Below are 144,179 nucleotides of genomic sequence, written 5' to 3' on the forward strand. Positions count from 1 at the left end.
AGTCTGTGCGAGCTCCGGGAGGGGCTGCTGCAGGGCCTGCCCACAGTCTGTGCGAGCTCAGGGGGGGCTGCTGCAGGGCCTGCCCATGGTCTGTGAGAGCTCAGGGGGGGGGGGCTGCTGCAGGGCCTGCCCTCAGTCTGTGAGAGCTCAGGGAGGGGCTGCTATAGGGCCTGCCCACAGTCCGTGAGAGCTCAGGGGGGGCTGCTGCAGGCCCTACCCACAGGGGGTGAGAGCTCAGGGAGGGGCTGCTGCAGGACCTGCCCACGGCCCGTGAGAGCTCAGGGAGGGGCTGCTGCAGGGCCTGCCCACCGTCTGTGAGAGCTCAGGAAGCGGCTGCTGCAGGTCCTGTCCAGAGTCTGTGAGAGCTCAGGGAGGGGTTGCTGCAGGACCTGCCCACAGTCTGTGAAAGCTCAGGGAGGGGCTGCTCCAGGGCCTGCCCTCAGTCAGTGAGAGCTCAGGGAGGGGCTGCTGCCGGGCCTGCCCTCAGTTTGTGAGAGCTCATGGGGGTCTGCTGTAGGGCTTGCCCACAGTCTATGAGAGCTCAGAGAGGGGCTGCTGCAGGGCCTGCCCACAGGGGGAGAGAGCTCAGGGAGGGGCTGCTGCAGGGCCTGCCCTCAGTCTGTGCGACCTCAGGGAGGGGCTGCTGCAGGGCCTGCCCTCAGCCTGTGAGAGCTCAGGGAGGGGCTGCTACAGGCTCTGCCCTCAGCCTGTGCGAGCTCAGGGAGGGGCTGCTGCAGGGCCTGCCCTCAGTCTGTGAGAGCTCAGGGAGGGGCTGCTGCAGGGCCTGCCCACAGTCTGTGCGAGCTCAGGGAGGGGCTGCTGCAGGGCCTGCCCACAGTCTGTGCGAGCTCAGAGAGGGGCTGCTGCAGGGCCTGCCCACAGGGGGAGAGAGCTCAGGGAGGGGCTGCTGCAGGGCCTGCCCTCAGTCTGTGTGAGCTCAGGGAGGGGCTGCTGCAGGGCCTGCCCTCAGCCTGTGAGAGCTCAGGGAGGGGCTGCTACAGGCTCTGCCCTCAGCCTGTGCGAGCTCAGGGAGGGGCTGCTGCAGGGCCTGCCCTCAGTCTGTGAGAGTACAGGGAGGGGCTGCTGCAGGGCCTGCCCACAGTCTGTGCGAGCTCAGGGAGGGGCTGCTGCAGGGCCTGCCCACAGTCTGTGAGAGCTCAGGGGGGGCTGCTGCAGGGCCTGCCCATGGTCTGTGAGAGCTCAGGGGGGGGGCTGCTGCAGGGCCTGCCCATGGTCTGTGAGAGCTCAGCGAGGGGCTGCTGCAGGGCCCTCTGTCTGTGAGAGCTCGGGGAGGGGCTGCAGGGCCTGCCCTCAGTCTGTGAGAGCTCAGGGAGGGGCTGCTGCAGGGCCTGCCCACAGGGAGTGAGAGCTCGGGAGGGCTGCTGCAGGGCCCGCCCTCAGTCTGTGAGAGCTCGGGGAGGAGCTGTTGCAGGGCCCACCCTCAGTCTATGAGAGCTCAGGGAGGGGCTGCTGCAGGACCCGCCCTCGGTCTGTGAGAGCTCAGGGAGCGGCTGTAGGGCCCTCTGTCTGTGAGAGCTCAGGGAGGCTGCTGCAGGGCCTGCCCATGGTCTGTGAGAGCTCAGGGAGCGGCTGTAGGGCCTGCCCACAGTCTGTGAGAGCTCAGGGAGGGGCTGCTGCAGGGCCTGCCCTCAGTTTGTGAGAACTCATGGGGGGAGGCCGCTGCAGGGCCTGCCCTCAGTCTGTGAGAGCTCAGGGAGGGGCTGCTGCAGGGCCTGCCCACAGTCTGTGAGAGCTCAGGGAGGGGCTGCTGCAGGGCCTGCCCTCAGTCTGTGAGAGCTCAGGGAGGGGCTGCTGCAGGGCCTGCCCATGGTCTGTGAGAGCTCAGGGGGGGGGCTGCTGCAGGGCCTGACCTCAGTCTGTGAGAGCTCAGCGAGGGGCTGCTGCAGGGCCCTCTGTCTGTGAGAGCTCGGGGAGGGGCTGCAGGGCCTGTCCTCAGTCTGTGAGAGCTCAGGGAGGGGCTGCTGCAGGGCCTGCCCACAGGGAGTGAGAGCTCGGGGGGGCTGCTGCAGGGCCCGCCCTCAGTCTGTGAGAGCTCGGGGAGGGGCTGTTGCAGGGCCTGCCCTCAGTCTGTGAGAGCTCGGGGAGGGGCTGCTGCAGGACCCGCCCTCGGTCTGTGAGAGCTCAGGGAGCGGCTGTAGGGCCTGCCCTCAGTCTGTGAGAGCTCAGGGAGGGGCTGCTGCAGGGCCTGCCCTCAGTTTGTGAGAACTCATGGGGGGGGGGGCGCTGCAGGGCCTGCCCTCAGTCTGTGAGAGCTCAGGGAGGGGCTGCTGCAGGGCCTGCCCACAGTCTGTGAGAGCTCAGGGAGGGGCTGCTGCAGGGCCTGCCCTCAGTCTGTGAGAGGTCAGGGAGGGGCTGCGGCAGGGCCTGCCCTCAGTCTGTGAGAGCTCAGGGAGGGGCTGCTGCAGGGCCTGCCCACAGTCTGTGAGAGCTCAGGGAGGGGCTGCTGCAGGGCCTGCCCTCAGTCTGTGAGAGCTCAGGGAGGGGCTGCTGCAGGGCCTGCCCACAGTCTGTGCGAGCTCAGGGGGGGCTTCTGCAGGGCCTGCCCATGGTCTGAGAGAGCTCAGGGAGGGGGCTGCTGCAGGACCTGCCCTCAGTCAGTGAGCGCTCAGGGAGGGGCTGCTGCAGCCTCTGGAGTTCAACAGAGAAGTGGGAGCTGCCCCTGAGAACTTTTAATCGCAGGGCTTCTCACAGGGAATGCTGTAATTAATGTCCAAAATTATGGCCATAAGGCATCTGTAAAAGGGATCCTCATGGACAACGGACATCACATCAAAATGACGGTACGTGAAATTTACAGACGGGTAGTCACCCTAGCACATAACTCACTCTACCTCTGAGCACTGCGCCTCTGAGCACTGCCCCTCTGGCACGGCGCCCCTGAGCAATGAGCCTCTGAGCACTGCGCCTCTGAGCACTGCGCCTCTGAGCACTGAGCCTCTGAGCACTGAGCTTCTGAGCACTGTCCCTCTGGCACTGCGCCTCTGAGCACTGCCCCTCTGGCACGGCACCCCTGAGCAATGAGCCTCTGAGCACTGCACCTCTGGCACTGGGCCTCTGAGCACTGCGCCTCTGAGCACTGAGCCTCTGAGCACTGTCCCTCTGGCACTGCACCTCTGAGCCTCTGAGTACTGCACCTCTGGCACTGCGCCTCTGAGCAATGAGCCTCTGAGCACTGCGCCTCTGAGCAATGAGCCTCTGAGCAGTGCACCTCTGGAACTGCACCTCTGGCACTGCGCCTCTGAGCAGTGCACCTTTGGCACTGTCCCTCTGGAACTGCACCTCTGGCACTGCGCCTCTGAGCAGTGCACCTTTGGCACTGTCCCTCTGGAACTGCACCTCTGGCACTGCGCCTCTGAGTACTGCACCTCTGGCACTGCGCCTCTGAGCAATGAGCCTCTGAGCAGTGCACCTCTGGCACTGCACCTCTGGCACTGCGCCTCTGAGCCTCTGAGTACTGCACCTCTGGCACTGCGTGTTAGACGGGGACCTGGAGGGTTGGCCGAGGACAAGGGGAGAGGCCTCCGGTGAGGGTCGTCTCCAGCGATCGTACAGACAAGTAACTTCCCCCCCACAGATGGACACCACACAAAGATAAGGTTAACGCTCTTTATATGCAGTTCTTGAAGTACGGTGGTACGGTACAATGAGATCAGGACACGAGGATCCTCTCAATTCTAGTCTCTGGAAGGGAAAGGGGGTAGCGGGACAGTCTTGTTACCAATCTGGTATTGAGATGAGACGATGGGTAGCTCACAATCCTCGAGCTCGGCGTTCGGGAAGGTCGGGCCGCGGCAGCGCCAGCAGGTCCCGAGGTGGTCTTAGGTAGCAACGGGCCGCAGCAGTGCCAGCAGGTCCCGAGATGGTCGTAGGTAGCAACGGGCCGCGGCAGCGCCAGCAGGTCCCGACGAGGATGAAGGTTGCAGAAGGCCGCGGAAGCGCCAGCAGGCAGGACGACAGTTCACAAGGCAGGGCTGCGGTAGCGCCAGCAGTCCGTCAAGGATGAGTTCTTCACGGTGTCTCTCGACTCCAGGATACAACTGCCTTCCTGCTCTGGAGCTGCCTCAGCTATAGGTCTGGCGCCCTTTGATGTCCGGACCCTCGCACTTGGAGGTCGGGAGGTCCGGGATGAGGGAGTCCAGACACCCAGCAGGGGGGTGGAGCCAGCGCCCGGGGAGGCTGGGGGCGATCGGCACCTGGTGGGGGAGAGCCATTGACACGTCTTTCTCCCTGTTAGACGGGACCTGGAGGGTCGGCCGAGGACAAGGGCAGAGGTCTCCGGGGAGAGCCGTCTCCAGCGATCGTACAGACCAGTAACTTCCCCCCCACAGATGGACACCACACAAAGATAAGGTTTAACGTTCTTTATAAGCAATCTTGAAGTACGGTAGAATGGTACAAGGAGGTCAGGACTCAGGGGTCCACTCGATTCTAGTCTCTTGGTTGGGGAAGGAGGGTAGCGGGACAGTCTTGTTACCAATCTGGTAGTTACGCTGAGATGATGGGTAGCTCACAATCCTCGAGCTTGGTGTTCTAGGAGGACGGGCCGCGGCAGCGCCAGCAGGTCCCGAGAAGATCGTAGGTGGCAACGGTCCGCGGCAGCGCCAGCAGGTCCCGACGGAGATGGTAGTTACAACGGGCCGCGGCAGCGCCAGCAGGTCCCGACGAGGATGAAGGTTGCAGAGGGCCGCGGCAGTGCCAGCGGCAGGATGACAGTTCACAAGGCAGGGCTGCGGCAGCGCCAGCAGTCCGTCAAGGATGAGTTCTTCACGGTGTCTCTCGACTCCAGGATACAACTGCCTTCCTGCTCTGGAGCTGCCCCAGTTATAGGTCTGGCGCCCTTTGATGTCCGGACCCTCGCACTTGGAGGTCGGGAGGTCCGGGATGAGGGAGTCCAGACACCCAGCAGGGGGGTGGAGCCAGCGCCCGGGGAGGCTGGGGGCGATCGGCACCTGGCGGGGGAGAGCCATCGACACTTCTTTCTCCCATTGACCTGCCAAGTGGTCCGTTCACCTCCTGGGTGGATGGTGGTGCCGGGATGTCGGGGCCTGGCCAGGCCCAGGGTTAGGGTCGAGCTGAGGCCACGCAGCCTCGTGGTGCAGTGTCCAAGATGGCGGCCAGGCCGGGCAATGGAGCTGACAGTGGCCCGGGCCAATGATACAGAGATGTCTGGGAGCAGGAGTCCCGTAGGGGACGGTGTGCGGGTTGCTTCTGTGGGTAGCGCCTGGAGGGCCGGCGTCCGGGCCCTGTCATGCGGGGAGGGAGCGAGCCCTTCAGGTGGCCTGTCCAACATGCGTCCCCCCCAGCTGAAGGCGGGGAGAGTCACCCATCCTCTTGGGGACTCTCCTCGTCGAGGCGGAAAAAGCGTGACAGGCCATCCGCGTTGGCGTGATCCTGGCCAGGTCGGTGCTCCACAGTGAAGTCCATCCCCTGCAGGGAGATGGACCAGCGCAATAGTTTAGGATTTTCCCCCCGCATCTGCATTAGCCATTGCAGGGGGCGATGATCTGTTTGTACCCGAAAGTGGGTACCGGGGGACCTCAACTTCCATCTGGAGAACAACAACGACCGCAACACCAGTACCCTGCTCGACAACCTCGCCAATTTTGGACTCAAGCAACTGGTGTCCACCCCCACCCACCTCGCCGGACACACACTGGACGCAGTCTTCTCCTCCAGCCCAGACATCGACTTCAGCCACGCCACAGAGCTTCAATGGACGGACCACAGCTGCGTCCACTTCACCTTCAAGAGAACGACGACCCACCACCACCAGCAACAGGCCGCCCGCAGAAGCTGGAACAAGATCAGAGCAGACCAGCTCGCCACCTTCCTGGGCCAGCACCCTCCTGCCAGCTCAGCGAACCCCAGCCAGGCCGCCGACAACCTCACGAAGTGGATCAGCAACTGCGCGGACGAGCTCGCCCCGCTGAGGACCCCGCCCAGCAGACCCGGCAGCAAGAAAGCCCCGTGGTTCACTGACGAACTCAAGAGCTCCAAGAAGAACTGCCGAGCCCTCGAGAAAGTCTGGAGAAGGGAACCTACACCGGACAACAGGACCTCCCTCAAGCTTGCCACCCGGAAGCACCACCAGCTGATCCGCGCCGCCAAGAAAACAGCATTCAAGGACCGGCTGGACAACAACGCACACAACTGCAAAGAGCTCTTCAACATCGTGAAAGAGCTCTCCAACCCCAGCGCAGGAAACAACGACATCACCCCATCGCAAGACCTCTGCAACTCCCTCGCTTCATACTTCCACAACAAGATCGCGGACATACACAACAGCTTCAACAACCAACCAACGCACACCATGACCGAACAACCACCCCCCACCACCACCCTCCACGCCTGGACCCCGATCAGCACCGAAGACACCATCCGCACAATGAACTCCATCCACTCCGGATCACCGACCGACCCCTGCCCTCACCACGTCTTCAACAAGGCCGACGCTGTCATCGCACCCCACCTGCGGGACATCATCAACACCTCCTTCGACACCGCCACCTTCCCTGAGAGCTGGAAACACGCCGAACTCAGCGCTCTCCTCAAGAAACCAACAGCGGACCCCACCGAACTCAAGAACTACCGCCCCATCTCGCTCCTCCCGTTTCCAGCCAAAGTCATCGAGAAGACCGTCAACAAGCAGATGGCCGCCTTCCTCGAGACGAACGGATCCCTCGACCCCTCACAGTCCGGCTTCCGAGCCAATCACAGCACCGAGACCGCCCTCATCGCCGCCACCGATGACATCCGAGCCCTGATGGACAATGGAGAAACAGCGGCTCTCATCCTCCTAGACCTCTCCGCGGCATTCAACACTGTCTGCCACTGCACCCTAGTACAGCGCCTCAGCAACGTTGGAATCCAGGACAAGGCACTGGAATGGATCATCTCCTTCCTCGACGGAAGAACACAGAGAGTCCGCCTACCACCGTACAAGTCAGAGGCCTCCGAAGTCATCTGCGGCGTCCCTCAAGGGTCATCTCTGAGCCCCACCCTCCTTAACGTCTACATGAGCCCCCTCGCGGCCATCGTACGCAAACACAACCTCAGCATAATCTCCTACGCCGACGACACCCAGCTGATCCTCTCCCTGACCAACGACCCCGCCTCCGCCAGAGCCAACCTGCACGAAGGGATGAAAGAAGTAGCTGAGTGGATGACGACCAGCCGCCTGAAACTGAACTCTGACAAGACGGAGGTCCTCATCCTGGGCTCTTCACCCTCCGCCTGGGACGACTCCTGGTGGCCCCCCGCCCTGGACACCGCACCCAAACCGACAGACCATGCACGCAACCTGGGCTTCATCCTGGACTCCTCCCTCTCCATGACCAGGCAAGTCAACAACGTCTCCTCGGCGTGCTTCAACATCCTACGCATGCTACGGAAGATCTTCTGGTGGATCCCCACCGAGACCAGGAAGACCGTCACCCAGGCCCTCGTCACCAGCCGACTGGACTACGGCAACGCCCTCTACGCCGGTACCACCGCCAAGCTCCAGAAGAGACTCCAGCGGATCCAGAACGCCTCAGCCAGACTCATCCTCGACATCCCACGAACCAGCCAGATCACCGGACATCTGAGAGACCTTCACTGGCTCCCCGTCAACAAAAGAATCACCTTCCGCCTCCTCACCCACGCACACAAAGCCCTACACGACCAGGGCCCGAGCTATCTCAACAGCCGAATCAACTTCTACGCTCCCAAACGCCACCTCCGATAAGCCAACCACGCCCTCGCCGCCGTCCCCCGCATCCGAAGAGCGACTACGGGATGAAGGTCCTTCTCCTACCTGGCCGCCAAGACCTGGAACTCCCTCCCAACCGACCTGCGCCTGACCCAAGACCACCTCTCCTTCAGGAAGAAGCTGAAGACCTGGCTGTTCGAGCAGTAGCGGCACCCCCCCCCCCCAGCGCCTTGAGACCCTACGGGTAGGTAGCGCGCTATATAAGTGTCAATGATTGATTGATTGATGGTAGGGCCGGAGCTTCTTGAGGGCCCACACTACTGCGAAGGCCTCCCTCTCGATGGTGCTCCAGCGCTGTTCTCGGGCCAGTAGGCGTCTGCTGATAAAGGCCACTGGTTGGTCAACTCCATCGGGGTTCAGCTGGGAGAGGACGGCCCGATGCCATGGTCGGAGGCATCAGCCTGGACGATGAATTCCCGGCTGTAGTCGGGAGCCTGGAGCACAGGGGCGGTGCACATGGCGGCCTTCAGTTTATCGAAGGCCGCTTGACAGTCTGGAGTCCAGTTGACCATTTTTGGGTGTTTCTTTGATGTGAGCTCTGTGAGGGGCCCCACAATACTGCCATAGTCCTTCACAAACCGCCGGTAGTATCCGGTGAGCCCCAAGAAGGCTCGGACCTCGGTTTGCGTTACGGGAGGCTGCCAGGACTGGATGGCAGCGATCTTGAGCTGAAGGGGGGCCACCAGACCGCTTCCCACTTGGTGTCCGAGGTAGGTCACGGACCCTTGGCCAATTTGGCACTTGCTGGCCTTGAATGTGAGGCCGGCCTGTTGGAGGGCCTGCAGGACCTCTCGGAGGTGGCGGAGGTGGTCTGACCAGTGGCGGCTGTACACAGCAATATCGTCCAGGTAGGCGGCGCTTAACTCTTCGAGGCCCGCCAATACCTGGTTCACAAGTCGTTGAAAAGAGGCTGGAGCGTTTTTCATGCCGAATGGCATCACTTTGAAATGGTAGTGGCCATCCGGGGTGGAGAAAGCGGATCGTTCTTGGGCCCTGGGGGTGAGGCCGATCTGCCAGTAGCCCGCTGTCAGGTCGAAGATGCTGAGGTAGCGGGCAGCCCCCATGCGGTCGATCAGTTCATCTGCTCGGGGAATGGGGTGAGCGTCGGTTCGGGTGACAGCGTTCAGACCCCGATAGTCGATGCAGAATCGGAGCTCGGGGTGGTGCCTGGGGCAGCAGCTTTGGGGACCAGTACGACTGGGCTGGCCCAGGGGCTGTCCGAGGGCTCGATGACTCCGAGGGTGAGCATTTTTGACACTTCTTCTTGGATGCAGGCCCGTACCCGATCTGGTACGCGGTACGCCCGATGTCTGATAGGGGGACTGTCCCCAGTGTCCACGTCGTGCAAGCACCAGGGGGTAACTCCTGGGGTGAGGGAAAATAGGGTCGCAAATTGCAGCAGGAGGCCCCGACAGTCTTGGCGCTGCTCCGGGGTTAGGGCATCTGAGAGTCGGACCCCGTCTACTGAACCATCTTTTTCCCGGGTCCTCAGTTGGTCAGGGAGGGGCTCGGAGTCTTCTTCCGCTCCACTGTCTGTAGCCATCAGTAGGCTGAGCTCCGAGCGCACAAAGTGGGGTTTGAGTCTGTTGGCGTGGAGGACCCGGAGGGGGTTCCGGGGAGATTCCATGTCGATGAGATAGGTGACGGGGCTCTTGCGCTCGACTACCTTGAAGGGCTCTGTCGACTTGTCCTGCAAGGCACAAGGTTCGGTGGGGGACATCACCCATACTTGCTGGCCAGGTTCGAACTCTATGGAGGAGGCATTCTGATCGTACCATTTCTTCATGTCCTCCTGACTGGCCTCAAGATTAGCTTTGGCTATCTCTCTGAATCATCTTGTCTGATTGCGTAGGGTCAGGAGGTACTTGTAGACGTCTGGAGGGGTTTTCAGGGGGGCCATCTCCTAACCTTCTTTGACTAGGCTGAGGGCCCCTCGAACAGGGTGTCCGTACAAGAGTTCGAAGGGGCTGAAGTCGAGGGACTTCTGGGGGACTTCTCGGTAGGCGAAGAGGAGGCACAGAAGTAGCACATCCCACTGGCGGCGTAGGGGTTCTTCCAACCCCATAATCATTCCCTTGAGGGTGCGGTTGAACCGCTCAACCAGTCCGTTTCCTTGAGGGTGATAGGGGGTTGTGAATCGGTAGGTGACCCCGCACTGCTGCCAGAGGGACTTCATATATTTTGAAATAAAGTTTGTGCCCCTGTCGCTGACGACTTCCCGGGGGAAGCCCACCCGGGAGAAGATCCCCATTAAGGCTCGGCCGACCACCGGTGCTGTTACAGTTCGAAGGGGAACAGCCTCGGGATAGCGGGTGGCGTGGTCCACCAGTACCAGGATGAATCGATGCCCTTGTGCAGTTCGGGGGTCCAGGGGCCCCACAATGTCTATCCCCACCTTTTCGAACGGGGTTGTAACAACCGGGAATGGTTGCAGGGGTGCCTTGAGTTTGCGGCCGCTCTTCCCGCTGGCCTGGCAAGTGGGGCAGGACCAGCAGTGGTTGAGGACGTGATTTCTCATTTTTGGCCAGTAAAAGTGGGTCACCAGGCGGTTGTAGGTTTTGTCCTGTCCCAAGTGTCCAGCCAGGGGGACATCGTGGGCCAAATTCAACAGGAAGTCTCTAAAGCGGAGGGGCACCACCAACACTCGACTGGCCCCCAACTCCACGATTCTTTGTTCGCTATACAATAGGTCATTGTCCCAATAGATCCAGTGGGCCCCGGCGGTATTTCCCGCGCTCTGGGCGAGGGCTTGCTGTCGTAGTCCCTCAAGGGAGGGACAGGTCTTTTGCTCTTGACGGAATTGTTCCTGGGTGGGTCCCCCTTCGTGACGCCACTGAGCCAGGTCTGGAAGGTCCTGGGGCTGAGCGAGCCTTTCTTGGGTTAGTTCCGGGGGGTCGGTATGGTTGGCGTCCCCCACTGGAGCGATCGGGGGAGGAGGTGCTGGCCATTCGGGTTCTTCAGGTCGGGGGATGGCGCGGGCGGCCATGGACCGGGTGGTTACGCACGCCCAGTCCGGGAGGCCCAACATCCCCAGGTGCTCTCTTCTTTCCACGGCGGCCCACGGGGAACTCTCGAGATCGTTCCCCAGGAGACAGTCCACGGGGGCATCATTGCGGACCGTCACCTTCAACATGCCGGATACTCCTCCCCATTCGAATGGGACGCAGGCCATCCGACACAGGCTCTCAGAATTGTCGGCTGAACGGACGGGGCAGAGAACGTTCGGCAGGATTTGTTCCGGGGTCACCAGGTGACAGCGGACGGCCGTCACACTGGCCCCGGTGTCACGTAGGGCTTCAGCCTTGCGCCCATTTATGTTCACCCACTGACTGTATTTTCTGGTGTTGGCGGGTAGGGGAGCCCGCGGGATCATGTCTCTTCCCTCTAGGCACGCCAGGACCATGGCGGCCGGTTCCCACTCTGGTTGTTCCTGTTCGTATTCTTCATGTTCTTCAGAGACTTGCTCTTCTCCTAGGGCGGCGGCAGCTATCTGGCGGGGCCCCGGAGTCTGGTTCTTTGGGCAGTTTGGATCATTGGCGTAGTGGCCGACTCGCTGTCATCGGTGACAAGTGACATTGGCTCGGAACCCCGGGCGCATCGGGGGGTTGCCCCGGCCGGCCGGGGGTGGGGTGCTGGTAGCGGGAGCGGCCGGGGCGGCGTCTTTCCCCCGGCCCTGGCCTCCTCCTCCTCGGGGACGGTGATGGCCTTGGCTGTTCCTGTTCTGTTCGTTCGGCCCACCCCGGCCCACTCGGGTGCTCTCCCATCGGTCAGCCTCGGCGGCGAGCTGCCGTGGATCAGTCAATTTACTGTCGAGGAGGTGCTGCCTGAGCTCGACGAAGCAGTTGTTGGAGAGGTGCTCCCACACGATGAGGTTAAAAAGTTGCTCGTAGGTCGTTACGCGGCTCCCCTTTATCCATCCCTCGAAGGCGCGGCTGAAATAGTTCACATATTCCACCCAAGTTGTACCCGGGATTCGGGTGCAGTTGCGGAACCTCTGGCGGTACATTTCGGGTGTAAGCCCATATCGAGTGAGGAGGGCGGCCTTCATGTGGTCATAGGACGTCATTTGATGGTCCGGGAGCTGTAACAGGGCATCACGGCCTTCATTGACGAACCTCCCCCATAGCCCGGCTCCCCAGTCACTTCGATCAATCCGGTGGGAGGTCATGGCGATCTCGTAGGCCTTGAACCACTGTTGTATGTCGTCGTTTCGGAAATACTCTTGGACGACATCTTTGGGGATGTGGACCTTTAGTTCTGTAGCTCCTGGGGTGCGCGGTTGCTCGGGCACCCCCAGGTCTTTGTTTTGCTTCCGTAGTTCTATCTCTGCCAGTTTGCGCTTGTGTTCGTATGCCAGTCTCTTTTCTTCGAGTTCTCTTTGTCTTTGCTTTTCTTCCCGCTCTTCTCGGAGCCGTAGGTGTTCTAAGTTCAGTTTTTGTTCCGCTAGTTTTAGCTCACCGTCCATCTTGAGCCGTACCATCTCTAATTCGTGTAGTCTGTTTCTTTCTCTTTCTTGGATCTCTTCCTGTGAGAGACCCATTCTCCGTTCTTCGGGAGAAGAGGTGTTGATCTCTGATGCTGCAATGTTTTGGTCCGGGGGTCTGACGGCCCCGGTTTCCGCCCAAGACTCGATGGCGTGCTTGAAATCGTTTTTCGTGCTCAGACCGGTGATAGCAATGCCTAGTTCGATGCCAAATTGTTTTAACTCACGATGGCTGTACTCTTCCAATTTCTCCATCTGGAATTTTTCTGTGCTCTCTTTGGTTGTCATTGTGGTTTAGTCGTGGGGTGAGTCACTCTCTGTACGTACGCGTTGATTCGGATCGCGCCGCTGGCCACCAATGTTAGACGGGACCTGGAGGGTCGGCCGAGGACAAGGGGAGAGGTCTCCGGGGAGAGCCGTCTCCAGCGATCGTACAGACCAGTAACTTCCCCCCCACAGATGGACACCACCCAAAGATAAAGTTTAACGTTCTTTATAATCAATCTTGAAGTACGGTAGAATGGTACAAGGAGGTCAGGACTCAGGGGTCCCCTCGATTCTAGTCTCTTGGTTGGGGAAGGAGGGTAGCGGGACAGTCTTGTTACCAATCTGGTAGTTACGCTGAGATGATGGGTAGCTCACAATCCTCGAGCTTGGTGTTCTAGGAGGACGGGCCGCGGCAGCGCCAGCAGGTCCCGAGAAGATCGTAGGTGGCAACGGTCCGCGGCAGCGCCAGCAGGTCCCGACGGAGATGGTAGTTACAACGGGCCGCGGCAGCGCCAGCAGGTCCCGACGAGGATGAAGGTTGCAGAGGGCCGTGGCAGCGCCAGCGGCAGGATGACAGTTCACAAGGCAGGGCTGCGGCAGCGCCAGCAGTCCGTCAAGGATGAGTTCTTCACGGTGTCTCTCGACTCCAGGATACAACTGCCTTCCTGCTCTGGAGCTGCCCCAGTTATAGGTCTGGCGCCCTTTGATGTCCGGACCCTCGCACTTGGAGGTCGGGAGGTCCGGGATGAGGGAGTCCAGACACCCAGCAGGGGGGTGGAGCCAGCGCCCGGGGAGGCTGGGGGCGATCGGCACCTGGTGGGGGAGAGCCATCGACACTTCTTTCTCCCATTGACCTGCCAAGTGGTCCGTTCACCTCCTGGGTGGATGGTGGTGCCAGGATGTCGGGGCCTGGCCAGGCCCAGGGTTAGGGTTGAGCTGAGGCCACGCGGCCTCGTGGTGCAGTGTCCAAGATGGCGGCCGGGCCGGGCAATGGAGCTGACAGTGGCCCGGGCCAATGATACAGAGATGTCCGGGAGCAGGAGTCCCGTAGGGGACGGTGTGCGGGTTGCTTCTGTGGGTAGCACCTGGAGGGCCAGCGTCCGGGCCCTGTCATGCGGGGAGGGAGCGAGCCCTCCAGGTGGCCTGTCCAACACTCCCATTGACCTGCCAAGTGGTCAGTTCACCTCCTGGGTGGATGGTGGTGCCGGAATGTCGGGGCCTGGCCAGGCCCAGGGTTGGGGTCGAGCTGGGGCCACGTGGCCGCGTGGTGCAGAGTCCAAGATGGCGGCTGGGCCGGGCAATGGTGCTGACGGTGGCCCGGGCCAGTGATACAGAGTTATCCGGGAGCAGGCGTCCCGTAGGGGACGGGTTGCGGGTTGCTTCTGTGGGTAGCACCTGGAGAGCCGGTGTCCGGGCCCTGTCATGCGGGGAGGGAGCGAGCCCTTCATGGGGCCTGTCCAACACTGCGCCTCTGAGCAATGAGCCTCTGAGCAGTGCACCTCTGGAACTGCACCTCTGGCACTGCACCTCTGGCACTGCGCCTCTGGGCACTGCGCCTCTGAGCACTGCACCTCTGGCACTGCACCTCAGAACACTGCGCCTCTGAGCACTGTGCCTCTGAGCACCCCACCTCTGAGCACTGCTGAGCACTACATCTCTGAGCCACATGCCTCTGAACACTCTGCCTCTGACCACTGCACCTCTGAGCACTGAGCCTCTGAGCACTGTAACTCTAAGCACTGCACCTCGGAGCATTGCACCTAAAGAGCACTGCACCCCTGAGCACTGTGCATCTGACTGCTGTGCCTCTGAGAACTGTGAGCATTGCACCTCGGAGCACTGCATTTCTGAAAACTCTGAACACTGTACCTCTGAGCACTGCATTTCTGAGCACTGTACCTCTGAGCACTGTTCCTCTGAGCATGCCACCTCTGAGCATTGTGCCTCTGAGCACTGCACCTGAAAGCACTGCCCCTCTGAGTATTGCACCTCTAAGCATTGCACCTCGGAGCACTATATTTCTGAACACTCTGAGCACTGTACCTCTGAGCACTGTACCTCTGAGCACTATACCTCTGAGCACTGCACCTCTAATCACCACACCTCTGAGCACCGCACCTATGAGCACTGCACCTGAAAGCACTGAACCTCTGAGCACTGCACCTCTGAGCACTGCACCTGTAAGCACTGAACCTCTGAGCAATGCAGCTCTGAGCACTGCACCTCTGAGCACTGCACCTCTGAGCACTGAGCCTCTGAGCACTGTAACTCTAAGCACTGCACCTCGGAGCATTGCACCTAAAGAGCACTGCACCCCTGAGCACTGTGCATCTGACTGCTGTGCCTCTGAGAACTGTGAGCATTGCACCTCGGAGCACTGCATTTCTGAAAACTCTGAGCACTGTACCTCTGAGCACTGCATTTCTGAGCACCTACGTGGAAGCCAACCACTGCCTCTCCCCCCGGCAGGCGGGCTTTCGCCCCCTCCACTCGACGGAGAAGGTAGTGATCTCAGTGATGGACAGCCTACGCGAGGGCATTGATACCAACGTTGCCCAGGCCCTCATTCTTTTAGACCTATCCGCCGCATTTGACACGGTGGACCACTCCATCCTTCTCACCCGTGTCAAGGCGGCGGGTATAGAGGGCCTGGCCCTCGCCTGGCTCAAGTCCTTCCTGAGTGACAGGGCTCAGGCAGTCCATCTTGCTGGTTTCACCGCTGCCTCTCGTAAGGTCGCATGTGGAGTTCCCCAAGGCTCTTCCCTTTCCCCTCTTTTGTTTAATTTATACATCTACCCCCTCATTTTTATGTTACAGCAGCTCAAGGTCACGGTGTTCAACTACGCCGATGACCTCCAGCTAATTTTCAACCTTTCCCACCCCTCCTCCTCTGCTTCAAATGTCCAATCCGTCATGTTATTCATCCAGGATTGGATGAACTGCAACCACCTCAAACTCAACCCAGACAAGACGGAGTTAGTCTTGACTAGAGGTGGTTGCAGCCCCTGGTCCCCCTTCCACTGGCCCCCTTCACTTGGTGTTCCCCCACTCCCAGTCCCCAAGGTCAAGACCCTCGGCATCCTCCTGGATCCTTCACTTTCCGTCCACTCCCAGGTCAGCTCAGTTGTTTCCTCCTGTTTCTTTTCCCTTCGAATCATCAGAAAGATTTCTCGTTTTTTTTCTTTACCCGCCCTAAAGATTATAGTGATGGCCATGGTGCTCTCGCGCCTCGATTACGGGAACATCATTTACAACGGCGCTCCAGCTTACGCCATTCGCCGTCTGCAGCTAGTGCAGAACCAGGCTGCCCGCCTGATTCATGGCCTGCCTAAATACCACCGAGCCACTCCCTTACTGCAGGCATTGCACTGGCTGCCGGTGAAAGAGCGTGCCTTGTTTAAACTTGGTTGCACCACCTTCCAGGCTAAAACAGGCACCGCCCCGGAATTCATTTGTTCTGCCATCACCCCCTACATTCCTGGACGAGAGCTTAGGTCCACTCATCAGGCTCTGCTAACTATCCCCCGCTTCAGTAAGAAAAAGACTGGTGGTACGAAATTTGCAGTGCTTGCTCCTTCGTTTTGGAACTCCCTTCCCTCGGAACTCCGCATGTCATCTTCCTATATGGAGTTCCGGAAGGGTCTCAAAACTTTTCTTTTCTCTCGAGCCTACAATGCTTAATCCCCCTCTGCTCCTGCCCGCTTCTCACAATCCAACAGCGCCATGAAACCGCATGGTAAAGTGCGCTATAGAAAAGTTTTTAAATTCAAATTCAAATTCACTGTACCTCTGAGCACTGTTCCTCTGAGCACGCCACCTCTGAGCATTGTGCCTCTGAGCACTGCACCTGAAAGCACTGTCCCTCTGAGTATTGCACCTCTGAGCATTGCACCTCGGAGCACTGTATTTCTGAACACTCTGAGCACTGTATTTCTGAACACTCTGAGCACTGTACCTCTGAGCACTGTACCTCTGAGCACTGTACCTCTGAGCACTGTACCTCTAAGCACCACACCTCTGAGCACCGCACCTATGAGCACTGCACCTGAAAGCACTGAACCTCTGAGCACTGCACCTCTGAGCACTGCACCTGTAAGCACTGAACCTCTGAGCAATGCAGCTCTGAGCACTGCACCTCTGAGCACTGCACCTCGGAGCATTGCACTTAAGAGCACTGTAACTCCACCACTAAGCTCTTTGCATTTGAGCACTGGGGATCTGAGCACTGCACCTCTGAGCACTGCACCCCTGAGCACTGTCCCTCTGAGCACTGCACCCCTGAGCACTGTGCATCTGACAGCTGTGCCTCTGAGCACTCTGAGCATTGCACCTCGGAGCACTGCATTTCTGCGCACTCTGAGCACTGTACCTCTGAGCACTGCATTTCTGAGCACTCTGAGCACTGTACCTCTGAGCACTGCACCTCTGAGCATTGCGCCTCTGAGCATTGCACCTCTGACACCTCCACCTCTGAGCACTGGGCCTCTGAGTACTGCACCTGTAAGCGCTATACCTCTGAACACCGCACCACTGAGCACGGCAACTCTGAGAACTGAGACTCTGAGCACTGCACCTCTGAGCACAGTGCCTCTGAGCACTGTGCCTCTGAGCACTGCACCTCTGAGCACTGCACCTCTGAGCACTGCGCCTGTAAGCGCTATACCTCTGAGCACCGCACCTCTGAGGACTGTGGCTCTGAGCACTGAGACTCTGAGCACTGCACCTCTGAGCACTGCGCCTCTGAGCACTGCACCTGTAAGCGCTATACCTCTGAACACCGCACCTCTGAGCACTGAGACTCTGAGCACTGAACCTCTGAGCACTGAGCCTCTGAACACTGCACCTCTGCACCTCGGAGCACTGCACCTCTGAGCACCGCGACTCTGAGCACTGAGACTCTGAGCACTGCACCTCTGGCACTGCACCTCTGAGCCTCTGAGCACTGCACCTCGAGCACTGAGACTCTGAGCACTGTGCCTCTGAGCACTGCACCTCTGAGCACTGCGCCTCTGAGCACTGCACCTGTAAGCGCTATACCTCTGAATACTGCACCTCTGAGGACTGTGACTCTGAGCACTGAGACTCTGAGCACTGCGCCTCTGAGCACTGCGCCTCTGAACACTGCACCTCTGCACCTCGGAGCACTGCACCTCTGAGCACTGCGACTCTGAGCACTGAGACTCTGAGCACTGCACCTCTGGCACTGCACCTCTGAGCCTCTGAGCATTGCGCCTCTGAGCACTGAGACTCTGAGCACTGCACCTCTGAGCACTGAGACTCTGAGCACTGTGCCTCTGAGCACTGCACCTTGAGGTTCCGTGACGATTTGAACCCGTGTTTTCAACATTGTCGTAAACTCATAATTTTGGTACCAGTGAACCGCAAATGATCCATTTAGCATATCCTGGTGTTTTCGCTATGCTACGAGCAAGAGCACTCTTGTTATAACCACATTTCTGTTTTACCCATGGCATCCATTTTAGATTAGGGTAGCCATTTTGTATTCTTGCCTTCACATAGTCAATGGACACACAGTGACCTCTGATCAAACCATTTCACTTAAGGACACGTAAGCTTTAGCCTGCAATTCACCTTGCTAGTGACACGTGCACTTTAGGACAGAAACGCTGTGGCCGCATGACTCGACAAAAGCTGCCTCCCCAGCCTGAGGCCAGTCCTGCCATACTGGTTCTCGTGTTCGTTGGCCTGATCATGATTAGGCGGCCGAAGCTGGTAGCCTTGCCCATTTACGACCCACAAACATCTCTTATCCTGTTTCTCTATCTTCTGCACCTGGCTCTTCTCCTTTCCTTCTGGGCCTTTATTAGGGGGAGGTAACGAAATTTACGATGAGGCGGTCCGGCTCTTGAATGAAAAGTTGACATGGGATTATGATGGAACAGTGGGAACCCCTCGTTCGTAATGTTTTGACATCAGATATTGTTGACGATTTCTGTGTAACGCCAAATATTTATTGTTTAGGACATGAAGGTTTAGAAACATACTAGCATGTGAAGAATGTTGCCCCAAGCTAAACAAATTGTATTTAAGGAGCAACCCACTTTGTACAATTCGAACAGGCTCCTAGATTCTGCCCGTGTGTAGTTTCTGTGACTTCTGTGTCCCTGCAGTAATAAACCTTTGGTCTTTGACGCCACCATCGAGAAGCCCGTGTTTCTGTTTATTTGTGCACCGAGACAGGTAGAACTCAGGGGTCTTCGGGTGTTGTCCCTGACACCTCTGGACAGTACCAAAAAGTCCAGAACTCCAATTGGCGCCCAACGTGGGGCGACGTCATTCGGTACCGGTCCAAAAGCCTGAAGAGTTCGAGAAGCTTCGTGTGAAGATTCCAGAGGGAGGCGCCCCACTTCATCGATCCCGGCATATCGCAAAAGTGGCCCGACTTTCTCTTTCACGAGGGTTCCCGTTCGGACGGCTGCAGTGGTCCGCTGCCTTGACTGTCGCCCTGTCTTGGACCCAAGGTGCAGACCTTAGTACGGCGAGACGAGACGGGTTTCTCCTTGGTGACGACTTCAGTACCTCAGTTAAGTATTAAGTGGTTGCTAGCTGTTTGGTTACTTCGTAAGGGTTTGCTCCTGTTTGGATAATCCTTTTAGTTCTTGGTTTGGTTTGGTTTCGTAAGATTATCACTGGTTGTTCTAGTTACGATAATCATTTGGTTTAGTTTGGGTATCGATACATTTGTTCGCTTTGGTAGGCCTAAGTTCTCAGTTCGAGCGCGCATCTTTGTGTTTTGTTCTGTGTTCCGGTTTATAAAATGGTAAGTCGGAAAAATTGTATGTTGCCGTGTTTTGGTTGCAACAGGGATTCCCGGTTGGAGGACTCATGCTTGGTTCCTCCGATTGGAACTCCTCTTTATGATCTGTACTGTAAATATGGTGTGGGTCCTATATCTTATAATGAGGTGTGGGTCCGATACACGGAGAAAGATGGTGTCCTTAGTTGGCCACTTCATGGTAGTTTTGAACCTGAAATTCTTGATAATTTAGAAATGAAATTGTTTAAGAAGAAAGCCCGGCCGGCAATGTTTGATTCTTTCCGTTATTGGCGAAAAGAATCCAAACTGAGAGAAACTAAAAAGTTAAAGAAAGAACAAAAAGAGCAAGAGTTGACTTTAGAGCAGTCTGCCAAGCAGCTGCAACTCAATGAATCTGAGAAAGCGATGGAGGTGGCCAATAGAGAGCGTAATTTAGCGATAGACACGTGCTATCCTGCCTTGCCATCGAGTACAGCTAAGATAGTAGAGGACCCCGAAAAGGATCCCCTGTTGTCTTACCTGTTGAGGTCACCCCCACCGTATGCACAGGGTGCTACGGCTCCACCTTTACCGAATGTTCAATTACCGGTTGCTGGACAGCCTGGTATACCTGCTCCTGCTCCCCTGAATCAAGCTCCTGTACTTCCTGTGGTCAATATTAATGTTCCTCCGGCACCCCCTCTTCCAGGGTTGCCAGCTCCTCTGCCTATGCCTGTACCACTGATACCTGTTGTTTCACAAGCTACTTTGCCTGCTACCCCTACTGTTGCTGTTTCTTCTGTCCCGACTACTACTCTCCTTCAAACTTCTGCAAGCTATATGACTCCGCTTTCTGTTCGTCGGAGAATCACTGATTCTGTCACTAATATTCTATCTCCCTTTTATAAAACTTTGATTAGGAGTCCTGTCTCTGACTCCGTTCAGAGACGTAGTCAGCTTCCTAGTAGTGAAGAACGTGGAATATTAGACTCCACTGCCCTTAGGTGGATTTCGAAAGTTGGAAGGTATAGTGTGAGAAGTTGGCCTGATATGTAGTGTTTCCAATTCTGGAACCACTGGGTATCAGTCCAAACAAACCCCAAAGATGTCTGGTTGTAAGTCAACCCTGTTAGACAAGCTATCCTAGTGGTAGCATGGACTAAGCAGCCTTAAAGGCTTAACTTAAGAGGTCGTGTTAAGCGAGCTGTTTTACCACATACAATCCTGTAATCAAATGAAAGGACACCACACAAGTATATATTATAAAAATATATGTATTTATTTCTAAATTACTCCCCAGTACTCTTTATGAGGAAAGGGGCACAAGCGTTAAATCAAAAGCACAGTAAAACATATAAAGTTGCACAATTATGGATGAGGGCGGGTGGCCACTCAGACCATATACTAAAAAAGTGGTATAAGGAACACTTATCGAACAGTGGTTAGGCCTAGGGCCTAGAGATTCGCTGGGAGCAGTCAGGACTAGCAATGCTGAAGTCGGGAGTAGCCCACAGGAGACGGGTGCAGCACGGAAAGTGCGGCGCGCACCAATGCAATGTCAATGGTGCGTAAAAGTTAGTTAAAGTGAATTAAAAGATACTTCCGCTGAACCTAGAGGAACAAAACTTTAGACACAGACCCTAGAGGTGTGTACCAGTGTATGTACACCGGCGTTGCAATGTTACCTCACCCACAGGCCGTGGGTGCACAGGGTCGAAGTGGCGTTGGGTCTTGACACGCAGGCTCTTGGTGCTTGGAGCTGTTGCAGCTGCAGGCGATGTGAAGCAGAAGTGTCCGGTGCGATCCAAGGGTGGATCGAAGTAGAAAAGTACCTGAAAGCAGAGGGGACAGAGTCTGGGTCACTCAGCAGTGACCAGGGTGGAACCAGGACGGAACCAGGCAATGTCGGGCGCAATCAGGTGGTTGTCGATAGGCTTCTCTCCGCTGTCACATGGGCCCTGGGGCATCTGCGACGTCCAGGAGCGGGTCACGATCTGTCCCACGTAGGCTCTCGCCGTCAGCACCGTCGGCTTCAAGATTGCAGCAAACAGCACTTGGCAAAAGCAATCCACGCGGAACCGGGAGATTGCTTATCACTCGGACCAGGAGGGTCAGAGTGGGGGCTCCTTTTCACAGGAGCTGGTGCAGATCTGGAGCAACCAGAAAAGCAAGTCGTATTTCAAGTTTCGTCGGCACAGGGGCCACAAGCCAGCTGGCAAGTGACCGGGCCAACGCGTCGAGCCAACACAAGCAGAAGGGCCCCACGCAGCACTCGTCGAGTGTGGAGGGGTGAGCTTTGGTGCAAGTGGAGCTCGGGGCTGGGGCTTCTCAAACCCCGGTGCACAGCTTCGAGGATCACTCGTGGGCTGCACGGTCAGCGTCTCGTGGCCTTTTCAAGATGGCGTGCCCCACGCTTCCGGTCACCTCCACTGGTCTCAGCTCTGCAGGGACTGTGGATCGGGCAGGTAGAAGGCAGGCAAGCTTGATCTCGTCGATCTCTGTCGCTCGAGTTCCGGCGGGAACTGCAACAAAGCAAGGGTCGAGGGCTGGATGGTGCCTGTTTGCACAGGGTGGTCACTCCTTGACCACAAGGGAGATTCTTCAGTCTTCTAACGTCGTGTAGAAAGTCGAAGGGTCCAGAATTCGTTTCTTATGTTTCTTCAGGATGATCTGAGTTGCATTGGCACTGCTCCCCCTCTTATTCGAATCTGGGGGGTTGGACATCCTGCTAGGTCCCCTCCTATGGGTGGGACCCAGGAAGGGGGTGGTTACACCCCTCTCCTTTGATCCTGGCCGCGCTGGGACAGGGGCTGGGAGGCCCCAGAACCGGTTTGGCCGGATTATGCAAGGGGCAGCCTTGTGCTCCCCAGGCAGTGTCTGGTTTCTTTGAAACCTCCCTACTCCAATCCACTATCTCCTGTCTGGGGTGGTTTGACACCGCCCTGTGACAGGAAACTCTTTGTCCAGGCCTCCTCTGCCGAGTTTCGGTCAGCAGCAGGAGGCCAGACCCGTGTCTGTGGCAGGGGCATCCATTTTGTGGATCTGAGGCTCATTTTAAATCAACCGCGTTTCAGTAAAGTAACATGTCTTCTCCCTCTAGAAGGGTGGAATGCTACCCCCGTCGCCAGAACTGGCGAGGGGGTAGTATTCCAATTCGTATGACACCTTACACAACATGTTTTGATAAAGCCAAACCAAAGTTGCTATATAACCGCGAGGATTATAAGGCGCTTAAGAGTATATGGTATGGCATTATCCCGGATCAGCTTAGGGAGTTGTTCCCGACAGCTGCAGACAGGCTCAGCTCATGCCAGAGCTCCATCTCACATAAAACCACGCACTCTGCCTCCAGGATTGATGAGGCCTTCCATAGGAGTGGCTTACAGGCTATATATGTGTCCAGATATAGGTTTAGATATAGGTATACTATATCTAAGCAAGGGGTGATTACACCCACTTGCCCCAGCTGAGTGATCAGCCAGTTGTGTCAATTTAAGAACCAGCCAGGGGTGGCAAAAGCTATGCTTCAGCCCCTGGTAGGCCTTGGTGGCACCTATGCCCTGAGCACCTATAGTGCATGGTACAGGGGCTGACAAGGAGTCCATTTCCAATTGTGGTATGTACCTATAGCACATGTATTATAAATTTAGAGAGAGAACAGCAGGCTGGGGGTCTGATTAGCAGGCCCACAGCCTCAGTAAGTCGAAAACCAGTGAAGCAAAAAGCAAAAATTGGGGTGACCATAGGATAGCAGACCCTACTCTCCTACACAACCCCCCCCCCCCAAACGCAGGGACATTAAACTTAACCTTGACCAGATAAATCTTCATGTTCTAAGTGGAAGTACCTGGAGAGACCATCTGCATTACCATGGTCAGTCCCTGGGCGGTGCTCCACTGTAAAGTCCATCCCCTGTAGGGAAATGGACCACCTGAGCAGTTTGGGATTTTCACCCTTCATCTGATTTAGCCACAAGAGGGGCTTATGGTCTGTCTGAATTAGGAAGTGAGTACCAAACAAGTATGGCCTCAGCTTCTTCAGGGCCCAAACCACAGCAAAGGCCTCCCTCTCAATAGCTGACTGTTGGACAGGCCACGTGAAGGGCCGCTCCCCCTCTGCCCGACCAGGCCCGAGCCCGGTCCCTCAAGTGTCACACACCACCACTTCACGTTTTCCGTCCCCTCCGGGACCCTTGCCTCTGAACATATCGACCTCGTGGGCCCGATCCATTACTGGCCCGCGCGCCCAGCCCGGGCGCCATCTTGGACACTCCGCCACGAGGCCGCGTGGCCCCCGATCGACCCCAACCCTGGGCCTGGCCAGGCCTCAGACATCCCGGCACCACCATCCACCCAGGAGGTGAGCGGACTACTTGGCAGGTCAATGGGAGAAAGAGGTGTCGATGGTTCTCCCTCGCCAGGTGCCGCTCGCCACAACCTCCCCGGGCGCTGGCTCCACCCCCCTGCTGGGTGTCTGGACCCCTTCATCCCGGACCCCCCAACCTCCAAGTGCGAGGGTCCGGACATCAAAGGGCACCAGCCCTATAACTGGGGCAGCTCCAGAGCAGGAAGGCAGTTGTATCCTGGAGTCGAGAGATGCAGTGAAGAACTCATCCTTGACGGACTACTGGCGCTGCCGTAGCCCTGCCTTGCGAAACATCGTCCTGCCTGCTGGCGCTGCCGCAACCTTCGTAACCTTCATCGTCGTCGGGACCTGCTGGCGTGGCCGCGGACCGTTTGTAACCACCATCTTCATCGGGACCTGCTGGCTCCGCCGCGGACCGTCGCTTCCTTCATCCATCTCGGGACCTGCCTGGCTCCGCCGCGGCCCGATCATCTAGAACGCCGAGCTCGAGGATTGAGAGCTATTTTCATCTATTGGTAACAAGACTGTCCCGCTACCCTTTTCCCAATCCAGAGACCAGAATCGAGGGGACCCCTGAGTCCAGACCTCCTTGTATAATTTTACCGTACCTAAAGAATTGCTGATAAAGTATCGTTGAACCTTACCCTGGTGTGGTGTCCGTCTGTGGGGGGGAAGTTACTTGTCTGTACGATCGCTGGAGACGGCTCTCCCCGGAGACCTCTCCCCTTGTCCTCGGCCGACCCTCCCGGTCCGTCTAACATTGGTGGCCAGCGGCGCGATCCGAATCACCGCATAATCGTACAGAGAGTAGCTCACCCCACGACGAAATCACAATGACAACCAAAGAAAGCGGATCCACCGAGAAATTTCAAATGGAGAAATTGGACGAGTACAGCCATCGTGAACTAAAACAATTCTGCATCGAACTAGGTATCGCTACCACCGGTCTAAGTACCAAAGACGATTTCAAGCATGCCCTAGAGTCCTGGGCAGAAACCGGGGCCGTAGGAACCACCGACCAAAACATCGCAGCAGTAGGAAAAAACACCACGGCCCCCGAGGAGCAAAGAACGGGTCTCTCGCAAGACGAGATCCAGGAACGAGAAAGAACACGACTACATGAACTAGAAATGGCCCGGCTCAAAATGGATGTTGAACTTAAACTGGCCGAACAAAAAATAAGCTTAGAGCACCTGCGTCTCCGCGAAGAAAGAGAGGAAAAACAGAGACAAAGGGAGCTCGAGGAAAAGAGGCTGGCGTATGAACACGAGTGCAAACTAGCTGAGATAGACTTACGCAAGCAGAACAGAGAATTAGGGGTGCCCGAGCAACCCCGCGACCCAGGGGCAACAGAGAAAAAGGTACACATCCCCAAGGATGTCGTTCGAGAATACTTCCGAGAGGACGACATCCAGCAATGGTTCAAGGCCTACGAAATCGCTATGACCGCCCACCGGATTGATCGAAGCGATTGGGGAGCCGGTCTATGGGGGAGATTCCTCAATGAGGGCCGCGATGCCCTGCTACAGCTCCCGGACCATCAGATGACCTCCTATGACCACATGAAAGCTGCCCTCCTCACCCGCTATGGGCTCACACCCGAGATGTACCGTCAGAGGTTCCGAGACTGCACCCGCATCCCGGGTACAACTTGGGTGGACTACGTGAACTACTTTAGCCGAGCCTTCGAGGGCTGGATCAAAGGAAGCAATGTCACAACGTACGAACAACTCTTCAACCTCATGGTGTGGGAGCATCTATCAAACAATTGCTTCATTGAGCTCAGGCAGCACCTCCTCGACAGCAAATTGACTGATCCACGGCAGCTCGCAGCCGAGGCTGACCGGTGGGAAATCACCAGAGTGGGCCGAAATGGGTCCTATGAACAGAACCGGAACAACAACGGTCAGCACCGTCCACGAGGAGGAGGGGGGTCGCCAAGGGCGGGGAAGAGACAACGCTCCGGTCGCCCCCGCTACCAGCACCACCCCCCCGGCCAACCGGGGCAGCACCCCGGCGCGACCGGGATACAGAGCCAATGTCACGTGTCACCGATGCCAACGAGTCGGCCACTATGCAAACGACCCAAATTGCCCGCAGTACCAGAGCCCAAGACCCCGCCAAGTGGCCGCTGCTGCCCTAGGGGAAGAACAGATCTCCGAGGAGCAGGAAGAATACGAACAAGAGCATCAAGAATGGGAGCCAGCCGCCATGACTTTAGCATGCTTAGGGGGGAAAGACATGGTCCCGCGGGTCCCCCTACCCGCCAACACCCGGAAGTACAGCCAATGGGTGAGCATCAATGGACGCCAGGCCGAAGCCCTCCGTGACACCGGGGCCAGTGTAACAGCCGTCCGCTGTCACCTGGTGACCCCAGAACAGTTCATACCAAACATTCTCTGCCCTGTCCGTTCAGCCGATAACTCGGAAAGTCTGTGTCGGATGGCCTGCGTCCCTTTCGAATGGGGAGGGGTCTCCGGCATGTTGAAAGTAACGGTCCGAGATGATGCTCCCGTAGACTGTCTCCTGGGGAATGACCTTGAAAGCTCTCCCTGGGCAGCCGTAGAACGAAGAGAACACCTGGGGATGTTGGGCGTCCCGGACTGGGCGTGCGTCACCACCCGGTCCATGGCTGCCCGGGCCGATCCCCGACAAGAGGAACCCGAATGGCCGACGCCTCCTCCCCCGGTCGCCCCAGTCGAAGACACCGACCGTGCCGTCCCCCCAGAACCAGCTCAACCTCCGGACCTCGCTGGCCTCGACCAGTGGCATCAAGAGGGGGGACCCACACAGGAACAGTTTCGCCAAGAGCAAAAGACCTGTCCCTCCCTCGAGGGACTCCGCCAACAAGCCCTCGCCCAGAGCGCAGGAGATACCTCCGGAACACATTGGATCTACTGGGACAATGATCTGCTATACAGTGAACAAAGGATCGCGGAGTTGGGGGCCGGCCGAGTGCTAGTGGTGCCCCTCCGTTTTAGAGACTTCTTGCTAAACCTGGCCCACGATGTCCCCCTGGCTGGACACCTGGGTCAGGATAAAACCTACAGCCGCCTAGTAACCCACTTCTTCTGGCCCAAAATGAGAAATGATGTACTCCAGCATTGCCGATCTTGCCCCACGTTCCAAGCCAGTGGAAAGAGCGGCCGCAAACTAAAGGCCCCCCTGCAACCATTTCCCGTGGTCACCACCCCGTTCGAGAGGGTCGGGATAGACATTGTGGGGCCCCTGGACCCCCGTACAAAACAAGGACATCGGTTCATCCTGGTACTAGTGGACCACGCCACCCGCTACCCCGAGGCTGTTCCCCTGCGAACTGTGACAGCCCCGGTGGTCGGCCGGGCCCTGATGGGGATCTTCTCCCGTGTGGGCTTCCCCAGAGAAGTCGTCAGCGACAGGGGCACAAACTTTATTTCCAGATATATGAAGTCCCTCTGGCAACAGTGTGGGGTCACCTACCGATTCACGACCCCCTATCACCCTCAAGGAAACGGACTCGTTGAGCGGTTCAACCGCACGCTCAAAGGGATGATTGGGGGGTTGGAAGAGCCCCTCCGTCGCCAGTGGGATGTGCTGCTGCCGTGCCTCCTCTTCGCATATCGAGAGGTCTCCCAGAAGTCCCTCGGCTTCAGCCCGTTTGAGTTATTGTATGGACACCCCGTACGGGGGCCTCTCAGTCTAGTCAAGGAAGGCTGGGAAATGCCCCCTCTAAAGAACCCCCCAGATGTCTTCAAATACCTCCTAACCCTCCGCAACCAGACCCGACAGTTCAGAGAGCTGGCAAAAGCAAACTTGGAGGCCAGTCAAGAGGACATGAAAAAGTGGTATGACCAAAATGCCTCCTCCATCGAATTTGAACCCGGACAACAGGTATGGGTGATGTCCCCCACCGAGCCCTGCGCCCTGCAAGACAAGTGGACGGGGCCCTTCAAAGTAGTCGAGCGTAAGGGTCCTGTCACCTATCTCATCGACATGGAATCTTCACGGAACCCCCTCCGAGTCCTCCACGCTAATAGGCTGAAACCCCACTTCGTGCGTTCAGAACTCAGCCTCCTGATGGCCACAGACAATGGAGCCGAAGAGGACTCCGAACCCCTTCCTGACCTCCTACGGACTCGGGAGAAAGATGGCTCCGTGGATGGGGTCCGGCTCTCGGGAGCCCTCACCCTGGACCAACGCCAGGAATGTCGAGACCTTCTGTTGCAGTTCGCCGACCTGTTTTCCCTCACCCCAGGTGTCACTTCCTGGTGTGTGCACGACGTGGACACAGGGGACAGCCCCCCTATCCGCCACCGGGCCTACCGCGTACCAGATCGGGTACGGGCTTGCATCCAGGAAGAAGTAACCAAAATGCTCACCCTCGGGGTCATTGAGCCCTCAGACAGCCCCTGGGCCAGCCCAGTAGTACTGGTCCCCAAAGCAGCCGCTCCCGGCACCACACCGGAACTCCGGTTCTGCGTCGACTACCGGGGCTTGAATGCGGTCACCAGAACAGACGCACATCCCATCCCCCGGGCGGATGAACTAATCGACCGCATGGGAGCTGCCCGCTACCTCAGCATTTTCGACTTGACGGCGGGCTACTGGCAGATCGGCCTCACACCCCGGGCCCAAGAACGATCTGCATTTTCCACTCCTGATGGCCATTACCATTTCAAGGTCATGCCCTTCGGCATGAGGAATGCCCCCGCAACATTTCAGCGGCTAGTCAACCAGGTCTTGGCTGGGCTCGAAGGATTCAGCGCCGCCTACCTAGACGACATCGCTGTGTACAGCCACCACTGGTCCGACCACCTCCACCACCTCCGAGCGGTGCTACAGGCCCTTCAGCAAGCTGGCCTCACGATCAAGGCCAGCAAATGCCAAATTGGTCAGGGGTCCGTAACCTACCTCGGACACCAGGTGGGAAGCGGCCTGGTGGCCCCTCTGCAGCTCAAGATTGCCGCCATCCAGTCCTGGCAGCCCCCCATCACCCAGACCGAGGTCCGCGCCTTTTTGGGACTCACGGGCTATTACAGACGGTTCGTGAAAGACTATGGTACCATAGTGGGGCCCCTCACAGAGCTCACGTCCAAAAATCAACCCAAGAAGGTCAACTGGACCCCAGATTGTCAAACAGCCTTCGAACAACTGAAGGCCGCCATGTGCTCCGCCCCTGTGCTCCAGGCCCCCGACTACAGCCGGGAATTCGTCGTCCAGACGGATGCCTCCGACCACGGCATTGGGGCGGTCCTGTCTCAATTGAACAACGAAGGCCTTGATCAGCCAGTGGCCTTCATCAGCAGGCGACTCCTACCTCGAGAACAACGCTGGAGCACCATCGAGAGGGAGGCCTTCGCCGTAGTCAGGGCCCTCAAAAAGCTCCGGCCCTACCTCTTTGGCACACACTTCCGGGTGCAGACCGACCATCGACCCCTGCAGTGGCTGATGCAGATGCGGGGGAAAACCCAAAACTACTACGTTGGTCCATCTCCCTACAAGGGATGGACTTCACTGTTGAACACCGGCCTGGGCCAGATCACGCCAACGCAGATGGCCTGTCCCGGTTTTTCCGCCTCGACGAGGAGAGTCCCCAAGAGGATGGGTGACTCTCCCCGCCTTCAGCTGGGGGGGACGCATGTTGGACAGGCCACGTGAAGGGCCGCTCCCCCTCTGCCCGACCAGGCCCGAGCCCGGTCCCTCAAGTGTCACACACCACCACTTCACGTTTTCCGTCCCCTCCGGGACCCTTGCCTCTGAACATATCGACCTCGTGGGCCCGATCCATTACTGGCCCGCGCGCCCAGCCCGGGCGCCATCTTGGACACTCCGCCACGAGGCCGCGTGGCCCCCGATCGACCCCAACCCTGGGCCTGGCCAGGCCTCAGACATCCCGGCACCACCATCCACCCAGGAGGTGAGCGGACTACTTGGCAGGTCAATGGGAGAAAGAGGTGTCGATGGTTCTCCCTCGCCAGGTGCCGCTCGCCACAACCTCCCCGGGCGCTGGCTCCACCCCCCTGCTGGGTGTCTGGACCCCTTCATCCCGGACCCCCCAACCTCCAAGTGCGAGGGTCCGGACATCAAAGGGCACCAGCCCTATAACTGGGGCAGCTCCAGAGCAGGAAGGCAGTTGTATCCTGGAGTCGAGAGACGCAGTGAAGAACTCATCCTTGACGGACTACTGGCGCTGCCGTAGCCCTGCCTTGCGAAACATCGTCCTGCCTGCTGGCGCTGCCGCAACCTTCGTAACCTTCATCGTCGTCGGGACCTGCTGGCGTGGCCGCGGACCGTTTGTAACCACCATCTTCATCGGGACCTGCTGGCTCCGCCGCGGACCGTCGCTTCCTTCATCCATCTCGGGACCTGCCTGGCTCCGCCGCGGCCCGATCATCTAGAACGCCGAGCTCGAGGATTGAGAGCTATTTTCATCTATTGGTAACAAGACTGTCCCGCTACCCTTTTCCCAATCCAGAGACCAGAATCGAGGGGACCCCTGAGTCCAGACCTCCTTGTATAATTTTACCATACCTAAAGAATTGCTGATAAAGTATCGTTGAACCTTACCCTGGTGTGGTGTCCGTCTGTGGGGGGGAAGTTACTTGTCTGTACGATCGCTGGAGACGGCTCTCCCCGGAGACCTCTCCCCTTGTCCTCGGCCGACCCTCCCGGTCCGTCTAACACTGACCAACGTTTCTCCCTGGGGTTCAGCCTTCTGCTAATAAAAGCAATGGGCTGGTCTTAACCATCTTGATTAAGTTGTGAAAGCACAGCTCCCACCCGCAACTCAGAAGCATCTGTCTGTACAATGAACTGTTTGGAGTAGTCAGGACTCTTCAGGATAGGTGCAGAGCACATGGCCTTCTTCAGGTCATCAAATGCCTTTTGACAGCTAACTGTCCACTGAACCTTTTTGGGCATCTTCTTGGATGTCAAGTCATTCAATGGTGTCACAATGGACCCATAGTTCTTTACACATTTTCTGTAATACCCAGTCAGGCCCAAGAAGGCTCTGACTTGTGTCTGGGTAGTTGGAGGAGCCCAGTCCTGTATGGTCTGGATCTTGCTCTCCAGTGGTTGAACTTGACCCCCACCTACTAGGTGGCCCAAGTACACAACCTTGCTCTGCCCTATCTGGCACTTAGTAGCCTTGATAGTCAGGCCTGCCTTTTGCAGGGCCTCCAGAACCTTCTTCAGGTGGATCAGGTGATCCTCCCAGGTGGAGCTAAAGACAGCAATATCATCTAGATATGCTGCACAAAAGTCATCCAACCCAGCAAGGACTTGATTCACCAACCTTTGGAAGGTGGCAGGTGCATTCTTCAAACCAAAGGGCATTACCACAAACTGATAATGTCCACTAGGGGTAGAGAATGCTGTTTTGGCTTTTGACTCTTCAGCTAGTCTGATTTGCCAGTAGCCAGCTGTCAAGTCAAATGTGCTCCGAAACTTGGCAGAAGCCAATTTATCAATGAGCTCATCTGCCCTTGGAATGGGATGAGCATCTGTCCTAGTGACAGCATTGAGACCTCTGTAGTCCACACAAAACCTCATTTCTCTCTTCCCATCTTTGGTATGAGGTTTTGGCACAAGGACCATTGGGCTAGCCCATGGGCTCTCTGATGGCTCAATCACTCCAAGCTCCAACATCTTTTGCACCTCAGCCTTTATACAATCCCTGACATGGTCAGGTTGCCTTAAGATCTTATTCTTCACAGGCAGATTGTCACCAGTGTCCACCTCATGGGTGCACCAGTTAGTCTGACTGGGTGTGAGTGAAAACAAATGTCTGTGGGCCTGCAACACCTGTCTGCAGTCCACCTGTTGCTGCTCAGTGAGGCTGCCTGCCAAGGCTACTCCATCAACTGAACCATCATCAGGGTTCTGGGAAAGCAGGTCTGGGAGAGGGTCACTCTCTTCCTCCTGTTCCCCATCTGTGGCCATGAGGAGACTCATGTCCTCCCTGTCAACAAATGCTTTCAAACGGTTTACATGGAGCACCCTGTGGGGGCTCCTAGGGGTACCAAAGTCAACCAAGTAGGTGACTTCTCCCTTCTTTTCAATGATAGGGTAGGGTCCAGTCCATTGGTCCTGGAGAGCTGCTGGCCCCACTGGGTCCAACACCCACACCTTCTGCCCTGGCTGGTACTCAACCAGAACAGCCTTTTGGTCATGCCAAGCTTTCTGTAATTCTTGACTTGCCTCAAGGTTTTTGGATGCTCTCTCCATGTATTCAGCCATCCTGGAGCGGAGACCAAGTACATAGTCCACAATGTCTAGTTTAGGCTTTTTGAGAGGTAACTCCCATCCTTCCTTCACCAAACTCAATGGACCCCTTACAGGGTGGCCAAACAAAAGTTCAAAAGGGCTGTAGCCAACCCCCTTCTGTGGGACCTCTCTGTAAGCAAAGAGCAAGCAGGGTAAAAGGATGTCCCATTTCCGCCTAAGCTTCTCTGGTAAACCTTTTATCATTCCCTTTAGGGTCTTGTTGAACCTTTCAACAAGCCCATTGCACTGTGGATGGTAGGGTGTGGTAAACTTATAGTTTACTCCACACTCTTTCCACATTGCTTTTAAGTATCCAGACATAAAGTTGGTACCTCTGTCTGAAAGAACCTCCTTTGGAAAGCCCACTCTTGAGAAAACTGCAATGAGGGCTTTTGCCACCACAGGAGCTGTGGTGGTCCTCAGGGGAATTGCCTCTGGGTACCTGGTGGCATGATCCACTACCACCAGTATAAATCTGTGCCCAGATGCTGTTGGAGGATCCATGGGACCCACAATGTCTATTCCAACTCTTTCAAAGGGTACCTCCACCACAGGTAGTGGTATCAGGGGGGCCTTTGTTGTGCCACCTGACTTACCACTGGCTTGGCAAGTGACACAGGAGCGACAAAACTCCTTGACATTTTCTGACATGTGAGGCCAGTGAAAGTGTGGAACAAGCCTGTCCCAAGTCTTATTCTGGCCTAAGTGTCCTGCAAGGGGAATATCATGGCCCAAGGTAAGAAGGAAGCCCCTAAACTTCAAAGGTATAACCAACCTCCTGGTTGTGCCAGGCTTGGGGTCTCTAGCCTCTGAATAAAGGAGTCCTTCATCCCAATACACTTTATGGGTACCTTGAGCATTCCCTGCAGCCTCAGCAGCAGCTTGCTGTCTGAGGGGTTCAAGGGAAGGGCAATCTAATTGGGCCTGCCCCAGGTCTGCCCTTGAGGGTCCCCCTGTCCCCAGAAACTCAACCTGATCAGGTTCAAGCTCCTCTGAGACAGTCTCCTCTTGGACTGCAGAATCAGTTTCCTGTGAAACTTGATCCTCAACCTGGGGCAAGTGGGAAGGCACAGCCTTAACCCTCTTGCTCCTTCTCTTGGGTTGTGGTTGGTCTATTGTTTCAAGATCCACCACTGGTTCAGGAAGGCACTTCTTAGCCTGAGACCTTGTCACTGCAAGGACATGAGCTGAAATCCCTAGCATTTCTGCATGAGTCCTGTACTCCACTTCTGACCAAACTGAGCTTTCAAGATCATTGCCTAACAGACAGTCTACTGGGAGGTCTGCACTCACAACAACTTTCTTTAGGCCATCTACCCCTCCCCAGGAGAAGTTCACAACAGCCACACTATGTGAAGTAGTGGAGTTGCTTGCATTGGTCACTAGGTAACTTTCACCTAGTACAATCTGTCCAGGGTCCACAAAGTCAGGTGTCACCATTGTGACACTGGCACAAGTGTCCCTGTAGGCCTGAGCCAGTTTCTCATTGATTAAGGGAGTCTGCCTATATTTGCCCAGGTTACTGGGGCTTACTGCAGTGGTCAAAGATAAGTCCACATCATATAGGAGAACTGCCTGTGTGGGGATTCTGACTAGGCCAGACTCCACCTCAGTACCCAGGGTCAACCCTACTAAACCCTTTGGCTGTGTACTACCACTGTTAACTGTACTAGGGGGTGCAGGTGCTTTAGGAGCTGCAGTGGTGGGGACTGGATTTTTCTTAGTGCATTCACTGCCCCAGTGTGAAACTGATTTGCAGGTATTACACCAAGGTTTCTTTGGGCCATCATTCTTCTTTTTCTTGTTTCCATTTTGGGAACCCCCCTCCTTATTGCTAGTTTGGGGGCCTGAAGACTTCTGGTCCTTTTCTTTATCTTTCTGATTCCCACCCTTCTGGTCTGTTTTCTTCTGGTCACCTTGGTTCTGGTTTTTCTGCTTAATCCTTGTTCTGACCCATTTGTCTGCCTTCTTTCCCAATTCTTGGGGAGAGGTCAAATCAGAGTCAACAAGGTATTGATGCAACAGCTGGTTCTGACAGTTATTAAGGATCTGTTCTCTCATCATAAGATTGTACAATCCTGTATAGTCTGAAACTTTACTTCCCTGCAGCCAACCCTCCAGAGCCTTAGTGGCACAATCTACAAAATCAGTCCAGTCCTGAGTCTGTGCTTTTTGGGTGTCTCTGAACAACAACCTGTATTGCTCAGTGGTTAGGCCAAACCCTTCAATAAGAGCACTCTTCAGAACAGAGTAGTTTTTGGCATCCTCAGGTCTAACAGTGAGGAGCCTGTCCCTCCCTTTCTCAGAAAAGGAGTACCATAAAATTGCTGCCCACTGATCCTCAGGGACCTGCTGTACCATGCAGGCCCTCCCAAGAGCAGTCATCCATTTGTGGATATCATCCCCTTCCTTGTAGGGGGGCACAATTTTTGTCAGGTTTCTATTGTCATAGGCCCTGTCTTTTTCTTTAGGAACTTTGCTGCCACCAGTGGCATCTAAGCCACACAATTTTCTTTCTCTTGCTAAAGCAAGTTTAGCTTGAGCCAAGGCTACCTCTTCCCTTTCTATTTGGAGTTGGACAGCCCTCATCCTGGCCCTATGCTCTTTTCTCTGGGAGGGAGTCATCCCTCTTTGAGATTCTCTTGAGGCACTAGAAAGATGAGAGTCCCTTGATTGAGATCTCACCCTCCTGTTACCTGGGAGAATTTGGTTATGAGATCTAGAGTGGTGCTGGCCCTCTCCATTCTCATGTAGGTCCAGGTTGGCCTGGTTAAGCCTGGCAACCTGTACCTGGTTTCCCCTCTGATCCTGATCTTCAGGCTCTTCTAAATCAGAGCCTTCCTCTTCCTCTTCCTCCTCCTCTTCTTCTTCTGGAAGATTCTCATTCTCAGGGGAGTGTATCCCTTCACCTGAATCTAAGGGAGCCTGACTCACCTTATCTAAGTCATCCTTTTCTAGGATAGCTATTAGGGAAGGAATGGTAGGGCCTCTGCCCCTTTTTAGCCCCCTGGCTGTGCACAAGGCACTCAGGTCTTTGTGGCTAAGGTTGTCATATCTGGATGTTGTCCCTATAGGATCAACTATTACAGGAGCAGAGCCTGAGGCTCTACCTGTATCAGACATGACTGCTAGTGAGGTGTAAGTGGTGCACTTACCTACACTAAGTGGTTTCCTACTGTACCTTGCTAGTGAGTTGTAGCCAGGGTGTGCTAATCCCTTTAATCTACAACTACTAAGTTCAGTAGAACTTAATATGCTAAGCTTTTGATTTATATGTACCTAAGGTACTTGATGTGATCTTTCAATTTGATGTAAAGATTGCAATGGTAAAACAAACAGCAAGCTCAAATCCGCACCGCTGCACACCAATGTGAGAAGTTGGCCTGATATGTAGTGTTTCCAATTCTGGAACCACTGGGTATCAGTCCAAACAAACCCCAAAGATGTCTGGTTGTAAGTCAACCTTGTTAGACAAGCTATCCTAGTGGTAGCATGGACTAAGCAGCCTTAAAGGCTTAACTTAAGAGGTCGTGTTAAGCGAGCTGTTTTACCACATACAATCCTGTAATCAAATGAAAGGACACCACACAAGTATATATTATAAAAATATATGTATTTATTTCTAAATTACTCCCCAGTACTCTTTATGAGGAAAGGGGCACAAGCGTTAAATCAAAAGCACAGTAAAACATATAAAGTTGCACAATTATGGATGAGGGCGGGTGGCCACTCAGACCATATACTAAAAAAGTGGTATAAGGAACACTTATCGAACAGTGGTTAGGCCTAGGGCCTAGAGATTCGCTGGGAGCAGTCAGGACTAGCAATGCTGAAGTCGGGAGTAGCCCACAGGAGACGGGTGCAGCACGGAAAGTGCGGCGCGCACCAATGCAATGTCAATGGTGCGTAAAAGTTAGTTAAAGTGAATTAAAAGATACTTCCGCTGAACCTAGAGGAACAAAACTTTAGACACAGACCCTAGAGGTGTGTACCAGTGTATGTACACCGGCGTTGCAATGTTACCTCACCCACAGGCCGTGGGTGCACAGGGTCGAAGTGGCGTCGGGTCTTGACACGCAGGCTCTTGGTGCTTGGAGCTGTTGCAGCTGCAGGCGATGTGAAGCAGAAGTGTCCGGTGCGATCCAAGGGTGGATCGAAGTAGAAAAGTACCTGAAAGCAGAGGGGACAGAGTCTGGGTCACTCAGCAGTGACCAGGGTGGAACCAGGACGGACCCAGGCAATGTCGGGCGCAATCAGGTGGTTGTCGATAGGCTTCTCTCCGCTGTCACGTGGGCTCTGGGGCATCTGCGATGCCAGGAGCGGGTCACGATCTGTCCCACGTAGGCTCTCGCCGTCAGCACCGTCGGCTTCAAGATTGCAGCAAACAGCACTTGGCAAAAGCAATCCACGCGGAACCGGGAGATTGCTTATCACTCGGACCAGGAGGGTCAGAGTGGGGGCTCCTTTTCACAGGAGCTGGTGCAGATCTGGAGCAACCAGAAAAGCAAGTCGTATTTCAAGTTTCGTCGGCACAGGGGCCACAAGCCAGCTGGCAAGTGACCGGGCCAACGCGTCGAGCCAACACAAGCAGAAGGGCCCCACGCAGCACTCGTCGAGTGTGGAGGGGTGAGCTTTGGTGCAAGTGGAGCTCGGGGCTGGGGCTTCTCAAACCCCGGTGCACAGCTTCGAGGATCACTCGTGGGCTGCACGGTCAGCGTCTCGTGGCCTTTTCAAGATGGCGTGCCCCACGCTTCCGGTCGCCTCCACTGGTCTCAGCTCTGCAGGGACTGTGGATCGGGCAGGTAGAAGGCAGGCAAGCTTGATCTCGTCGATCTCTGTTGCTCGAGTTCCGGCGGGAACTGCAACAAAGCAAGGGTCGAGGGCTGGATGGTGCCTGTTTGCACAGGGTGGTCACTCCTTGACCACAAGGGAGATTCTTCAGTCTTCTAACGTCGTATAGAAAGTCGAAGGGTCCAGAATTCGTTTCTTATGTTTCTTCAGGATGATCCGAGTTGCATTGGCACTGCTCCCCCTCTTATTCGAATCTGGGGGGTTGGACATCCTGCTAGGTCCCCTCCTATGGGTGGGACCCAGGAAGGGGGTGGTTACACCCCTCTCCTTTGATCCTGGCCGCGCTGGGACAGGGGCTGGGAGGCCCCAGAACCGGTTTGGCCGGATTATGCAAGGGGCAGCCTTGTGCTCCCCAGGCAGTGTCTGGTTTCTTTGAAACCTCCCTACTCCAATCCACTATCTCCTGTCTGGGGTGGTTTGACACCGCCCTGTGACAGGAAACTCTTTGTCCAGGCCTCCTCTGCCGAGTTTCGGTCAGCAGCAGGAGGCCAGACCCGTGTCTGTGGCAGGGGCATCCATTTTGTGGATCTGAGGCTCATTTTAAATCAACCGCGTTTCAGTAAAGTAACATGTCTTCTCCCTCTAGAAGGGTGGAATGCTACCCCCGTCGCCAGAACTGGCGAGGGGGTAGTATTCCAATTCGTATGACACCTTACACGACATGTTTTGATAAAGCCAAACCAAAGTTGCTATATAACCGCGAGGATTATAAGGCGCTTAAGAGTATATGGTATGGCATTATCCCGGATCAGCTTAGGGAGTTGTTCCCGACAGCTGCAGACAGGCTCAGCTCATGCCAGAGCTCCATCTCACATAAAACCACGCACTCTGCCTCCAGGATTGATGAGGCCTTCCATAGGAGTGGCTTACAGGCTATATATGTGTCCAGATATAGGTTTAGATATAGGTATACTATATCTAAGCAAGGGGTGATTACACCCACTTGCCCCAGCTGAGTGATCAGCCAGTTGTGTCAATTTAAGAACCAGCCAGGGGTGGCAAAAGCTATGCTTCAGCCCCTGGTAGGCCTTGGTGGCACCTATGCCCTGAGCACCTATAGTGCATTGTACAGAGGCTGACAAGGAGTCCATTTCCAATTGTGATATGTACCTATAGCACATGTATTATAAATTTAGAGAGAGAACAGCAGGCTGGGGGTCTGATTAGCAGGCCCACAGCCTCAGTAAGTCGAAAACCAGTGAAGCAAAAAGCAAAAATTGGGGTGACCATAGGATAGCAGACCCTACTCTCCTACATATAGTGCACGAGATGTATTAGATACATTCATGCAATGGAAGGAACCGACACAGCGCTATGTGTTTGATGTCATGTGTTCCCTTTTACGTGAAGAATGGGAGGAGAGCGAATCTGAACAGGTACCGGATGAATTAATGCAAGTACAACAAAAATGTGCTGCAGGTATGATAGTTGGTCAGGAGATAAAAGAAGCAATGGAATTAATTTTAGATTTTAGATTCGATCCTTCCCTTCGTTCACCAAGAGATTTAGACAAGCGTAGTACGAAACAAGGTCGTCAATATCCTATGAGAGAAGTGTAATAATCCAGGAAAGCTTGAGGTATTCAGAAGGTTTATTGAACAGCACAGCATCCAGTCCTGACACAGCAGGATACAGGTGACAACTGACAAACAGTGGAGAATGCTGTATGAGCAAAGCTCTGTTAGGAATGTAGAATCAAAAGGAAACACAAACATGGCACATGCCATTAAAGGAGTAGAAGCATAGGTAGCCTAGACTCAGAGATGTGCAGGATGTAACACACCTCCCTCTTTAAATGAAAGTAAAAGGTATAAAACTTAAAGCAACTAAACATGAAAGAACATACTATACAAAATCTTGCAAAGAAATAGGTCTTCTTCTGATGCGCCCATCATCCTTAATTCTTGAGGCTACTGAGTCAGAACCATACCCAGACCCACCGTCAGAGGTGTGATCTCTGTCTACATTGAGATGAGGTTGAAACTGGGAGGCATCTTGTGTAGGACATTTAGCAACCCTACTCAAATTCCAGGCCTTGCCATCCTGAGTAATAACAGAGTTACTGAAGACCTTTTTAATTTGAATGGGTCTGCCAAACTTACTCGTACCTTTGCTAACAAAGAAAGGTTTTGCAATTCTGACCCAATCACCAACACACAAATCATGCTCTTTAGTTTTCCACTTCTTGTTGTACCAAACTGCAGACTTATCTTGTTTCTCACATACTCTCTTTGCAACTTCCTTGACATCAAAACCATTTTCCACCAGGCCTTCACATTTTTCTTTGAGCCACCAGGGGCACATGTCAGTCGCAGGATTCCTACCTTTAAGTAATTTGAACGGACTGATCTCAGTGGTGGTATGAGGGGTTATACGATAAGTCCAAAGTTTCTGTCTAATGCGGTTCAGCCAATCCCCCTTTTCTTTGATAGCATCAGAGACAAAACCCTTCAGAACACGGTTAAAGCGCTCAACTTGCCCGTTCTCATGTGGCTCGTAAAGTGATGTACAAATGTGTCTGATGTTACAAGATTGTAAAAACAATTTCATTTCAGCAGAGACTAACTGCACACCATTATCTGACACCAAAACCGAAGGACAGCCTTCTCTAGCGAAAACTTCTTTGAAAAAGGAAATGACAACTTCAGAAGTGATTTTAGCTACAAATTTCACTTCTGGCCATTTAGAATGGTAGTCTACAATGACCAACGCAAAACGTGAACTTTCAGGTAAAACTTGGAAAGGCCCCGAAATATCAAAGGCTATCTTGCTCCATGGACACTCTGGCCATTTAACTGTCTTAAGGGGTGGAACATGTAATTTTAGCATCTTATCACTATTACAGCACTCATTGCATTCTCTAACAGTGCGGTCTATGAACCTGTCCATCCCAGGCCACCAGAAATGAAGCCTTATAATACGTTTCATGGCTGAGATTCCTGGATGAGTCTTGTGTGCTAATTTGAGAATGAGCTCTTGCACACCACTAGGTGGGATGCATTTCTCAGATTTGAAAAACAAATCACCTTCACACCATAACTCTTCCGCTATGTTATAAAACGGTAGCAGCTCATATTCAACATTATTCTTACTAGGCCAACCTTCTAACAGGTATTTCTTCAACTTAACAAATTTTTCATCTTTATTCTGGCATTCTATCCAAAACTGTTCAGAAATATCTTGATACTGGGAGGAAACTAGATCTGTAAGGCCTAATACAAAATCAACTTCAGTAAGACTATTCACACTGTCAGCTTTACTTTCACACGGAAGGCGTGATAAGCAGTCGGCAGTAACATTTTTCTTTCCTGGAATATATTCAACTTTAAAATGGTACTCCTGTAGCTTGGATGAAAGACGTGCAATCCTGGCAGTCGAGTTCCAACCACCACCAGCTGATAGGATATGCACCAAAGGTTTGTGATCCGTTCTTAAAATAAACTCACTGCCCCAAATGTAAATTCTGTAGTGTTCAATGGCCCACACACAAGACAGCAATTCACGTTCAATAACCGCATATCTGCGCTCAGTTTCATTCAATGTTCTGGAAGAAAAAGCTACATTCCATTCTAGCATACCATCTGTCTGAGATAGCACACACCCAAGACCGTACAAACTTGCATCAGTGGTGATGATGCACTTTTTCCCAATTCTAAATGGTTTCAAAGTTGGGGAATTAACAATATCATGTTTGATTTCAGTGAAAGCTTTTTCTTGTTCAGTCTCCCAAACAAAATCATTGCACTGTCTTAAAAGTTTCCTTAAAGGTTCCATTTTGGTGGCAAAATTCACAACAAATTTACTGTAGTATTCACACATTCCGGAGAAAGAAAGAAGTTGTTCCTTATTCTTTGGGGATGGAGCACTGAGAATAGCATCTACATTTGATTTTTTTGGAACAAGACCTTCCCCCGACAAAGTGTGGCCTAAATATTCAACTGACTTCCTAAAAAGTTTGCATTTGTGTGCCTTGAGAGTAAGCCCAGAATTTTCCAATCTTTTGCACACAACACTCAAATGTGAACTATGTTCAGTTTCATTTTTTGAGAAAATCAAGATATCGTCTTGAAAGCATTTTACAAACTTGTCAAGATCTCTGAAGATTTGAAACATGACGCGTTGGAAAACAGAGGCAGCGGACGCCAACCCAAACGGCATCCTTCTGTATTGAAACAGTCCCATGGGAGTGATGAAAGCTGTATATTTCTTAGAATCTTCAGTAAGCTCAATTTGATGATACGCAGATCTAAGGTCTAAAGTGGAAAAAATCTGCGCACCATCAAACAAGGAAACAAGCTCATTAATATTCGGAAGGGGATGACAGTCTATAACAATATTGGAATTTAAGGCCCTCAAATCAATGCAGACCCTTAATTTTTGGTCAGGTTTGCGTACCAAAACGATAGGAGAAACCCATTCAGACGATTCAATGGGCTCTATAATATTGTCTTTAAGTAGGTCATCCAACATTTCTTTTAGCTCGTCCCTAACATTTAAAGGAACTCCTCTAAGCTTTTGTTTGACTGGAACTGCACCCTCTTTGAGAACAATTTTGTGTGCAAAATTTTCCAGTCTACCTAAACGGTCACAGAAAACTTTATTGAACTTTTCACTCCATGAAGTAATAACATTATCCTTCCCATTTACATCAGAAATAGAACTAATCATATCTTGTTCACTACATAACGAAATGGGATCTTTGGCACGTGGATTTAACGTGATGCCAAGTTCCCATTGATCATGCCAACCCAGTACATTGATTCCTTTGACGGCAATGTAAAGCTTAATTTGAGCTGACCTTCCTCTGAAACATAAAAGAACATTAAAGAAACCTTCAATATCAATTGCATTACCATTGAAACTTTCAGCTAAAATATCTGAGGGTTGTAAATCAGAACTGTTACATACTGTTGTTAACTTTTCATTAAAGTATTCCCTAGTAATAATCGTCCATGGAGATCCAGAATCTACCATGAGTTCGATAGCGATGGATGAAATATGAAAAGTACATTTAGGAGATTTCCTACTGGTTGATCCAAGGATAGAGACAACATATCCACATTCAACCTCATATTTAACTTCATCCACAATGCCAACAGAAGATACTTTAGTGGGAATGGGCATAATAGATCGTCCAGTGCGACCTTGGGGATTGTACCTTCTTTCCCTACATACATTACTAAAATGTCCCAACTTGTTGCAAATATTACAAGTTCTGTTTAAAGCAGGACAGCCCTGAAAGGAAGCTATATGTGATTTACTACCACATCTGTAGCATGAAAACGATGAATTTCCAAAATCTGATCTTCTGTTATTAATACCCACAGAATTTTTATATTTAGACTGAAACGGGATAACATTTTTATCATCAACCTTGGGTTTAACAATACAAACTTCTTCTTCTACAATAGTTTTACTGGGATTGGAAATTGTGGTTTGCTTAACTACTATGTCCATCCACTTTTCTGACATTTCAGTGGACTTAGCGATGGCTATAGTTTCTTCTAAGTTAGGATCACCTATACACCAAAGTTTATCTTGTACCTTCTTGTTTTTAACATGAACAATAATCTGATCACGGATCATTTCATCTGCCATAGCACCAAAATTGCAATGTAAGGTCAGAGCTCTTAAAGCAGTGAGAAAGTCATCAAACGATTCCTCTTGTTTCTGTGCTCTAGTATAAAATTTGAAGCGATTTAAGGCAATATTAGCAGTGGGCTTGAAACGTTTCTCTAATCTACCAAGAGCTTCGGTGTAAACATTCACAGAATCACCACTTCCGCTAGGTACAGTAAATTGAGGTAAAGTTCTAAAGATTTCTTGACCTTCAGAACCCAAACAATGTAACAAAATGCTTTTCTTTCTTTCTGATCCCATGCGCTCCCCATCAATGGCTTTCATATAATTGAAAAACTCCTCCTTCCACCTTGACCAAGGCATGGGAGGGTCACCTTTAACCTGTAAAAACTTAGCAGGAGGATCAAATTGCATGGTGAAGGAGATTAAGTAACAACAAAAAAAAATGAATGAAATAAATAAACAAAAAAAAATAATTAAATAAATAAATAATAGCAGAGCACTCAGATAGATAAGAGCAATTGTTGAATAAAATGTACTTATGCCAATGTGGAGTCACATAGTTTGTGGTGATCGAAGGGAATGGTAGATTTGTAGTACTGTAGAAGTTGAAGCTTGAAGAACTGTTGCTGGAAGTACACTTGCCGGAAAACTTGAAGAAACGGAGTGTATATATACAACAAAATAAAAGTTAAAGTAAGCGCTAAAGCAATGGTTCACTTTTAGAGCAAGCGCTAAAAATAATGGGGAAAAACAGCAAGAAACGCGATCTGAAGTGGACTCGTTCCGTCGTCGATGCGTTGCTAAGCAACGAAATAAACAAAATGGCGGCACGTAACGTGCGTGAAGACGCTGTAGCGTGATGACGTTGACACGCTAGATGACACACACGGAAATCCCGAAGACGTGGTTGCTGGGCAATGGCATTGCGGTGACGTTGCTTCTCCGCTTCGTAAACAATGCCGATGGTTGCCAGGCGATGACGTGGTGGCTCCGCTTCACGATGACGAATGAAAAATGGGGTTGCCACGGAGATGGAAGTACACGGAAACGTCGCGCTGAGAGTGGCAAAAAGTCAAAAGATGCAGGCAGACTTAAAGGTCAGAAAACTGCAATAATTGGTATTTTGAAGTAAATAAATGAAAATAAAAGGTAGTTCTTGAGAGATACTTGCAGAGAATGATGAACGAATTTCACAAAGGCAGGAAGTTCTCTTCAAAGGCAGGCAATCCAGTAGAAATGAGATAAAAGATGTAAAATGATCCAAAATGGGTTCAAACTCCGCTCCTGTGCTGTAGATGGCTGGAGTAAGGTTGTCCTCGTCGCCAAAATTTGTAATAATCCAGGAAAGCTTGAGGTATTCAGAAGGTTTATTGAACAGCACAGCATCCAGTCCTGACACAGCAGGATACAGGTGACAACTGACAAACAGTGGAGAATGCTGTATGAGCAAAGTTCTGTTAGGAATGTAGAATCAAAAGGAAACACAAACATGGCACATGCCATTAAAGGAGTAGAAGCATAGGTAGCCTAGACTCAGAGATGTGCAGGATGTAACAAGAAGTTCCTCCAATTTGGCGCGAAGCTGTGCAAGCTGATGCAGTCCTTGGTATTGCAGCCGCTCCGGCCCAATTCCAGAGAGTGTGGATACACATTCCGTGGAAGCGAGCTGAAGTGTTAGCAGTAAAACAGGCCTTGCCAGATCGGCGTAAAAATCCAGCTGGATATTACAAAGAGTTGGCGCAAACAGTTGAAGCTTGCGTAATGAATTTAGCGGACATTGACATGTTATTTGGCAATGTAGTACCGCAACCAATTTGGGCTAAAATTCGTAAAGAAAATCATCCAGTTGCATTAGGTGTTGATTGGGCAGCTATAATAGCTGCTGATGGTCAACAAATTGGTGGTTCTAAACCAGAGCCTCTGATTGCTAATTTGCCTGGTAGAATAATCGATTTAATGAAAACTCTGATGCCAGCATTGCGCGTTAACTGGGACAAGTTGTCCGCATGCAGGCAGAAGAAGGACGAAAGCGTCTCCGACTTTTTCACAAGATTTGAGGAAACTTTCGTAGATCACAGTGGTCAGGATATGAGCACGGAAGGAGGACAGAGATTATTTGTCGATAAATTTGTGCACAATCTGTTGCCAGAGCTCAGTAATAAATTAAAAGATTCTGAAAGTGCGTGGGCTGTCTCTACGACTGCGCAAATACTTGCAACTGCCCAGTATTATGAAAATAGGGATAAAGAAGAGAAGGAAAAGTCAGATAAGAAAACAAAAGATTTAAAAACTAAAGTCCTTTTGCAGCAGGCATATCCGCCCCGCACGAATCAGACAAATACACAGCAAGGGCCATATCAGAGGACAGACTATGGTTCTCAGAGACCACAATACCAATGGAATCAGTGTGCTTACTGCAAAAAGGAAGGTCATTATAAGAATGAGTGTCCAGTACTAGCACAGAATAATGCTGCAGCAGCTCAGAGAGTTCGTGGTGGTTCTACGCAAAATTCTAGAGGTCGAGGACGAGGTGCTATGCCTCCACAAACGAATGATCGCCCTTCTAATTATTTTGATCAGCGAAATGGACAGTCTGCACAACCAACTAGATCTCAACAGTATCACGTTGAGGACTACTGTGAAGTTAGTGAGGAATTTCAGCAAAATGAGTACTAGGACAGCCATGGACAAAGAGAGGGAGTAGTATCAGTTCCAGTAGATCAGAGTGGGCCTTATGTCGCAGTAGCAACATCAGGTGTAGTCGAACCGTTTCTGTTGGATACTGGTGCAGCAAAAAGTTCTATCATACATGCGAAACTCCCTGGCGCACCTTTGTCTGGCTCAACAAATGTTTCAGTAGGTTTTTCAGGCGCCCCTGTTCACAACCCCGTATCTGGTCCTTTGTCTATTTCTGTTGGACCCCGTCAATTGAAAGCACCCCTAATTTTGACGACTGGTTGTAATGAAAATCTGCTTGGTTTAGACTTGTTACAACGCCTGTACGCGACTTTGTACTGTTCTCCGGCAGGAGTACAGCTTACATTGGGTAAAAGAATCATCCCCCCGATGTACTTATCAATGGATGCGCTCCCACTGGAGCTGCGTTCTCTCCCTGATACTCTTTGGGCGACTGGTCCTAACGACGTTGGTCTTTTGGAAATTCCTCCATATGTAGTTACTTTGAAAGCAAATGTCAAATTTCCACGAATCCCACAATACAAAATCTCTAGTGAAGGTGAACGTGCGCTTTTATTGATTGTGCAAGATTTGATCAAGAAAGACGTAATAGAGGAAACTAGAGGAAATGTCTGTAACAGTCCTGTACTGCCAATTTTAAAACGCACTGATCCTTCAAAGTCTCCAGTCTATAGATTTGTAATTGACCTTAGAGAGGTTAACAAAATTGTGATTCCACAGTTTCCTGTGGTTCCAGACATTACTGCATTGTTAACGTTGATTCCTGCTACAGCCACGTGGTTTTCAGTCATTGACTTGAAAAATGCCTTTTTCAGCATTCCGATAGCCGAAGAAAGCAGAGATATTTTCGGCTTCTCTTTAGGAGGCCGAAGCTTCAGGTTTAAACGTGCTCCACAAGGCTATTGTGAAAGCCCATCCATCTACAGCCAGGCATTAAAAAGTCAGCTAGATTCCTTTGTACTTCCTACTGGTTCTGCTTTAGTGCAATATGTCGATGATCTTCTAGTGGCTGCCGATGACAAGGAAACTTGCAAAGCAGCTACAATTTCCCTACTGCATCATTTGTCTAATTTGAATCACAAGGTGTCACCTTCAAAAATGCAATGCTGTTGTCAAGAAGTGACCTACCTAGGTCATCTCTTGTCAAAGGAGGGAAGAAGGTTGACCCCAGAGAGAATAAAAGCAATTACGCAGATGAATGTTCCTAGCACACAGAGAGAAGTGCGTGCCTTTTTAGGTATTACCTCATACTGTAGGCAATGGATCCCAAATTTTTCTCTTTTGGCAAAACCATTGGTGGCCTTGACTGGAAAAGGTGTTCCGAGTCCGGTGCCATGGTCTGCCGAATGTCAGCAAAGTTTCTCTGAGTTACGAAATGCATTGTGTTCAGCTCCTGTGTTGGGTACACCTGACTACAGTAAGTCATTTACACTCTATGTCCACGAGAGAGAAGGTTGTGCATTGAGTGTTCTGACGCAACGATTTGGTGATAAACAACGCCCTTGTGCGTATTTTTCATCAACATTAGATCCGGTAGCCAGAGCGTTGCCTAGTTGCTTGAGAGCTACAGCAGCAGCTGCAGCGTCCATTCGACAATCTGCTGGTTTGGTCATGAACAACATGCTAGTGGTCATGGTTCCTCATGCCGTGGACACGCTCATGAACCGAACCAAGACACAACACCTTACCAGTGCGAGATTATCAGGCTATGAGTTGACACTACTTACAAGTCATATTCAGATCAAAAGATGCAATGTCTTGAATCCAGCAACATTGTTGCCGACTAGTCAGGAGTTGAGTGATTCTGAACCACATGACTGTTGTTTCAGAACCGAGGAAGAGACAAAAGGACGAATTGATCTTAGAGACACTCCGTTACCAGATCCAGATGGCACGTTGTATGTTGATGGGTCTTGTTTTAAATTGGAGAATGGTGATGTAACAGCTGCTTACGCAGTAACGACCTTGAGTACAATTGTGGAGACTGCGAGAGTGAGTCAGAATTCTGCCCAAGCTGCAGAATTAATTGCATTGACTAGAGCGTGTGTGTTAGCTAAGGGAAAGAGAGTGAATGTGTTCACAGATAGTCAGTACGCGTTCGGCGTAGCGCATAGTTTTGGCCGTTTGTGGAAGGAAAGAGGTTTCATTACGTCCCATGGGACTAAGATCCAGCATGGTCAGCTAGTCAATGACTTGTTGGAATCTCTGACCTTACCAATGGAAGTTGCGATTGTGAAGTGCAGTGCTCATCGAGCAATCACGGATGATGTTGGTCGTGGAAATGCTTTTGCTGATGAGATCGCTAAACAGACAGCTAGGAATACGATGAGTAGAATGTATGTTGAAACGTCTGCAAGATGGATTACTGAATCAGGAATATGTGAGGACACAGTGGAAAGTGTGAAAGCAATTCAAGATGAAGCAACTGAAGAGGAAAAGCTTGCATGGAAAGAGAATACGGGTAAATTGGACTCGAGTGGATGTTGGATTGATTTGTCGGAACAGCAGCGTTGGATGTTGCCTGATGCGTATGTGCTTGCGGTGGTAACGATGGCGCATGGAGCAGCGCACATCAGTTCTAAAGGGATTTGTAAGATGTTGGCTCCAGTCTGGAAGAATGATGGAATTAGTAAGTGTGCAGAAAGAGTGGTGAGAAATTGCATGATATGCCTGATGCATAATCCTGGCAAGGGAATCCCCACACCCGCTGGTCACTTCGCTCTTCCTTCTTGCCCCTTCGAAGTGATTCAGTTAGACTTCATTCACATGGATCGGTGTAATAACCTTAAGTACGTTCTAGTGGTAGTATGTGCTTTTTCAAGGTGGATCGAAGCATATCGACTAAAAGACAATACTGCCTTGTCCACAGCCAAAATCCTTCTAAAATAATATTTCCCCAGGTATGGCATGCCACGGATTGTATGGTCAGATAACGGAAGTGAATTCGTAGGGAAAGTTATGCAGAGTGTGTGTGCAGGTTTGAATATTAAACAAAAATTTCACAGTGCGAATCACCCCCAGTCTGCTGGTTTAGTTGAAGGGTACAATGGCACCTTCAAGCTGAAACTGGCCAAGATACAAGCTTCTACTGGCTTGTCCTGGCCAGACGCACTACCTTTGGCCTTGTTATCCACAAGAGCGACTGTACATTCTCGAGTAGGGCTTAGCCCCTATGAGATTGTGTTCGGTCGACCTGCAAATGTTTGGGGGGTACCTAGACCGAGGGAGTTCAAGCAACTGGAATACCCAATGCTAATTGATTACCTTTTTGACTTGACTGCTAAATTGAGTCTCATTCACCAACAGGTTTTCGATGCATTACCAAAGCCACCAGAAAGTCCTGGTCATCAGCTGAAGCCCGGCGACCAAGTCGTTATTAGGAACTTTGGACGGCCCAGAAATCTCCAACCCAAGTTCGTCGGACCATTTCAAGTTCTTCTGACGACAAGGACTGCTATACGTGTGGCTGGCAGAAAGAATTGGGTCCACGCGACACATGCTAAGCGTGTACCCCTTCCACTTCCTTATGATAACTGGGTGAGAAAAGGAATTGGTGCCTCTGAAACCGAACCAGTTCCTAGATATGTTCCTTTCAGCGATGCAGAACTGATTACTGATTCACCGAACTCTGACTCCCCTTCTGAAACTGCTCCTTTGATTACTGAACATTTGTCCTCTGCATCAAACGAACATTTGCCATCTGCGAACTCGAACATTGTGACCCCTGCTGAAAATAGACTATTTCCGGATCAAACAACTCCAGGAAAATTGAGATACAACCTACGTTCTCATTCTAAGAACTAATAAAGCAGGAAACTGCCTATTGTACATATTTTAATTTGATACATTGCCTCCAGCCAGGAAGTTTGCTAATATTTTGTATTTCTCTATGTATGTTATGTTGTTTTAATAACCTTGCCGTCTGGGTAGCCGTAGGGTCGTGGCTTTGTGCCTAGTTGAATCTGCGGGGGCCAGACACAAGGTCGGTCTTTCTGTTAGTTCTGGGAACTCCCAGGGCTGATAGAGGCATTTTCAACTACGTACATATCATCAGTGGTCGCGAGCGGTTGTAGAAGATGGAGCTTCCTGGGCTGCACCGAGAGAATGTAATTTATGTTCGCAGAAATAGACTCTACAAGATTCTTCATAACAAATGTTTTCTGATGCAATGTGCAATTACGTTTTTGATTGTTTTAATAACGTTGGTGGGTGGAATCGTCTTTGGTGTGCATTTAATTTTTGCACCGATAACAACTACAGTACCTCCCCTTGATCTTGTTTCTTCTACTGTTGCTTCTTATCATTCTTTTCACTCGTTCCCTGAACATGAGCAAGCTCGACGCTCAGAATTTATAAATAACACTTTTGTACAACTCTTGCATCAACACCAACTGGTAGTTAACACAACAGACTGCTGGGTATGTGGTTTGATACCACACACTATGGATAAAGGCATTCCCTATCTGGTCTTGCCTTTTAGCTATAATGGATCATGTCGGGCCTTCCAAACTGTATTTGCCTATGCTCTCGAAACCTATCCCCCGCTTCCTCCACGCTCCGCTAAGTATACATCCGTTAATAAAGCCTTGATAAAGGGAATAATTGACATGATTAAAGACGTCAATAACTCCCCATCTGTCCCTAGAGATGAACTACGGGTTTATCTGAGTTGGAATTCTACGGAGTATAGTATTAGTTTGGGTGAAAGCAAGCGTAAAAGCTCAACTCCAGTCTGGGTCGTACCTCACCGAGGTCAATTCTGCTTGCAAGGTAATGGGAGAAATCCAAGAGCTCGGCTAGGGAGAAGTGACTGTGTTGAGACTTACGTGTATCCGTCGAACTCCTCCCCTGCCTTCCTAACTGCTAAGGGTACCTACTTCATCTGTCAGGATAGGGCATATACATGGTTGCCTGCTGACTTTTCAGGTTCATGTTATATTGCTCGACTGCTGCCTCCGACATACACGGCTTCCCCAGATTATCACAAGACCAGAGTAGCAAGAGGTGTTTTCAGCAAAGAAGATACCGCTGGTCAGGAAGCCGGAGACTTTTTCAAAGGTTTCCTTCCATTCTGGGGGCCTATGGCCAATAGTAGAAATCTACGTCAGCTAACACGGGTAGTTGAATCTACTATTACAGAAACTGCTGGTGCCCTTAGTAATTTAACAGCTGAGCTCCAGGCGGATCGTCTCATGACGTTGCAGAATCATATGGTTCTCGACGTAATACTTGCAGATCGAGGTGGGGTATGCAGAATGATCCAATCGAGCTGCTGTGTTTTTATACCCAATAATGCTCCGACTGTATACGAAGCGATCTCTAAGCTACACAAGATTTCCGACTCTATTCACGTAGACAAGGGAAATTGGTCCTTAATGGAGTGGCTTTGGACTCTACTATCAGCGTGGGGATGGAAGGTTCTGATAATCGTTGGTATTATCCTAGTATTCCTGTTCTCGTGCTGCCTTATTATCCAATGTGGTCCCGCTTTGTGTAGCCTCTGTGCTGCAACCTGTCTTAGAAAACCACCTGTGTTTGGAGACAAGGTACGAGAAAGGATGATGATGCAACAACATATCACTGACCTGATGAACATCGAGATAGACTCTGACATAGACTCTGTCACGATTTGGTATGGCTGGAGAATTGGGACTACTATTCCCAGAATGCCTGGTGTTAGGTGTGTCCCTTTTCTGTTTTCTTCTTTTCTCTTATAGCCCTTCCTTTTCCTGTGTTCAGGTGCTTGTCACCTGTTTTCGAAGTGAGAGTCCTGGTCCGGAGGAAGAACATTCGTATTGTGAAGTTGAGAGAACAGAAACGCGGTTTCTCTCTTTGGAGTGGCAGCGCATGACGCGCTGGATCTATGCCACGAAGATTCCGCTGTTTTCCCTTGCTAGAGCGGTAGCGCTAGAGAGCGTTGGAACTGAAGACGCCAAGATTGACTTCGCGTGTTTGAGCGCGGTCGGGTAAAGGCATTGCGCTTTTCATAAAGCGTGAAAGGAACGCTTGAACTTTTGGATACACTTTCGCGGGGACTTGTGTAAGTCGGGCAGAAATTCCCTAGACTCGGTAGTTAGTAATAGCGCATGCCGCGCAGGATTAGTTAAGTTCATCTCGTGAAGATAACGAGTGTGGGCGGTTACATTGGAGACTGCATCAGCGGACCTAACAATACAAGAGACTCTCACTGGTCAAGATAAGTAAAGTACTTAGAGTATACACCCTCGGTTTCAAAGAGAGTGGTATACGCTGTCACGATTGCTTTTTCTTTTCTTTACTTTATTTTTCTATTTTTGTGTCATTTCGAGTACGGCCATTTGCAGCAGTGATTATTGTAAGTGTAGGTCTCTTTCATACACTGCATTACATTGTCTGGTTACCTGTTGAGTGGTGTGTGGTGACGTGTGCTTTGTTTTACTGCAGGGTCTTTGATCAGGAAGAGAAAACGCTACCCTCTGATCTATCAAGACTTGCTGATTTGCACTGCTGCATCGTTATATTTTATTTATCCATTTTTCCCCTTCCCCGTGTGTGATGCCCGTAGTGGAGTTGTGATATATTACTCCCGCGGTGTATTGCACATAGGGGTGGTCGGAATTAAGCATCACCATCGCTCCCGCTGTATCCGGCTAATGAAAGGTTAGTTCACTCGTGTTTCAATTCATGACAGAGTGACAAGCCCACGAATTGAATGCAGCCTGAGCGATGGATTCTAACGCTATAGCGACTGCAGTGTTGGAAACTTTGTCTGCTTTACGAATGGAAGTAGAAGCATTGAGAGGAGAGAATGCTGCTGTGCGTTCGGAGATGGTTACAGTACGTAGAGAAATGGCAGATTTTTCACAGGGTGGTGCACAGGGAGGACATTACATTAAGGGAAGTATGTTGTCCCCTCAGGTTGCTAAGGAAGCATCGCAAGGGCAAGATGGCGGTGCTAGTTCCTCCACTATCCAGGTTATACAGCCCCTTCAACTTCCTCTTTCACCTCCGGAAAGGTTTTTTGGGGATCCAAAAAGGTTCAATGTCTTTCTGGGGCAGTGTCGTTTGCATTTTATGTGTAAACCGGCGGTTTTTCCTGATGATAAGTCCAAGATAGCGTTTGTAATGTCGTATTTGGGTGGCAATGCGGCTACATGGTCTTTTCCGTTGGTTGAGAGGAATGACCCTATTCTTGTTGACTATACAAAATTTTGTGATGAAATGAAGAAGTTATTTGATAGGAAGGCTTATTCTCTGTCTCTGGATAGGGAATTAATTACATTGAAACAGGGCACACGAGAGTTACTGCCTTATATAACCGACTTCAATAGACTAGTGGTGGAAACAGAGTGGCCACAAGAAAAACGCATCTCCTTATTCTATCAAGGGCTGCGTAGTGATCTAAAGGATGTCCTTGCATCAGTAGTTCCTTTACCTGTCACTTGTGAGGGGCTTATTGATTTAACAGTGCAGTTAGACCATCGGTTGCAGGAGAGAAAGGAAGATAAGCAATATGGTGAATTTAAAATCCCCTACATCAGGCCCAGAGTGTTGGCAGAAGGCAATTCGTCCAATATGACTGGAAATGACTCAAGACAAGCAGGGGGCCTTAGAGGGCCTATCAGTGCAGAAGAGCGACAAAGGCGAAGACAACAGAAGTTGTGTATGTATTGTGGGAAGGCTGGCCATTTCATACAGAACTGTTCCATGAGAAACCAGACACCCTATAAGGAAAGGCCAGTTGCGAAAAAAGTGCCTGTGGTGGAGTGGGCAGAAGAGCCGACGGAAAACTGAATACCTCAAGCATGAAGGAGACGCCTTGTTTGAGGTCAGAGAAAAATGATGTCTCTTCCTTTCTAATCAATACGATCCAAAATACTGTAGCCCATATTAATGTATGTGTTACGCTGGAAGTGGCTGATGGAAAATATGAACTGGTACATGCCTTGCTGGATTGTGGAGCCACAGGGAATTTCATAGACCAAACATATGCCCATGAGTTGGGTATACTTTGTATTCGAAAATTAAAACCGGAACCTGTTAAGGCAGTTGATGGAACGGCACTGACATCTGGACCCGTGTGCTATCATACGTACCCTCTCATGATGAAAATGGGAACAACGCATATTGAAAAGATTCAATTCGATCTTATTGATGCGCCAAATTTCAGGTTGATATTGGGAATGCCCTGGCTTACCACGCATGATCCTCATGTCCAGTGGGCCGCTAGAACGATCAATATGAACTCAGTATTCTGTGCTGAGCATTGTACAAGAGCACATTACGCATCAGACATCTTTAAGGAGGATAACCCGGCTGTGTTATTGGCTTCTGGGTGTAGTGTCCAGACCGTATGTCTTGTATCTACTTTACCTGATGAATACGTGGACTACCAGGATGTGTTCTGCGAGAAGGAAGCAAGTAGACTACCTCCCCATAGGGAGTATGATTGTGTAATTGAGTTGGAACCCGGTGCAAGTATTCCGTGCAGTAGGATATATGCACTCACGGAGCCCGAAAACATTTATTTGCAATCTTATCTAAAGAAAATGTTGGCTGCTGGTTTTATTCGTCCATCTACCTCACCTGCCTCTTCACCGCTTTTTTTTATTTCGAAAAAGGAAGGCGGTTTGCGGGCATGTATTGATTATAGGGCAATTAACAGGATTACAAAAAAGAATAGGTATCCCTTGCCCTTGATACCGGTGCTTATGGACCAGCTGAAGGGAGCCACGGTGTTCACGAAATTGGATCTTCGGGGTGCATACCACTTGGTGAGAGTGAAGCGGGGCGACGAATGGAAGACTGCATTCCGAACAAAATATGGTCTATATGAATATTGTGTGATGCCCTTCGGCCTCTGCAATGCCCCTGCCGCCTTCCAGTTTTTTATGGATGAGGTTTTAAGAGGTTTGTTGGACGTTTCATGTATGGTCTATATCGATGATATTTTAATATATTCCAAGACGATGGACCAACATGTTCAGCATGTGGAGGCAGTGTTGCAAAGATTGCAATCAAATACATTATTCGTGAAATTGGAGAAATGTTTGTTCCATGCGACAGAGGTGGAGTTTCTGGGTTATGTGATCGGCCCAGGGGGGATATACATGGACAAAAAGAAGACTGATGCAATCATTCATTGGGAGTCTCCTACCAGTGTGAAGAGTTTGCAGAGCTTTCTGGGCTTCTCTAATTTTTATAGAAGATTTATACAGGGTTTTTCTTCCATCATTCAACCAATGACATTATTGTTGAGAAAAGGAGTCACTTTCCGCTGGACGGAGGCCGCGGAAGCCGCCTTTCGGACATTGAAGAGATGCTTTACGAGTGCTCCTGTGTTACGACATCCAGACCCTGATTTGCCATTCATGTTGGAAACGGACGCATCCTACTATGCGTTAGGGGGCGTTCTGTCTCAGAGACATCCTGAATCCGGGCAGATCCATCCTGTTGCTTTCTTTTCCAAAAAGCTGACTCCGTCTGAAATAAATTACAGCATCATGGATAAAGAGCTGCTGGCTATCAAAAGAGCCTGTGAAGAGTGGAGACATCACTTAATGGGGGCCAGGCATACGGTGGAAATATTTACGGATCACCGCAATCTTCTCTTTCTGAAAAGTGCCAAGGCGTTGACACCTCGCCAACTCAGATGGTCTTTATTTTTTGCGGATTTTGATTTTATAATTAAGTATCGTCCAGGTCCTCAGAACGGTAAGGCTGATGCTTTGTCAAGACCAGCAAATCCTGCAGTTGGTGGTTGTCCGGATGAAAAGGTGGAACCACCACCCATTCTTCGCAATGCCCTGTATCAGGAGGGGTTGACAGCGGTTATTACATCTGTGAGTTTTCTGGATGACGTGAGGAGCCAATGTGATATACCAGATACACAGGCTTGGGTGGATGTAGATCCGGTGCATCGAGGTATGAAAGATGGATTGCTGCTGCAAGATAATAAGTTGTATGTTCCTGAGGGACCTTTGCGGTTACAAGCTTTGCAATGGATTCATGATTCATCCTTAGGGGGACATTTAGGACAGCAGAAAACTTTATTGAACATGTCTCGCTCTTTTTGGTGGAATTCGATCAGAAAAGACACCTTGGAGTATGTTTCTAAATGCGCTATCTGTGCCCAAGCTAAGTCAAGTCATCAGTCTCCAAGTGGTCTGTTGCGTCCGATACCAGTACCTCCTTCTCCGTGGCATACGGTTTCTATGGATTTTATTGTTGAAATACCCTTTCCAATTGATGCCCGTCTGTCTTCGAGTTACCATCCTCAGACAGATGGTAAGACGGAGAGGTTAAATCAAACCCTTGAACAATATCTTAGGTGTTTCTCTCTCCAACAGTGTTCTGAATGGAGTACCCTTCTATGGACTGCCGAATTTGCCTATAATAATGCCACACACTCTTCATTGGGGTGCTCACCTTTCTTTTGTTTGTTGGGGGTTCATCCTAATATGTTGCCTTTTGCCCTTCCTGTCGCTTCCTCACATCCTTCTATCCAGAGTCATCATGCCAATTTAAGAACAGTGTTGAAGGAGGCTAAGACACATTTGGGGGAGGCAAGGGAGAGGGACAAGCGTTATGCTGACGCAAAGAGACGAGAGGAGCCTTCCTATCAAAATGGGGATATGGTGTGGTTGAGCACGAGGCATTTGAAGTTTAAGGGGAATACCCGATTGCAGCCGAAGTTTGTGGGTCCGTATGTTGTTCATAGTGTGATCAATCCTGTGGCTGTTAGGCTTGTCCTTCCTCCCAAGTGGCACATACATCCGGTATTCCATGTTTCTCTATTGAAACCATGCGCTCCTGGTGTTCGCCTGCCCGTGAAACCTTGTCCTTTGGATGTGGAGGGTGATTTGGAGTATGAAGTGAGGGCGATCCTTGATTCAAAGCGAGTTCGGGGCCGAGTGATGTATTTGATTGATTGGAAAGGGTATGGGCCTGAAGATCGTTCTTGGGTACCCCGGTCTAACTTGCATTGTCCTGCCCTTTTGCGGCGTTTCCATGTTCGCTTTCCTGGAAAGCCTGGTGGACCGCCGGGACGTCGGTCATTGTGAGGGGGTTCTGTCACGATTTGGTATGGCTGGAGAATTGGGACTACTATTCCCAGAATGCCTGGTGTTAGGTGTGTCCCTTTTCTGTTTTCTTCTTTTCTCTTATAGCCCTTCCTTTTCCTGTGTTCAGGTGCTTGTCACCTGTTTTCGAAGTGAGAGTCCTGGTCCGGAGGAAGAACATTCGTATTGTGAAGTTGAGAGAACAGAAACGCGGTTTCTCTCTTTGGAGTGGCAGCGCATGACGCGCTGGATCTATGCCACGAAGATTCCGCTGTTTTCCCTTGCTAGAGCGGTAGCGCTAGAGAGCGTTGGAACTGAAGACGCCAAGATTGACTTCGCGTGTTTGAGCGCGGTCGGGTAAAGGCATTGCGCTTTTCATAAAGCGTGAAAGGAACGCTTGAACTTTTGGATACACTTTCGCGGGGACTTGTGTAAGTCGGGCAGAAATTCCCTAGACTCGGTAGTTAGTAATAGCGCATGCCGCGCAGGATTAGTTAAGTTCATCTCGTGAAGATAACGAGTGTGGGCGGTTACATTGGAGACTGCATCAGCGGACCTAACAATACAAGAGACTCTCACTGGTCAAGATAAGTAAAGTACTTAGAGTATACACCCTCGGTTTCAAAGAGAGTGGTATACGCTGTCACGATTGCTTTTTCTTTTCTTTACTTTATTTTTCTATTTTTGTGTCATTTCGAGTACGGCCATTTGCAGCAGTGATTATTGTAAGTGTAGGTCTCTTTCATACACTGCATTACATTGTCTGGTTACCTGTTGAGTGGTGTGTGGTGACGTGTGCTTTGTTTTACTGCAGGGTCTTTGATCAGGAAGAGAAAACGCTACCCTCTGATCTATCAAGACTTGCTGATTTGCACTGCTGCATCGTTATATTTTATTTATCCATTTTTCCCCTTCCCCGTGTGTGATGCCCGTAGTGGAGTTGTGATATATTACTCCCGCGGTGTATTGCACATAGGGGTGGTCGGAATTAAGCATCACCATCGCTCCCGCTGTATCCGGCTAATGAAAGGTTAGTTCACTCGTGTTTCAATTCATGACAGTAATTGCCTATGTAAGGGCAAAAGGAGGGTCTGAGGTTCCGTGACGATTTGAACCCGTGTTTTCAACATTGTCGTAAACTCATAATTTTGGTACCAGTGAACCGCAAATGATCCATTTAGCATATCCTGGTGTTTTCGCTATGCTACGAGCAAGAGCACTCTTGTTATAACCACATTTCTGTTTTACCCATGGCATCCATTTTAGATTAGGGCAGCCATTTTGTATTCTTGCCCTCACATAGTCAATGGACACACAGTGACCTCTGATCAAACCATTTCACTTAAGGACACGTAAGCTTTAGCCTGCAATTCACCTTGCTAGTGACACGTGCACTTTAGGACAGAAACGCTGTGGCCGCATGACTCGACAAAAGCTGCCTCCCCAGCCTGAGGCCAGTCCTGCCATACTGGTTCTCGTGTTCGTTGGCCTGATCATGATTAGGCGGCCGAAGCTGGTAGCCTTGCCCATTTACGACCCACAAACATCTCTTATCCTGTTTCTCTATCTTCTGCACCTGGCTCTTCTCCTTTCCTTCTGGGCCTTTATTAGGGGGAGGTAACGAAATTTACGATGAGGCGGTCCGGCTCTTGAATGAAAAGTTGACATGGGATTATGATGGAACAGTGGGAACCCCTCGTTCGTAATGTTTTGACATCAGATATTGTTGACGATTTCTGTGTAACGCCAAATATTTATTGTTTAGGACATGAAGGTTTAGAAACATACTAGCATGTGAAGAATGTTGCCCCAAGCTAAACAAATTGTATTTAAGGAGCAACCCACTTTGTACAAATCGAACAGGCTCCTAGATTCTGCCCGTGTGTAGTTTCTGTGACTTCTGTGTCCCTGCAGTAATAAACCTTTGGTCTTTGACGCCACCATCGAGAAGCCCGTGTTTCTGTTTATTTGTGCACCGAGACAGGTAGAACTCAGGGGTCTTCGGGTGTTGTCCCTGACACCTCTGGACAGTACCAAAAAGTCCAGAACTCCAACCTCTGAGCACTGCGCCTCTGAGCACTGCACCTGTAAGCGCTATACCTCTGAACACCGCACCTCAGAGGACTGTGACTCTGAGCACTGAGACTCTGAGCACTGCGCCTCTGAGCACTGCACCTGTAAGCGCTATACCTCTGAACACCGCACCTCTGAGCACTGCGACTCTGAGCACTGAGTCTCTGAGCACTACACCTCAGAGCACTGCGCCTCTGAGCACTGCGCCTCTGAGCACTGCACCTCTGAGCACTGCGCTTCTGAGCACTGCGCTTCTGAGCACTGCGCCTCTGAGCACTGCGCCTCTGAGCACTGCGCCTCTGAGCACTGCACCTCTGAGCACTGCGCCTCTGAGCACTGCGCCTCTGAGCACTGCGCTTCTGAGCACTGGGCCTCTGAGCACTGCGCCTCTGAGCACTGCGCCTCTGAGCACTGCACCTCTGAGCACTGCGCTTCTGAGCACTGCGCCTCTGAGCACTGCGCTTCTGAGCACTGCGCCTCTGAGCTCTGAGCACTGCGCCTCTGAGCACTGCGCCTCTGAGCACTCTGGCCTCCTCACTATGTAAATATTGTTTTTTTTTTATTTCAGTAATTTTTTTATTGAAAATAAAGAGCATATTTACATGGTACAGAGTGAATCAAACCCTTGCCTGCTGGGCACGAGCACAGGGTGATCGTTGGCTTTGAATACGACTCTTGTCGTCTCATTTGGATGAGTCCTCAGGGGGTGGCATGGGTGAGTCCCACCGGAAGCCTGGGCTGTTTCTGTGTTGTACCTTCTCCTGTTTATGGGCATGAGGGGTTTATCTTCAGGACAAAACGAAACAGGGGGCTCTGAGCAGTGAGACAGGTGGCTCTGAGCAGCGAGACAGGTGGCTCTGAGCAGTGAGACAGGTGGCAGGAGACAGGCGGCTCTGAGCAGTGAGACAGGTGGCAGGAGACAGGCGGCTCTGAGCAGTGAGACCGGTGGTAGGAGACAGGTGGCAGGAGACAGGTGGCTCTGAGCAGTGAGACAGGTGGCAGGAGACAGGCGGCTCTGAGCAGTGAGACCGGTGGTAGGAGACAGGTGGCAGGAGACAGGTGGCTCTGAGCAGTGAGACAGGTGGCAGGAGACAGGTGGCTCTGAGCAGTGAGACCGGTGGTAGGAGACAGGTGGCAGGAGACAGGTGGCTTTGAGCAGTGAGGCAGGGGGCAGGAGACAGGCGGCTCTGAGCTGTGAGACAGGGGGCAGGAGACAGGTGGCAGGAGACAGGTGGCTCTGAGCAGTGAGACAGGGGGCAGGAGACAGGCGGCTCTGAGCAGTGAGACCGGAGGTAGGAGACAGGTGGCAGGAGACAGGTGGCAGGAGACAGGTGGCTCTGAGCAGTGAGACAGGTGGCAGGAGACAGGCGGCTCTGAGCAGTGAGACCGGTGGTAGGAGACAGGTGGCAGGAGACAGGTGGCTCTGAGCAGTGAGACAGGTGGCAGGAGACAGGTGGCTCTGAGCAGTGAGACCGGTGGTAGGAGACGGGTGGCAGGAGACAGGTGGCTTTGAGCAGTGAGACAGGGGGCAGGAGACAGGTGGCTCTGAGCTGTGAGACAGGGGGCAGGAGACAGGTGGCAGGAGACAGGTGGCTCTGAGCAGTGAGACAGGGGGCAGGAGACAGGCGTCTCTGAGCAGTGAGACCGGTGGTAGGAGACAGGTGGCAGGAGACAGGTGGCTCTGAGCAGTGAGACAGGGGGCAGGAGACAGGTGGCTCTGAGCAGTGAGACCGGTGGTAGGAGACAGGCGGCTCTGAGCAGTGAGACCGGTGGTAGGAGACAGGTGGCAGGAGACAGGTGGCAGGAGACAGGTGGCTCTGAGCAGTGAGACAGGTGGCAGGAGACAGGCGGCTCTGAGCAGTGAGACCGGTGGTAGGAGACAGGTGGCAGGAGACAGGTGGCTCTGAGCAGTGAGACAGGTGGCAGGAGACAGGTGGCAGGAGACAGGTGGCTCTGAGCAGTGAGACAGGGGGCAGGAGACAGGCGGCTCTGAGCAGTGAGACCGGTGGTAGGAGACAGGTGGCAGGAGACAGGTGGCTCTGAGCAGTGAGACAGGGGGCAGGAGACAGGCGGCTCTGAGCTGTGAGACAAGGGGCAGGAGACAGGTGGCAGGAGACAGGTGGCTCTGAGCAGTGAGACAGGGGGCAGGAGACAAGCGGCTCTGAGCAGTGAGACTGGTGGTAGGAGACAGGTGGCAGGAGACAGGTGGCTCTGAGCAGTGAGACAGGTGGCAGGAGACAGGTGGCTCTGAGCAGTGAGACCAGTGGTAGGAGACAGGTGGCAGGAGACAGGTGGCTTTGAGCAGTGAGACAGGGGGCAGGAGACAGGCGGCTCTGAGCTGTGAGACAGGGGGCAGGAGACAGGTGGCAGGAGACAGGTGGCTCTGAGCAGTGAGACAGGGGGCAGGAGACAGGCAGCTCTGAGCAGTGAGACCGGTGGTAGGAGACAGGTGGCAGGAGACAGGTGTCAGGAGACAGGTGGCTCTGAGCAGTGAGACAGGTGGCAGGAGACAGGCGGCTCTGAGCAGTGAGACCGGTGGTAGGAGACAGGTGGCAGGAGACAGGTGGCTCTGAGCAGTGAGACAGGTGGCAGGAGACAGGTGGCTCTGAGCAGTGAGACCGGTGGTAGGAGACAGGTGGCAGGAGACAGGTGGCTTTGAGCAGTGAGACAGGGGGCAGGAGACAGGCGGCTCTGAGCTGTGAGGCAGGGGGCAGGAGACAGGTGGCAGGAGACAGGTGGCTCTGAGCAGTGAGACAGGGGGCAGGAGACAGGCGGCTCTGAGCAGTGAGACCGGTGGTAGGAGACAGGTGGCAGGAGACAGGTGGCTCTGAGTAGTGAGACAGGGGGCAGGAGACAGGCGGCTCTGAGCAGTGAGACCGGTGGTAGGAGACAGGTGGCAGGAGACAGGTGGCTCTGAGCAGTGAGACAGGGGGCAGGAGACAGGTGGCTCTGAGCAGTGAGACAGGGGGCAGGAAACAGGCGGCTCTGAGCTGTGAGACAGGTGGCAGGAGACAGATGGCTCTGAGCAGTGAGACAGGTGGCAAGAGACAGGTGGCTCTGAGGACTAAGACAGGAGACAGATGGCTCTGAGCAGTGATACAGGTGGCAGGAGACAGGTGGCTCTGAGCAGTGAGACTGGTGGTAGGAGACAGGTGGCAGGAGACAGGTGGCTCTGAGCCTTGAGACAGGGGGCAGGAGACAGGCGGCTCTGAGCAGTGAGACCGGTGGTAGGAGACAGGTGGCAGGAGACAGGTGGCTCTGAGCAGTGAGACAGGGGGCAGGAGACAGGCGGCTCTGAGCAGTGAGACCGGTGGTAGGAGACAGGTGGCAGGAGACAGGTGGCTCTGAGCAGTGAGACAGGTGGCAGGAGACAGGCGGCTCTGAGCAGTGAGACCGGTGGTAGGAGACAGGTGGCAGGAGACAGGTGGCTCTGAGCAGTGAGACAGGTGGCAGTAGACAGGTGGCAGGAGACAGGCGGCTCTGAGCAGTGAGACCGGTGGTAGGAGACAGGTGGCAGGAGACAGGTGGCTCTGAGCAGTGAGACAGGGGGCAGGAGACAGGCGGCTCTGAGCTGTGAGACAGGGGGCAGGAGACAGGTGGCAGGAGACAGGTGGCTCTGAGCAGTGAGACAGGGGGCAGGAGACAGGCGGCTCTGAGCAGTGAGACCGGTGGTAGGAGACAGGTGGCAGGAGACAGGTGGCTCTGAGCAGTGAGACAGGTCGCAGGAGACAGGTGGCTCTGAGCAGTGAGACCGGTGGTAGGAGACAGGTGGCAGGAGACAGGTGGCTTTGAGCAGTGAGACAGGGGGCAGGAGACAGGCGGCTCTGAGCTGTGAGACAGGGGGCAGGAGACAGGTGGCAGGAGACAGGTGGCTCTGAGCAGTGAGACAGGGGGCAGGAGACAGGCAGCTCTGAGCAGTGAGACCGGTGGTAGGAGACAGGTGGCAGGAGACAGGTGTCAGGAGACAGGTGGCTCTGAGCAGGGAGACAGGTGGCAGGAGACAGGTGGCTCTGAGCAGTGAGACCGGTGGTAGGAGACAGGTGGCAGGAGACAGGTGGCTTTGAGCAGTGAGACAGGGGGCAGGAGACAGGCGGCTCTGAGCTGTGAGACAGGGGGCAGGAGACAGGTGGCAGGAGACAGGTGGCTCTGAGCAGTGAGACAGGGGGCAGGAGACAGGCAGCTCTGAGCAGTGAGACCGGTGGTAGGAGACAGGTGGCAGGAGACAGGTGTCAGGAGACAGGTGGCTCTGAGCAGTGAGACAGGTGGCAGGAGAAAGGCGGCTCTGAGCAGTGAGACCGGTGGTAGGAGACAGGTGGCAGGAGACAGGTGGCTCTGAGCAGTGAGACAGGTGGCAGGAGACAGGTGGCTCTGAGCAGTGAGACCGGTGGTAGGAGACAGGTGGCAGGAGACAGGTGGCTTTGAGCAGTGAGACAGGGGGCAGGAGACAGGCGGCTCTGAGCTGTGAGGCAGGGGGCAGGAGACAGGTGGCAGGAGACAGGTGGCTCTGAGCAGTGAGACAGGGGGCAGGAGACAGGCGGCTCTGACCAGTGAGACCGGTGGTAGGAGACAGGTGGCAGGAGACAGGTGGCTCTGAGTAGTGAGACAGGGGGCAGGAGACAGGCGGCTCTGAGCAGTGAGACCGGTGGTAGGAGACAGGTGGCAGGAGACAGGTGGCTCTGAGCAGTGAGACAGGGGGCAGGAGACAGGTGGCTCTGAGCAGTGAGACAGGGGGCAGGAAACAGGCGGCTCTGAGCTGTGAGACAGGTGGCAGGAGACAGATGGCTCTGAGCAGTGAGACAGGTGGCAAGAGACAGGTGGCTCTGAGGACTAAGACAGGAGACAGATGGCTCTGAGCAGTGATACAGGTGGCAGGAGACAGGTGGCTCTGAGCAGTGAGACTGGTGGTAGGAGACAGGTGGCAGGAGACAGGTGGCTCTGAGCCTTGAGACAGGGGGCAGGAGACAGGCGGCTCTGAGCAGTGAGACCGGTGGTAGGAGACAGGTGGCAGGAGACAGGTGGCTCTGAGCAGTGAGACAGGGGGCAGGAGACAGGCGGCTCTGAGCAGTGAGACCGGTGGTAGGAGACAGGTGGCAGGAGACAGGTGGCTCTGAGCAGTGAGACAGGTGGCAGGAGACAGGCGGCTCTGAGCAGTGAGACCGGTGGTAGGAGACAGGTGGCAGGAGACAGGTGGCTCTGAGCAGTGAGACAGGTGGCAGGAGACAGGTGGCAGGAGACAGGCGGCTCTGAGCAGTGAGACCAGTGGTAGGAGACAGGTGGCAGGAGACAGGTGGCTCTGAGCAGTGAGACAGGGGGCAGGAGACAGGCGGCTCTGAGCTGTGAGACAGGGGGCAGGAGACAGGTGGCAGGAGACAGGTGGCTCTGAGCAGTGAGACAGGGGGCAGGAGACAGGCGGCTCTGAGCAGTGAGACCGGTGGTAGGAGACAGGTGGCAGGAGACAGGTGGCTCTGAGCAGTGAGACAGGTCGCAGGAGACAGGTGGCTCTGAGCAGTGAGTCCGGTGGTAGGAGACAGGTGGCAGGAGACAGGTGGCTTTGAGCAGTGAGACAGGGGGCAGGAGACAGGCGGCTCTGAGCTGTGAGACAGGGGGCAGGAGACAGGTGGCAGGAGACAGGTGGCTCTGAGCAGTGAGACAGGGGGCAGGAGACAGGCAGCTCTGAGCAGTGAGACCGGTGGTAGGAGACAGGTGGCAGGAGACAGGTGTCAGGAGACAGGTGGCTCTGAGCAGTGAGACAGGTGGCAGGAGACAGGCGGCTCTGAGCAGTGAGACCGGTGGTAGGAGACAGGTGGCAGGAGACAGGTGGCTCTGAGCAGTGAGACAGGTGGCAGGAGACAGGTGGCTCTGAGCAGTGAGACCGGTGGTAGGAGACAGGTGGCAGGAGACAGGTGGCTTTGAGCAGTGAGACAGGGGGCAGGAGACAGGCGGCTCTGAGCTGTGAGGCAGGGGGCAGGAGACAGGTGGCTCTGAGCAGTGAGACAGGGTGCAGGAGACAGGCGGCTCTGAGCAGTGAGACCGGTGGTAGGAGACAGGTGGCAGGAGACAGGTGGCTCTGAGTAGTGAGACAGGGGGCAGGAGACAGGCGGCTCTGAGCAGTGAGACCGGTGGTAGGAGACAGGTGGCAGGAGACAGGTGGCTCTGAGCAGTGAGACAGGGGGCAGGAAACAGGCGGCTCTGAGCTGTGAGACAGGTGGCAGGAGACAGATGGCTCTGAGCAGTGAGACAGGTGGCAAGAGACAGGTGGCTCTGAGGACTAAGACAGGAGACAGATGGCTCTGAGCAGTGATACAGGTGGCAGGAGACAGGTGGCTCTGAGCAGTGAGACCGGTGGTAGGAGACAGGTGGCAGGAGACAGGTGGCTCTGAGCATTGAGACAGGGGGCAGGAGACAGGCGGCTCTGAGCAGTGAGACCGGTGGTAGGAGACAGGTGGCAGGAGACAGGTGGCTCTGAGCAGTGAGACAGGGGGCAGGAGACAGGCGGCTCTGAGCAGTGAGACCGGTGGTAGGAGACAGGTGGCAGGAGACAGGTGGCTCTGAGCAGTGAGACAGGGGGCAGGAGACAGGCGGCTCTGAGCTGTGAGACAGGGGGCAGGAGACAGGTGGCAGGAGACAGGTGTCAGGAGACAGGTGGCTCTGAGCAGTGAGACAGGTGGCAGGAGACAGGTGGCTCTGAGGACTAAGACAGGAGACAGATGGCTCTGAGCAGTGATACAGGTGGCAGGAGACAGGTGGCATTTAGAAAGGGCGCCAGGTTGGCTGTGGTTTCCAAAGCATGGGCAGGAATCGCGCTCACGGCGGGTCCTGTCGCTGCCCAGCTCCGTCAACATGACGGAGCCCTCCACCAAAATAGCCATTTTCTATTCCCCCCGCCCCGAAAAAAAATGCCCCCCGCGCCACGAGAGTGCTCTCCGATGGGTCACGGGGCAGCTTCTGCTCCCCATGTTTGCCAGGCTTTTGTTGGAGGGCACGGGCAATTACGGATATTTAAATGAGGTGGGCGGGGTTAGAGGTCTGCCTTCGATGGCAATGACTCCGCAGTGACGTCAGAGGTGTGAAATCACGTGGGAGTCCCCGCCCTGATTAAGGTAAAGGCCCTTCTGCATCTACATTTGGCAGGAAGACGGTTACCTTGGTTTCACTGATACTCTGTTGCCATAGTGACGGAGCATCACTACCCCAAGATATATATCTCCCCTTAGGACAGATTGGCACAAGTCACGAGGAACGAAACAACACGAAACACACAACACGGAAGAGCATGAGGCATGTGATGCCAAACAGCAGAAGACACCTGGCACAGGGTGGCATTAGACGTGGCACGGGGCAGCAGGAGGCAAGGCATGCACAACATGGCACGTGCCATGTGGCACAGATTGGCAAGAGACACGCGGGATGGAATGCCATGGCACTGAATGGCAGGAGACACATGCCACAGGAAGTCTGGAGACAGGTGGCAAAGAAAGGCATGGATCATGGGGCAGAGACTGGCAGGAGACACGCGGCACAGAACAGCATGAAACACATGGCACAAAATTACCATACGGTTCAAGGCCGGGTCTGGTGTCTCGGTGGATTAATGCATTCACAGCAGGGGCCTGTGTTCGACCTCATGGTCACAGGTTCGAATCCCGACGGGTCCACTCAGCCGTTCATCCTTCTGAGGTTAATAAAATGAGTATTAAGTTGGGTAACAATGAACATCTGTTATTCAGCGGCAAGATACCCTTCTGGGTGGACGTGCGCTTTATAAATACATATCTTATGTTGTGTTATGAGGCTTAGATCTGCAGGAGACACATGGTACAGGATGGCACGGTGCATGTGGCACAGACGACAGGAGACCCATGGCAGAGTGATAGAAAAGGGCACCTGATACCCTCTGGGTGATGAGTGCGCCACACACATCAATGTCACATAAATATAAGATGACACAGAACTGCAGCAGACACGAGGCAAAGAAAGGCATGGGACATGGGACACAGGACACCAAGAGACACGTGGCACATAACGACATGAGTCAAACGGCACAGAACGGCATAGAGAGTAGCACAGAACAGCACTAGACATGCAGCACAGATTGGCACCAAACAAAGGGAACAGAACAGCAGGAGACACGTGGCATAGAAAGGCATGGGACATGTCACACAGGACACCAAGAGACACGTGGCACATAACGACATGAGTCAAACGGCACAGAACGGCATAGAGAGTAGCACAGAACAGCACTAGACATGCAGCACAGATTGGCACCAAACAAAGGGAACAGAACAGCAGGAGACACATGGCATAGAAAGGCATGAAAGAGAAGGAACATAGAAGGGCACAAGACGCCTGGCACAACACCGGACACATGGCATAAACAGGCAGGAGAGATGTGGCAGAGAAAGGCGTGAAACACATGGCACAGAAGGGCACTAGACACGTAGCACAGAATAATTGGTGAGATGTGGCACAAAATGTCACAAGACACCTGGCACAGAATGACATGTGGCACAGAGTGGCAGGGGAGACATGGCACAGAACACTAAGTGGCACAAGGCTCAGAACAGCACCTGACACATGGCATAGAATGGCACAAGGCATGAGGCACAGACTGGCATATAACCGCATGGCACAGAACAGCAGGAGACACATGGTACAGAACAGCATGAAACACACAGCACAGAACAGCATGAAACACATGGAGCAGAACAGCATGAAACACACGGTACAGAACAGCATGAAACACATGGAGCAGAACAGCATGAAACACATGGAGCAGAACAGCATGAAACACATGGAGCAGAACAGCATGAAACACATGGAGCAGAACAGCATGAAACACATGGAGCAGAACAGCATGAAACACATGGAGCAGAACAGCATGAAACACATGGCGCAGAACAGCATGAAACACATGGAGCAGAACAGCATGAAACACACGGCACAGAACAGCATGAAACACACGGCACAGAACAGCATGAAACACATGGCACAGAACAGCATGAAACACATGGAGCAGAACAGTATGAAACTCATAGCAATGAACAGCATGAAACACATGGAGCAGAACAGCATGAAACACATGGCACAGAACAGCATGAAACACATGGAGCAGAACAGTATGAAACTCATAGCAAAGAACAGCATGAAACACATGGAGCAGAACAGCATGAAACACATGGAGCAGAACAGCATGAAACACATGGAGCAGAACAGCATGAAACACATGGAGCAGAACAGCATGAAACACACGGCACAGAACAGCATGAAACACACGGCACAGAACAGCATGAAACACACGGCACAGAACAGCATGAAACACATGGCACAGAACAGCATGAAACACATGGAGCAGAACAGCATGAAACACACAGCACAGAACAGCATGAAACACATGGAGCAGAACAGCATGAAACACATGGAGCAGAACAGCATGAAACACATGGAGCAGAACAGCATGAAACACACAGCACAGAACAGCATGAAACACATGGAGCAGAACAGCATGAAACACATGGCACAGAACAGCATGAAACACATGGAGCAGAACAGCATGAAACACACAGCACAGAACAGCATGAAACACATGGAGCAGAACAGCATGAAACACATGGCGCAGAACAGCATGAAACACACAGCACAGAACAGCATGAAACACATGGCGCAGAACAGCATGAAACACACAGCACAGAACAGCATGAAACACACGGTACAGAACAGCATGAAACACATGGAGCAGAACAGCAGGAGACACATGGCATAGAAAGGCATGAAAGAGAAGGAACATAGAAGGGCACAAGACGCCTGGCACAACACCGGACACATGGCATAAACAGGCAGGAGAGATGTGGCAGAGAAAGGCGTGAAACACATGGCACAGAAGGGCACTAGACACGTAGCACAGAATAATTGGTGAGATGTGGCACAAAATGTCACAAGACACCTGGCACAGAATGACATGTGGCACAGAGTGGCAGGGGAGACATGGCACAGAACACTAAGTGGCACAAGGCTCAGAACAGCACCTGACACATGGCATAGAATGGCACAAGGCATGAGGCACAGACTGGCATATAACCGCATGGCACAGAACAGCAGGAGACACATGGTACAGAACAGCATGAAACACACAGCACAGAACAGCATGAAACACATGGAGCAGAACAGCATGAAACACACGGTACAGAACAGCATGAAACACATGGAGCAGAACAGCATGAAACACATGGAGCAGAACAGCATGAAACACATGGAGCAGAACAGCATGAAACACATGGAGCAGAACAGCATGAAACACATGGAGCAGAACAGCATGAAACACATGGAGCAGAACAGCATGAAACACATGGAGCAGAACAGCATGAAACACATGGCACAGAACAGCATGAAACACATGGAGCAGAACAGCATGAAACACACGGCACAGAACAGCATGAAACACACGGCACAGAACAGCATGAAACACACGGCACAGAACAGCATGAAACACATGGCACAGAACAGCATGAAACACATGGAGCAGAACAGTATGAAACTCATAGCAAAGAACAGCATGAAACACATGGAGCAGAACAGCATGAAACACATGGCACAGAACAGCATGAAACACATGGAGCAGAACAGTATGAAACTCATAGCAAAGAACAGCATGAAACACATGGAGCAGAACAGCATGAAACACATGGAGCAGAACAGCATGAAACACATGGAGCAGAACAGCATGAAACACATGGAGCAGAACAGCATGAAACACACGGCACAGAACAGCATGAAACACACGGCACAGAACAGCATGAAACACACGGCACAGAACAGCATGAAACACATGGCACAGAACAGCATGAAACACATGGAGCAGAACAGCATGAAACACACAGCACAGAACAGCATGAAACACATGGAGCAGAACAGCATGAAACACATGGAGCAGAACAGCATGAAACACATGGAGCAGAACAGCATGAAACACACAGCACAGAACAGCATGAAACACATGGAGCAGAACAGCATGAAACACATGGCACAGAACAGCATGAAACACATGGAGCAGAACAGCATGAAACACACAGCACAGAACAGCATGAAACACATGGAGCAGAACAGCATGAAACACATGGCGCAGAACAGCATGAAACACACAGCACAGAACAGCATGAAACACATGGCGCAGAACAGCATGAAACACACAGCACAGAACAGCATGAAACACACGGTACAGAACAGCATGAAACACATGGAGCAGAACAGCATGAAACACATGGAGCAGAACAGCATTAAACACATGGAGCAGAACAGCATGAAACACATGGAGCAGAACAGCATGAAACACATGGAGCAGAACAGCATGAAACACATGGAGCAGAACAGCATGAAACACACAGCACAGAACAGCATGAAACACATGGCACAGAACAGCATGAAACACATGGAGCAGAACAGCATGAAACACATGGCGCAGAACAGTATGAAACTCATAGCAAAGAACAGCATGAAACACATGGAGCAGAACAGCATGAAACACACAGCACAGAACAGCATGAAACACACGGCACAGAACAGCATGAAACACACGGCACAGAACAGCATGAAACACATGGCACAGAACAGCATGAAACACATGGAGCAGAACAGCATGAAACACACGGCACAGAACAGCATGAAACATATGGCACAGAACAGCATGAAACACATGGCACAGAACAGTATGAAACTCATAGCAAAGAACAGCATGAAACACATGGAGCAGAACATCATGAAACACATGGAGCAGAACAGCATGAAACACATGGCACAGAACAGCATGAAACACACGGCGCAGAACAGCATGAAACACACGGCACAGAACAGCATGAAACACATGGAGCAGAACAGCATGAAACACGTGGAGCAGAACAGCATGAAACACATGGCACAGAACAGCATGAAACATATGGCACAGAACAGCATGAAACACATGGCACAGAACAGTATGAAACTCATAGCAAAGAACAGCATGAAACACATGGAGCAGAACAGCATGAAACACATGGAGCAGAACAGCATGAAACACATGGAGCAGAACAGCATGAAACACACAGCACAGAACAGCATGAAACACATGGCACAGAACAGCATGAAACACATGGAGCAGAACAGCATGAAACACATGGCGCAGAACAGTATGAAACTCATAGCAAAGAACAGCATGAAACACATGGAGCAGAACAGCATGAAACACACAGCACAGAACAGCATGAAACACACGGCACAGAACAGCATGAAACACACGGCACAGAACAGCATGAAACACATGGCACAGAACAGCATGAAACACATGGAGCAGAACAGCATGAAACACACGGCACAGAACAGCATGAAACATATGGCACAGAACAGCATGAAACACATGGCACAGAACAGTATGAAACTAATAGCAAAGAACAGCATGAAACACATGGAGCAGAACAGCATGAAACACATGGAGCAGAACAGCATGAAACACATGGCACAGAACAGCATGAAACACACGGCGCAGAACAGCATGAAACACACGGCACAGAACAGCATGAAACACATGGCACAGAACAGCATGAAACACATGGCGCAGAACAGTATGAAACTCATAGCAAAGAACAGCATGAAACACATGGAGCAGAACAGCATGAAACACATGGAGCAGAACAGCATGAAACACACAGCACAGAACAGCATGAAACACACGGCACAGAACAGCATGAAACACATGGAGCAGAACAGCATGAAACACATGGAGCAGAACAGCATGAAACACATGGCACAGAACAGCATGAAACACACGGCGCAGAACAGCATGAAACACACGGCACAGAACAGCATGAAAAACATGGAGCAGAACAGCATGAAACACATGGAGCAGAACAGCATGAAACACATGGCACAGAACAGCATGAAACATATGGCACAGAACAGCATGAAACACATGGCACAGAACAGTATGAAACTCATAGCAAAGAACAGCATGAAACACATGGAGCAGAACAGCATGAAACACATGGAGCAGAACAGCATGAAACACATGGAGCAGAACAGCATGAAACACACAGCACAGAACAGCATGAAACACATGGCACAGAACAGCATGAAACACATGGAGCAGAACAGCATGAAACACATGGCGCAGAACAGTATGAAACTCATAGCAAAGAACAGCATGAAACACATGGAGCAGAACAGCATGAAACACACAGCACAGAACAGCATGAAACACACGGCACAGAACAGCATGAAACACACGGCACAGAACAGCATGAAACACATGGCACAGAACAGCATGAAACACATGGAGCAGAACAGCATGAAACACACGGCACAGAACAGCATGAAACATATGGCACAGAACAGCATGAAACACATGGCACAGAACAGTATGAAACTCATAGCAAAGAACAGCATGAAACACATGGAGCAGAACAGCATGAAACACATGGAGCAGAACAGCATGAAACACATGGCACAGAACAGCATGAAACACACGGCGCAGAACAGCATGAAACACACGGCACAGAACAGCATGAAACACATGGCACAGAACAGCATGAAACACATGGCGCAGAACAGTATGAAACTCATAGCAAAGAACAGCATGAAACACATGGAGCAGAACAGCATGAAACACACAGCACAGAACAGCATGAAACACACAGCACAGAACAGCATGAAACACATGGCACAGAACAGCATGAAACACACAGCACAGAACAGCATGAAACACATGGCACAGAACAGCATGAAACACATGGCACAGAACAGCATGAAACACACAGCACAGAACAGCATGAAACACATGGCACAGAACAGCATGAAACACATGGCACAGAACAGCATGAAACACACAGCACAGAACAGCATGAAACACACAGCACAGAACAGCATGAAACACATGGCGCAGAACAGCATGAAACACACAGCACAGAACAGCATGAAACACATGGCACAGAACAGCATGAAACACATGGCGCAGAACAGTATGAAACTCATAGCAAAGAACAGCATGAAACACATGGAGCAGAACAGCATGAAACACATGGAGCAGAACAGCATGAAACACATGGCACAGAACAGCATGAAACACACGGCGCAGAACAGCATGAAACACACGGCACAGAACAGCATGAAACACATGGCAAAGAACAGCATGAAACACATGGCACAGAACAGCATGAAACACACGGCACAGAACAGCATGAAACACACGGCACAGAACAGCATGAAACACATGGCACAGAACAGCATGAAACACACGGCGCAGAACAGCATGAAACACACGGCACAGAACAGCATGAAACACATGGCGCAGAACAGTATGAAACACATGGCACAGAACAGCATGAAACACACGGCACAGAACAGCATGAAACACATGGCACAGAACAGCATGAAACACATGGCGCAGAACAGTATGAAACTCATAGCAAAGAACAGCATGAAACACATGGAGCAGAACAGCATGAAACACACGGCACAGAACAGCATGAAACATATGGCACAGAACAGCATGAAACACACGGCACAGAACAGCATGAAACACACGGCACAGAACAGCATGAAACACACAGCACAGAACAGCATGAAACACATGGCACAGAACAGCATGAAACACATGGCGCAGAACAGTATGAAACTCATAGCAAAGAACAGCATGAAACACATGGCACAGAACAGCATGAAACACACGGCACAGAACAGCATGAAACACACGGCACAGAACAGCATGAAACACATGGCACAGAACAGCATGAAACACACGGCGCAGAACAGCATGGAACACACGGCACAGAACAGCATGAAACACATGGCGCAGAACAGTATGAAACACGTGGCACAGAACAGCATGAAACACACGGCACAGAACAACATGAAACACATGGCGCAGAACAGCATGAAACACATGGCACAGAACAGCATGATACACACGGCACAGAACAGCATGAAACACATGGCACAGAACAGCATGAAACACATGGCGCAGAACAGTATGAAACTCATAGCAAAGAACAGCATGAAACACATGGAGCAGAACAGCATGAAACACATGGAGCAGAACAGCATGAAACACATGGCACAGAACAGCATGAAACACACGGCGCAGAACAGCATGAAACACACGGCACAGAACAGCATGAAACACATGGCACAGAACAGCATGAAACACATGGAGCAGAACAGCATGAAACACACGGCACAGAACAGCATGAAACATATGGCACAGAACAGCATGAAACACACGGCACAGAACAGCATGAAACAAACGGCACAGAACAGCATGAAACACACGGCACAGAACAGCATGAAACACATGGCACAGAACAGCATGAAACACATGGCGCAGAACAGTATGAAACTCATAGCAAAGAACAGCATGAAACACATGGCACAGAACAGCATGAAACACACGGCACAGAACAGCATGAAACACACGGCACAGAACAGCATGAAACACATGGCACAGAACAGCATGAAACACACGGCGCAGAACAGCATGAAACACACGGCACAGAACAGCATGAAACACATGGCGCAGAACAGTATGAAACACATGGCACAGAACAGCATGAAACACACGGCACAGAACAGCATGAAACACATGGCGCAGAACAGCATGAAACACATGGCACAGAACAGCATGATACACACGGCACAGAACAGTATGAAACACATGGCACAGGACAGCAGGAAACACATGGAGTTTCAGGAAATATCATTTGTGCCTCACCAAGTGAAGTGTCTGGATGTCTTTTGAGCTATTAAAATTGTTGTTTCTATCACACATCAAAATTGCAAGCAATGTGCTTTGTTAGACGGGGACCCGGAGGGTCGGCCGAGTACAGGGGGAGAGGCCTCCGGTGAGGGCCGTCTCCGGCGATCGTACAGACAAGTAACTTCCCCCCCACAAATGGACACCACACAAGGATGAGATCTACACACTTTATATAAGGTTCTTGAGGCAAGGTTATCAACGATACAGTGGGGTCAGGACACGAGGATCCCCCCAATTCTAGTCTCTGTAGGGAAAGGGGTAGCGGGACAGTCTTGGTACCGGTCTGGTACAGGGGCGGCAAGAAGGAGCTCACAATTCTCGAGCTTAGGGGTCTGCAAGGTCGGGCCGCGGCAGCGCCAGCAGGCTAGGATGATAGTTCTCGGCAAGGAGGGCCGCGGCAGCGCCAGCAGGCTAGGATGATAGTTCTCGGCAAGGAGGGCCGCGGCAGCGCCAGCAGGCTAGGATGATAGTTCTCGGCAAGGAGGGCCGCGGCAGCGCCAGCAGGCCAGGACGACTGCTTTACAACGGGGAGGGCCGCGGCAGCGCCAGCAGGCTAGGATGAGGGTTCACGTTGCAGAGGGGCCGCTGCAGCGCCAGCAGGCCAAGGCGATGGTTCACAAGGATGGGCCGCTGCAGCGCCAGCAGGCCAAGACGAAGGTGCACGTTGCAGAGGGCCGCGGCAGCGCCAGCAGGCTTCAGAGATGGGTTCACAAGGCAGGGCTGCGGCAGCGCCAGCAGTCCATCAAGGATGAGTTCTTCTCGGTGTCTCTCGACTCCAGGATACAACTGCCTTCCTGCTCTGGAGCTGCCCCAGTTATAGGTCTGGTCTCCTTTGATATCCGGACCCTCGCGCTTGGAGGTCGGGAGGTCCGGGATGAGGGAGTCCAGACACCCAGCAGGGGGGTGGAGCCAGCGCCCGGGGAGGCCGGGGCGATCGACACCTGGCAGGGGGAGAGCCATCGACACTCCTTCTCCCATTGACCTGCCAAGTGGTCTCTTCACCTCCTGGGTGGATGGTGGTGCCTCGATGTCGGGGCCTGGCCAGGCCCAGGGTTGGGGTCGAGCCGAGGCCACGCGGCCTCGTGATGCAGTGTCCAAAGATGGCGGCTGGGCCAGGGCAATGGTGCTGACGGGGGCCCGGGCCAGCCGATACTGGGGTGTTCGGGAGCTGGAGTCCCGTTGGGGACGGGTTGCGGGTTGCCTCGGTGGGTTGCCGGGATGGTTCTTTCTAGGGATACAGGGAGAGCCGGTGTCCGGGCCCTATCATGCGGGGAGGGAGTGGGCCTTTCACGAGGCCTGTCCAACATGCGTCCCCCCCAGCTGAAGGCAGGGAGAGTCACCCATCCTCTTGGGTACTCTCCTCGCCGAGGCGGAAAAAGCGTGACAGGCCATCCGCGTTGGTGTGGTCCTGGCCAGGACGATGCGCCACAGTGAAGTCCATCCCCTGCAAGGAGATGGACCATCGCAACAGTTTTGGGATCTCTCCCTGCATTTGATCCAGCCATTGCGGGGGTCGGTGGTCTGTCTGTACCCGGAAATGGGTACCGAAGAGGTAGGGCCGGAGTTTCTTGAGGGCCCATACCACGGTGAAGGCCTCGCACTCGATGGTGCTCTAGCGCTGTTCTCGGGCCAGCAGGCGTCGGCTGATGAAGGCCACTGGCTGATCGACTCCCTCGGCGTTAAGTTGAGAGAGGACTGCCCCAACGCCATGATCTGAGGCGTCCGTCTGTACTATGAACTCCCGGCTGTAGTCAGGGGCCTGGAGTACGGGGCGGTGCACATGGCGGTCTTCAACTTCTCGAAGGCCGCTTGACAGTCTGGAGTCCAGTGGATTGTTTTGGGGTTTTTCTTGGGTGTGAGTTCTGTGAGGGGCCCCACAATGCTGCCATAGTCCCTCACAAACCGCCGGTAGTACCCAGTGAGCCCCAGGAAGGCCCGGACTTCGGTTTGGGTAGTAGGGGGTTGCCAGGCCTGGATGGCAGCGATCTTGAGCTGAAGGGGGGCCACCAGACCGCTCCCCACTTGGTGTCCGAGGTAGGTCACGGACCCCTGGCCGATCTGGCATTTGCTGGCTTTGACGGTGGGGCCGGCCTGCTGGAGGGCGTGCAGGACTTCTCGGAGGTGGTGGAGGTGGTCTGCCCAGTGGTGACTGTACACAGCAATATCGTCCAGGTAGGCGGCGCTGAATTCTTCGAGGCCCGCCAGTACCTGGTTCACGAGTCGTTGGAAGGTAGCTGGAGCGTTTTTCATGCCGAATGGCATCACCTTGAAGTGGTAGTGGCCATCTGGGGTAGAGAAGGCGGACCGTTCTTGGGCCCCGGGGGTGAGGCCGATTTGCCAGTAGCCCGCTGTTAGATCGAAGATGCTCAGGTAGCGGGCGGCCCCCATGCGGTCAACTAGCTCATCTGCCCTGGGGATAGGGTGAGCGTCGGTTCTGGTAACGGCGTTCAGGCCCCGATAGTCCACGCAGAACCTGAGCTCGGGGGCAACGCCCGGGGCGGCAGCCTTGGGGACCAGTATGACTGGGCTGGCCCAGGGGCTGTCAGATGGCTCGATCACTCCCAGAGCCAGCATTTTGGTAACTTCGTTCTGGATGCAGGCGCGCACCCGATCTGGCACCCTGTACGCCCTGTGTCGAATAGATGGACTATCCCCGGTGTCCACGTCGTGAAGGCACCAGGGGGTGACCCCGGGGGTGAGGGAGAACAGGTTTGCAAATTGTAGCAGGAGAGCTCGACAGTCTTGGCATTGCTCTGGGGACAAAGCATCGGAGAGTCTGACCCCTTCCACTGAGCCATCCTGTTCACGGATCCTCAGTAGGTCAGGGAGGGGCTTGGAGTCTTCCTCCGCCCCACTATCGGTAGCCATCAGGAGGCTGAGTTCCGAGCGTACGAAGTGGGGTTTGAGTCTGTTGGCGTGGAGGACCCGTAGGGGGTTCCGGGAGGACTCCATGTCGATTAGGTAGGTGACGGGACCCATGCGCTCTATCACCTTGAAGGGTCCTGTCTATTTGTCCTGTAGGGCACAGGGTTCGACCGGGGACATCACCCAGACTTGTTGTCCCGGCTCGAACTCGATGGAGGAGGCATGCTGATCATACCATTTCTTCATGTCCTCCTGGCTGGCTTCAAGGTTGGCTTTGGCGAGCTCCCTGAATCGCCGGGTCTGGTTGCGAAGGGTCAGGAGATACTTATATATATCTGGAGGAGACTTCTGGGGGGCCATCTCCCATCCTTCCTTGACCAGGCTGAGGGGACCCCGGACGGGGTGTCTGTACAGGAGCTCAAATGGGCTGAAGCCTAGGGATTTCTGGGGGACTTCTCGATAGGCGAACAGGAGGCACGGGAGCAGCACGTCCCATTGGCGACGTAGGGGTTCTTCTTGGCCCATGATCATTCCCTTGAGAGTGCGGTTAAACCGCTCGACCAGTCCATTTCCTTGCGGGTGATAGGGGGTCTTGAATTTGTAGGTGACCCCGCACTGTTGCCAGAGAGACCTCATGTACTTCGAGATAAAGTTCGTGCCCCTGTCGCAAAAGACTTCCCGGGGGAAGTCCACCCGAGAGAAGATCCCCATCAGGGCTCGGCCTACCACGGGCACTGTCACGGTCCGAAGAGGGATGGCCTCGGGATAGCGGGTGGCGTGGTCCACCAGGACCAGGATGAACCGGTGCCCTTGTGCCGTTCGGGGGTCCAGGGGCCCCACAATGTCTATTCCCACCCGTTTGAACGGGGTGGTGACGACGGGAAAGGGTTGCAAGGGTGCTTTGGTCTTTCGGCCGCTCTTCCCGCTGGCCTGGCAGGTGGGGCAGGTTCGGCAGTGGTTGGAGACATCATTTCGCATTTTGGGCCAGTAGAAGTGGGTCACCAGGCGGCTGTACGTTTTGTCTTGCCCCAGGTGTCCGGTGAGAGGCACATCGTGTGCCAAGTTCAAGAGGAAGTCTCTGAAGCGGAGAGTTACCACCAGCACCCGACTGGCCCCCAGCTCAGCAATCCTTTGTTCACTGTAGAGCAGGTCATTGTCCCAATAAATCCAGTGGGCCCCCGAGGTGTCTCCTGCGCTCTGGGCGAGGGCTTGCTGCCGGAGTCCCTCGAGGGAGGGACATGTCCTCTGCTCTTGTCGGAATTGTTGCTGGGTGGGGCCACCCTCTTGACGCCACTGGGCCAGTTCAGGAAGGTCCCGGAGCCGTCGAGCCCTTCTTCGTTTTGTTCTGGAGGACTGGCTTCTAGGGTGGCTCCCTCTGGGACGATCGGGGGAGGAGGCTCTGGCCATTCGGGTTCTTCGGGACTGGGGATGGCGTGGGCGGCCATGGACCGGGTCGTTACGCAGGCCCATTCAGGGAGGCCCAACATCCCCAGGTGCTCTCTTCTTTCAACGGCTGCCCAGGGGGAACTTTCGAGGTCGTTCCCCAGGAGGCAGTCCACGGGTGCATCATCGCAGACAGTTACTTTCAGTATTCCGGACACTCCTCCCCACTCGAAGGGGACGCAGGCCATCCGACACAGGCTTTCTGAGTTGTCGGCCGACCGTACAGGGCAAAGGATGTTTGGCAAGATCTGGTCCGGGGTCACCAGATGACAGCGGACTGCGGTCACACTGGCCCCGGTGTCGCGGAGGGCTTCAGCCCGGTGCCCATTAATGTTGACCCACTGGCTGTATTCTGCGTGTTGGCGGGCAGGGGGGCCCGCGGGATCATGTCTCCTTCCCCTAGGCAGACCAGGGACATGGCAGCTGGTTCCCACTTGGGCTGGTCGGGCTCGTACTCCTCAGGGTCTTCTGGGGTTTGCTCTTCCCCCAGGGCGGCGGCAGCGACCTGGCGGGGCATAGGGTTCTGGTTCTCCGGGCAGTTGGGATCATTGGCGTAGTGGCCGGGTCGCTGGCATCGGTGGCAAGTAACGTTGGCCCAGAAACCTGGACGCATCGGGAGGTTTCCCCTGCCGGCCGGGGGCAGGGTGTTGCTGGCGGGAGCCACCGGGTTGGCGTCTCTGCCCCGACCCTGGCCTCCTCCTCCCCCTCAGGGGCGATGGGGTCCTAGGGCGGCTCTGTTCTGTTCGCTGGGCCCGTTTCGGGCAACTCGGGTGCTTTCCCATCGGTCAGCTTCGGCGGCGAGTTGCAGAGGTTCAGTCAGTTTACTGTCGAGGAGGTGCTGCCTGAGCTCGACGAAGCAGTTGTTAGAAAGGTGCTCCCACACAATAAGGTCGAAGAGTTGCTCGTAAGTGGTCACTTTGCTGCCCTTGATCCACCCCTCGAAGGCTCGGCTAAAGAAGTTCACGTACTCCACCCAGGTTGTACCCGGGATCCGCTTGCAGTCGCGGAACCGCTGGCGGTACATCTCGGGCGTGAGTCCGTATCGAGTGAGGAGGGCGGCTTTCATGTGGTCGTAGGAGGTCATCTGATGGTCTGGGAGTTGCAGCAGGGCGTCTCGCCCTTCGCTGACAAACCTCCCCCATAATCCGGCTCCCCAGTCGCTCCGGGGAATCTGGTGGGAGGTCATGGCTACCTCGTAGGCTTTGAACCATTGCTGGATATCATCTTTCCGGTAATACTCTCTGACGACATCCTTGGGGATGTGGACCTTGGGGTCTGTAGTGGCAGGAGTGTTCGGGCGCTCGGGGACCCCGAGATCTTTGTTCTGTTTCCGAATCTCTAGTTCTTTTAGGTTGCGCTCATGTTCGTAGGCTAGCTTTTTCTCTTCTAACTCTCTCTGTCTTTATTTCTCTTCTCGCTCCTCTCGGAGCCGCAAGTGTTCCAACGTTATTTTTTGTTCCGCCAATTTGAGTTCTCCATCTAAACGAAGTCGAGCCAGTTCCAATTCATGGAGCCTGCTTTTTTCCCGTTCTCGGACCTCCTCTGGGGAGAGACCCGATCTTCTTTCTTCCGTCGGTGTGATGCTTGTTTCGGGTGCCTCGAGGCTTTGGTTTTGGGGTATGGCTGTACCCGTCTCCGCCCAAGATTCCAGGGCGTTTTTGAAGTCCTCTTTCGTGCTCAGTCCTGTGGTAGCAATGCCTAGTTCTATGCAGAATTGTTTTAGTTCTCTGTGGTTGTATTCTTCTAGTTTTTCCATCTGGAATTTTTCTGTGGTTCCGCTCTCTTTTGTTGACATTGTGGTTGTGTCGTGGGGTGAGCTACTCTCTGTACGATTATGCGTTGGTTCGGATCGCGCCGCTGGCCACCAATGTTAGACGGGGACCCGGAGGGTCGGCCGAGTACAGGGGGAGAGGCCTCCGGTGAGGGCCGTCTCCGGCGATCGTACAGACAAGTAACTTCCCCCCCACAAATGGACACCACACAAGGATGAGATCTACACACTTTATATAAGGTTCTTGAGGCAAGGTTATCAACGATACAGTGGGGTCAGGACACGAGGATCCCCCCAATTCTAGTCTCTGTAGGGAAAGGGGTAGCGGGACAGTCTTGGTACCGGTCTGGTACAGGGGCGGCAAGAAGGAGCTCACAATCCTCGAGCTTAGGGGTCTGCAAGGTCGGGCCGCGGCAGCGCCAGCAGGCTAGGATGATAGTTCTCGGCAAGGAGGGCCGCGGCAGCGCCAGCAGGCTAGGATGATAGTTCTTGACAAGGAGGGCCGCGGCAGCGCCAGCAGGCCAGGACGACTGCTTTACAACGAGGAGGGCCGCGGCAGCGCCAGCAGGCTAGGATGAGGGTTCACGTTGCAGAGGGGCCGCGGCAGCGCCAGCAGGCCAAGGCGATGATTCACAAGGATGGGCCGCGGCAGCGCCAGCAGGCCAAGACGAAGGTGCACGTTGCAGAGGGCCGCGGCAGCACCAGCAGGCTTCAGAGATGGGTTCACAAGGCAGGGCTGCGGCAGCGCCAGCAGTCCATCAAGGATGAGTTCTTCTCAGTGTCTCTCGACTCCAGGATACAACTGCCTTCCTGCTCTGGAGCTGCCCCAGTTATAGGTCTGGTCTCCTTTGATGTCCGGACCCTCGCGCTTGGAGGTCGGGAGGTCCGGGATGAGGGAGTCCAGACACCCAGCAGGGGGGTGGAGCCAGCGCCCGGGGAGGCCGGGGGCGATCGACACCTGGCGAGGGAGAGCCATCGACACTCCTTCTCCCATTGACCTGCCAAGTGGTCTCTTCACCTCCTGGGTGGATGGTGGTGCCTCGATGTCGGGGCCTGGCCAGGCCCAGGGTTGGGGTCGAGCCGAGGCCACGCGGCCTCGTGATGCAGTGTCCAAAGATGGCGGCTGGGCCGGGGCAATGGTGCTGACGGGGGCCCGGGCCAGCCGATACTGGGGTGTTCGGGAGCTGGAGTCCAGTTGGGGACGGGTTGCGGGTTGCCTCGGTGGGTTGCCGGGATGGTTCTTTCTGGGGATACAGGGAGAGCCGGTGTCCGGGCCCTATCATGCGGGGAGGGAGCGGGCCTTCCACGAGGCCTGTCCAACATGCTTCAACCGCGCTTGCCTGATTGCTGATATATTGTGAAATGCGTATGCTTCATAGACATATATATACATTTTTTTGCGTTAGAAAATAATTGACTTCCCATAGCCTTTCCTCTCACTACCTGTCTCCCTCCAATCCTGTCACCTCGGTCACTTTTACAAAATGCTGTCAGTCAGAGAGAGAATGGTGAGCACCAGCTTTGTTGTTAAAATAAGCATCTCTTTGTCAGTGGACACTCCTGGCACTGACCCTTGTCCTTGAAATGTGACAGGATAGATGCAAACTGTGAAGTTCACTATCCGAACTCTACTGTGGGGAGGTGCCCTACCTCCGGCGCCTCTGCATTTCCTCCATCTCTGCAGCCGCCCCCATCCTCCCCTGACCCAGGGTGCTCCCGTTTTGGTTTCTGTTGCTCTTCCTGAATACTCTTTGCTCCTTTTCCGCCCTTTCTTTAGTTTTCTCTCAAATGCTTCTAGCTCTGCTCACTTCACTCCTCACTTGTCTTGCGTACCCGTTCTGTGTGCTTCGTAGGTCGAGCCTGGGCAGCGCATGCGCATCTCTGCGAGGCATGCTGTATTTAGGTAGGTCATAAAAGCTCCGCCCATATCCCCCTCATCTTTTCAATTGACTCCTGTTACTGTCCTTGTTAAATTGTTGCTTTAATTTGTAAATATGCTTGTTAGTCCTGCCTTGGTGCCACCCTGTCTGCATGTGTAACCTCCCGTGAGGACTGGACTTTTTACTTGTGTTGTTACACGGTCTGCGTTATGTACTCGGTGAGCATTATTGTCTGCAAGATCTTTCCCTATTCCACCAACGACATTGCAGCACGTTGCACGCTTTTATATTATTAGTAATATATTTATTAAAATTACAGAGCGGTCTGCTTTAACTATAGCACAGAGCTTTTTTATTTATTTAATTGATGGTGCGGTCCACTTTCACATTAGTGGCTGCGCTTATTTAAATATATAATTTACAGCTCAATCACTTTCACTTCAGCAGCAGCGCTTTATTATTTATTTAATTTACAGCACAACCCCTTTCACTTTAGCAGTCACACTACAGAAGCTTGTTGAAAAATGTTATGCTTTGGGTGAAAGCGCCCCATATGCGACTTTCACTTTAATGTTGGCCACGCCCCTTTCTTTAGACGCTTCTCACTGTAACCTTAATACAGCAAGCAGAATCTAAAGAATGGGGCGCAGCCACCATTAAAATAGTCTAGCATTTGCGAGATACAGAGCTATTGGCATTAGAAATAACAATGCCTTTTAAATGTGTGTTGCTTTTAAAAACACATAAATAAAAGGCATTGTCATTTTGGGGGGCGTGGCTAGCGCCCAACGATAATGGCATCCTATCCCTGACTCTCCCGAGACGGCGGAGAGGAAACCGAACCTGCCGTGCTTCACACTGGCTGCACGGACCTCACGTTCAATGCCTGGGCGTCTGAAGTTTCCCCGCTTAGGATGAAAACCCTTTGAAGTGGAACCGCTGATTGAAAGCAGCTCTTTCATCTTTTCGTGTAACACTGCGGCCACATAACGGAAGTGGCCGCCATCTTGGCTCGCACTTACTGAGGTATTTTTAGTGCGCGTTTCACTCACAGCAGCACGTTTCTGTGACTGTTAAGTCATGGCTTTCAGCAAATTACCTCATTTTTGTGTCAGTTAATAAGAAATTATACATTTTCCTCTAGCTTTTGTCAGAAGCCTTTTTTACAACATTGCTGAAGAGAATGTTGCTCTTCACCTGCTTGCTTTAACCTGCAATATTACTAAAGAGAATGTTTCTCCCCAACTGTACGTGTTCCTTTTTTTTCCTTTCTTTTTGACCTTCTACGGTTTATTGATCAGCTCTGACAATCTCAATATTTAAACTGTGTTTTTGCATGAGATAAACTTAGCAACACCTCCAGCCCTTTCACCTTGACACATTGAGGAGTGTCGCTTTGAGATTTATGACCCTCTTTCAAAGCGTTTTTCCTTGTGGATATGACACCTTCTTTTTTTTTTTTTCAAAGACCTTTATTGCACAATGATATGACACCTTCTTGACTGCCCTTGACTCTGTTAACTTGTTCTACTCTGCTTCTAGTCGGTTTGTATGGGCAAACTTCTTAAAGTTTTATTCTGTACATTGCCTTTGGGTCGCAAGCTTCCATCTCATTCTTATCTCCACTCATACAGTTCCTCAATGGAAGATTCTACAAATGTCTCGCCTAAAGCTGCCACTGCTTCCACCAGTGTAGCTTCCTCTGGTACGAACAAAGCGCCAAGTAAGCGTCTAAAAAAGGATCCGCCTTGTCCTCCCCCCAAACAAACATCTTCAGTCTCTATGGAATTGTACCAGGATGAAATTAGAGCTCTTCGTCGATTTGTTGAGGAAACTAATTCTAAGCTCCAAATTCTAACAGATAGATGGTCAAATTTGGAGGACAGAGGTACGACTGTGGGACAAAGCATCAAATCTTTCCCTTCTGCCAGCTGTAAAATGGATGCCCTTCATTCTCAAGTGTCGACGCTCCAAAAGCAAGACAAAAACTTGGAAAACAGAAAACAGGCGAAACAATCTTTGAATTTATGGACTATCAGAAGGCTCAGAGGGGTCTGACCCCATCAATTTCTTCAAATCCTTTCTTCCTAAGATCCTTAATTTGCCTCAGGATATCCAGCTTAACATCCAACATGCTCATTGTTTGGGCCCAGCTTCTGCAGCGACTTCATTCTCCAGAAAGAAAGCGAGAGGAGTTATATTATATTTTTTAGAATATACTGACCTGCTCAAGGTTCTCTTAGCCGCCAGGGCAATCAATAGAGTTACGTGGGCAGGCAATCCTCTATTTTTCTCTCAGGGCTATTCATAGCCTACAGCGGATAGACGAAGAGATTTTTTGGCAATGAGACTACAACTTCGCTCTCTTAGGGCACGCTATGGAATTTTCCACCCTTGTCTGTTTAAGGTGACCATTAATAATAAGACTACTGCATATGAGGATCCTATGAAGTTGAAAAGTTTTCTTAACTCTTGTCACTTAGAGTCTATGGATACTTGGTTGTTCTGAGCGTTCAATTACCTTATCATTTTTCCTTTCAGGTTTTGTTCTTTCATTGTAATTTCCCCTGTGTTGTATTGCTCGTCAGTTCTCGTTCCCTCCTGCTTCCTTGGTTGTTGTCGGGATACATCATTTTCCCATGTGGCCTCATCTCTCCCCACCTTACAAGTGTCTTGGATTATTTGTAAGTATCTAATTTTTGGTCTCTTCATTGGCTTGTACTCTACCTCTTGATTTTCCTCTTTTTGCTTCCATTTCTTTGTTTTTCTTTTCTCACTGTCATTTTTATTGTCATATTCGCCATTTTCACAGTAGTTCTTCTTTTCTTTTCACTCTTTTCTCCCTTAAAATCACTCTTCTATTCTCATATTACTCTTCTTTATCAACGTGATTTCTCTTCCCTTCCGCTCTCCTCTTTTTTCACTCTCTTAACGTTCAAATTTTACTTGCATCTATTTGCATCTCATTTGTATTTGAATGGTACTTGCATTAAGGTTTGTTAATTGTACTATTTATTCCATTTCCTTTTTTTATGGTTTTAAAGATATTTACATGCAATGTTAAAGGTGTACATTCCCCTATTAAGAGACAAAGGGAATTATCTTATTTAGCTAAACTGGATGCTAAAATTGTTTTGCTGCAAGAAACCCACCTTACTGAATCTGAATCTTTAAAGCTTAAGAGAAACTGGGTTGGTGAACTCTTCTACTCACCTGGAGAAGGCAAACGAAATGGTGTCCTCACTCTAAATCACAAACCATTGAAGACTTTCCTTATTTTGCAAGATAGAGATGAGATGAAGAAGGTAGATGGTTGTAAACCAAATTGGAGATTAATGGTTTCTCTCTCTCTCTCTCTCTCTCTCTCTCTTTAATGTTTATGGCCCTACTTCTGGGAATGCTCCTTTCTGGTCCCATTTAAATCAATTGGTATCTCAGCATTTGGACAGTAATGTGATTCTAGCTGGTGACTGCAATCAAGTTTTTGACCCTTTTTTAAATCGAAAATCTACAGCCCCTTTCACTCCCTCCAAAGCACATAAAACTTTCACGCAAACTATAAAACAATTGCATCTATCTGATGCATGGAGATTATTGTAATCCGTCCTTGCAAGAATATACTTTTTACTCTTCACCTCATCAGACCCAATCCAGAATTAATTATTTCTTCACATCTCACAATGTCTCCCAATCTCTTATTTCTGCAGATATAGGTCATATACTCATTTCTGACCATACTCCTGTCTCCATTCTGCTAGACCTATTACCTCACTCTGATTTTCCCAGGAGATGGCACTTTAACAATTCCCTGCTTCTAGACCCTCACTTCAACACTTCCTTTATTTCTTTTTCAATGAATCCTTCCATTTAAATAATACAGATAATATGGCCTTTTATATAATATGGGATGCTTTTAAAGCTTCTGCTCGTGACTTTATAATTCAGTATACTTCTGCTAAACGGAAAGCAGCTCTAGGTTTAAATAAGGAACTTACTTACTACACTTCCAAGTTGAAAAATTGTTTAACTTATCTCATCCATATAATAAAGATATGACTGATGCTGCCTTTTTGTTTCTCTTAAAGACTAGCGCTAAATTCTATGGAGGACAGAATAAATCTGGCAAACTGTTGGCCAATTATAAAAAAAAACAAATAAAATTTGTATTGAATCCATACTCTCGGATACTAACACTTCTAAACACAAAGACGATGATATCCTACAAGAATTTGTTCAACTCTACACTCCTGAGTCATATCCTACTGAAGAAAGATACAGCCTGATTCATCATTGTTAAATCCGGTCGCAAAGGGCCAGATTCTGAGAATCTGACCCTTTGCGAGCGGTATTTTTGCATTTGGGATTCATCATCCCAAATGCAAAAATCGCTATTTAGGAATTCGCATATTTGCGAGGAATAGCATTTAAGGAATCTCTAATAGAGATTCCTTAAATGCTATTCTTGAAACATTTTTAAATTGCGAATTCGCAAAAATGTTCCGCTATTTACCGCAAGGTCAAACCTCGTGGTAAATAGCGGAAACTTAGAAAAATGCAATTAAAAGCATTTTTCTAAGTTTCATGTTACACACACACATGTCCTTGGGACATGTGTGTGCGCACACCAATGTAGCATACATTTCAGGGGTGCTACAGGGTGTCCTTTGGACACCCCTGCACCCTTGAAATCGCAATTTCAATATGCGAATCGCTAATTGCGATTCGCACATTGAAATGTCTTCCCATTCATTCCTATGGGCCTTTGGGCCCATAGGAATGAATGGGGAGATATTCCTTAATTGCGATTAGCAATTTGCTAATCGCAATTAAGGAATAATTAGAAATCACAATTTATTTAGCGATTTCTTGGTGAATAGCATTTTGCTATTCCTTAATAGCGATTCCTTAATAATCGCTATTAAGGAATAGCAAATACTCACCTTGATGAATCAGGCTGATAAGGCCCTCGGACCTGGTGGTTTTACTGTCGAATACTTTTTAAATTTCGCCCAAATTATAATACCCAAGCTACATTCTTTAATCTCCTCTTTTCTTTCTTCCAGCAATTCCTATAAAACTTTAATGGGTGCCTAATTGTCTTATTCCAAAGGAGCGGAAGAATCTATCTATTGCAAAAATTATCGATCCATTTCCCTAGTTAACATAGAATATAAAAAATGTCAAAGTCATTAGCTTTTCGTCTGGAATCTTTTCTGCCCCATCTCTTAGGCAAGGAACAATCAGGTTTTGTCAAAGGACGATATATTAGTGACAATATCCGTTCTTTTTTTATATGATTTCCAAATCACCAAATCTCTCAGAACCCTTTGTTGCCATTGCCCTGAATGCAGAGAAGGCGTTCGATAGAGTACATTGGCCTTTTGTTTTTCAGACTCTAAAATGGTTTGGTTTTGGCCCACAAATTCTTTCCTTGATTTCTCTGCTTCACCCGAGTCCTAAAGTCGCCATTTTTGTCAACGGTCTTACTTCTTCTTATTTTTCTCTTCACGGAGGAGTAAGACAAGGATGTCCTCTATCTCCTTTCCTCTTTAATTTAGCCAGAGGTATTCAATCTGTGGGGCGCGACCCCCAGGGGGGTCGTGGGGTCCTGGGAAGGGGGTTGCAGAATCTGTCCGAGCGTGTCTTGCCTTAACCCATTAGTTCACCGAGGGGTGAAAAACATCAAAGTCTCATTAACATGCAGAAGGTCTTTTAAATACCTGCGAAGTACTCTGGTGCAGTTGTGTGTGTCCCCTGGAAGCAGTCTCAGCCCGGGCTGACACACACGAGGCTTGAGGAGGGGGAGGGAGGCCGAAACCCTTTGAATTCGACATATATAATACATTTCAAATGTAGGATTCCTGAAATGAAAAGCTGAATGTTCTGTTTTTGTACAGCGTTAAAATGAGGGGAATACATTTGAGAGTTTACAGAAATCAAGGAAGGAGATGCGTTGAGCTCTTTGAGTATACAAATCTATTCCCCTCATTTTCACGCTGTAATTTAAAATGCATTATATATATCGAGTGTATGTTGATCCTTGTAATTTTTCATGAAAAAGGAAATTAATTACTTTTGAAAACACGTTCACCTATATACGTTATGTTCATTGATGTTTAAAGAAACATTTCAAGTTTAGTGATTTGAATGAGATTTCTATTGTATTTTTAGATTAGTTTCAGTTACCAGTGGTGCTAGAAGATTAAAATGAATATCTGATGTAAGGTGTAGTTTGGAATACATTGACTCCACACCAAGCCAGGTTATTTCACAGCAGCGTGCCACTGCGAGCACCTTTCCTTTTGATGAACCTCTCAATGGGCTACAAAAAGATTCCGCGCCTTAAACAGAAAAGAGCAGCAGTTTGCTCGATAGACGCGTGCACATTACTGTCGTCGTTATAATCCAGTTTTCTCAATTCTGGATTACAATTAAATATAAACGGCAATCTTATCTATAAAATGTAGAATGGATTTGTTTCTGTCATAGTTGTGAAAATAAATGCAGCCCAATAACAGGTTATTTAGAACAACTGTACTAATAAATGCGTATTCACAAGTATATTACTACGGTGCAGAGGCCAAAATTAAGTTTATGGTAAAACCTTCGTGATAAAAGCATTTCATACTGCATCAGAGATTGCTTGTAACATTTACTTTGCACATGGAAACATCGCTCCTATAGTCAATACATCTCTTCAGTTTTCTTTTACCTACTTCAGAAATGTACCTCTTGCGTCCTGGTTTTGGTAAGATAAGCAGGGCTTTAAGTGGGCCAGTTCTCACCGGGGCCTCGAAAAGGGTCTCTATCGGGCTCTTTTTTGTGCCCTGGCACAGGCGGTTCGTTTTTTTCCAGACTGCAGTGACAGCAGGCACAACGATGTACGCTGCTCACACTTCTCACTTCTCACTATTGGAGAAGTTACGGCATGACGTCATGCCAGGTGAGCACTTGTTGTATTATATATCTGGATGCAATGACAGAAACAGCAAAATACAAGTTGGGTGGCACACTATGATAAACACAGATTTTTAGCTTGTGTATTTAAGCCACACCCTTAATTACACTGGCCACAACCCTTTGAGAGACCCCCCTTCAGTTTTGTCATCCCACTGAAAGCCCTGGAAAGTTTTGTTAAAACCAGCACACATGATTAAAATACCATTGCATAAAACGTGTAAGCAGATTCTCTGACTCTCGCTCTTCCCCCATTGAACGCAATGAAGTGTGTAATTACTATTCTAACCCCACACGTTTTGATAGTAGGGTAGGTTACTTCTACTTTTGGTGCAGGAGGTTGATAAACCATTTGCTATAGCTTGTAACTTGCATTACCATAAGGCAGAGGTCTTCAATCTGTGGGGGGCGACCCCCAGGGGTTCGTGGAGTCCTGGGAAGGGGTTCGCAGATTCCCCAGCTTCACTTGTCCCTGAAAAAAGACAGCTCTCCAACCCTGGGAAGGCTAATCTAGATCATTATCAGCTGCTTTGCCTGCCTGAATGAAAAAGGCAAATGTGCCTTATCAAGTAATCTGCAAGTGTTAAGGATGCTTGGGAGCAGTCTGGCTCTTTGTGATGACAAAGATTTGTTCGGCTCAGTGACGGTCATCCAGCGACACCGGTGAGACCAGAGCTGAGGTGCAGAGTGAAGACAGTGCTCTTTGCTGTGCTGACAGATCACGGTGCAGGTGATAGTGCCAGTTGCGGAGAGCTGGTGTTGGTTGGTCCAGACTGTGGTGTGGGATGGGACGGTGTGTCGAAGACTACAGAGCAGTGTCCCCAAGCCAGGGTTGCTGTGTGAGATGCAGCAGAGCCCTCTGCGGGGCCTTCAGGACACCGAGCCAGCGACAGAGCTTACCTTAGAGTCGGTGATGGAGTCGGTTGCTTTCACCCCTCTGTGGCAACTGAATCCACGGTTCCAGAGGCGGTTCCCAGGGGTAGGTGAAGTCTTTGCAGTCCCTTTGACTTCAGAGCAGGAGGCAGGCTCTTCTTCAAGCCCTTGGAGATACTCAGCAACAAGTAAAGAAAGTTTAGTCCAGTCCTTTCACTGCCCAAGGCAGAAGCAGCAACTGCAGACCAACTCAACAAAACAATAGCACAGCAAAGGGGCAGTACTCCTCTTGGCAGTTCTTCCAGCTCTTCTTCTTGGCGGGTTCCTTGATTCGAAAGAGTTCTAAAGTATGGGGTATGGGGTATGGGCACCAATATTTATACTCCGTTTCTCTTTGTGCTTTTGAGCAAAGAATGTCTGTGCCAAAACCAAATCAGTTCCATCCTCTCTGGCCCAGCTTCCTGGCAGGAGGTGGTGACAGTATTGTCCAAGGCAGACCAGGCCCATTCATGTGCCAGGAAATATCCTCCTACTACTATAAATACAGCCGAGGTCTATTTAGCACAGCCCTGACTAATCCAGGAAAGGCTGGACACACCTTGACCCCCCAGTGGCTGTCTGATGAAAATGCATATCCTCAGCCCCTGTCACTCCAAAGCCAGACAGTCAATCCAGAAACCCAGCAGAGAGACACAGGGTGACTAAGCAACAAAATGCCTACTTTCTAAAAGAGGTATTTCCAAACACAGAACATAAAAATCATCTTTACTAAAAGATTCATTTTTGTATTCTGAGTTCAGGCATACTAAACACATTTCTCTATCTTGTACCAATAGGAAGATATGCTTGTAAGATGTTATAAGTAAACTCCCATTCTATCCTTTGGGACAAATAGTCTTTCTATAGTGAAACATGAAACACACTGTAATTCACTGCCAGGACATGTCACACATGTCCTACCTTTAATATACATGGCAACCTCCCCACAGGGGTACCTTGGGCCTACCTTAGGGGTGACTTACATGTTAGAAAAGTGAAGAATAGGGCCTGGCAAGTGGTTGCACTTGCCAGATCAACATGGCAGTTACAAACTGCATGCACACACTACAGTAGCAGGTCTGGAAACCCTTTTCAGGGATCCTTTAATGATTGGCACAATCAGTGCTACAGGCCCACCAGCAGCATTTGATTTACAGGCCCTGGCACCCTCAGTGAACTTTACTAGGGACTTACTAGTAAATCAAACATGCCAATCATGGAAACACCATTCCATAATACAATTTACAATCGGAGAACTTGCACTTTAACACTGAACAGCAGTGAGTAAGAGCACAGAGACACTAAACCAGAAAAAAAGAGTCAAAACTTGGACGTCACAAAGGAAAAAAACAGGGGAAACATGCCAAAAGATGCCGGGTTTAACAGGCGCATTTATGGTTGTCGATAGTTGTTGATGAGGAGTACCAGTTTCTAGAAACTTTTGTCAGAAAGGGATCCTTACGCCTAAAAAGGTTTGACAAGGGGGTCCCAGCATAAAAAAGTTTGAATACCTCTGAATTTAGCCTTAGAACCCTTCTTGTCTAAAATAAGACAGAATCCGTCCATTAAAGGTTACACCTCTAATTCTTTACAAATCAAATTAGCTGCTTATGCTGACAACATTCTTTTATTCCTTTCCCAACCTCAAAATTCCTTGCCGGCCTTCTTGAAGGAGGTTAAATCATATTCCTCAGATTCCGGCTACAAGTTAAATAATGACTAGTGTGAAATTTTGCCTTTATCTAAATATACTTTTAAAGAAGACTTTTCCCGTTCCAATTTCACTTGGAACCCCCTTCACATAAAATATCTTGGTATTCGGTTTATCCCCTCCATTAACCCCTCCCCTGCTGGTGACGGAACCACTCCGTCACCAGCCGCGGTCGCGCTGTGCTGATGACGGAGCGGTTCCGTCACGGCCCGTTCGGCACGCCTGCGCAGCGCGGATTCCTCGCCTGCGCTGAGTGTTCTATTGAGTGGGCGGGGCCGTGACAGAACCGCTCCGTCATGAGCACAGCGCGACCGTGGCTGGTGACGGAGTTGTTCCGTCACCAGCATGGCTCTTAGCACTGCGGTGGAATAGCCGCCGCAGTGAAGGGGTTAAATCATCAATTTCAACAAATGCATTGAGAAGCTTAGCTCACTCACGATCAAATGGCACCCTTTATATCTCTCATGGTGGAGACGGCTTGACACCATTAAAATGATGCTAACACCTATTATCCTCTACCTTCTCTTTAACATTCCAGTTTCCACTCCTGTGAAATAGTTCCACAAAATAATTCCATCCTTATCTCCTTTCTCTGGCTAAACAAAAAACCTAGAATGTCCCTATTAAAGTTGTCACTTCCAAAATCCGAAGGAGGTGTCTGTTTCCCTGATTTCCCCAAATATCATAAAGCCTTTTTATTAAAACATGTATCCAATTGGCTGTCTATCCCTTCTCCGGATCTACCTCTATGGATTGATTTAGAAAATTCCTTGCTTTCTCTGTTTCCTTTTTAAGAATATTTATCTTTTACGAGGAAACCGCAAAATCTGTATTTACCAATTAATAAACACTCATGTAATAGTTTAAATAAACTTCTTCATATTGAACCTGTTAGACGGGACCTGGAGGGTCGGCCGAGGACAAGGGGAGAGGTCTCCGGGGAGAGCCGTCTCCAGCGATCGTACAGACAAGTAACTTCCCCCCCACAGATGGACACCACACAAAGATAAGGTTTAACGTTCTTTATAAGCAATCTTGAAGTACGGTAGAATGGTACAAGGAGGTCAGGACTCAGGGGTCCCCTCGATTCTAGTATCTTGGAAGGGAAAAGGGGGTAGCGGGACAGTCTTGTTACCAATCTGGCAGTTGCGATGAGATGATGGGTAGCTCACAATCCTCGAGCTCGGCGTTCTAGGAGGACGGGCCGCGGCAGCGCCAGCAGGTCCCGAGGAGATCGAAGGTGGCAACGGTCTGCTGCAGCGCCAGCAGGTCCCGACGAAGATGGTAGTTACAACGGGCCGCGGCAGCGCCAGCAGGTCCCGACGAGGATGGAGGTTGCAGAGGGCCACGGCAGCGCCAGCGGGCAGGACGACAGTTCACAGGGCAGGGCTGTGGCAGCGCCAGCAGTCCGTCAAGGATGAGTTCTTCGCAGTGTCTCTCGACTCCGGGATATCACTGCCTTCCTGCTCTGGAGCTGCCCCAGTTATAGGTCTGGCGCCCTTTGATGTCCGGACCCTCGCACTTGGAGGTCGGGAGGTCAGGGATGAGGGAGTCCAGACACCCAGCAGGGGGGTGGAGCCAGCGCCCGGGGAGGCAGGGGGCGATCGGCACCTGGCGGGGGAGAGCCATCGACACTTCTTTCTCCCATTGACCTGCCAAGTGGTCCGTTCACCTCCTGGGTGGATGGTGGTGCCGGGATGTCGGGGCCTGGCCAGGCCCAGGGTTAGGGTCGAGCTGAGGCCAAGCGGCCTCGTGGTGCAGTGTCCAAGATGGCGGCTGGGCCCGGGCAATGGTGCTGGTGGATGCCCAGGCCGGTGATATGGAGCTGTTCGGGGGCAGGCGTCCCGTGCGGGACGGGTTAAGGGTGGCTTCTGTGGGTGGCTTCTGGAGGGTTGGTGCCCTGGCTCTGTCATGCGGGGAGGGAGCGAGCCCCCTTCTGGGGCCTGTCCAACATGCGTCCCCCCCAGCTGAAGGCGGGGAGAGTCACCCATCCTCTTGGGGACTCTCTCCGTCGAGGCAGAAAAATCGTGACAGGCCATCCGCATTGGCGTGATCCTGACCAGGGCGATGCTCCACAGTGAAGTCCATCCCTTGCAGGGAGATGGACCATCGCAGCAGCTTGGGATTCTCCACCCGCATCTGCATTAACCATTGCAGGGGGCGATGGTCTGTTTGTACCCGGAAGTGGGTACCGAAGAGGTAGGGCCGGAGTTTCTTGAGGGCCCACACCACGGCGAAGGCCTCCCGCTCGATGGTACTCCAGCGCTGTTCTCGGGCCAGTAGGCGTCGGCTGATGAAGGCCACTGGCTGATCGACCCCCTCGGAGTTGAGCTGTGATAGGACGGCCCCAATGCCATGGTCCGAGGCATCGGTCTGGACTATAAACTCACGGCTGTAGTCGGGGGCCTGGAGCACCGGGGCGGTGCACATGGCGGCCTTCAGTTTCTCGAAGGCCGCTTGACAGTCTGGGGTCCAGTTGACCGTTTTGGGGTGCTTTTTGGGCGTGAGTTCCGTGAGGGGCCCCACAATGCTGCCATAGTCCTTCACAAACCTCCGGTAGTATCCGGTGAGCCCCAAGAAGGCTCGTACCTCGGTTTGGGTGACGGGGGGCTGCCAGGACTGGATGGCAGCGATCTTGAGTTGGAGAGGGGCCACCAGACCGCTCCCCACCTGGTGTCCAAGGTAGGTTACGGACCCTTGGCCGATTTGGCATTTGCTGGCCTTGACGGTGAGGCCAGCTCGCTGAAGGGCCTGTAGGACCTCTCGGAGGTGGCAGAGGTGGTCGGACCAGTGGCGGCTGTATACTGCGATATCGTCCAGGTAGGCGGCGCTGAAGTCTTCGAGGCCCGCCAATACCTGGTTCACAAGTCTTTGAAAAGTGGCTGGAGCGTTTTTCATACCGAAGGGCATCACAGTGAACTGGTAGTGCCCATCCGGGGTGGAGAAAGCGGATCGTTCTTGGGCCCTGGGGGTGAGGCCGATCTGCCAGTAGCCCGCTGTCAGGTCGAAGATGCTTAGGTAGCGGGCAGCCCCCATGCGGTCGACCAGTTCATCTGCTCGGGGGATAGGATGAGCGTCGGTCCGGGTGACAGCGTTCAGACCCCGATAGTCAACGCAGAACCGGAGCTCGGGGATGGTGCCCGGGGCGGCTGCTTTGGGTACCAGTACGACCGGGCTGGCCCAGGGGCTGTCTAAGGGCTCGATGACCCTGAGTGCGAGCATTTTGGTGACCTCTTCTTGGATGCAGGCGCGCACCCGGCCCGGGACTCGGTAGGCCCGGTGTCGGATAGGGGGACTGTCCCCAGTATCCACATCGTGAAGGCACCAGGGGGTGACCCCGGGGGTGAGGGAAAACAGGTCCGCAAATTGCAACAGGAGGGTCCGACAGTCTTGGCGCTGCTCCGGGGTCAGGGCATCGGAGAGTCGTACCCCATCCATGGAACCATCTCTCTCACGGGTCCTCAGTAGGTCAGGGAGGGGCTCGGAGTCTTCTTCCGCCCCACTGTCTGTAGCCATCAGGAGGCTGAGCTCCGAGCGCACAAAGTGTGGTTTGAGTCTGTTGGCGTAGAGGACCCGGAGGGGGTTTCGGGGGGACTCCATGTCGATGAGATAGGTGACGGGGCTCTTGCGTTCGACCACCTTGAAGGGTCCTGCCCGTTTATCTTGCAAGGCACAAGGTTCGGTGGGGGACATCACCCACACCTGCTGACCAGGTTCGAACTCAATGGAGGAGGCATGTTGATCGTACCATTTCTTCATGTCCTCCTGACTGGCCTCTAGGTTGGCTTTAGCGATCTCCCTGAATCGCCTGGTCTGGTTGCGGAGGGTCAGGAGGTATTTGTAGACATCCGGAGGGGTTTTTAGGGGGGCCATCTCCCATTCTGCTTTCACTAGGCTGAGGGGGCCTCGGACAGGGTGCCCGTACAGGAGCTCGAAAGGGCTGAAACCGAGGGACTTCTGGGGGACTTCTCGGTAGGCGAAGAGGAAGCACGGTAGCAGCACGTCCCACTGGCGGCGTAGGGGCTCCTCCAGCCCCATAATCATTCCCTTGAGGGTGCGGTTGAACCGCTCGACCAGTCCGTTTCCTTGCGGGTGATAGGGGGTTGTGAAACGGTAGGTGACCCCGCACTGCTGCCAGAGGGATTTCATATACTTCGAAATAAAGTTCGTGCCTCGGTCACTGACGACCTCCCGGGGGAAGCCCACTCGCGAGAAGATCCCCATCAAGGCTCGGCCTACCACTGGTGCTGTCACTGTTCGAAGGGGGATGGCCTCGGGATAACGGGTGGCGTGGTCCACCAGGACCAGGATGAATCGGTGCCCTTGTGCTGTTCGGGGGTCCAGGGGCCCCACAATGTCTATTCCCACTCGTTCGAACGGGGTGGTGACAACGGGGAATGGTTGCAGGGGGGCCTTGAGTTTTCGGCCGCCCTTGCCGCTGGCCTGGCAGGTGGGGCAGGCCCGGCAGTGGTTGGAAACGTCATTTCGCATCTTGGGCCAGTAAAAGTGTGTCACCAGGCGGTTGTAGGTTTTATCTTGCCCCAAGTGCCCGGCCAGGGGGACATCGTGGGCCAAGTTTAAAAGGAAGTCTCTGAAACGGAGGGGTACCACCAGTACCCGACTGGCCCCCAATTCTGCAATTCTCTGCTCGCTGTACAATAGGTCGTTGTCCCAGTAGATCCAGTGTGCCCCTGCGGTGTCTCCCGCGCTCTGGGCGAGGGCTTGCTGTCGGAGTCCCTCGAGGGAGGGACAGGTCTTTTGCTCCTGCCGAAATTGTTCTTGGGTGGGCCCCCCCTCTTGACGCCACTGAGCCAGGTCGGGAAGGTCCTGAGGCTGAGCGGGCTCTTCCGGGGCTTGTTCTGGGGGGTCAGGGCGGCCGGCGTCTTCCTCTGGAGTGATCGGGGGAGGAGGTGCTGGCCATTCGGGCTCTTCGGGTCTGGGGATGGCACGGGCGGCCATGGACCGGGTTGTTACGCATGCCCAGTCTGGGAGGCCCAGCATCCCCAGGTGCTCTCTTCTCTCAACGGCCCCCCACGGGGAACTCTCGAGATCGTTTCCCAGGAGGCAGTCCACGGGGGCATCATCGCGGACAGTCACTTTCAGCATGCCGGACACTCCTCCCCATTCAAAGGGGACACAGGCCATTCGACATAGGCTCTCAGAATTGTCCGCTGATCGGACAGGGCAAAGGACGTTTGGCAGGATTTGTTCTGGGGTCACCAGGTGACAGCGGACGGCCGTCACACTGGCTCCGGTGTCACGCAGAGCTTCAGCCTTGCGTCCGTTGATGTTCACCCACTGGCTGTATTTTCTGGTGTTGGCGGGTAGGGGGACCCGCGGGACCATGTCTCTTCCCCCTAGGCCAGCCAGGACCATGGCGGCAGGTTCCCACTCGGGCTGCTCCTGGTCGTATTCTTCATGCTCTTCGAAAGTCTGTTCTTCTCCTAGGGCGGCAGTCGCAACCTGGCGGGGCCCGGGAGTCTGGTTCTTGGGGCAGTTCGGGTCGTTGGCATAGTGCACCGATGGCACGTGACCTTGGCTCGGAACCCTGGGCGCATCGGGGGGTTCCCCCGCCCAGCCGGGGGCGGGGTGTTGTTGACGGGAGCTGCTGGGGCGGCATCTTTGCCCCGGCCCTGGCCTCCTCCTCCTCCTTGGGGACGATGGTGACCTTGGTTGTTCCGGTTCTGCTCGTTTGGCCCACTCCGGGCCACGCGGGTGCTCTCCCAATGGTCAGCCTCAGCGGCGAGCTGCCGAGGGTCAGTCAGTTTACTGTCGAGGAGGTGCTGCCTGAGCTCGACGAAGCAGTTGTTGGAGAGGTGCTCCCATACAATGAGGTTGAAGAGTTGCTCAAAGGTGGTGACTCGGCTACCCTTGATCCACCCCTCGAAGGCTCGGCTAAAATAGTTCACATATTCCACCCAAGTTGTACCCGGGATCCGGGTGCAGTCGCGGAACCTCTGGCGGTACATCTCGGGTGTGAGTCCATATCGAGTGAGGAGGGCGGCCTTCATGTGATCATAGGACGTCATCTGATGGTCCGGGAGCTGTAGCAAGGCATCGTGACCTTCATTGACGAACCTCCCCCACAGACCGGCTCCCCAGTCACTTCCATCGATCCAGTGGGAGGTCATGGCGATCTCATAGGCCTTGAACCACTGTTGTATGTCGTCGTTCCGATAATATTCTCGGACGACGTCCTTGGGGATGTGGACTTTTTGTTCCGTAGCGCCCGGGGTGCGCGGTTGCTCGGGCACCCCTAGTTCTTTGTTTTGTTTTCGTAGTTCGATTTCAGCTAGCTTGCGCTCGTGTTCGTATGCCAGTCTCTTTTCTTCGAGTTCTCTTTGTCTTTGCTTTTCTTCCCGCTCTTCTCGGAGCCGTAAGTGTTCTAAGTTCAGTTTTTGTTCCGCTAGTTTTAGCTCTCCGTCCATTTTGAGCCGTGCCAACTCTAATTCGTGGAGTCTGTTTTTTTCTCTTTCTTGGATCTCTTCCTGTGAGAGACCCGCTCTCCGTTCTTCAGGAGAAGTGGAGTTGGTCTCTGATGCTTCGACGTTTTGGTCGGGTGGTCTGACGGCCCCGGTTTCCGCCCAAGATTCTATGGCGTGCTTGAAGTCGTCTTTCATGCTCAGACCGGTGGTAGCAATGCCTAGTTCTATGCAGAACTGTTTTAACTCTCGATGGCTGTACTCTTCCAATTTTTCCATCTGGAATTTCTCTGTGGATCCGCTCTCTTTGGTTGTCATCGTGGTTTAGTCGTGGGGTGAGTTACTCTCTGTACGGTACGCGTTGATTCGGATCCCACCGCTGCCACCAATGTTAGACGGGACCTGGAGGGTCGGCCGAGGACAAGGGGAGAGGTCTCCGGGGAGAGCCGTCTCCAGCGATCGTACAGACAAGTAACTTCCCCCCCACAGATGGACACCACACAAAGATAAGGCTTAACGTTCTTTATAAGCAATCTTGAAGTACGGTAGAATGGTACAAGGAGGTCAGGACTCAGGGGTCCCCTCGATTCTAGTCTCTTGGAAGGGAAAAGGGGGTAGCGGGACAGTCTTGTTACCAATCTGGCAGTTGCGATGAGATGATGGGTAGCTCACAATCCTCGAGCTCGGCGTTCTAGGAGGACGGGCCGCGGCAGCGCCAGCAGGTCCCGAGGAGATCGAAGGTGGCAACGGTCCGCGGCAGCGCCAGCAGGTCCCGACGAAGATGGTAGTTACAACGGGCCGCGGCAGCGCCAGCAGGTCCCGACGAGGATGGAGGTTGCAGAGGACCGCGTCAGCGCCAGCGGGCAGGACGACAGTTCACAAGGCAGGGCTGCGGCAGCGCCAGCAGTCCGTCAAGGATGAGTTCTTTGCGGTGTCTCTCGACTCCAGGATACAACTGCCTTCCTGCTCTGGAGCTGCCCCAGTTATAGGTCTGGCGCCCTTTGATGTCCGGACCCTCGCACTTGGAGGTCGGGAGGTCAGGGATGAGGGAGTCCAGACACCCAGCAGGGGGGTGGAGCCAGCGCCCGGGGAGGCTGGGGGCGATCGGCACCTGGCGGGGGAGAGCCATCGACACTTCTTTCTCCCATTGACCTGCCAAGTGGTCCGTTCACCTCCTGGGTGGATGGTGGTGCCGGGATGTCGGGGCCTGATATATTTCTCAATTCCACTATTTGGCATAACAATTCCATTTGCATTAAGAAAAAAAGGATTTATTGGAGAACTTGGAGAAATAGAGGCATTTTATGGGTACATCAGTTATTTGAAAACAACACCTTTCTGACTTTTCCAAAACTCGTTCTCTTTTTCACCTACCTTCATCATTTTCACATAAATTCTCAATTCTACACTCTGCCATATTAGATTCTCACTCATATTTTCAATCCCTACCTCAATCGCCCCTACCAATTGATCACGCTTGGTCAAATATTCTATGCAGATCACCTAAGGCCTCCCCCTTTACACATATTTATTATCCCCATTTTTACCAAGAGCTAAAAGAAAGATTGAAATTTCCTGGGAGATTGATTCAGATATACATTGGCCCATGTCTATCAGGGATAAAATCTGGTTAAAAATTAGAAAGTCGTCCAGAGCAGCTAGTATCACACAAACTCTTTTCTTTATTTATAATAGGCGACTGCTAACGCCTGCTTCCCTACATAAAATGCATTCTGGCACTTCCAACACTTGTTGGTCTTGCTCATCTCCACAGGCGGATCTTCGTCACTTACTTTTTTCATGTCCTCATGTTATGCAATTTTGGGATTCAGTCTGGACCCAAATTAATGCTATTTATAGGACTAGCACCCCCTCGCCTTTGTAAATATCTTTCTAGGCAGTCTCTCTACAAGTAGGAACAAACCAACGGTTCAAACACAAATGATTGATTTGTTAGTAGCTGCTGCTTTTCAGCAGATCACAAAACACTGGAAGGATGCCTCTAAACTCTCATATTTCGCTTGGTGGTACTTTGTCTGCCATAATCACAGACTTGACACACTTGTTGTATTTCCTATGTCTCTAAAGAACAAAAGGTGACTTTTATGGTCTCCAGTTACAGTGTTTTGGGATGATAGTGCTAAAAGACCCTTTGCTCCAGTTCCATGTATTCAGGAAGTTGCTCGGCCTCCTTCATTTCTTTGTTTTAGTTTTTTTTCTAACTTTTACTTGATATTATGTCATTTTATTTTAACTGCATCATTATTATGTTTCATACCTGGTTTCCTCTCCTTAAACCCTTTTTATTTTTGCATTGGACCTTCTCCTTTAATATGAATATTTGCCTATTTACCATTAATAATATGCTCTATAATGTTTCTTTTTTGATGCTCTGTTACTTGATATGTTGTCTTCTTTCTTCTTTGACACACTGTTAATAAACGTACTTTTTGAAACTTAAAAAAGGCATCGTCATTTACGAGGCCAATAGCTTAAACGCTCGCAAATGCGAGATCTATTGCTTTGAAAATTCTAATTAATCTTATTACTTATGCAATGTCTTTAACCGTCACTGACAGCCTCGCTGCATCTGCTTGGATAACTTTCACATTCACAGGACGAGCCTCCTGTTCTCCCGTGAGCCTCCTGTTCTCCCATGAGCCTCCTGTTCTCCCATGAGCCTCCTGTTCTCCCATGAGCCCCCTGTTCTCCCGTGAGCCCCCTATTCTCCCGTGAGCCCCCTGTTCTCCCATGAGCTCCCTGTTCTCCCATGAGCCCCCTGTTCTCCCAAGTGCCTCCTGTTCTCCCATGAGCCCCCTGTTCTCCCATGAGCCCCCTGTTCTCCCACGAGCCCCCTGTTCTCCCAAGAGCCTCCTGTTCTCCCAAGAGCCTCCTGTTCTCCCATGAGCCTCCTGTTCTCCCATGAGCCTCCTGTTCTCCCGTGAGCCTCCTGTTCACCCGTGAGCCTCCTGTTCTCCCAAGAGCCTCCTGTTCTCCCGTGAGCCTTCTGTTCTCCCATGAGCCTCCTGTTCTCCCAAGAGCCCCCTGTTCTCCCATGAGCCCCTGTTCTCCCATGAGCCTCCTGTTCTCCCATGAGCCCCCTGTTCTCCCATGAGCCTCCTGTTCTCCCATGAGCCTCCTGTTCTCCCATGAGCCCCCTGAGCCTCCTGTTCTCCCATGAGCCTCCTGTTCTCCCATGAGCCCCCTGAGCCTCCTGTTCTCCCATGAGCCTCCTGTTCTCCCATGAGCCCCCTGTTCCCCTATGAGCCTCCTGTTCTCCCATGAGCCTCCTGTTCTCCCATGAGCCTCCTGTTCTCCTGTGAGCCTCCTGTTCCCCTATGAGCCTCTTGTTCTCCCATGAGCCTCCTGTTCTCCCATGAGCCTCCTGTTCTCCTATGAGCCTCCTGTTCTCCCATGAGCCTCCTGTTCTCCCATGAGCCTCCTGTTCTCCTGTGAGCCTCCTGTTCTCCCATGAGCCTCCTGTTCTCCAATGAGCCTCCTGTTCTCCCATGAGCCTCCTGTTCTCCCGTGAGCCTCCTGTTCTCCCATGAGCCTCCTGTTCTCCCATGAGCCTCCTGTTCTCCCGTGAGCTTCCTGTTCTCCCATGAGCCTTCTGTTCTCCCATGAGCCCCCTGTTCTCCTCATGAGCCTCCTGTTCTCCCGTGAGCCTCCTGTTCTCCCATGAGCCTCCTGTTCCCCTATGAGCCTCTTGTTCTCCCGTGAGCCTCCTGTTCTCCCATGAGCCTCCTGTTCTCCCGTGAGCCTCCTGTTCTCCCATGAGCCTCCTGTTCCCCTATGAGCCTCTTGTTCTCCCGTGAGCCTCCTGTTCTCCCATGAGCCTCCTGTTCTCCCATGAGCCTCCTGTTCTCCCGTGAGCTTCCTGTTCTCCCAAGAGCCCCCTGTTCTCCCATGAGCCCCTGTTCTCCCATGAGCCTCCTGTTCTCCCATGAGCCTCCTGTTCCCCTATGAGCCTCTTGTTCTCCCATGAGCCTCCTGTTCTCCCATGAGCCTCCTGTTCTCCCATGAGCCTCCTGTTCTCCCGTGAGCCTCCTGTTCTCCCATGAGCCTCCTATTCTCCCATGAGCCTTCTGTTCTCCCATGAGCCTCCTGTTCTCCCGTGAGCCTCCTGTTCTCCCGTGAGCCTCCTGTTCTCCCATGAGCCTCCTGTTCTCCCATGAGCCCCCTGTTCTCCCATGAGCCTCCTGTTCTCCCAAGTGCCTCCTGTTCTCCCATGAGCCCCCTGTTCTCCCATGAGCCCCCTGTTCTCCCATGAGCCCCCTGTTCTCCCAAGAGCCTCCTGTTCTCCCAAGAGCCTCCTGTTCTCCCATGAGCCTCCTGTTCTCCCATGAGCCTCCTGTTCTCCCGTGAGCCTCCTGTTCACCCGTGAGCCTCCTGTTCTCCCAAGAGCCTCCTGTTCTCCCGTGAGCCTTCTGTTCTCCCATGAGCCTCCTGTTCTCCCAAGAGCCCCCTGTTCTCCCATGAGCCCCTGTTCTCCCATGAGCCTCCTGTTCTCCCATGAGCCCCCTGTTCTCCCATGAGCCTCCTGTTCTCCCATGAGCCTCCTGTTCTCCCATGAGCCCCCTGAGCCTCCTGTTCTCCCATGAGCCTCCTGTTCTCCCATGAGCCCCCTGAGCCTCCTGTTCTCCCATGAGCCTCCTGTTCTCCCATGAGCCCCCTGTTCCCCTATGAGCCTCCTGTTCTCCCATGAGCCTCCTGTTCTCCCATGAGCCTCCTGTTCTCCTGTGAGCCTCCTGTTCCCCTATGAGCCTCTTGTTCTCCCATGAGCCTCCTGTTCTCCCATGAGCCTCCTGTTCTCCTATGAGCCTCCTGTTCTCCCATGAGCCTCCTGTTCTCCCATGAGCCTCCTGTTCTCCTGTGAGCCTCCTGTTCTCCCATGAGCCTCCTGTTCTCCAATGAGCCTCCTGTTCTCCCATGAGCCTCCTGTTCTCCCGTGAGCCTCCTGTTCTCCCATGAGCCTCCTGTTCTCCCATGAGCCTCCTGTTCTCCCGTGAGCTTCCTGTTCTCCCTTGAGCCTTCTGTTCTCCCATGAGCCCCCTGTTCTCCTCATGAGCCTCCTGTTCTCCCGTGAGCCTCCTGTTCTCCCATGAGCCTCCTGTTCCCCTATGAGCCTCTTGTTCTCCCGTGAGCCTCCTGTTCTCCCATGAGCCTCCTGTTCTCCCGTGAGCCTCCTGTTCTCCCATGAGCCTCCTGTTCCCCTATGAGCCTCTTGTTCTCCCGTGAGCCTCCTGTTCTCCCATGAGCCTCCTGTTCTCCCATGAGCCTCCTGTTCTCCCGTGAGCTTCCTGTTCTCCCAAGAGCCCCCTGTTCTCCCATGAGCCCCTGTTCTCCCATGAGCCTCCTGTTCTCCCATGAGCCTCCTGTTCCCCTATGAGCCTCTTGTTCTCCCATGAGCCTCCTGTTCTCCCATGAGCCTCCTGTTCTCCCATGAGCCTCCTGTTCTCCCATGAGCCTCCTGTTCTCCCATGAGCCTCCTGTTCTCCTGTGAGCCTCCTGTTCTCCCATGAGCCTCCTGTTCTCCAATGAGCCTCCTGTTCTCCCATGAGCCTCCTGTTCTCCCGTGAGCCTCCTGTTCTCCCATGAGCCTCCTGTTCTCCCATGAGCCTCCTGTTCTCCCGTGAGCTTCCTGTTCTCCCATGAGCCTTCTGTTCTCCCATGAGCCTCCTGTTCTCCCGTGAGCCTCCTGTTCTCCCGTGAGCCTCCTGTTCTCCCATGAGCCTCCTGTTCTCCCATGAGCCCCCTGTTCTCCCATGAGCCTCCTATTCTCCCATGAGCCTCCTGTTCTCCCGTGAGCCTCCTGTTCTCCCATGAGCCTCCTATTCTCCCATGAGCCTCCTGTTCTCCCGTGAGCCTCCTGTTCTCCCATGAGCCTCTTGTTCTCCCATGAGCCTCTTGTTCCTTCTCTGCATCAAGTGCTTTCCTCTCCCAAGTTCTGGGAGTGGCTCAGTCTGACGCCTGCTTCCGGTTTTAATTCCTTCATTCTTTCCTGGGACTCGTTTTCCCAAAGCCTGTCACAAAAATTCTAGATGTAACTTTTTCTTGATGTATGAATTTGGGGGCAGCTTTACACGCACCCTGTGCCAACACTTTTCGTGACGTACTGGTGGCGCAGGGGGCTCCTCCATATTTACAAGGCGAGGAAAACCCACTGTGCGTGACTTTTCCTCTCCTTGTAAATACGGCCCAATCACACGCAGCACTTTGCGATGAAGACGCGTTCCATGGGTGTTGCTGTGGGTGTTCATAGGATAGTATTCCATACCCTTAGTGGTGGCTGGCACGGATCTGGGGTGTCGGGCAGGTGAAAGGAGGGGTTGGGGTGGGAGCAAGCGGGTAAAAAAAATACACTTACCTCCTGCAGCGTGTCTCCCACATCGTCTCTCCTCCACGTCAGGCCGAAGTCAGAGAGCAGGAAGCACATCCAGGGTCCCCCAAGCCAATCACAATGCTGCAATGCAATGTTGTGATTGCCTCCTCTAAGCCAATAACAATGCTACTGTGCAGCGTCGTGATTGGTCTGAGCGCCATAGTTTGGCTCTTCAATGAGGACTGGGGGCCAGGGTTTGTTTTCCATCCAGGCTGTAATGCAGCCTGGGTGGAGAACGAATAGCACTCATTACAGTGCATGCGTTTTATATGCATGCCATCACAACGCAAGCCATTACAAAGACTTGCTGTAGGGGGTGGGGGGGTGTTGGAGTTTGGAATAGTATAATTTACTATTTCAACTCCAGTGTGTGCAACAGTAGGGAAGGTGTTAATCCAACACCTTCTGCCCCCTACAGCAAGTCGTTGTAACAACTTGCGTTGTAATGGCATGCGTTGTAAATGATGTTTCCTGTGGAGAACATGCTAATTGCTCATGATTGTTTGGCCGGCCCATCGGTCCAGCCTAAGTGCCATGTGTGCTTCAATGTGCCACCACTCCTCCCCCTGCCGTGCTCTGTGAGCGGAGCAGCCCCGCCCCCCCCACCCACTGCCGCTGCACTGCCCCACCCGCCCCGCTGCAGCAGCAGGACAAAGTAGAATGATAATAATGTCAAGTTATTGTCATTTTATTTTTATTTTCTTTCACTGCTTCAAAGCAGTGAGACGACGCTCCCTCGCCTCAGCGAATGAGCCGCCACTGTACACCCTACGTGCGCAGGTGGAGAAAGCTGTCATCTGTTCTTTCCCTGGTTTTACTTCTTCGTCTCCAGTCTGGTGATGTTCTGGCTCCTGGTTTGCAGTTGCCTGCCTTGGGGGTGGAAGTGGGGGGTTGGGGTAGTTGATCGGTCAGGTGGGGGGGCCTCCTTCCACACACCCTCAATCATATACTTACATGAATCTGGTGTTTCTGCCACACTTTTGCCCCTCAAGATTTCTCTTACGCAGCGTCTGAAAAGCAGAGGTCCTTATTTATGGGATCAATCGCAATGGATCGCACACCCCTAGCCCCTGCTCCGGATTGCCACTAAGTATTCTGGTACATATAGTTCCTAAGTGGTTCACCTAAGTGGGTGCAAGTAAGTACTTGTTGTTCTGAAGATCTCTGGACCCGAGACATGGTCCGGGTTTTGGGATATCTTCTCTCATCAGTAGAGAACGTAGTTGGGGTGGAAGAGAAGGCCGCCAATTAAGAGTCGGAGGAGGGGCTAGCGGTGTGCGATCCATTCCGGTTGATTCTAAAAATGGGTTCCTATGAGCCTTTAAGCTGAAGAGTTTCTGGATGACGCACCTGCGTGCCGGTTCGGCATCGAGGCCTGTGACGGTTACTTGGCTGCCTTCTCTTCCACCCCAACTACGTTCTCTACTGACGAGGGAAGATATCCCGAAACCCAGGCCATGGCTCAGGTCTAGAGATCTTCAGAACAACAAGTACTTACTTGCACCTACTTAGGTGAACCACTTACGAACTATATGTACCAGAATCCTTAGGGGCGATCCGGAGGAGGGGCTAGCGGTCTGTGATCCATTGCGGTTGGCCTTATTTATGGGATTTTGGCGTTGGCCAGCTCAGCCATGGCCTCCTCCAATGTGAAAGGGAGAAACGCACCGTATTTATACAATACGGTGCACTCCTGTCTTTTTTCCCAGCACTGCCACCGTTCCGGCAGCCTAGTGCCAACGCAGGCACCCTTGCATCATGGTGCACGGGAGCCAGCGCTGCAGGCCGGATTGTTTTTGTGCAGGAAGGGTCACCTTCCTGCACAAAAAGAACCCTACAAGACATGTTCCTCTCTGCATGTGTGCTGCAATCCACGTGTGCTGCTGCTGCAGCACACATGGAAAGAGGAAATCTTCTTGTTACGCCTCACTTCGGGAGACGTACAGAATTTACGCTGCCCCAGGTTTACATCACTTTATAAATCTGAGGCAGCGTCAAATTCCATGGGTGTTGTACGAGAAAACCCAATGCAACGTCCAAGGAACGCCGCCAAGGCCCAGAGTAAGGAGATGCAGCGATGTTTGCTGTGTCGTCGTACTCATGATTTGCGAGGTGGCTCAGTGTGAGGCAGGGTAGATTGCGCGGTTTCATAGGGAAAGAGTCGTTACACCACAAGCGTTAAAACTCAGGCCATTACCCCGCATGCCGTTGCAACGCAAAAGTTGTGTAGCAGGGGCACTGGCGTAACGAAAATTGAGGGGGCCTCCCTGCACGGTACGAAGAGGGGCCCCCTCCGGGCTCTATCAGGAGCTCTCTGGCCAGAGTGCAGTCTAAAGGGGGCCCCCTGGAGCTTGGTGCCCCCGCTCCGCAGGGGCTGCGGGGGCTTGTGTTACGCCCCTGAGCAGGGGGTAGAAGGTGTTGGATTTAACTCCAATACCTTCCCTACTGTTGCACACACTAGAGTTGGAATAATAAATTAAACTATTCCAGCTCCCAGCGCACCCCCAACAGCAAGTTGGGGTAAATATTTACGTTGCAACGGCATGTGGGGTAATGGCGTGCGTTGTAACGTCCTACAACAGGTTTCATGAATGTTTGTGAGAGCCCGGCCTCACACATGTAACACTTTACAGGAAGCAAAGGTGATGCAGGGCTCTCATAAGCCCCTGGGTTTACGGTTTGCTGCAGAAATCCATAAATGATTAAATATATAAAAGGTCACGTGAATCTCGGGCATGCCATTCCAAAGGTGTGTAACCGCAGCGCCTACACCAGCAGCGGGGCTTCACCGAGCTCTGTCAACAAAAGGCGAAACACGTGTCACAGGTGAGGGTGCACTTGGGGGCGCACATTACTGAGTGCTATTTCCGTTAGGTCTAAAATCCCCATTTTTGGTGAAATTACCGTCCTGCACATGTCTTGCACAACTCCGCATAACTCGCATTGCATCGGAGGCGCCGCATAATGGGGGGGGGGGGGGGAGGGGGGGGGATTCCCGGCACAGCTGCGGCCTCCACTCGTGTTACTGATTGTGCCGGACCCGGGCGGTTCCTGCGAGGGCCCTGGCACGTCTCTCCGATCCTTTGAGAATGCAAGGGGTTTGGGGCCCTCTGAGGCCCGTGGAAGTGATGACGTGGGCGGGGTCATGACCTCTGCCAAGGCTCAGGGCTAGCATCGGCCTCTGGGGCCACGTGCACCGGAACAGGGCTCAGAAGACGGGCTTCAACCGCGCAGAGAAGTTTAAGAAAAGCATCCCCGTCTCAGACCCCGCCCTGAGCATCACAGGTTCACCCCAGGCCTTGTCAGGACAGGGGCCCAACCCGACCGGCCTCGTTAACGTAAATAAAGCAAGTTACTGACTCTGGCCACTGTGATTGGCCACATTCATAGGGGTGGCGGCTGCAGGGGTCAGCAGGTCAGGTCTGAGCACGTGCTCTTTTGATGGAGCCCGTTTAAGTATTTAAAAAAGACAATGAAATATTTTGCAAACATTTTTTAGGAGCCGCAGAGATCCGACGGTCCCCCGACTGCTCCTGCGAGAGGTTTGTGTCCACATTCAAAGGGGGGGGTGGGGGTGGGGGGTCCTTTGAGGTAAACTAGTCATGTTTTGCAACTGGATTCAGTCTCACATTATTACAAACCGTAACGAATGGTGCTCAGAAGGGACGCCAGTCACCCCCCCCCCCACAACCCCCCCCCCACCGCCCAAAAATTGATTCCTTATGGTTTCCTAAACCCGTTTAACATTTCTAACATTTCACAAGGTTTTTGAGCGCGTGCAGCCCTGCTGCTTTACCAAACCGCAGGGCTTGCAAATCCCAAAACCGTAGGTACAAGGCCCCTACGGTGTTTGAGCAGGGTCTCCGGGGCCGGGGCCACGTCATGAGGGGCTGCGCTGCCTTGGTGTAGAGCTGAGCGCCGTGTTTCATGTGGATCTGTACAAAGCTTTATTTCGATATGAAATATCTTAAAAAACACAATGCAGTAAAAATACAATACATTTATAATTATAAAAAACATTTGGATAAATACTTAGACCAAATAACTACGATTAAAAAGTCATTAAAAAGTCTTCAAACCAATTACAGCTTTGAACAAAAAAGAGAAGCAGTCACCATATAAGATTATCTAAGGTCTTTCATTCTAATCAGCCATGCCCAACTGAGAAATGTGGGCACTCCATAGGCTAGGGTGGTATTGGGGTCCGTCTGCAAGATTCTAAGAGCAGCGGCGTGGTTATTGGTCTTCAGCTGACAACAGACAGGTCTTAACCATTTTGACCTAGGATTCTTGTAGGTCCTACATACAAAAAAGAAATGAGGTATGGTTTCGAGTGTGTCGGTGCAAAACGGGCAATTGGTAGGTGTTTGGTTGGGGGTTTCCACTTACAAGTACGTTCACGGACCGGAAGAGTGCCCAGCCTGAACTGAATGTATAAAGCCCTATCTCTGGGTTTCCTAATGAAATCCAGGTAGGGTTCAAGACGATGTACGGTCTTATGTAAGCAGAACTCATCTGTCAACCTGTCCAGGTGGATATCTCTAGAATCCTGGGCATCAACCCATAGCCAATAAGCTCTCTTGATCTTCCAATTTGGACACCGACACACCTGTCTCCCAAGCAATGTTAAAACTAATAGCGAGTAAAAGCTTCTTGACCCTGGTGAGCCAAACGATTTTATGAGACCCATGCATATTCATCACTTCTCTAAGGCCATTTGCATAGCTAGATAATTCGGGTGTGCGCCATAAACGAGCCCAATAGAGAAGCGGGCACAAGGTAATAAGGTCTTTAATGGATCGGCGACCAAGATCATATTGGAGGGGTTTGTTTGGGGTGCCCCTAGGTAGTGAAACGAGCTCCTTAAAAAACTTGTTTTCAGCCATAACGAGGGGGTCAACATTATTAAAACCCCAGAGCTCGGCTCCATACAAAGCGCTACCTGTAGCTTTTGCAGAATAGATCTCCAGCACCGGAGCTATCTGTCTGAAGATTGAGGCTCTGTGTTCCCTCCCAATGGCTCCCAAAACACGTTTGTGATTCAGGGCCATTTTCTCAATATGTGGCTGCCATTTAAGTTGATCCGATATCTTATCCCTAAATAATCAAAACTTTAACACGCTCTAGGGCCACATCATCAAGAGTAATCGTGCAGTTGGCTTTCTTGCTAGGGTTAAAATAAAGGAGCTTGGTTTTTGTTGTGTTGATAACCAGACCCTTTGATTACAAAATGTGGAAAACCGATCCAAAAGTTTCTGAAGCCCCGTAGGTGTTTTGGATACCAATAAGGTGTCATCGGCAAAGAGCATGGCGGGCACTTTTACACCAGCCAGGCTCGGGGCATCAGCATCAATATCGGATAAAAAGGAGACAACCCCGTTTACAAACAATGAGAAGAGGGTGGGCGCTAGGACGCATCCCTGGCGAACACCTTTGTTTACCGGGATTTTGGCAGTTTTCTGATCTTGGGTACCCCACCTTATACAAGCATAGCTCCCATCGTGCATACGAGCCAACAAGTTCAAAGTGGACAAGGGGAACCCCATCTCCCGTAAAACTGACCACAAGCGTTCTCGAGGGACCAGGTCGAACGCCGTTTTTAGATCAATAAAGGCCAGGTAGAGACCACCCTTACCAATAGTTACTATCTTCCAGTAAAGTAGTACCAATCTAAGTACCTGGTCAATGGTGCTTGTGCACGCCCTAAAACCTGCCTGAAATTGGGAAATGATATTATTCTCCTCCGCCCATGAGAGAATCCTCTCCAACAGGACCCTGCCAACCACCTTCTGACCAGCATCAATGAGGCTGATTGGACGATAGTTGGCGGGGGCTCCTCTAGGTCCTTTTTTGTAAATCGGGATCACCTCGGCTCCTTTCCAGGAAATCGGAACCGGAGCCCCCTGAAGGAGGGCATTAATCAAAATGGAAAAGAACTTGGCCCAATGCTCAGTGTTGGTTCGAAAGAGGTCGCCAGGAATCCCGTCCTGGCCCGTGCCTTCCCTTGCACAATTTTATTAATGGCAGTCTCAACCTCTTTTTGCCTTACAGGATCAATGAGAGACACAGTGGCTATCAAGGGTGATACGTCCTGTCCAGGTACTTCACTGCTATCAAGTACCCCTACCCCTACATATAAGCCCCTAAAATGGTCGAGCCACTCCCCGTCAGTAATGTCTTATTACTTACCGGTAATCTTCATTACCCCGATTAGGGTCCTCCCCGTCCCAGTCCTAACAACGTGAGGCAGTCCTGCCTCCACCCAGCCAATCACAACGCTAGTATTTCTATACTACATAAGCCCCGCCCACCTACCGCCATGCCTGTTATCAACAAGACTCCGACACAAACACAGCGGGAGGGTGGGAGGGAAGAGGACTGGGACGGGGAGGACCCTAATCGGGGTAATGAAGATTACCGGTAAGTAATAAGACATTACCCCCTCATGGGTCCTCCCCGTCCCAGTCCTAACAACGTGAGGAACTCACAAGCAGAGAACCAATAAAGAAAACACGCAGGACACCAGGGATCCATGCAGAGTACAAAACTTTAATCAATAAAAGATTAATGAACAACAGCGTTCAAGACGCCAACAGAAAAACTGTCAGCAGAGGCATGTAAAACATCAAGCCGATAATGTCGCACAAATGTGTGATGAGACTGCCAGGTGGCCGCCCTACAAATCTCCTGGATAGAGACCCCCGCCGCCTCAGCCCAGGAAGCAGACACAGAACGCGTCGACCAACCCTGTACGTGAGACGGAGGAGGCAAATCCAAAGACTTGTAAGATTGACAGACCGCCAAACGGACCCACCGACTGATCGTGGAAGTGGAAACCTTCTTCCCTTCAGCCACACCCCCACAGGAGACAAACAGGGCAGGAGAACTCCGGAACCCTAGGGAACGTTGGACGTAAATCTGGAGAGCCCTGCGAACATCCAAAGAAGGGGGAACAAGGGAATCCCCCTCAGCAGGCAAATCAGGAAGAATCACCTCCTGCTGCAAATGAAAACTCGAAGAAACCTTAGGCAGAAAAGCCGGATCAAGCCGCAAAATGACCCGATCCGGGAGGAACTGCAAATAGGGAAACGAAACGAGCAAGGCACCCAACTCACCCAACCTGCGAGCGGAGGTAATGGCCAACAGGAAAGCCACCTTAGCGGACAGCCACAACAAATCTGCCTCCATCAAAGGCTCAAAAGGGGGCAACTGTAGACCACGCAAAACAGTAGGCAAATCCCAAGAAGGAATGATAACAGGAGAAACCGGCCGACGAAGCCGAAAGCTCCGAAGAAGCCGACTAACCAAAGGAGCAACACCCTCCAAGGAGGCCCCAGGACCCCGACAAGCACGAACCGCCGCCCACTGAGCAGACAACGTGGAAGGGGAAAGGCCTTTCAAAAAACCATCCCGGAGAAACTCCAACACAGAAGTAGGAACCCCCAGTACAGGATCCACCCCATGAGAAGAACACCAAGAAACAAAAGAACCCCAATGGCGGCCATAGCACTTAAGGGTCGAAGGGCGGCGAGACAACTGGATGTCACGAGCCACCACCGATGAACAACCCAAAGACTCCAAAGTCAACCGCTCAAGAGCCAAGCCGTCAGCTGCAAACGACGAAGACAAGGCAGAGACAGGAGTGGAAACTGAAGAGGAGATGGACACAAAGGAAGCCGGACAAACTGACCCTTCGCCAGCTTCAGCAGGAGAGGAAACCAAATGCGGCGAGGCCAGAAAGGAGCAATCAACAGGACCGAAACCTTCTCCCTCCGAATCTTCTGCAGCACCCTCGGGAGGAGGGGAATGGGAGGGAATGCATACAGAAGGCCCGAAGGTCAGGGAATCGAAAGAGCATCCACCGCCCAAGCCTGAGGACACAGCACCTCCGAACAAAACCGGGGCAGGAGAGAGTTGTGAGGGGACGCAAAAAGATCGATCCAAGGAGTCCCGAACCGAAGGCAAAGGGACAGGAATAGAGGAAGAGAGAGATGGTACAGAACAGAAGATGGAAGGTCGCGGCTCAAAGCGTCCGCATGAAAATTCAACCGTCCCGGAATGTACACCGCCCTCAAGGCCAACAGATGAGATTCCGCCCAAGCACAAATCATGGAGGCCAACAAGTTCAGAGACGCGCACCTGGTCCCCCCCTGACGGTTCAAGTAACAACGAGCCACCTGGTTGTCGGTACGAACCAAAAGATTCGCCCCCAGGAGAGGAACCTGAAAGAACTGCACCGCCTCCCAGACAGCTGCCAACTCCCGCCAGTTCGAGGAACGGGTGCTGTCTCCCTGAGACCACTGACCCTTGGCTTCCAAGGACCCCAAAGTGGCCCCCCAACCCCAGAGACTGGCATCCGTCGTCAACAAAAGGGGAGGAGGAAGACAAAACCGCACCCCCTTCTCCAGGTTGGGCGTGCAAAGCCACCAGTCCAAGTCCTGAATCAGAGCAGGAGAGAGAGGAATCAGAGTCTCGTAATCCGCCCGGGAGGGGTCCCACCGAGCCAACAGATGAGTCACCAAGGGCTTGAGATGGAGGCGAGCCCAAGGAACCACAGCAGTGGTCGCAGCCATCAACCCCTGGACCCGCAACCAAACACGAGCTGGGGCAGAGGGAAGACTCAACAGATCCCGCAGCAGAGTCTGTAAGGAAAGGATCCAAACAGGAGGGAGAAACACCGCCCCCAGAGAGGTGTCGAACAGACCCCCGATGAACTGAAGTCTCTGAACAGGAACCAGATGAGACTTGGCCAAATTCACCTTGAACCCCAGCTCCCGGAACAGGGACAACGTAGCCTCCACTGCCAGAAGAGCCTGAGGGAAAGAGGAAGCAGAGACCAAACAATCATCAATATAGGGAAACACAGAGAAACCCTGATGCTGCAAAACCCCCACAGCAGGAGCCAATACCTTGGTAAAAGTCCTGGGAGCAGTGGAGAGGCCGAACGGCAGAACCCAAACCTGGAAATGCCTCCCCTCGACAGCAAACCTCAGGGACTGCTGACTGGCAGGATGGACCGGAACGTGAAAATAAGCGTCCTCTAAGTCCAGGGAAGCCAAAAAATCTCCCTCCTGGATGAGGGGAATGATGGACTGCAATGTGACCATCCGAAAATGATCCAGCCTCACCAACTTGTTCAGGGAACGGAGATTCAATATGGGGCAGAAGGAACCATCGGGCTTTGGAACCAGAAACAGACGGGAATAAAACCCCAGGCCCACTTCTTCCACTGGAACCGGCACCACCGCCCCCTTCTGGAACAACAAGTGGACGCCGGACAACATTGCAGACCTCCACACTGGGTCTCTTGACAACGGGGTAACCAGAAGACAATCCAGAGGGGGAGGGCCCCGGAAGGGAATCCGGTAACCCCACCTGATGATATCCAAGACCCACTGATCGGAGATCAGAGCCGACCAATGGTCCAGAAACAAATGGAGACGAGCCCCCACAGTGGCATAGTCACTTTTGTCCAGCACCAGAGGGAGGCTGCGGCAGCTGCTGTTGCTGCTGAGGCCGGGATTTATAATGGAACGCGGCCCCCCGACCACGGGCCCGACCACGAAAGGGCTGAGAGGACAACACCCCCTGAAACCCCTGCTTCTGGAAATAAGACCTCTTCTTAGGAGCAGGCTGAAAAGGCTTCAACAACTTCCTCTCCTCCGCAGAGCGCTGCACCATCGAATTCAAGGCATCCCCAAAGAGACGAGGACCCTCAAAAGGCAGTTTATGGACCAAAGACTTCTGAGCAGCATCAAGACGCCACGGCTTTGTCCACAGAGACCTCCCCCCAGCCACCGCCGCCCCAGCAGCCGAGGAGAAAGCCCACAAGGAATCAAAAGTGACATCTGACAGGAATTGCGCCAAAACCTCCATTTGAGCCAACACAGGAGTAGGGTCCCCATGATCCTGAAGACAGTCAAACACCCTCTCGAAATCCTTGAGCAGGACCTGTGACGCATAGGCCGCATAAGTGCTAGCACGCACCCCAAAGTGAGAAGCGGCGTAAGAACGCTTGAGAGCAGATTCCACCTTACGCTCCACCGGATCAGACAGGGAAGCCTCCTCCGAAGACAAAGAGGAAGAGGAGGAAGCCATAGAAGACAAAAGAGAATTAACCTTCGGAATAGCAGGAAACTGGGAATCAAAGTCCGCCAGGCGATATCGCTTCCCCAGGAATCGCGGAATACCCTGCTTATCCACCTCCAGCCACTCTTTCGTGATAATATCCTTCAGGACATCATGGAAGGGGAGGTCATCCACCACAGAGGAACTATACTGTGCGTAAAACCCCTCTTCAGACAGGGATTTAGGGTCAAACCCAAGCACCTCACGAATATGCACCAGCATGTCCGAAAAAACCTTGCCCTGGATGTACTTTCCCTTAGGGGAATTGTCCAGCTCTTCCTCATCATCCTTAGCCCGCTTAGCCGCAGGCTCCAGCAGCGCAGATTGGACCGCAGAATCAATTAAGTCTCGCAAATCAGCCCTAGAAATCTGCAAGACGTCGTCCTCCTGCAGATCCTGAATATTATGCTGCTTAGAAACAGCCTTAGCTGGCACAGGAGAAGAAGACCCCTCACTCATGGTGAAAAAACCCCGAAGAAACCAAACAGGAAATCACCACAACACAGGAAGTGCCCAGCAACCTCCAATAAATACTGCCCCCAATCAACCAATCACGCAAAGGTGTGTTAAAGAAAGAAATAAAAAGAGGGCAGCCCTGACGTCTCCACCCACAGCCACAGGTCAAAAAGAGAATGGCCGCGGGGGCCAGACGCTGTGATAGTGCAGCAGCGCTGGAACGACCCGAGGCCAGGACACCATCAAAACTCCCCGCCCCAGCCCAGCACATGAGCGGGGAGCGCACCTGACCCCAGAACAGGAGCCCGGCCGACCAGAAAACCGGAGCGGCCGAGCTGTGCATTACAAGAAGAAAACAACAATTAAAATGCAAACACAGACGAAAACTCACGGAACCGCCACCAAAGGAAACTGGATCCAGGGACCGGAACCGGGAGCACCAGCGTTCCGACAGCCGTCGGAGCAGAAAAAAAACAGGCATGGCGGTAGGTGGGCGGGGCTTATGTAGTATAGAAATACTAGCGTTGTGATTGGCTGGGTGGAGGCAGGACTGCCTCACGTTGTTAGGACTGGGACGGGGAGGACCCATGAGGGGGTAATGTGATTGGGTATTGGGTCTGTATCGCCACTGCTTGTATTTCTGACCAAAGCCCAAAACCACTCTCCATTCTTAGCCTGACTAGCCAACTTCAGCTCCTCCCAGGCCCTCTTTGCCAACAATAATGCTCGTCTATATTGAGATCGGTCTAAGCGGACCTCTGCAGCATCTCGGGTTTTGATGGCAAGTATCAGATTGGTTTTTGCCCCCTACATTCATGATTATACCATTTGGCTCCAGGTTTCCTGCTCTTACATAGGGTGGACGCCCGAGTGTCAATAAAAAGGGCGGCCATCCTATCAATTGTTTCGGCGTAAATCACATCCGCCAGGGGTAAACCTGGATCTTTAGTACAACTTTCACAAAGCTGCTCAGTCTGGACAAATTTTTGCCATTTGATAAACCTTTTGCAGTTTGAGGGGATAATTTCTCTTGTCGCCAACCTCGGTCTATTACTGGACCGAGGAATCCCATTAAGCAACTGGTTCTGCATGCAGAGGGATAGGGGGTAATGGTCGCTATGGATAGATGGAGTGACAATCATGTCACTCACATATTTCCATAATCTTTTATCGACAGAATATAATCTATTATACTGGGGTATGTGACTCTATTGTATGTACAGGCTCCCGCAAAATCAGATGGTGTACGCCCATTCACAGCTACCAGGGCGTGTTCCATTAGCATAGCATTCATTTGGATGACAATCGGTGTCCATTTTTTAATTGGCGCAATTGTCAGTTGTGGTATTTCCCATCTCGTATCCTCATCTAGGAGACCTCCCGCTCCACCCACCGCCAGCGGTTCAAAAGTGCAGTTGAAGTCGCCGGCAACTAAGGGGAGTGAATCGGTCGGACAACTTAGAAGTGAGTCAGCTAATGCAGAAATAGTCAGAGATTTGGCCCCCCCTTGCAGACCTCTGGCATAAACATTAAAGAGCTCCAGAGTGACTGTGGCCTTGAAATCTCTGATCGTTAGCCTCATCAAATCCATCGATGCACTGGTACGATGGATTATTCTACAGTTTAGTGCAATCTTCACCCAGATTAACAAGCCACCCGACGGGCGGCCCCGCCCTGATGGAATAGCTGGGACATGAAAAGGTGGAATAGCCCGACTTGTGCATAGGTTTGAGACACCAGGTGTCCTGAAAGATACACACATCGTATCTATCTATCAGGGCATTCCAATCAGGAAGTGATACTTTTTTAGACAAGCCCGCGACATTCCATGAAATGACATTAAGGGGGGCATTACAACTATTGTAACCACCAACGTATGACTGGACTAACTCCAAGTCAGAGCTTGTGCCGCTGCTTACAGTTGGGATTATAGGCCCAGTTTCTTTGTGTTTGCCATTTCCTTCCCGAACAACATTGTCCACGGGGGTCATCGGGTCCAGGGGGAATATGGGGCATAAACGTTGTCCCTAGTACCCCCTAATATACTGATAGCCAAAGATGGAAATAGGCTATCAATAATCTCAGATGACCCAAGAGGACTGTTATTGATGAATCTGGTGGGGGGATGTGAGACAGGAGAAACCCTAGAAGCTTCTACCTGTGCCGGAAGTCAATCGACAGCTTCCAATCCACTATACCGGTTGTGGCAAGGGATAGGAGCTGGAGCAAGCTGAAAACCAGGCCAGCCACCGCAGTTTCAGTTGTTTCGAAAGTTGGGTCTTTCTCCGTTGGATTAGAGTCCAACCTCCGTCTTCGGCCCCACCCCAATTGCTAGTATTCAGAGGCCTATAATGCTCATGTCCCATCCCTTCCCTAACATGATTGGTGGCCCTGGTCCAGCTCCACCCGTTATCAGGCTGTTCCTCTGATGTATAGAAGTAAGATAAAGTTCTAGCCACAATCGTATTACCATTATTCCGATGTACCCCCGAGCAAATATGGGTCACTGATCGTGGATCCTTAAAATTTACGACCACACAATCACCCTCTGATCTTTTTCTGTTGTATCCCACCCAGGGTACCCTCCGTACCATTAAGATGTTGCTCGTTATGTATGGTGGTAAAGGGAGATTGATATTTAACCAGTAGGATACCTTATTTTTCAAGGCCCATGGTGGTTCCGTAAGTGACAGAGCCAATTCCGGAACCCCTGTCAAGATCACCACATAGGGGCTCGCTTCCGGAGGTAGATTAATACTTCTACGTTCTTGGGCTCGCTCTATCGGTGTTTTGTCAGAATTAAAGGTGGTGGGTTTAGGGCTGGCCGGTTTTTGAGTGTTACATTCATTAGTTACAGGGGGTTTGACATGTGCTTTACTAGCTTCAGTATTGGGAGGGTTCAGCTTGGTAGTCTTAGGAATTATTTTTTTTGGGGCTGCTGGAAGTATGTTCGATGCCTGAAGTTTGCCAGCCGATGGGGCTACTGGGACAGCCTTTTTTGGCTGGTTACTGTTCAGGGATCTTATATCCTTCTGCAGTATGTTGAGCTGGTTTTCTATACCTTCGAGCCTTGCTTGCAATGGGATAAAAAGGGTTTCTAATAGCTTCCTCAGAATGTCTACAAGAGGATCCCCAAATTCATCTCTAGTGCCCGTGCTATTTGCTACACTACAATCTGCCATGATATCAACAATAGAATCGTCTAAGATGGTATCATCTAAAATTCTTAGAGCTAAGGTTTCAGGCGGTACCTCCACCTGCCCTGCTTTTGACCCAATAGCTTTCCTCCCAACCTCTTTACTACCCGTATCAGGGATATGCACTGCCTTAGCTGGTTTTGCTTTTGTGGGGCCTAAGACGTTAATATTGTTTTGTTTACGCTTAGAGATTGCGCCCTCCCGTCTCCCTCTCGTTAACCTACTACTATTCCCGTCATCCGTGTCTACCAATATGGTTTCCAGGGCAGGCTCCGGGGTGTTCAAGGGTGCCTGAGTGTCAGAGTGGTTCAAGTCATGAGGATCTAGTTGGACACTAGGAGTGTTGTGCACCTCAGCTTGGGTCTGTAAAAGATTAGATTTATTTTTAGTGTTATCGGTTGTGCATACAGACGCAATATGTCCCATAGACGATCTTTTAGCTAATCCTAATTCTTGGGACACTCTACGTTCTATCAAGACAATTCCTTGGTCAATGAGTGAATTTGTGCGTATAATATAATTGTCCAAGGTGCATATGAGTTTCGGGCCTCCTAGAGCAGTCTTGCTTCTGGTTTCTCGGGTTGACATCTCCCTAGACAACTATTACTACAATCACAGAACAGTAGGAGAGCTTTACAATTCCGACATACAGGGTGTTAGGGACGAAAGAGGGGGGGGCCCGGTCCGGTCTTGATCGTGCTTGAACGGGCTTAAACGGGCCCACCCTTGGCCCAAGCTTAGCCCGGCGCGCTCCCGTGGGTGTGAGGTCAGTCGGGTGTGAGGTCAGTCGGGTGGTGGTCAGTCGGGTGTGAGGTCAGTCGGGTGTGAGGTCAGTCAAGTGGTGGTCAGTTGGGTGTGAGGTCAGTCGGGTGTGAGGTCAGTTGGGTGTGAGGTCAGTCGGGTGTGAGATCGGGTGGCCCAGATGCTGTATCAAGCTGCGCACGTGGCGAGGTTGTATGATCCAGGCCGCATCACTTGGTCTCCCGGTTCTCTTGTCGCCAATGGTTGGAGCAGGTGACTTGGAAGCAGAGATGCTGATGCGAGTGTTCTGCAGTGTGCCAGGCAGTCCTGGGTGAGCTCCAGGCAGTTCAAACGAGGATGCGTGGGTGGAGGTATGATGAGAGCGCAGCCGGAGGCCGAGGGGGAAGAGGGGACCCCAGGTGCAGACCCCAGTGCAAATGTGGGCCCCAACCAGACCTCCAGAGCCAAGCTCATTTTGGGGCGTTCTTTAGACCCTGGCCATTGACTTTGATGGATGGACAGATAGGGGAGGGAGTAAGTGCTAAATCCTTTCTGTGCAGTCTGGAGCAGCATATGGGATCCTTCTGTGGCAGGCTGGGACATTGGCAGAGATGGTGGATCACGGTGGGGCCCCTGTCTTCTGAGGCTGCAGAGTTGTTTGGATACCAAGGGGCAGATTTACAATAACTAGCGCATCCCTAGGGATGAGCCAGTTATTGTGCGCCGCCACCCATGGTGTGCCGCATTTACAATGCGATTCAGAAAAGGGGGGTGGTGGTGTTTCCTTCCCAGTATAAGAATTGGCTTGGTAGTTTGGTCTGCCCTGTTCCCATGATGCACTGGGCCAGGGACAGACTAATTTGCATGTAGCCAGGTTCTGATCTGGGATGGTGCAGTGAGCTAAAAAACGGTGATGGATCAAGCCCTGATCAGTTGACTGGGTAGGAGTGTTCTGCCTAATTCAGATACTCTGTCCATCACCACCCCCTTTTCTGAATCGTTTTGTCCACCATAAGCGTGGAAGGGTATACTCAGATGTGAGTCCCTTGCTCATTGCACCATCAGGATTCAAGCAAGACGGGCCGAAAACGGCTGTAATGCCAGAAACCGGTCCCCGGAAGCTTGTTTCCTTCCCAGTATAAGAATTGGCTTGGTAGTTTGGTCTGCCCTGTTCCCATGATGCACTGGGCCAGGGACAGACTAATTTGCATGTAGCCAGGTTCTGAGCTGGGATGGTGCAGTGAGCTAAAAAACGGTGATGGATCAAGCCCTGATCTGTTGACTGGGTAGGAGTGTTCTGCTTAATTCAGATACTCTTTCCATCACCACCCCCTTTTCTGAATCGTTTTGTCCACCATAAGCGTGGAAGGGTATACTCAGATGTGAGTCCCTTGTTCATTGCACCATCAGGATTCAAGCAAGCCGGGCCGAAGACGGCTGTAATGCCAGAAACCGGTCCCCGGAAGCTTGTTTCCTTCCCAGTATAAGAATTGGCTTGGTAGTTTGGTCTGCCCTGTTCCCATGATGCACTGGGCCAGGGACAGACTAATTTGCATGTAGCCAGGTTCTAAGCTGGGATGGTGCAGTGAGCTAAAAAAACGGTGATGGATCAAGCCCTGATCTGTTGACTGGGTAGGAGTGTTCTGCTTTATTCAGATACTCTGTCCATCACCACCCCCTTTTCTGAATCGTTTTGTCCACCATAAGCGTGGAAGGGTATACTCAGATGTGAGTCCCTTGCTCATTGCACCATCAGGATTCAAGCAAGCCGGGCCGAAGACGGCTGTAATGCCAGAAACCGGTCCCCGGAATCTTGTTTCCTTCCAAGTATAAGAATTGGCTTGGTAGTTTGGTCTGCCCTGTTCCCATGATGCACTGGGCCAGGGACAGACTAATTTGCATGTAGCCAGGTTCTGAGCTGGGATGGTGCAGTGAGCTAAAAAACGGTGATGGATCAAGCCCTGATCTGTTGACTGGGTAGGAGTGGTCTGCTTAATTCAGACACTCTGTCCATCACCACCCCCTTTTCTAAATCGCATTTACAATGCGGCGCACCATGGGGCAAAAACGGCACAGATGCGTGACGCATCTGTGCCGTAAAGGCGGCACATTGCTGGAGCTGCGTCGCAAGCGTGACGCAGCTCCAGCAATGTTCTCGGGGCCCTATCTATTCAATACTGCGTCAAGCCTTTTGCCTGCTTCAAGCAGGCACAGGGTTTTGACGCAGCATTGGCCTAAAAGTGACTGAGTGAAATCTTGTAGATTTCACTCAGCCACTTTTAGGAGGCATTCCTGCGCTGGAACGCCCACCCCAACCCCCCACCCCCCTGCATTAGAACGCCTCCTTATGGCGCAGGGCTTTACAACGTGACGCATCTCCCAGATTCGTTACGTTGTAAATATCCCGCACCATGGCGCATCTTTTGCGCTGCCGCTGCGTCACAAAAGTGACGCAACGGCGGCGTAAAAGAAGCGCACGGGGCTTGTAAATCTGCTCCCAAGTGAGGGACAGCAGTGCTGTGGGGGAGTGCCTGACACCCCGGGTGCTGCGCGGGAGCTGACATGTTTCAAGACAGTTTGCAAACCTTGATCACTGCTTGGAAGTCCTTGTGTTCTTGGAAACATGTCACTCACCAGGCTGCGTTTTACGTGCAGGGTCCAGACGTATATGAACGTGCAATCGATGCTTCTCTGGCCTGGGGGAGTCTTGTCGCGTTCATTTGATGTTGAGCCACGACATCATCTGTTTCCGTGGTGATCCGCTTTAAGAGGCGCAGAGACCGAAGAGGCGCTTTATTCAAGTATACACGAACCACCCTGTACACGTCCTCCCCCAGCACTGCCAGCGCTCCTCCGCCTGGCACTCTCCAGAAGGAGAGAACGCCGCGCATGCTGATAAGCCACCATCTCAAGATACAACACGTCTTCCCGCCTTAGTGACAAATGCAAAACAGAAAAGAAGGACTATACATGTTACAACAATAACGGAAATAAATAAAACAACATTGTGAAAATGACACCAATAAATTAAGATCACTTTATAATGCGAATGCATATGATTGTTAATACAATACCTGAAAGTCGTGGTTTATATAGTCACTCTCCCACTTTGGAATTGTCCTTAACGTTTGTTATCTCTTCCACTATCACCGCTTTTCACCAAATGTCCGGCATCAGCATCACTTTCCCAAGCCTGTAATCCCGCCTCAATGCACAAAGTGACACTACGAATATTTCACACTTTGCCATCACTTACCAAACATTGTTACCACCAACATCGGTGATTTGTTTAGGCGGCGGCCACTTTGATAGATCTCTTCTTTGAACGCCCAATCTCCAGCAGCAAACACACACACTTATCATTGTGTCTGCCTACCGTACATATATTTCCTGGTGTTTCTTGACTCTACACTCTACAGCTCGTGCGTGACCCTTAAGCATCCATCCTGTGACAACCCTGGTTCCTGGTTGTCTGCCTTTGAGAAGTCTGAATGGAGTACTTCGGAGACAGAATGGGGTGTGGTTCGATAACTCCACAACATTTCCTTCACTGCTTCCTTGCAGTCTCCACCACACCCTTCAGATAATTGAATACACTCTTTCAGAACTCCATTGAACCTCTCAACAAGGCCATTTTCCCTGGGATTGTAACCAGCGGTGGTGTGGTGAATAATGCCCATTTTGAACAGGTACGTTTTGAATTCATTCGCAATGAACTGGGGTCCATTATCCGTGACTAACATATCAGGACACCCCTCCCTACGAAAAATGTATAACCAGTGCTTAATTTGTAAAATATAAAGTGCCGGGGCTCTGACAAAGAGGCCACTGCAGCTTGCACCAACCATCGCCCTTGTCATCGCTGCCAAAACAACTACTACCCATCTCTCTCGCCTGCAAGTGCGACAGTTCGGATTATTCCAGGTCCCCAAAGCTAAAGGAATGTCTGGGGAGGCAGGTGTTAGCACATTTTAAGGTATATTGTATTCCTAAACAACCGTTGTTCTGACCATCTCTAAATTAAATGAGCAGCGCCACCATGTGGTGGACTGTCCTATGTATGGAGTTGACAATTAGGAGCCGGTGCCGAGCACCGGAAACCAATTACATGCCGGTGCTTAGCACTGGAAAGCACCTGCTCAAATTAAGCTCTGTGTATAACTATGCCTTAGTATTAATTGACTACCATGATGAAAATGGCCCACAGAAATCCATAGCCACCTTTTCACAAGGTCTATTGGAAAATTGGTGGATGAGATAGGTGATTCCTCCACCCAATGAGTTTTTTCACTGCACATGCGCTCCATACACCCACGTACATGTTCCTCTATGTACCTGTCCATCCCTGGCCACCAAAATCTTTCTCTGGCCTTTCTCTTCATTCCTGACATGCCACAGTGACCTTCATGAAGTAATTTGAGTAACCTGGGTTGCAAACTGACAGGAACTACGAGTCTACCACTCCTGCGCATCACACCATCCACTACAGAAAGTTCTGTCCAGACTGTACAAAACTCTCCAAATTTGTTTCTTAGACCAAAACTGGGGCCTGAGGGATTGGACAGTTCAGTCACAATCTCTTTGATGGTGCAATCATTCATTATGGTATCTTTCCATTCCTCAATGGAGATGGCACCCTCACACGACTCAGTCACACTTGCTACCACACAATCATCATTGGAGTCGACATCGTCAACATCGCATTCCAATGGCAAACGGGATAAGCAATCAGCAATGACGTTGCGAATGCCTGGAACATACAGTAGTGAAAAGTCATACCCTTGTAGCCTGTATAACCATTTGGCGATTCTGGGGGTTGCTTTTGCGCTCCCTTAGTGGTGAACAATTCTACGAGGTGTTTATGGTCAGACCTAATTTCAAAATAGGTTCCCCAGATGTAAGTTTTGAAATAGTTCATTCCCCACCAGCATGCAAGTGCCTCTTTCTCAATGACCGAATACGTGGCTCTGCACCCTTGAGGGTGCGTGATGCAAATGCTACTACACGTTCATGTCCCATATGTTTTTGCATGAATACTGCTCCTAAACCGTAAGCACTGGCATCCACTACAATTATGCTGTGTTGTGATGGATTCAAAGGCTACCGCTTTGACTATTTGTTCTTTAATGGAAATGAAGACTTTTTGGCACTCATCAGTCCACTGAAACTTGACACCATTTTTCATTAACATTCTGAGAATATGGACTTTGTCCGCAAAATGCTGAACAAACTTGGAGTAAAATTCTGCAAGGCCCAGGAATTAGCGCAACTGCTCCCCGTCACAAGGTGGTGTTGCATTAGTGATAGCACCTAATAATTTTTTGGGGGGGTTTACTCCATCCCTAGATAAGGTGTGCCCTAAATAATCAATTTTCTTGACACAAAGTTTGCATGATTTGACCCCTACGGTTAGACTAGCATTTTGCAACTTATCTAATGTTTGTGTCAGTATAAATTTGTGTTCAGCACGATTGGTTCCCCACACCAGTACATCATCTCCAAAAACTAATACATTGGGTAAACCCGACAATAGCTTACACATTACTCTTTGGAAAACCTCTGAGGCGGATGCCAAACCAAAAGCCATTCTAATAAACTGGAAGGCTCCCTCGGGTGTGATGAACGAGGTGAGGTGCCTTGAGGTGGAATGCAGCTTGATTTGATTGTAAGCATTGGACAAGTCAATCAATGAAAAGTAGGTAGCATCAATTACAGAAGACACCATTTTGTTGATGTGAGGTAACGGATATCGGTCAACTAGGATGTTCTGATTAAGATCTCTTAAATCGATGCACATGCGCAGGTTACCGTCAGGTATGCGTGCTAAAACTACTGGACTAAGCCACTCAGATGACTCAATGAGTTTGATCACCTGCGCATCACATAACCTCCGCAACTCTAATTTTAACTTCTCTCTGAGAGTAAATGGAACGTTTCTCGCTTTATGTACACATGGAACGTTATTGGGCTTTAACACAATGCAGTGTTCAAATTTTTCTAAAGAACCCAATTTTTCTTCAAACAATTTTGGAAATTTGGCGCTCCATTTGCTTTTCTCAATATCTTCAGTGACCAAGACATGTTGAGGATGATTAGAGTCCAATGTAATGCCTAAAATTTCTTGTTCACACCAACCTAACAATGCTCTCCCTTTTTCCACCACATATACTTTGCTCGTCGCTACCTTACCCTTGTGAGACAATGTGCCCTTGAAAAAAACCAATAATGGAAGTTTAATACAGCAATGTTCCACAGGTTCAACATCTGGCACATTCAATTGCTGACCTCCTACTTTTTCCCCAAGCATTTTTATTATTATAGTATAGGGGGAGCACGGGTCTTCCCAAACCCGTTATTTCGGTTCCATTGATACCTAAATCACATTTGGATGAGTTGTCACATTCTGATGCACCATTGATAACATTGTCACAAATAACCATGACTTCAACCTCCCCATCATTGTCAGTATTATCATCTTCAGAATTCTCTCTAATGGCATTCACAGGGCGTTTCCATTTTGGGGTGGGTAATTATCCTGCTTTGCACATGCGTGCTAAGTGGCCAATCTTTTTACATTAATAAAAATTTTCCTTAACTGCAAAACATTTGTCTGAATCAGCAGTGTGCCTAGTACTTCCACACCTGTAACATACTCTGTTGTTTTTGGGGATAGTGGTTTTGGGATTACTTTCTTTCTTTTTTGTGGGAATTTTCTCTAAGGCACAATACTTTAGAAGCACAAGTCTTATCCGAGCTAAGTTCTTTGACACACTTAGAAGTGTTCTCAATCCGTCTTGCCACTTGAGCGGTTTTCTGCAAGGAAGGGTCTTTCATTTCTAGTGATCTTTCTTGAATTTTAGAATTGTTAGTTATATTTATGAATTGATCCCTTATAATCTCCTCGTGAAGATCTCTGAATTTGCACGTGGAAGCAAGGGTTCTCAAAATTGAAAAGTATTGCTCGACTGCGAGAAAAACATATGTGTTGGACTTGGCCCTTCTGGCAGGTTCACCCCTGAACTTTTTGCCTTTTAATATTACACACTTATAGTGATTTCTCGTCTTGGCACACTTTGACAGTGCATCCCAGTGTAAAGTGCGTGCGCTCTCTGAGTGTGTGTGTGAGATTGGCCTGCCCTCCCATAGGAATGCATGGGGAATGTGTGTGTCCATGGTAGTTCCTGATGTGTGGGGAGTGCAGGCTCGAGTTTGGTTTGTGCGAACTCGTGAGATTAAATGCTGCACAATGATGTGTGCGGATTTATTGTGTCTAGTGTGGAAGTGCCACTTTTAGAAGTTGGCCTGCTTGTGCAGTGAATGTGAATTGACTGCCTGGCTTGTGATTGGCTGGAGCTGGCTGGTGTGTCTGGCTCCAAGAGTCAGGATGGGTCTGCCACGGTGGTGAATGAGGAGATCTGCATGTTGATGGGAGGGAGGAGTGCACCTGGGACCTGAATAGAGCTGGGCCTTCCCTCCAAAATGCTGGCTCCATGCTCTGTAGTGTGTCTGATGTCCTTGGCCTGTCCTGTGAATAGGGAGAGGGGCTGAGCAAAACAAAGTGCTCAGGAACCAGTTGCATCTGGTTCGCCCCTTGCCTGTACCTTTGGAGACAAAGGATTTCTGTGTATAAAAAGAGGCTGTGACCTCATGTTAAATGTTCTTGTTCCTGACTTGAATCTACCAGGGGCATGCTGCTGCTGGGGCCCAGGGGAAGGCTTGCCTCCCTGGGCCCTGCCCAGCCCCTGGATGCCTGGATGCCTGAAGTTCTTGCTTGGGTCCTAACAGGAGGGGGCTTTCTGCTAGTGGGGCCCAGGAGGGACCGCCATTCGGGCTGTCTCCTTGAAGGAGTGCCCTGTGTGCTGGCCCCTGGGCCCTGCATTACCCAGGACCTCTGGGACCCCTTTTTGCTTTACCGAGATCCTTTTTTGGGGGCTTTTGTAGCTGTTGTGCCCCAGCGCCTGGTAAGCACTTTATTTTGCATTTATAGGCAGAGCGCTGTCGTGTTCACTCGGGGGGAAGCGCTTCTGCCCTTTTGTGGCCCTTGCGGGTGTCCACCCCGCTTATGTTATTAATCCGAGAGCGGGTGCCCACTTCGCATATTTGTGAGCCTTAACGGGTGCTCACCCTGACTCTACTTTTATTATGGACTTCGAGGGTGCCGACCCCTCGTTATTGCCCCCTAGAAATCACTGCGGCAGCCGCGGGCAAAACCGGAAGTCAGGCAGCATTGCGCCTGGCAGTAGGCGTGACTTCCGGGTTGACGAAGGAAATCCCGCCCGCCGCCGCGCTGGGATTGGCCGGCGCCCTGCCGGAAAAGGAGACTGCTGCCCCAGAGCCACGAAGGCTCCACACACTAAGCCCCGGTCCCGAGATGGGGGACCGGGTGAAGTCCAAGCGAAGCGGACGCATTGTGAAGGCGAGGCTCCCATGAGGAGAGAGAGCCCCGCAAAGTGCTACCGCCACCCGAGGAAGAGAGAGCCTCCCCCGTGCCAAGCCGGTGAGTGAAGCCAGCAGGGGGAGGGTAGTAGGGAAGCACCACGCCAGTGCCTCCATCCAGGGCAGCCCTGCTTGCTAGAGGGCTGCCCCAACAAGACTCTCATTCCCAGAGCCCCGGCTAGTGGGGCTCCCTGTTCCACGGCGCCTGGGGGGGATCTCCCGAGTGGCCCTGTCTTGCAGCGGGCGCTCCCCCGTGGAACCCAGAGTTAGGGCGGCCCCGGATGGCAGTGGGCCGCCCTCCCCCCCATTTTACTGAGCCATGTGTGGCTCCGGCAAGGACCCCAGTGATCGAGGAGACCCCAGTGGGGGTCCCGAGGGCCAGGGGGGCCCGTGTTCTTGCCCCTGAGGGCCCCCAGTCATTTCTAGAGCCCAGATGGCTCCCAGAGGGCACAGTTGTGCCAGGGCCCAAGTTGTCCTGTCCCCTGCAGTTCTTTAGGGGACACCTGCTATTTCTAGAGCCTAGAGGGCTCCAACGTGTTGGTGCAGTTCTGTCCTAAGGGCCAGTGAGGGCCCCTGTCGCAGTTTGCTTCACAGCTGCTCAGCAAGTAGTAGGCAGCTGCACTGTTTAGGTTTTCTTTCTAAGGACATGTTTTTGGACTCAGGAGTGAGTTGCACTCCTTCGCCCCTACCTTGGACTTCCACAGCTGCGCAGCACTTAGTGCCAGCTGCAGCGTTTAGGCCCTGTTCTGTCCCCAGCTGCCCAGCAAGTAGTGGGCAGCTGCTACGTTTAGGTTTTGGCGCAATGGCGCAACCTGGACCCTAATGTGATTTATGTGCTGTTATGATTCAGGTGCAATTGCTTTTTGGGTGTTAGGAAATGTACTGTGTGTAGTATGTTTTGCGCACCCTGTGTTTGATGCCTCTAGATATGATTTCTGCATAAGAGGTTGTTTTACCTGTTTAGGTTGATGTTAGGGAGATTGTACTTCCCTGTGTGATTTCCGCCCTAGTGTAGGTTTTACTTAGGTGGTGAGGGTCTACTGTAGTTAGACTGATGCAATACTGTGTATGATGGATTTCATGACGCAGACGGTTGCAAGTGCAGTGATTATCAGGGTTCACTGGTTGTACGTTTTATGGCCTCTCTTACTTTTACAAATGTATCTAATGTACTATTTCCTTACCAAGTGCTGATCCTGACAGTGGTCCATGTGGCCCTGTCAGGCGTACATAATCCATTGTAAATATTGCCTGTGCAAGTTGGCACAATATACATCCTGTGATTCTGATTCTGATGTGTTTTGATAATACAAAGGCTATTTTTGATATAATCTTGTGTGGAGTTCCTTTTGTGGGGGGCCTGGGATGTTGTTGCTGGTGGGTGCGTGCGCAAATGCTTAACTTACAATGCCTCCGAGATAAGCCTGACTGCTCGTGCCAAGCTACCAAGGGGGTGAGCAGGGGTTATCTTTGGCGGGTGACTCCCTTGCCCTGACTAGAGTGGTGGTTTCTGCCTGGCTTTGGCGCAAGCCTCAGCCAACTGGAAATACCCATTTCTAACAATATGTCTTTCTACAACAACGATACTGACTTTTTTTTCAGTAGTTTTCTTCTAGTGCTTTAATTACCTCACTATATTCATCACTGTAAATGACCTGATCATACTGTAGACATACATCAACATCCTGTTTTTTACTTCCCTCTTCACCCTCTTCCTTATTCTCATTTTCGCTGGTACTCTCTTTAATAATTACCTGTTTCTTATCAGTACCAATGGGTAATGTCTTCAATACCTTCCTACCCTCTATTCCTAAATCATGTTTGAGCAATAATACCTTCCGGGAAGCTATTAAATCCTCTCCACCAATGGCCTCTGAATAGGTTTTGAACGACTCTATCCAGTCTTCCCACGGCAAGGTGGGTTCTCCAGGATTTTGTAAAAATGTAGGTGGAGCTGTGATAGATGACATATCCGTGCTGCGGATTTGCCTAGCGACAATTGGAATTAGGTAAGTGAAACAATTAACAGTGATTCAATATTCACTTTTCCTGACTGAAGGTGAAAAAATGAAAGTGAATAGCACATTAATAGTAACAGTCACAAGAATAAGACTGATGTAGTGCTATTTGAATCAATCAAGAGAAAAAAAACGAACACAATGAATGAAGTCACCATTGTCTAAGCAGCAAATACCTGAAAAGTAATATTCAGAAAAAAAACAAGTTAAAGTGGTCACCGTAGTCTATTCAGTAATTGCAGTCTGCAAACATCATCTCATTTGCTCTCCAGCACAGAGGGGCATATTACCAAGGGCCCTTATCGCCGCTTTAGCGGGACTTTTTCCCGCTAAAGCGGAGATAATTTTATCTCCCAATTACCAAGCTGTCGATAACACCAGTTAGCGACAGCTTGTAGGCAATAGCAAGCATTTTGGGGCCCGCTTTGCATGTCTGCGATATTTATCGCTAATGACATGCAAAGTGGGCGTGCCAAAATGTTAGCGACTGAAAACAGTCGCTGACATCGCTATCCCCTATGATCAACACAGGCGTAGCTTTGGAAATATTTGCGCTAAGCGCGAATATCTCCAAAAGCTAACCCCTGCCCTGACCAGTTCTTAGCCATGTTATCCAATGGGAGGTGGATAACATGGCTAATCGCATTTCGTCGCTAATGCGTGAATATCGCTGTATTGACAGCGATATTCACGCACTTCGCCTGATTTTTAAAGCTTTTGAGATAAACCTTGCTAAATGCAAGTTATCTCAGCGATAAAAACAGGTGAAAGGCGGCGATAAAAATATTACTGCTAACCCTACTTAGCGATAAATATCGCTGTAGGTTGGTAATATGCCCCAGAGTTTCTTTAAATTGTTCCTAGTGGCAATATGGCCTTCGATGATTTCACCCTTGCGATCGCGTTGCAGCATTAACGTCGGGTTTGCGTTGGCCGCTGTTTCAGGGAGGAAGTCAATGGATGGTGCGTCACGATGCAGGACGACTCCCACAATACGGTGCGCCTGTGACGAGTCTCTGTAGTAGAAGGGCCGCCAAGGGGTTCGGGCGTTCAGGAAAGAATGGCCACAATGACGCGCACTAACATGGATGGAAAAATGCGTACGCACATGATTAGCACCTCTGTCAAACTTACCCAGAGTGTCAGATCTATGATATAATCTGCTTAATTTGAAAGTGCAGACGGGGACTTGTGCACACGCACTGTTGGACCCGGCCCTTTAGGCAGGTTCACCCCGAGACTTTTTGCTTTTTCCTAGCCTGTTTCTGTGACCTGGTGTTGGTGATTTTAGGCCTCTGCACACTTTTTTACTGTGGTACAGTGTAAAGTGCTTGAACTCTCTGTGTATGAGTGGTGAGTGACCTGCCCTCCCATAGGAATGAATGGGGAATATGTATGCCCATGGTAGTTCCTGATGTGTGGGGAGTGCAGGGTCGAGTTTAATATGTACGAACTCGTGAGATTGAATGCTGCGTAATGATATATGCGGCATGACTGTGTCTAGTGTAGAAGTGCCACTTTTAGAGGTTGGCATATTTGTGTAATTTGTGTCTGGCGTGTGATTGGCTGGTGAGCCTGGCCCAGGAGTGCCTGGGCCTGCTTGTGGATTGACTGTCTGGTTTGAGGATGGCAGGGGCTGGGGAGCCCCGGGAGGTTGTCTGAGTCAGCCCGTGGATGAAAGGCTGCATCTGCTGCCAGGGAAGTGGGAGGAGATGGCACCTGGGAGTGACTAGGGCTGTGCCTGCCTGACCACAATGCTGGCTCCACCTCCCGCTGCGCGACTGTCACCTCTGTCCTTGACACTGAAGAGAGTTCCCTAAAACCAGTTCTAGCTGGTTCTCACATTGCCTGCACAAAGACTTCAAATACTTTTTTCTGTATAAAAAGGGGCTGTGTCCCCTTCCAAAATGTTCTTGTTTTTGGACTTGAATCTTGCCAGGGGCGTGCTGCTGCTTGGGCCCAGGGGAAGCCCTGGGCCCTGTCCAGCCCCTGGATGCCTGGAGGACTTCTAGGGGACCCCTCTGCCTTGCCTGGGCTGATGGGGGGACTTTGCTTTGCCCTGGGATCCTTTGCTTTGCCCTGGGATCCTTCGGACCTTCTTCCTATCACCCCAGGACTTTGCTGGACCTTTCCTGATTCCCCCGAGCACCTGGGAGCGCTTTATATTGTATTCTAAGCGCCTGGGAGCGCTTAATATTGCTCTAGCGCCTGGCAGCGCTTTCTTTCACTTACTGGGCAGAGCGCTGTCATTTTCCCTTAGAGGAAACGCTCCTGCCCCTTGATGCTCATTTGCATATTATTTTATTGATGGGTGCCACCCCATTTATCTAATTGTCTAACGGGTGCTCACCCCGTTTCTACTCTTATCTTTTCAACCGAGGTAGCCCACCCCTCGCTGTGCCTCTTTGAATCACCGCCGCTGCCCTGAGATCGATATGGAGGCGCTGCGACCGCCCCCCTGCCAAGGGCCGCGCTGCCATTGGCGGCCCTCACCACAGGAAGTCAGGCGATCTTCGTAGGGACAGAGGTGGGGCTTCGCAAGGCCTCAGGGAAGTCACGCCTGGTGACCGGAAGTCAGCCGAGCCTCTCTGGGCTCCGTGAGGGAGGAGTGCCGGGTAGGAAGGAGTATGGCAGCCGAGGCAGGCGGGGCTCCGGTGGTTGAGGAGAGCCCCGCGCTGCCCTAAAGAGACCTGCGTGTGAGGACGCCCGAGGAGGAGCTGAGCCCGACCGACGAAGAGTCCGAGAGGAGCCCCGCCCGAAGAGATCAGCCGGTGAGTGAGACAGGCTTGGGCGGGCTCTGAGGTGGCTCCGGTTGGTGCGTGGGACGGGCATAGCAGGAAGGACATGCAGGGCGGCCCCGGAGGGCAGTGGGCTGCCCCCCCCATTCTCAGTGCCTGCATTCTCGGTATTCAGCTACCCCCGTGTTGGCAGGGGTCAGCTGCAACGAGGGCCTGATTGCTTTGGGGAGCCAGAATGCTCCGAGGGGCACGTTGTTCTAGAGCCCCGAAGGCTCCACTGAGGGCCCGTAATTGTCTCAAAAGTCCCTGTGAGGGGCTTGGGGGCCATGCTTGTGTAGAGCCCCGAGAAGGCTTCGGGAGCCATGTTAGTTAGAGAGGGCGTCGGGGCACATTGCCGGTGCCCGCCCCCTCCTGCCTGCGAGGAATCTGTTCAGAGTCTCGAGGGCTCCAGGGAGCCTATTTTGTTTTAGAGCCTGTGTGGCTCCAACGGTTGTGTTAGGTCAGAGCCTGTGTGGCTCCAACAGTTGGCGCAGTTTGCGTCTAAGGGTCAATGCGGACCCTGTTGCAGTTTGGATTCACAGCTGCCCAGCAATTAGTGGGCAGCTGCACCGTTTAGGCCTTTTTGTGATTGCTTACAGCTGCCCAGCACTTCGTGGGCAGCTGCCACATTTAGGCTTTTACTTTTGACTGGCGCTGCCTGGCAGTGCGCCCTGACATTCTGACAAGGGCGTCTTAGCCCCAACAAGGCCAGTTGGCCTAGGGACTGCCACAGGTGGTGGCTTATGTAAGTTCTGCGCAATTGTATGGTTATTGCACCTCTGAATGTGTTTCCTTGCATCATGTGTTATTCCTGCACCTCTGAATGTTTTTAGGCATCATGTGATTTTTGCGCTATTGTATTGTTCTGGCACCTCTGAATGTTTTTAGGCATCATGTATCTTTCTTTTCCCTGCGCTGCACCTCTGAATGTTTTAGGCATCATGTGTCTTGTTGCTCTGCACCTCTGAATGTATTTTATTGCATCATGTGTCTTCCTTGATCTTACTCCTCTGAATGTATATTTATGCATCATGGGTAATGTGTTCCTTCCTAGACCCCTAAACGCTGTGTGATACTTAGGTGGTTGTCCGTACACCTCTGAATGTTTTTAGGCATCATGTGTTTTCCTTTATTACTCCTCTGAATGTGTTTCATGCATCATGGGTAATGTGTTCTTGTTTATACCCCTATGTGCTGTGTGATACTTGGGTGGTTGTTCTTTTTAGTACAGGTGGTCCTAGTGAGGTCCTGGTTCCTGTTACCAGTAGTTACTGGATGTGATGTATAACTGTTATCTTGTGCTATACTTATTCTATTCTAGAAGTGCTATTTCTGATTCTGACAGTGGTCCACGTGGCCCTGTCTCCTGTAAATAATCCCTTGTGAATATTGCCCGTGCCAGTTGGCACCATGTATTTTGTGTGATACTATCTGATGTGTTTTTACAATACAAAAGTTATTTTATAATAATCTTGTGTGGAGTTCCTTTTGTGGTGTGCCTAGTATGTTGTTGCTGTTGTGTGCTGGCGCAAATGCTTTACACATTGCCTCCGAGTTTAGCCTTACTGCTCGTGCCAAGCTACCAGGGGGTGAGCAGGGGTTATCTGGGCGTGTGATCCCCTTGCCCTGACTAGAATGGTGGTTTCTGCCTAGCTTTGGCGTCAGCCTTAGCCAACCAGAAATAGCCAGTTCTAACACGCACCATCAGCTCGCAAAGTCGCTTTCTCTCCTTTTCAAGTTCACAAAGCCATTCAACACTGGCTTCTCTGCACCCCAGCCAATGCTTTTCTGCAGCCCTGTTCTGCCGCTTCGTACAGTGTGTACACACCAGGGAATCAGCCTTAACGATACCACCTCCACACACTCCGAGGCTGCTCCTGAAGCATCAGCACTTCTTTGAAGATAGGCTTGCACCACGCTTGACCAATACGGTTCAGGCACCCACAGCAGTGTCACTTCTTACCCGTTCCACGGGAGGACAGGTGTTCCTTACCCAATTTCAGCTGCCTACCAACAGGTGAACGACAAGTTCTTCTTTGTAGGTGCCTGTAGTATCAGTCCTTTGTTGTTTCAGCACAGCAGCACGCTCCTCATCAATGCAGTGCCACAGCACTGGAGTAGGTACCGTTAAGTCCCAGTTATGTAGTAATCGGTCCAGGGGTTGTCATCTTATTCCATTGCACGATCAGTCTGCCCTCTGGGAAAGAACATCCCATCCTCGTCGCCACTTTTAAGAGGGGCAGACAATATATTTTGAAGAGTAGCATTATTCAAGTATACAGGAACAACCCCTAGACACGTCTTCTTTCAGCAACTGCCAGTTCTCCTCTACCTGACATACTCCAGAATTCTACACATCCTGGTTACCAAGTAGAGAAGGCAGAGCATGTTGCTAAGCCACCATATCGAGATACAACAATCTGTGAGTGGATGACAGTATAATCTAATGCTTTTGTGGTTTTGTCATCCTGTCAGGGTCGGGGGCACTTGGTGTGGATTCAGGAGAGGACCGCAGCTATGCAGGGGATTGGGGAATTGCTTGGTCGGCTGTAGGGATGTGTCGAGTTGTTGGAAGAAGATAATGTTGTGTGTCTTGGGGATGGCCGGTAGGACTAGCTGCTCTGCTTGTAGACTTTCTGAGAGTCAAGGGGGAGTAGTCGAGAGGTGGAGACAGCCCGAGTATATGGGGGCTTCCCATCACGCAAGCTGTTGGCCTCAGCACGCGGTGAGGCCCTTGTTGTAACTGGGACTTTATTGTCACCTCACTGGAGCTTTCTCTAGTGGTGGGGCATTCTCTTGTATGGCAATCGAATTGAAGCCTGTATTGTTGAGGGCACATTCACAGATCGACCCATTGCTGCAGTTGAGTACTGCTCCTACTTTCTTAGGGGAACAACAACAGTGAATGTGTGCGCATAGACCTAACTTCGTTGGTTAAATACTTGATTTGCTTTGGGAAATGTGTGCCGTGAGTGTGGGTAGAGGAGGGTGGCTTCTAGTGTGAGGGAGCAAAGAATGGCAATTCAGGTAAACAGTATGGAAACAAATTAGTGACAACGGAAGATGATAGCATCTCTTTATTTCATTGTTTACCAATTTAACAGTGCTGTGATGGCGTGACTACTCTATGAGCAATAGATGTAAAGGTGTTTAGCACATGACATAGGAAAAGGATCGTCTATTTCTGCACATAGAACAAGGACGGCTGTGCTGCAGTGGTGGATATCAAGGGCTTTCCTGTCCATGGCCTCTTCCACAGGCAGGGTCGAGGTACATCTCTGACGCAAATGTGTTGTGTATGGTACCTGCTGCTATTGGTTTGGCACTGTGGCACAGCTTTTCAGCTCGTTAAGTCCGCTCGAGGAACTCCATGGAAGTTCACAGACTTCTTTTGGTAGCACTGCAGAATTCTGTAGAATGAAACTCCACGAGCTCTGCCCACCCCTATTTTGCACTAGTTTCAGCAACCCAGAAGTTGTTGGATAGTTATGTCGTTGAGGTAAGGAACACAACTGAATATCTCTCACATGAGTTTTGCGATTTGTTTAGTGAGCAAGTTGGTGTAGTTAAAGGTTTGTACACCAGACTAGACTAAAAACCCAGGCACAACCCGTAGTACACAAACTTTGCCCTGTCCCACTTAGCATTAGAGAGGAACTCAAGCAAACGTTTAATGATTTATTTTCCCAAAGCATCATTGAGCCTAGGGAATTCTCTCAGTGGGTTGTCCCTCTGGTGGTGGGATGGAAAAAATTGAGGGAAATCAGACTGTGTGCTGATTTTTGCACCCTCAACAGGAACATAGTGGTTGTTTGTTATCCCGTTCCCAAGATACACAAGTTGCTGGCCAGTTTGGGAGGGGCGAAATGGTTTTCTATTACAAGCTCAATATCCGCTTACCATCACATTGCGGTGACTGCTGATTCTCAGGAACTGACAAACTTTGTTACGCCGTTTGGTGCCTATAAATATCTAAGGTTACTGTTTGGTTTAGTGTCAGCCGACAGTGTTTTTCAGAAATTAATGGATAATCTTTTGGGGGAATTTAAAGATGCATAGTCATATCAGGATGGCAGCTTAATTTTTAGGTCTCGCTCGAGACCTATTGTGATTAAGACGGCTCTCAAGGGACGTCGAGAGGGGAACGCGCGGCGATTTCATAGCGTGGACGCGCATGCCCCGCCCCCCCAGCCGTGCACATCTCCAGAAGCCGATTGCCAGGGTCAGCCATGCCTCTCCAGTCACACGCGCACACACACTGCATACACGCACGCGCACACACACACACTGCATACACACACGCTGACACAGAGGTGCCAAGCCCCACTTACTGCCTCAGCCGCCTCTCCTGACTTCTGCTGCCATCCACTTCGTGAGAGTGGGCGCGGGCTTCTCCAAAAGACGGAAGTCCCGCCCCACGACTGCCGTGAGCGTGCACATCCCGAGACCGGAAGTTCGGGAGAGTGCACGCTCACTGCTTGTTTCGTCAGTGCCCGGGCCGAATTGTGATCCCAATCCGACCCTGCTTCCAGCCACAGGCTCCGCTCACCGCCTGACACTAGAACTGGCCCTTCCTGCTAGATCATGGGCTTCTGCCGGCCACTCGTACTCCAAAACACACTGACGTCTTCTCAAACATTAATATGGCACCGACCTCCGCACTACTCTGCGGCTGTAGCGCTGCTTCAGATTTTGCCAGCATCTTTCGCTCCTTTTGCTATAATCAGCTGGCTGCAGGTTTCGGGCTTACAATGTTTCAGGACACACAGTTTTGGGATGTCGGTCCTCTTACGGCTGAGTAATGTTTTCCGGGGCAGTTCGGCGACCTCTTCAGGTGCAGCCGGGTTTGTTTTCATCAGTGTTGGATGGCCGTGCTGCTCGTCCTAACCAATCGCAGGAGCTTAGCGGGAGGTGCAGCCACACAGACACTCCCAGCACGGCGCCCTGACCTGTCCATCGCAACAAACCCAGCTTTCCCAATTATCTCTCTCTGGTTGGCTATGGTTAGAGTTGGAAGCGAAGAAAAATAAGAAGCCTGGCGTTCTTGGGGCGGTAGGTGAAGTTCAGTCTCGGGTTTCTCCAGATTATGAGATTAACATCAGTGTTTCCTCTAAACAAACTCAATCGAAATTAGAGCAAAATAATTTCACGGTGTCGCTTTGGGCACTTAATTTTTTTATTATTTCAAAGTTGAAGCTTGCACTTCAGTTTGTCATACGTATGTTTGACGTTGTGCGCGTAAATTCCACAATGCTGCTTGCGAGTTAAAGTATTTGGTAATGTGATACATTTGAATGTTAAAACAATTCGCACCACTTTGTGTGAGCCTGTGACAGCAGCGGCTAACCTTCACCGACCATTGCGCAGCTGCTCAAAGTTGCATTGTTGCTTTCCTGTTTATTTGTGACTGGCTCGCTACATTTGATCAACATCCACCCCTCTCAAGCGAATTGCTTCTTTAGCAGGGATAACAGCGCTTTAAAAAGATAACCAAAGAAGGACATGATGCTGAAAAACCTGCGTAAAAAGTTATCTTCGTTCGCTATGCTCTTGGCTGCCATGCAGGTCCCGTGTTATGTGCAGCACCTTACTCGGTGCCTGCTGTTTTTATATTGCCAAGGGCATTTCTGCTTTCAGGGATATGTATTTGTGTGTGGCAAAATGTGAGTAACACCCCTTGATTCTGGGCAAATCACTTCATCTCCCCGTGGCTCCCCCAAAAAATGCATGTGTCCTTATATAATGTAACTGGTTAAGCGTTCCAATACCGTCGGGTCGAGTCAGCGCTATATGAATAAAACCACAAAAAACAAAGTATGAGGTCAAAGCGCTATTGGTTAAAAAGGCAAAATGGCATAGTGCTATTCAGCTGCCGTTCTTCGCACGGTTTATGTTTACGTATTCATTTACGTGCTCACGATGCAGGGCTTTCACAAAGTCTGCAAAGCAGGCAAGCGCCTAGATGTTTTCTAAACTTGCACGTTCATGGTTTACAGTGGAAAGCACTGGCAGATTATTGTTGTGGCTGTCAGACAACCAGAACTGGCAATGCACGAGGCTGCCTAAAGGGCTCTCTCTTTACAAGACCGACGGGAAGTGCAGGGCTGGAAAGCAACAAGATTGGTATAGTGCAAGGGCGTTATCACAGTCAACTTTTAATGGCTGGCATTATGCCTGACTGGCAAGCTCTGTGCCCGCCGGCATTGCAAAGAAGCCATGGCTGGTATTGACTGCTGTTGGCAGTCTGCTTGACTGGCAGATCACAATGTTGTCTCCATTGCCAGAAGTTTGCAAGTAAAGCAGAGAGGGATTAGGGCTGCACAAGGCCACTTTTGCACACAAATGTCACTAGGGTTTATGGTGTGAGGGGCAGCTTGAAGGACTTTTTGTGCAATGCTGTTTATACAAAGCTACCTGTTGGCTCTCTGCGCAAGGCAACCTCTTTACATTTATCAATGTATAATCACCATTGATACTCCAGGGAATAGCAAATATGGAAGGAAAACGAACAAACCCTCCATCAGGTGTGTGCTTACTCTCCTGGTCAGTATGTGGTGTTTGTTTACAATAAAGGACGCCAAGCCCTCATTCACCCTAGCGTGGCATGTTTCATGATAGGGCCGGCTTTTCACTCACACTATATATCTTTGCTTCGAGTGGGCTCGATCGCCTTAATGAAGGAGTATTCAAAGTTGAGATGGTTTTATTATGGACACCATCACAGAAATGGAATCTAAAATTAACTAGATGCCCGTCGTAGACTTCGTTATGGCTGCCTCCTAGTAAGGGAAACAACAAATAGGGGAAATTACAGTGAAAGCAGTAACCATAGTGGAGTCACTAAATGTGGGAGTAAAGACGCCTGACCCGTTGTGAGTGATTTGAGTGCATCATCAGGCCAGGAGCCGAGGAGACTGGGAGGCTCCACAGCTGAGACAGTTAAAGATGCCACTCCTTTCTAAGGCCTGGGTAATGGTTGTGGATGTACAAACATGCAAGAGTGCAAATGTTTGTGTTGTAATGCCCATGCTTTGGTGTGTATGCATGTGTACACATTTTTAGGTCTCGCCTCTCAATGCGCATGCGCATTGAGCAGAGCGAGACTATAGCGACTTAAACAGACTTTACCCAACTGGGCGATTTGGTGCTGTGCCCGTGCGCTTTTAGGTCAATGCGCAAGCGCATTGACCTAAAATGCGTGTGCACATCATCAAATCGCCATCTGTTCCCTCAGCCGCACTCCTCCCACACCTTTGAAGTGAAGCTTAGCTTCACTTCAAAGGCCCCTGCTGCTTCACACCCTCATCGTCGCTCTCCCCGCTTCGCCCCCTCCCCTGCCTGCCGTGTCTCATTTCTCCTACCCCCCCTCCCCACAGCAATGCCCTCCGTCTTGTTTTTTTTTTCATTCCACTTATTGCCCTGACTACCACACTTGTTTTAATTTGGAGGGGCCTTCGGGAAAAGCTAAAGTGGCTCTCACGTGAATGCACTGACTGTGAATCTTCCTGTACTAATGGACACAAGCACAATGCACAAAGCTGCAGAAAATCATTGAGTGCTATCTGTCTTTTTCTAGTGTCCATTTAAAGTTGCGGCGGCTTTAGATTGACATTATTGTATTCCCAGCAGCACCGCCAGTCAATAACTAACGTTATTTGGCCTTCATGAGCGGCGTGAAGGCCCGTAATGTTGTTAGCACATGAATGTTCTGCCTGCTGCCTCCTATAATATTCCGGTCGGCACTTCCGGAAACCAGGAATCTTAGAGCCTTTGCATTTCAAGGAATCTGATTGGCTGTCCTGCTCCCACCATCCAATGGCTTTAATGATCAGAACTTCTGCTTGGATTCATTAAAGCTAAAAAAGGGCATGAGTGTCAAATAAAAGTAGAAAGGGGTAGTTGTTGCCAGTGCTCGTTGTTGCTGGTACTTCTCTACCCCTGGTCTCAGAAACCACGAAGGCAGCGTCAGGAAAAGAAAGTAAACAATCTTCTAAGAATTCTGTTTAATTTCTCTAAACTCCACCCATTGCCCCCTCTAGCCTTTTACTTTAGGAGGAGTCAGTTGTCGAGAGGTCAGGCTGTGATAAGTGGGCAAACGTGTGATGTGACAAGGGTCAAAGTGGGCTTAAAGTCACTTGCGCTAATTTGCTACAGCAAATTTGCATACCCAGGGCTTCTTTCTGTTTCCTGATTTTGGAATGAAATTCTCTAATGAAGGGCTACTCTGGGGTTGTACAGTGCCTAGATGGCCACAGGTTTTATTGTTACCATAGTAATAGGTGTTAATTCATTGTTTCCTTGGCATGGTGTCATTACTGGCCACACCAGAACGTCCGCTACTGTAAAAACACGTCAAACATCCAACACCGAGCAGCAAGCAACTAGGGCGAAAGTGGTCTTTGATTGTTGAACATCTTTGGGAAGTGTTGTTACTTGGCTGATGAACTGTAATTTTGAGTGACCCGCCCTGTTGATCGTGAAGATATTTTGAGTTTTTTTTTTACACAGAATCACTAAACTTACAACTGTACAATGGTTTTCTACTGTCACTGCACTGCACTCCTTTACTTCTTGAAGTCCTGCGCGTTTGCAAGGACACAGCTGCAGCAAGCTCCGAAGCGCTTGGAAAAAACCTGTTGGCTCTCTACAAAATCTCTACAACAGCAGCACGTCAGGATACATGGTCTCCTGCCTCCACCGCACTTAAACCAGACCAGGTTCCCGGGGAGCCACACGCGGTGCACAGACCAGGACAGGGTGGAAAAATAGCCCCGGGTGCAAGGTGCGAGCTGCAGCGCCACACAAAAGCTGTATTGTTCAGGCTCGGCTGGACCGACGGAGGGGTTGTTTATGTCAAAAGCCAGTCATTCCTACACCCCCGCTTAACGACTGTCTATTTGTGCATTCAGTACTGTACATGCACACTGAGCTTTGTCCATGTAGCGCTGTACAGGCACTCAGCCTATCGATGTAGCGCTGTACATTCACTCTGAGTTCGATCATAGCGCTGTACATGCATTCTGAGCTTTATCGAATTAGCACTGTACATGCACTCTGAGCTTTATCTGTATAGCGCTGGACATGCCCTCTGAGTTATATCATAGCGCAGTAAGGCACTCTGAGCCTATCGATGTAGCGCTGTACATGCACTCTCTGAGCTCCATCGATGTAGCGCTGTACATGCACTCTCTGAGCTCTATCGATGTAGTGCTGTACATGCACTCTCTGAGCTCTATCGATATAGCGCTGTACATGCACTCTCTGAGCTCTATCGATGTAGCGCTATATATGCACTCTGAGCTTTATCTGTATAGTGCTGTACATGCCCTCTGAGTTTTATCATAGTGCTGTAAGGCACTCTGAGCCTATCGATGTAACGCTGTACATGCACTCTCTGAGCTCTATCGATGTAGCGCTGTACATGCACTCTCTGAGCTCTATCGATATAGCGCTGCACATGCACTCTAAGCCTTATCTGTATAGCCCTCTCACCCTCACCCCCTCACACCCACACACACTCACACACTCACACACCCTCACCCTAACACCCCCTCACCCTCTTACACCCTCACCATCTCACACCCTCGCTCCCCTCACACCCTCACAACCCTCTCACCCTCACTCCGCCTCACACCCTCACCCTCACCCCCCTCACCCTCGCGCCCTCTCACCATCACCCCCCTCACCCTCACACACCCTTACCCTCATCCCCTCACACACCCTCAGTCACCCTCACACCCTCACCCTCACACCCCCTAACCCACCCCCTCACCCCTTCACACACCCTCACTCACACTCACACACCCTCACCCTCACACACCGTCACACACCCTCACCCTCACACCCCCTCACTCACCCTCACACACCCTCACACACCCTCACCCTCACACACCGTCACACACCCTCACCCCCCTCACTCACCCTCACTCACCCTCACTCACCCTCACCCCCCTCACCCTCACACCACTCAGTGCTACAACACATATTGTGTTCCAATAGGTGACACATTTGCGAAACATAAAACTATTGGCATTGTAAATAACAAAGCTATTACTTTCGCTACTTTCAAAACAAGCACATAAATAAAAAATGTGTCCTTTACAATACCAATAGCTCAAAATTTCCTAATGCGAAACCTATTGCATTGCTGTGCTGCTCTCCCCTGCTCTCTAGAGATGTGGCCTAACTACCAGAGCTGCCATCTAAGTAACGTAAATACTAAACATGTTGCATTCCAAATGCTATAGGTGTCACATTCGCGAAAGTTATTACTATTGGTGTTGTAAATGACAAAGCTATCAATTTAGCTATTTTAAAAACCAACAAATAAATGAAATATTTGTCATTTACAAGACCAATAGCTCCAACTTTTCTAATGCGAGACCTATTGCATTTCCAATGCTTGTTGCTGATAACCTGGAAGCACATTATCAGATTTTGAAGAACGTTCTATATGTTCTATTGTACAGGTGTGTGATCATCAGACAGGCCAAATGAGAGTTTGCTCCTGAGAAAGTGGAGTACTTAGAACACACTATCTCTTCTTCAGGAATAAAACCCACATTGTTTCTGAATAAGGCTATCAAAGAAGCCAAGCCACCTAAGGATAGGGAGGCTTAATGCTCTTCTGGGAGGTTAGCAGAGCATTACGCCCATTTTGTACCAAGTTATGCCCATGCTGTTAACATTGTTGCTCAGAAAAGGAAAAATCATTTTGTGGACCTAGGAATTGCATTCCCCATTTGCAGTGTCTATAAATTAATTAGGAATGCACCAGCATTGAGTGTTTTTCATGAAGAGAACACTTCTGTAATTACGGTTGATGCCAGCCTGCATGGGTTGGGTGTTGTACTGTGTCATTAGGTGGCAGGAAAGGAACAGACTCTGACTTTTGCATCTAGGTCATTGAAACAATCTGCAAGTGATTACAGCACCATAGAGCGTGAAGCACTAACGTGTATGGGCGGTAAAAATATTTAAGATGTATCTAGTGGTTTCAGCACTTGTTCTGTCTAGAGCCAATTATTGTAATGGGCTCTTTATCAAACCATGACAAAAGTTCTTGTCCAAACTACAGGTTGTGCAGAATGCTGCGGCACGACTCCTGTTGAATGAACCAACACACAGATCTGTTTCATGGGCGCTTAAAGATCTACATTGGCTGCCGGTAAAGAGACAAATTGAGTTTAAGGCTCTTTGCTTTGCTTTTAAAGCCACACATGACATAGGGCCTGGTTTCCTAAAACAGAATCTACAGCCTTATATCCCAGTTCGTCCACTTCGTTTATCTCTTGCCCATAACCTGATTGTTCCAAGGGTCAATATATTTTCCTAGGGAGGAAGAAGTTTTTTGGTAGGCACAACCAAACTTTGGAACTCTCTTCCAATGAGGCTGAAACAAGAAACGCACTTGTTGGCCTTCAGGAAGGCGCTGAAGACATGGTTGTTTAGTCTCTTAGGTGCTTATGAACCATTTAGTTTTTTCCTGTTTGATGAGCAAGAGCCTTGGCATCCTCGGGTTAGTGCCTTTCGCTCTATAAATCTCCTTTTCATTTCATTTCATCTGTACGGCTGTAAATTCAAGTTACAAACAGACTACAAACCCTTGGTCCACATCCTTAATGGAAGTCGTCTCAATAATGTATCAGTTGGATTGACCAGGATGCTTTCCAAATTGCAGGAATATAACTTTGTGGTTAAACACCTGTCCGGTGGTCAAGGTTTCCACACAGATTGTTTCTCATGCATGCCGCTGGCGGACACTGAAGAGGAGGATTGTGTGGAGGATTTTGAAAGTGTTGTGGCCATCGTTTGATGTGTGAAATAAACCTGAGACTGTGATGACGGATTGGAGGCATGGCAAGATGAAGAAACTGCAAAACAAACCAAGGAAAATATTGGGCATGATTGGCCTGAAAGTAGATGTTTGTTGGGTGAGTTAAAAACTTTCTGACAAGTAGCAAAGCAGCAGCCTGTGGTCAATGGTATAATTTGAAGGGGTGACCAATATGTTCCACCTGTGAAGTTACGTAATAATATCAGATCCATGGCACCCCAGGGACATATGAGTGTGACGAAGACTTGTATGAAAATAAAACAACTCCACATGCGGCCTTCTCTAGACAAACAGATCAGGTTTGCATTGACGAGTGCTCTGAATGCGTTGGACACCAGC

This window comes from Lissotriton vulgaris, chromosome 9, assembly GCF_964263255.1.
Source record: "Lissotriton vulgaris chromosome 9, aLisVul1.2, whole genome shotgun sequence".
Lineage (NCBI taxonomy): Eukaryota > Metazoa > Chordata > Amphibia > Caudata > Salamandridae > Lissotriton > Lissotriton vulgaris.